We start from the raw sequence: 144179 nt of genomic DNA, 5'->3' as shown, positions 1-144179 counted from the left end.
GAGTTAAAACACTCTGGTGCAACATATCCACTTCTTTTTAAGGACATTTTGTGGTTAGGAAAGTGATGGACCAAAGGACTAAAAGGAATGACTGAATTCTTAACAGGAAGATTTGTAAACACCCTGCAAGCAAATCATGATAAATGCCTATTGACATGTAACCTCCCTGCAAGCAAATAAGAACAAATGCTCAATAAAGACCAGGTTAGTCTAACCTCTGCTGAAGTTCTGTGCAAGCAAATCAGGAAGAATGCTAAGGTAAGGTCATCTGGAGAGTATTATTTTTTGAAACCACAGTCAATTCTTTATTTTGTTCTTATAACCCTCAGAATGTTGCCCAGAGGCAACCCTTGAGCTTTAAAAGCTCTCCCATCCTTGGTGTAACAATACCAAGTTAAATGGACCAATGTCTGCTTTGGTATAAAGCAGATTCTCATGTTCCTCAGGCAAATTTGGAGAATGATGCTCAAGCAAATAACTTTAGCAGAGGATTTTTTTGTGGGGAAACAGAAGAGAGTTGCAAATATTGAGGAAGTTCATAGCTTTAAGCACTAGCAACACTTCTTGGGACAGAGATCACAAACAGGTCGAAGCATTATAGGAGAGGTACACAGGCTTACTTTTCTTTAACCTAGTAATCAAAGTTAAATGGTACTATGTATTATCCTATGTTGGGGGTCCTTAACAGACATAGCCAAATGCATCTTATAAAAATGATCATCATTCAGAAGTACCGTATTTTTCGCTCTATAAGACGCACCAGACCACAAGATGCACCTAGTTTTTGAAGGAGGAAAACAAGAAAAAAAATATTCTGAATCTCAGAAGCCAGAACAGCAAGAGGGATTGCTGCACAGTGAAAGCAGCAATCCCTCTTGCTGTTCTGGCTTCTGGGATAGCTGCGCAGCCTGCATTCGCTCCATAAGACGCACACACATTTCCCCTTACTTTTTAGGAGGGAAAAAGTGAGTCTTATAGAGCAAAAAATACGGTAATCAGAGTCCGAGCAAGTTTGTTTAAAAATCTGGTGGTACAGCTTTATTCAGACACAGTTCTAGCTAGTTCCATCTGGATTAACAGAAGACTGAAGGCCCATGGAGCAAATCATTGCAAGATTTTTGTCAGGATGAAAATGAACTCTGTTGGCTGAAGCTCTTCTAGTGTTCCAGGGGGAAGCTTTCCCCTTTCTTGTTGATTGATGCTGCTGCTTCTGTGTCTGCTTGCTTTGGGAAAAGATGACAAGCTGGCTTCAGATGAAGCACTTGTGTTAGCTGGTCTGATGCACAGGGAATATTTGTCATAGTTGGCCTCTTAGGCAGACACACTGTGTGTTAGAAAGTGAAGGGAAAGACCAATCTGGGAAATAACAATCTACACTATAAGCCAAGTAAACTTTCCTGGGGGAAAGTGGATTTTAAACGAAGTTTAAGGGCCAGAATAGACAAGAATAATTTGACACTCGAATGGTAGTAGCATTGTTCATTGAGAGCCATATACAGAGCAAGGGGAAGGGGGGGGGGGGACCAGGCCAAATGCCCTTATATGTTTCCTTTCCAGGATCAGGATTGGGCAGGGGTGCTCCTTTGTGACTGATAGGTCTATTTTGAAATCTAAGGGAATGATTTGACCAGCACTGTCTAATCCCAGTTCCTTGTGGGAGGGAACGCCTTTGTAAGAGCAAAATCTATTTCTCTAAGCCTAATGAGCATGTCAGGAAAGGGAAGGGGAGTTCCATTGTGGCTGACAGTAGCCTGTAATCAGAGGGAGTGATTTGACCTGGAAAGCAAATCCCTTTTTGTTCTTTTCAATAATTTACCTAGCGGCAATTTTCAAACCAATTCCATCCCACACAAGTTGAGAGGGGTATTGCAATTCCTTTTTTGTACACCCAAAGCCCCTTACAGACCCCCACCCCACCCCAAAAACACACTGCATTTATCCATTTCAAATTTGGCAAGATTCATGCATTCAGCAGGCAAAGCCTTGTCTGCAAATTTCATCTAATTCTGGGACAAAATAAAAAAGGACTTACAGATATTTTCTTTTTAAACTTTAAAGATTTCCAGCTCAAAAGCCTCAGGACCCATTTGCCTGTAATTTAGAAGGGCTGCTATGCTTGCAAATTCCACCGACTTCTATCAAAAGCAGGAAGGGGAGTTATAACCATATTATTATTATTATTACCAAATAGTGAATTGGAGGCGGACTCAGACAGACACTGAACCACTGGAGCACTTCAGACCTGGTTTCACTAGGTACCAAAATCCTAGTATGTGGTCAGAACTAAAAACCTTAACATTCCATGCAAAGGTAATCCTTAACACATAATAAGAAAAGTCAACATTTTAAACCATTATGCACACTGAACTAATTTGCATGATTTACCTAATTATTCATAATTTAGTCTGCAGTTTTGACTTTTTGTTACCAATTTTACTCGGGCTGTGCTGATCACATGGAAAAAGCAGGAGCTATGAACTGACCCAATAACTGAATATCTTAAAGCCATCACCCTAAGGCTTGCATAGACATTGTCTGCATACTTTCAAGCATTCCCCCCCCCCACCCCCACAAGCGCAAAGACTTTCTAAAAAAAGTTTCTGGTTTTTAAAAAGAAAAGAAAAACCAGGTTATCAGGAAGAAATCTACACTCAACAATTTTATTCTCATAAGAATAAAAAGAAATAAAGAAAACTACTAATACTATAACTTAGAAAAACACTTTGGCCAGTGCTATATTCTGAGGGATCATACACATGGATATATACACAGTCCTTGGATTTGCTTTTCATTCCATTTTACATGATGATATAAAGTGCTTTTAGAAGCTCTAATGAGACTACAAATAGATTATTTGAGTTAACATTTTCATCTTATTTCTTCCCAAATAATACAATTTGAACCTGGGTCCAGCCCTAGCAGATTTCCACTCCCCAATACCAGGCCTAAATTCTGGAAAATGTGAGCTAATAACAAGATGACATGATTCTAAACAAATGCTTTTTCATTCTTCACTGAATAACAACAGCAGTGAAGGGAGACCAGAAACTCTTCACCAACAAAATTGAGTCTAGTATCCCCTTCTAAAAGAGAGAAGTCAGCCTTTCTGTGAGGATTTTTTTTGTACACTTGTCCTTCTACTTTCTTCTAGTCATAAATATTTTTGGATATTGATGAGCTCTGTCAGAGGACTACTTCATCTCACATGCTTCTTTTTCCTTTCCAGAAAACATAGACTATGAAATCATTGTCTTGCTCTGAAAGAACAATGGCCTATTTGGCTCAATATTGTATGTCATAAAATGGCCACTTGGAAAGTCCACAAGCAAGGCAAGACAGTGCTCTAACTCCTGTTTGTCACTGGTATCTTTTCAGATGTATTTCATTTTTCTTATTTCATTTTATTTCAGCTCTAGCAGAGCATTATTCCCAATCACTATGTGACCATGTTGCAAAAAGAGATGAGGTTGTCCTTTCACAAGCCAAAACTTGTGAGCCTCAGAGCTGAGCATTCACGTTCAGTGCTTCGGAGGAAGCAAAACTGTCATTGGGTTTACACATTTGCAACTAATGGCTGTCAGGAAAGCACGAGGGATGCTCTGAATTTCAGAGGAGCGATGAATTACAACAGCATTGGACTCTGCAATTATAGTTACAAATTGGCATGTATTGGCAGGATCAGTTAATTAATATGTCCTAGCAGTAGCAGCTGGTGTGATGGAGCTGAGCTGCAGAGCTTTCCTTCCATCATCATTGTTTCTGCAGCTTACCTGGATGAGACTGGTATAGGTAAGGACCCCTGGGTGGTTAAGTCCAATCAAAGGCAACTATGGGGTTGTGGAACTCATCTCACTATCAGGCCGAGAGAGCTGGCATTTGTCCACAGGCAGCTTTCCAGGTCATGTGGCCAGCATGACTAAACTGTTTCTGGTGCAACAGAACACCGTGACGGAAACCAGAGTGCATAGAAATGCCATTTACCTTCCTGCCACAGTGGTACCTATTTATCTACTTGCACTGGTGTGCTTTCAAACTGTTAGGTTGGCCAGAACTGGGACAGAGCAACGGGAGCTCACCCCCATCATGGGGATTCAAACCGCCAACCTTCTGATCGGCAAGCCCAAGAGACTTGGTGGTTTAATAATAATAATAATAATAATAATAAATTATTTATATCCCACCCTCCCCAGCTGAAGCTGGGCTCAGAGCAGCTAACAACAGTAAAAATAACACAGTTTACATAAAATCATAAACATTTAATTGAAATACATTCTAAAATCAATTCATTCTAAAATCAATTCAGAGTCAAATTAAAGGCAACCGTTGGGCTAGAGTTCTATGAGAATTATAGAAGGAGGGGGTCAGACTGTGCCTCAGCCAAAGGCTGGTGGAACAGCTCTGTCTTGCAGGCCCTGTGGAAAGATGTCAAGTCCCTCAGGGCCCTAGTCTCTTGTGACAGAGCGTTCCACCAGATTGGAGCCACAGCCGAAAAAGCCCTGGCTCTGGTTGAGGCCAGCCTAACCTCCCTGTGGCCCGGGATCTCCAAGATGTTTTTATTTGAAGACCATAAGGTCCTCCATGGGACATACCAGGAGAAGCGGTCCCATAGGTACGAGGGTCCTAGGCCGTATAGGGCTTTAAAGGTTAAAACCAGCACCTTAAACCTGATACTGTTCTCCACCGGGAGCCAGAGCAGCTGGTATAGCACCGGGTGAATGTGATCTCGCAACGAGGACCCCGTAAGGAGTCTCGCCACAGCATTCTGCACCCGCTGGAGTTTCTGGGTCAGTCTCAAGGGCAGCCCCACGTAGAGCAAGTTACAATAATCCAGTCTGGAGGTGACCATCGTGTGGATCACAGTGGCTAGGTCAAGCTGAGAGAGGTAAGGAGCCAACTGCTTAGCTTGTGGAGATGAAAAAATGCCACCTTTGTTATAGCTGCAATCGGCGCCTCCATTGAAAGGGAGGTGTCGAAGATTACACCCAAACTCTTAATGGACGGTGCTGGCACTAATTGTGCCCCCGCAAGAGATGGGAGTTGCTCTCCCATCTCATATTGTCCCAACCCAGCCAAAGGACCTCTGTCTTCGAAGGATTTAACTTCAACCGGCTCCCACATCTGATCGGTGTGTCTGGGGCCGAGTTAGGATGGCCGTCCATCAACAGATAGAGTTGGGTATCATCAGCATACTGATGGCAGCCCAAACAAAAACTCTGGACAAGCTGGGCGAGGGGGCGCATAAAGATGTTGAAATGCATCGGGGAGAGTATCGCACCCTGGGGCACTCCACACACCAAGGAGTGGCGCAACGACAGTTACCTCCCCAAGCACCACCCTCTGTCCCCTCTCTCTGGTCCAGAAGTTCAACCATGACCAACCATGTCGAAGGCTGCTGACAGGTCTAAAAGAAACAGCACTCCTGACCCGCCTCGATCCAGCTGCCTGCGGAGATCATCTCTTAGGGTGACCAGAGCCGTCTCGGTCCCATGACCAGAGCGGAAGCTGGATTGGAATGGATCCAGAGCTGATGTTTCATCCAGAAACCCAACAAGCTGTTCAGCAACCTTATCCAAGAATGGAAGATTCGAAACCGGGCGGTAATTAGATAGAGCTAAAGGATCTAATAATGTTTTCTTTAAGAGTGGGTGCACCACTGCCTCCTTCAATTCCCCTGGGAATGTCCCGGTGCCAAGGGACAAATTGATGATATCCCCTAGGGGGCCCCGCACCTCGTCTGGACATGCTCTAATCAGCGAGGATGGGCAGGGGTCAAGAGTACAGGTGGTAGGCTTTCCAGCTCGGAGGAGTCTATCCACATCAGCTGGGGATATCCAGTCAAAGAGGTCCAATACTGGACCCGAGGGCAGTCAAGGGGCCTCCAGTTCTGTTATTGTATCCAAATTGGCAGGGAGGTCACAGCAGAGCAACAGGGCCTTCTCCGCAAAAAAGCGGAGACCACAGTGCCACCCATGTCCCTGGTATAGGGTAGGTGAGCAACAAGATCAGGGCTGCACAGTATTCTTTGGTATAACCAATCTATCACTCCTGTACCTCCAAACTACAAGGCCACCCTGCCTTGCCTCATCCCTATCCCAGTAGACTGCAGAACCACCAGTGGTGGGAGGCAGCTCTACCACACCACATCAGCCACTATGACATGAATTCACATAGTAAGCTAGTATATGTTAATTCGTAGCTATAATTGCAGAGCTCAATGCCTGGGCAGGTATATAAGAGGACAACCAGGCCTGCTGGGATTGACAAGGCATCTGACCCTCACCTGAATCTCATAGCTCTCATGTAGCTCCCTCTGATTAGTTATCCTTTAACTCTTGGGGAAAATAATTAGCATCACATGTCATGTGCATGGAAGTTGCCGAACCAATTAACCAACTAGAAGGATTACTGTTAATAGCACCAGTTTTCCTATAACTTGATATTGCTGGATAGTTTTAATGAACTGCAAAAGCATTTTTAGTTTGCTTTCTGTTGCCACCCTGGAACTTTTCTTTATTAGTGCCACTTTGTTTTGTACGATTCCTTGCAAATGAAGGAAAACAACTTTTCTACTTGTATATGTTGATAATATAATTTTGGTTACTGAGGACAAACAAGATTGTACAAAAACAAGATTGGGTGCAGGCCTGGCCAGAACATAGGCGCCCTGACTGTGACAAAGGTGACCCATGTGCTTGCTTGCTTGCTTACTTGATTAACAGCTGTTGGGAACTTCAAGGTCCCTGCTGTCCCTTCTTATGGTCTTTGTACTGGACCTGGAGACTCTTAATAGAGAGCATTCCATGTCAAGAAGGAGGGCAAGTGGGCACTCTATCAACTGACAGGGCAGGAGTTACGTGGAGCAGGGCCTTTTCACTGGTGGTGCCCATTGTATGCCTCGCTCTTCCCAGACCAGCTGTCTTTTGGCCTGTATTTTGGAGCTTTATAATTTAGGAAGACTCTGGAAGAACTGGTTGACAAGTCTTATCAGTTGCTGATGTATGAGCAGATTTTATTTGCTTCTGTTCTGTGCTTCTGGTGCACCAGGGTTTACACCAGCATAATAGAGTTGGCCAGGATGCCAGAAGGGATACAATTTATGAGCTTTCTCCATTATCTGCACAGCAGGGGGTGTTCAGTCAATAGTGCAAAGGCTGAGCTGAAGCGTTGCCTGCTGGTTACCTGCTTTCAGCAATAGGGGTCACTGTTTGGTAGTACCCAATTGGTTAGCTGTCAGATTCTAGAGCTCCCTATTGGTGGCTCTTAGGTAATTCACAAAATACAGAGTCCATTCATAAAACACAGAGTTCATTCATAAAGCAGTAACATAAATCTCCACTGTTACATATTGAGTGTATATTTCAGCAATTGAACATACAAGTTTATGGCCATGCTGTAGTGTAGTGCTTATGCTCCTGTGAATAAAAGGTGTCTGGGCTCATTATCCCGGGGTTTGGGGGGAGAGGTGACAAAACTGATTTCCAGTAAGTGCCCTCCCTTTATTTCCATAACAAGTCCTTGAGTCTGTACTCTGAATGGTGAGACCAGGGACCTAGCAGGTGCAGGGCTTGTCAGTCCAACCCCTGCACAGTCTCATCAGGGCTGACCTTAAGGCAATTGGAGCAACTGGGCCAAATTGGGCCCCGCGGGCCGCTCCTAAGGGGGCCTCTGCACCAGAGCAATCTAAATGGATTTTATTTATATCTATAAGATTTTGCAGACTTTGGCTGTGAACTGGGGCCCTACCAAAAAATAAAAATAAAAATTCAAGTTGCGCCCCACTGCTTCAACTTGGGCCCCACTGGCTAGCCCTGAGTCTATTAGTTGCTGGGCCTGAGTTGCCCTGCCCTTGCATGAAGTCTTGGGTTTGCAATTTTGGGAGAGAGGAGAGTGCGGCACTGGGGAGAGGGCAGGCTAGTGAGGCCCCTTAGATTTAGAGGCCCTAGGCTTCAGCGTACTTATCCTATACATAAATCTGGCACTGACTCCATCCCACCACCCAGACACTGGTTGTCTCCCATCAGTGCAAGGATTTTGCTTTTCTCTTCCCCCTACACGCACCCTGCAGCCTCCTCAAATCTGCTCCAGAAAGTTGGGGAAACACCTAAAGCAGAATTAAGGGGAGCACAGAGGGAGGAGAGGGAGAGAATGTTCTGTTGTGCAAGCAGGAATCCTTGCACTGATGAAATTGTCACTTAGCACCATGCTGAGTACAACCCAATGTCTGGAGTGAATAGAAAAGAGAGAGGTAATAATACCTTCTCATTTTTAAAAATGAATAATGATTTAAAATTAGGCTCCTAACAATCAAGGTCTGGAGGCTGCAGTGTAAGCCTTTAATTTACTTCTGCTTTTACTAAAACAGGAGTCTTGTGAAACATTTTAAAAGGATGACTAAGAAATGTATTATGAAAAGTATAATACATTTGTTAGTCATCTTTACTTAAAGGTGGCACGTGTTATAATATAATCAGTCTCAAAGAACCCTATAAAGTTATTGAGGCATAACTTCCATTTTACAGAAGCTACACTAACTTTTCCCCAAGAGTAAAGTCGGGATGAAGGAGAATTTCATTTGGTCTGTATTTTTAAGCGAACAGACCTAATTCACACCTCCTTCGGATTTCACACTTCTCCAAGTTTTGTGATACAGATCTCAGCTCAGAAAAGCACAGAAAAGTTTGTGATTAAAAAAAAGCACTTGTTTAAATACATAAGTATGGGTTTATTTATTTTTTAAAGAACGAATTGCAGGCCAATGCAAAAATGGGGTGGAAAAGACTTAGGAATAAGTACATCAGAAATTGACAGAGCCTGGAGACAGTCGGCTGTATCTATTCCTACTGAAGAGCACATACTTCTGCCCTTGTAAACAATCCTCCCTTAAATAATGCTTTCTGTTTTCAGCATCACATACTTTCAGTTAAGCATTCTGACCAATTTCTTCCACTTCCCAACATACATTAAAAATGCCTTTGTTTTCCCCAGTGAATTCATTTCAGTGCATTGCTTCGATTTTTATTTTCGGCAAGAGCTGCAACCTCTACTTTAGAGATAGAATGAATCTTCTCTGTGTGTTTAATAGTCACAGACAGAGTCTGCAGCCATTTGAAAAATGCAGAGATAAAGAAATGTCATGCACCTTTTCTAAAACATGACAGGGAAACAGAAATGTACATTAATGAGAAATGGGAAGCAGGTTTGGGCTTGCTTTCCTTTCCAGGTGTTGAGGAACACTTCCACAAGTTTTTGTGATTCTGATTTTGCTGGGGAGATGTTCTAGTCAACTATGATAAGGCGGTACTGCTTGATTTGATGCATAGTTTAGGAAGAAGCTCTACATTAATTTTCATTCTGACAGAGCCATGGTGAATGTGCTCAGAAAGGTTCTAGTAGTACTGCTGAGCTTTTCAGAGATGGGACAGGATGGGGGGGCGGAAGACACATATGTAATTATGGAACAGACCAAAGCAGGCCCATGCAGAGTTGTCTGAAACCCCGAGGTGCGAGTCTTGTTAAAATAAAATTAAAAACTCAAACAAAAAAGCAGCTGGTCCCTAGTGGGCACCTCTGGCTTGCTTAGCCCTCCAAGGCCCGGGGCAAGTGTACCTGGTTGCTCCACCCCCCAGCTGTGAAGGCCTAGACCAAAGCATAAGTCCATTGAACCATCTGTGCTATTTACTTTATTGCACAGCTACTGGAATTAGGGGGGGAAAGTGTAGAAGCATTGTTAAGTTACAAGTTTGGCTTCTTCTAATTTCTAGTGCCTTTAAAATCTACCTGAGAGGCACACATTTTTAAATAACGCTTTTCATGGCTTGGGGGTGAAGTGATTGTGGAATACTTCACCTCCTAATTTATGTGGTTGTTTAAAGTATAGGTCCCCATCTATTTATTTTTGGGAAAGAGAACTTTCCAGCCGTTGTTGAACTCCAACTCCCATCAATCCCACCCAGCATGGCTAGTGCTCAAACATGACAAGAGTTGTAGCCCATCAACAGCTGGAAGGTCAGGGATTCCACATCACTCATTGTAGCAGTGGTTAGAGTTGAGTTAGGGCTTAGGAGAAGTGTTGAATCAATTCCTCCCCATCCCTATCTGATGGAGCTTCTGTGTCTATGACAGCTGCCAAAATATAGCAGTAGAAGTCTATACCAAGTACGTACTTCATTTCAGTGCCTAGTTTTGGAATGGGTGGTATTGGTGTGAGTTATTCTAAGCAGGTAGCTTGAGTTAGGTTCACACACCCACACCCAAATTCCTTCTGGGAGGGATGGCGAACCTGGCTGAGAAGGAAATATAGTTATCACCCACTGATCTTTTCTATTTATGCTCTTAGTGTTTGAATAGTGCTTGGTTAGGGAAGCTATAGTTGAACACCTAGGTCACCAGAAATGTTGCAGGAGCCAGCAGAAGCATCCCACACTATCCTAAATCATGTGTGCCTTGGCTATACAGCCCTAAAAAGCTCAAAATGTGCTCCAGCCATGTATTATTCTCCAATTGTTAATTATTATCCATTAATGCTTATAATACCACAGGGAACCAGAGAGAGCAAAAGGCCAGTCCAATCTGTGTTCTCCCAACGTTAGAAGATATGTGTGGGTTTATTTTTTGCCAACCTGCTGTCTGTTTTGCAGTGCCAAAAATGATACAGGCAAACCAGCTGAAGATTGTGGGCCTGGTGATGAGAAGCAGTGGACAGCTCTGCCTTGCCACAGAAGGAAACCATAGGTCAGAAAGGAGGCTGTGAAAGGCTTCCCTAGCCAATTCCATAGCTGAAGAGTGAGCAGCCAAAAGCACTTTAACCATGGAATCAGGCAACGGAAAGGCAGGCGGTGGTGGTGGAATGACTAGGCAGGGTGCCATAAATAATATTTGAATTATAAGAGGGAATCAAATGTGCATCACTCATCCTGCCAAGGCCTCTTTTGCTCTCGTTTGTATGCAAGAGACATAGCCTTACACAGAGAAAAATGCAGACACCTTAAATCCCCAAGTTATTAAACATTCATTAGAAAACCTGTCTTAATTTGCTGTTGCAACGCATGAGCAGAAGCAGAATGTTTCATCTGGCTTGCTACGTTTTTTTAAAAAGAATCCCATCATCTTTAGGCACATTTATTAGCTGTCTCTTTGTACGTGGGCCTAAAACACTGATGTTAAGCACTGGTATATGGAAGGCCTGTATCTCATGCCCAGCTTTATGAAGGCTGCCTATAGCCAGCAAGTGTGGGTCTCTGCAACACTCAGACCAGGAAGTAAACTTGCCCTGATTGCTTTTCTAGGTGCAAGGCTCCAACTGGAGGAAGAAGGGGACCTTTAATGAAATCTACAAGTTCTGCTTCTTGATGCCCCCTAGTTTTAAATCCTCTAGCCTTTTAAGAACAATTAGTTGTGGGCGGGGCACCCAAAAAGGTATGTGGACTGGACCCTTTCTGTTCCTTTCTGATACAAGCACTGTCAAACAAGGTAGCATCAGACCCTCCAAATGTCCCTATTTTTCAGGGACGTCCCTGATTTAGAGATGCTGTCCCGGTTTCTGATTTGATCCTGGAATGTAATGCTTTTCCTTAAGACTTCCCTATTTTCATTGGAGAAATGTTGGAGGGTAAGGAGTTATCTGACCCCCCAAGCCATCTGAAGGCAATCCTGCAAAGGGAAGGTGTTTTTTTGTGTGTGTTTTTAAATGTTTAATATTTTATTATGTTTTTATATATGCTGGAAGCTGGCCAGAGTGGATGAGGCAGCCCAGTAAGATGTGTGTGGTATAAATAGTAAAAATATCATTATGGAATGGGACATGCCTATTTTTATGGGGAAAATGTTGGAGGTTATCCTACATCACCTGAGGTCAGAGGACTGCTTTATGAAATCTCCCTGCAGTTCCCCCATTTCAGCAAAATGGGGGGTGGGAATGAGATGCATTGTGAAGGAACCACTGCAAACTTGAGGCCTGTCACTTACATGTGTAGTCTGAGGCACTGATTTAATTCTTTATCCCTTCTGTATTGGCTTATTGATGACTCATGATGAGTCATCAATAATAATGAGAGACAGAAATAGAACCAGTCTGCACAACATGTGGCTTGCCCAACTAAAAGCAGGCCAGAAGCCATGTATTTTCATTTGCCAGTTGTTTGACAACCCCCTCCTTTGTTCTGGCTGCTGCAGGTGGCGATAAGCAGCAGGAGTTTTATTGAGCACTTGATATGCTGCTGTAGCTGACTGATGGGCTATGCTTCAGTTTAGTTGGTCGCAACTTGGTTCTGGAGTGGCCACTTATGCATCACTCCAAAATGAGGAAATGCATCAATGAGCACACACCACCAAAAAGAGAGAGCACAGATTTGCATATAATTTTCATTTGTTAATATATATGTATAGATGCAAATTGAGAAATTGTTTATATAAATAAAAATGAAGCACATCTTGTCATAGAGGGAAAGACTGTGACTAGGTGACCTGTGAACAGCTATTTTTCTAGAAAAAGAGGTGTTGAAATTCACAATGAAGCCAGGTTCTCTTATAATGGCAATGGTATCCACCTGAGTGATCCTCGAACTGAGTTCCAGTGAGTTCTGGCTGAAAAACAGCCCTGCCTCTGAGCTTGCTCACAGGATGTAGGGGGGATAATGAAAAGCTGTCAATTTATATACAAAAAGAGGGTGGCTTATTGTTTTTCTATGAGGAAGAATGAGGCAAATGTACAACATCCACTGCCCTTCACTTTTGCAACACATTACATAGTCAATGGGAATAGCTGTGCCCAATATATTTTGCTGCCTGAGATAAAAGGCAAACTGACACCTCCCTCCCCCTCCATGTACAGAAGCTGATTGGACTAACAGTTGAATTTCACCTCAACATCAGTGAAGGTACAGTCTGTTCTACCATAAGCAGAATAGTTTAGGAGGCAAAACACAAAACTCTGTCTCCCAGCACCTCATTGCTGCTCCCTGTTCCCCAGAATCTTCTTCCTGACATGATCACATCACTCTGCCAATTGGTAGGGCAGGTTCTACTGGACTCCTGCTCACTGCAGCAAGTGTGTGGCAGATGAAGGGACAAAGGAAGGATCAGAAGAAGCCACACCTATTTCATTCCTTGCTTATTCACAGTTATAAAAGGAACAGTGAGAATGCCTGGGTGCAAATCTAGCAACTTTAATGTGGCTTTTGTCCAATCCTTTTCTAATGTATAACTCCACATATTTAAATTATAGACTTTTTAAAATACAAAAAAACGCATTAAGAAGTAGTAAGTATGTGCTGGGCATAATTAGAATCCTTGGAAACTTCAGATTGGTTCTCTCCATAAACTGGAGGGAAAGTTCTTGAGACAAGCTAATGATGTGAGGGGGAAAATGAGTATAATCAGCACTGAAAAGGTAGGTGGTTATAATTGCTGGATAAAAGAGCAGATATTTAACCACTCAGTTAATGTTTGTTCCCAGAAGAAAACACTAAAGCTCTCTGGAACATCCAAAGTATTAGCTAATCAGGAGGATATTACTGAGATAGTGGGTTTTTAAAATAATAATAAAAAAATGGAGTGAGAAGATTATTTGAAAATGTACATTCATGAACTTTCTCTAATTACAGTGGACTTTTTCTAAGGGAAGAAAAACTGTTTCCCTTTGGTCATTTGTAGCTTTATTCATTGGAACACATAATCTATAATTCAACATTTTACTATACGTTTTTGGGAGGTATGGATTTGCAAGAGGCGTGCATATTCAGGATTCGGTTGAAGGAAGATAGGGCCTTCAACCAAGGCAACATTTTCTTTGACACAATGACCTCATTCAAACAATATGGTAAGCCATAGACCAGGATGTGAAGCCTTTCCAGCACAAGGACCATTTTCAACCCTGGACAATCTGCCAGGGGCCACATGCCAGGGGTGGGGCCAGAGGCAAAAGTTGATGGAGCAATGAATATAAATGTTACCTTTGTACAGTAGGTTAGTTTCTACAGATACTCAAATATCCTCTTCTATTGCCCATCCATGCAAGCAAGAGGCATATTCAGAGTTCTGGAATCTTCCATACACATCAGCAGGACCAGTCCAAGCTATTTTGCCACTTGAGGTAGAAGAGCACACGCCCCTCTGCCCTGCCATCAAAGTACATAGAAAATTCAACAAGTATCTTTTCTCATCCATGGCTGTAAAAATTCAATAACGCATTAATAGCCAGTTACTGCCTGAGGCAGCCTCCTCACTCTGCCTAATAACAGAGCTGGCCTTGTCCACGGGTGCTAGTTTAGGGATTCATGTGCAATTCGCCACATTCAGTCCAAAGACCTACCTTGCTCAGTAGTCTTCTTGAATCTAGGAAATGTATTTGCTGGAATAGTTCCCCCAGATCAAAACTAGAAGTTAAAGCATTGAAAACAATTTTCACAGTTCCTTTCAGATTACATATGCAAGCCACAATCAATAACCCACAAGTAAGCTAACTTTTTCTACATGCCCAGGCTCTTTCTGTGGTCTTATTTCCACCCCCCACCCCCCTTGCAGGATCTGAGGAAAGAGGAAAGAAAATGAGGAATTTCACCACAGGATACACAATACATCCTCTCTTAAAAGTTCTAATAGTCAAAAGAGCAACCCCCATTTTCTGAAACAGCATAAACCTCTGATTATCGGATACTGGGGATTAGCAGCAGTTGTGGATTCAGAGGCATTGAGCAAACCATTCAATGTGACCTAGAATGAGAGTCACCTGCATGAACCTATATTCACACTCAGAGAGCTTTGGAGATGCAGTGTGTGTGTGTGTGTGTGTGTGTGTGTGTGTGTGTGTGTGTGTAAAGTAGTCAGTACAGGGACTCAAATAGACTGAATAATGTCATTGCCAAAAAAGAAGAGAGAAGCGATTTTTTAATCCCAAAATTTGAAGGATTCTACCCCGACAGATTGGGGGACGCAGGTGGCGCTGTGGGTTAAACCACAGAGACTAGGGCGTGCCGATCAGAAGGTTGGCGGTTCAAATCCCCGCGATGGAGTGAGTTCCCTTTGCTCGGTCCCTGCTCCTGCCAACCTAGCAGTTCGAAAGCATGTCAAAGTGCAAGTAGATAAATAGGTAACACTCTGGCGGGAAGGTAAACGGCATTTCCGTGCACTGCTCTGGTTTGCCAGAAGCGGCTTAGTCATGCTGTCCACATGACCCGGAAGCTGTACGCTGGCTCCCTCGGCCAGTAAAGCGAGATGAGTGCCGCAACCCCAGAGTCGGCCACGACTGGACCTAATGGTCAGCGGTCCCTTTACCTTTACTTACCCTGATAGATAAAGGCCATGCAGATAAACTATCTTGCTCACCGCTTGCTCACTGATTAGCGTTCATCTGGTATAGGCCTAAAGTTTCTTCACATCGCATGGAAGAGGCATCCCCCACATCTCAGTATGTAAGGCTTTGGCCTTGTACCAAAATCTTAAACTGCTCGGGGTGATTCCAGTTCAAAGAATTTCATGTTGCTTAGGGATACCAGTTTCAAAAGATGCTCAAGTCAGAGGGAAGCCTACCTTCAAAAAATGTTACATTTCATTAAGGCACATCTAATCATGATCCGTAATATTCCACATTGTGGCTGCCTCTGTCTTGTTTGAAGCGCCTTGATTTCCTGAGAGATGTTCCCTTGGAATACCATGAGGGATGCTTCTCCCCTGAAGGACTTTGCATAATTAGAATCTGCATAATCCATAAAGAATGGTGCATTGTTTTGATAATGTGTGCTGAATAAATGCTGCCCATGAAAAACACTGTTTTTCAATGAAGCCATTAAAATGCTAACAAGCTTGCTTAAATAAAGTAAATTTGTAGGCACAAAGTTAACAAATATTTTAGGATAGTAAAGAAGTATTTTTTTCAATGAAAAAAAATGCAGGTCCAGTTCCTGCTCAAGTTTATATAGAAGTCTATCATTCTCAAAAGTATTGTGGAACAAAGCATTTAATACACGTGAACTAGGCTAGGTGAATTCCCTGTAAGATCAAACCCTGGCTAGCTGCTCTCTAATAATCTCCCCCTGTCCCCTTCCTTGCTTTATTTTCCTGCTTCAGATGCCACCTCTTGCTGTTTCTGGTTTTTGTTTGAGCTCTGAACATATTGCTAAAGTGCAACTAATTGCTCAGCGTCTTTGTCCAAATCCAAGGAAGTCACCAGGGAACACAAAGAGGAGGAAATAAAGGTGGCACAAATCTATCCATACCTTTTAAAATTAATTTACAGGGATTTCAAAATACTCTTTATATTATTGCTGTAAGCTTTATGTTAGAGGATAGGCAGTGGTGGGTGGCGTCCATTGGAACTGGTAGGGTGGAAGGCTGGGAGGCCAACCATCGGTGGAGCCACAGGCAATAACAGGAAGAACCAACTAACTCTGGTTTTGACCCCATCCTCCTCCCTGCTGAATCCTAGAAGGGCGGCACACATTAAGAAGGAAGAGGTTGACAGTCAGAGCCATCCAAGGAACTGGCTGGTGGATGTCTGGCTCAGGACAGGTGGATGTTGGTGCGTCAGTGTCCCAGTTGCCCTAATGGACCAGCTTCCACCGGGGGTAGGGAACATCAGGCTCACAGGCCAAATGCAGTTGTCCAGGTTCTCTATCTGGCTCCCAGGATTCTTCCCAGGTAATGTGATTCACTAGCCTCCCTGGGTGCCTTTTTTCTGGCTGGAATCTGTCCTTGAACTGTGATAATGTCTTTTGGTTGCCTGGATGAAGGATGGAGAGATGCATATGAATGTGTAGAAGCCCAGGAGCAGGTGGCTTACCTTGCCAACCAGCAGGTGGGTCACTGCTGCTTACTGGCAGGGAGCCAATATGCACAGCAGTGACCTTGCCACTGACTTGCCCCTTCCTCTCTCTCTCCTGATAAGTAACAGTGATTCTTCTGCTAGGAGGTCATGGAAGCACCGCTGCCCTGCCCTATGGTCCACTACTGTAGAAACCTTTGACTTTGGTATGGCCTTCTGTAAAAAGAGCGGCCTCCATTGCTCCACCTACTTTTGCTTCTAGCCCCACTTACGTGGCCCCCCAAAAGGTCACCCACAAATAGATTTATTACGGTAATTTATTTATTGAATTTATATTCTGCCCCATACCCGAAGGTCTCAGAGTATGCAGTCCTCAGGTAAAAAAGGGTCCCCCAGCCCTGCCTCAGGTATATTATTAAAAACAGTAATAATAATACTTATGAAGCATCTAGTTTTCCAGGTGCTGCACAAACAACACTTTCAGAAAAAGTTAGTCCTCTGCATTAATCTAAGAAGATCAATGTATGTTAAGAGAGAGAGAGCGCGCGCGCACAGCAAGGGTGCTTTAGGCTGTCACTTTGCATAACGCAAGGCAAATAAAGAAAGGGTTAATCAAAGTAAGATTTAAAGAAATCTAGAAAATAAAGGATGAGTTTCTGGATTTAGTTTCCTAAGAATTCCCTGGTTTCTGCCTGATGAAGACATAGATACTCCTGAGATGGTTTTGCAGGTAGAGCATATGCACGGCAAAAGCTGACAAGGCTTAGAGAATAACTAATGATTGCATTGGGTGATGGGTCATTACGCATGGTAATTTGTATATCTGTACCTCAATATATTATGAAGATTAACATCCATCAGTTTGAGGCTGATGGTGCTCACCTGTCTCAGGAGGACTGTAATCTTTTTTTCTTGTACATTTACATGAGCCTTGATCAGTTTGTTGACAAATGGCCACATTTTTAGCATTTAGCATTTTGCTTGGTGCCAGGGATCTTCCTTGTCCTTAGTGTACTAATCGGAGATGACCAGAGAGAGAGTCATTCATGAACTGGAAGTTTCAAAGGCAGGCAGTATTGATTTCCAAAGCAGAGGGACTTGCAGCACCCTTCCTCTCTAGATGTTTGGTGGCTTTGAGGTCAGCACAGTGCAAATGCACTAGCAGGAACTCCAGATTGCCCCTGTCATTGTGCTTGCACAGTGCAGAACTCCCCCCTGCCTCACCCCTCCCTTTTCTCTACAGTTGCCTTTGGGAAACCAGCAAATTAGTTTTCCAATGATATCTAAAAACCCAGACCTTTGTTGCCACCTAAGTGTACTGCAGTTTTGTTCACAGCAAAATATTTTCCAGTGCAAAGAATGCGAAGGAATGAATCCTAAACTAATTAAGTAGATTTTTAAAAAGTGAAAATAGAATATATAAATAATGAAATAGTGTAATTAATGTTATGATTTTGCTGAGGCAAAATACTTTCATAATTCATCTTTATTTTGATATGTATTTCTAAAGTTGTCATTGAATCCATTTTTAATCACTTCCTGCCTAGCGGTTTCTGATTGCACTTGACTCTTAAGATCACCCTTCCTGATTATAAAACCAACTTCATCAACTCAGAAATAGCTGCCTGAAGAACATTATCACAAAGATTATTTTTGCGGGGAAATGAAATGGGCAAATAAAATGCCAAGAGACTGTCTTTGATATATCCTTGTAGTAAAAGCTCATTTATTTTGCTCTTGCAAAATACTTCTATGATTTATAACATTGTTCGGGGGCCCTATAATTTAAACTCTTAAGAGGAGACATGTTGTTGCTTATTGTATTTCTTTCATGTATTAACAAGCAGTTTAATCTCACTCAAGATGCAGAAAATTAGCAGGTCTCTTTGGTTAAGTAAAGAACTTTTTCAAAAGCAGAAGACAGCTGCCTAGATGATCTACAAGCAGTTTATCCGAGTTCAATAGACTTATTTGTCTTTGGTTCATAAAGGTAAAGGTAAAGGTACCCCTGCCCGTACGGGCCAGTCTTGACAGACTCTGGGGTTGTGCGCCCATCTCACTTAAGAGGCCAGGGGCCAGCGCTGTCTGGAGACACTTCCGCTGGGACCGAGCAGCGGGAGCGCACCCCACCGCAGGGATTCGAACCGCCGACCTTTCGATCGGCAAGCCCTAGGCTCTGAGGCTTTAACCCACAGCACCACCTGCGTCCCTGGGTTCATACTTCTATGTTAATCACACATTAGAAATAGGCAGAATAATTTTTTCCCCTCATAACTTCTTCTGGAACACATTTTGAAGTTTTAACAGGTGGGAAGGTACCTTATCAGATTCACAGGACTTTTATTCAGTTCAGACCAGATAGCAGCTATGTGTAAGCAGAGAAGGCCTGCAGAATTTTGGACTCACCAAACCAAACACTATCTAGGGATGATGTTCCTACTTCCATTCCATTGCAATTTTGCTGGTGCTCAGTCATATAGAATTCATTAGAAGTCTGCTCATAAATTGTATGCACTTTGTATGGAACTTTTACATCAAGTGAACATTTTTCAATGCACCTTCTCTTGAAATACATATCTATTCAATAAAACAGTATTTTGTGTGCATATTTTGTACAAGAAAACAGCATATTAAAATCTGGTGAAATGCACAATCCAACTGGGAGTTGTTTTCTGATCTACCAGCAACTATGAGTTTGACCTACTGTAAAACAGCAACAAATTTCTCCTCCACCTCTAATGCTGTCTACCAGCCATGGATGAAAACACTAATAATTCAAACCTTCAGTGGTTCAACATTTGTTGAATTATGAAAATAAATGCACAGTGAAAATAAATGGGTTGTACACAGTGTAAGATCCACTCAGAGTAGACCCATTGACATACCTACTGTGACTAAAACTTAGTTGAAAACAACCACTTTCTATAGTTACCAAGACCTCTAATCAGATTATCGCCATTAGCTGCTCACAACAAGCAACAAAGGAAGCAAGCCCAGGAAACAATGCATTATTTGAGTTTTTAACAATGCACTACTGTCTTCAGACTGGTGTTCTGTTTTTCTGTGAGTGTATTTGCAATGTCATTTACCCATTAACAGTGCTCTAATAAAGGATTTATAGGGACGCGGATGGCGCTGTGGTCTAAACCACTGAGCCTCTTGGGCTTGTCAATCAGAAGATCGGCGGTTTGAATCCTTGTGAAGGGGTGAGCTCCCGTTGCTTGGTGCCAGCTTCTGCCAACCTAGCATTTTGAAAGCATGCCAAAAATGCAAGTAGATAAATAGGTACCGCTCTGGCGGGAAGGTAAATGGCATTTCCGTGCACTGCTCTGGTTTCGCCAGAAGCGGCCTAGTCATGCTGTCCACATGACCCGGAAATACGGTCTGCGGACAAACACCAGCTCCCTCTGCCTGTAAAGTGAGATGAGCGCCACAACCCCAGAGTCGTCTGTGACTGAACTGTCAGGAGTCCTTTACCTTTACCTTTTTAATAAAGGATTTATACTGCAACGTTGATGCATCATTCTGCTTTTTAAGTTGTTCTGCAGTACTTCCCCAATGTTATCACATTATTGCCACCTGGAAGGGCACTCATGCACTACAGCACAATAAGAGCAGGACAAAAGATAAACCCAAACATTTGTTGTATTTAAGTCAGTGTTTTAGCAGGACATGCAATGATAGGAAATGAAGCAGTATGTCCACCACAAAAATTTTGCAGGCACAAATGGTATTAAAAGCTGGATCATGTATAAACTGACCAAAATGAGCGCAAATAGTCAGGAATGCACAATAAAAGAAAGGCTGTCTGGTGGGGCACCTAGAGTTTATTATGTCAAGTCCTACTAGATTAGCCATTTCAGACTTCCCACTTCTGACAATGCATATTTTAAAATACATTCCTAATGTAATCATTGCCGAAAGATGAATAAAGCTGTTCTTAAGCATGAGTTATAAAATGTTATGAGTGAATTAGAAGACTACCCAACCCTTACCTAGATGTGTTGGTTATTTCTGACGTGATGCTAAACCAGGGTTGCTTTCCAGAAGTGTCTGACTTCAGATCCCATTGGCCGAATCAGGACTGCCAATGGTCAGGGATGATGGGTGTTATACTTCATAACTCCCTTCCCAACTCTGGATGAAGGTTGAGTATTTGGTTGATTACAATTTAAGGACTGACTTGTGAACAAATCTTAGTGCTTATTAAAAAGCAGTATGAGCAACCCTTTTCTGTTCCTTGTTTCATTTTCCACGCCTTTCAAAATTCTGCAAGTCATTATCTGACTCTTCCTGTTTTTCAAAGCATAAAAGTGCCAACTTCTTCAGCATATCTTCATAAGGAAGTTGCTCGATTCCCCTGATATTTCTACTTGCTTTTTCCTGTAACTTCTACAGCTCTGCAACATTGTGTTTGAATTGACAGCACAGATAAGATCCAAGAAGCGTTCTGATTTAACTGGGTTGTGGGATTTGGCCAGGTCTTGTGACCTGCAGCCCAGTTAAGGTAGAGTATTTGTATTTAAGCTGATTCAGCACCACTGATGAACAGATCCACATAATCCTACTTATCTGGGCTGTGAATTGGACTATAACTCAGCTTAATTCAAGCACCTGTCTTAAGTAGGTTTATTGGATTGTGGCTGCTCACATACTTCATGGTAAATAAAAACATGGGAAGCAATCCTTTGCAAATCATTCACAACCATGTACTCTTCAAATTTATGGGGCTTTCATACTGAGAAGTAGCACAAAATTGCAGGCATTTTGCTTTGCAAAATGGATGTGGCATCCCCATTAAAAACAAATCAACTAGAAAGGAAGTGGAGAAATATTCATAGGAAGAGCATGTATTCTCTGAGGAAATATGACAAAAAAGGAACATTACTAATGGAATTTTTTAATTCAGCTACTTCGTTGGATTCATAGCCCATTCCATCCTATTTTTTTCTATTATATCCCTCTTGATTGCCGAACATGAAAAACCAATAGGACTAAAAATGTCTCCTGCTACTTCAGGAAGGAATTCATCTGGGCTTTGAGAAGTCACCAGGGCAAGAAAATTCCATAGTTCAGGGGCTGCTACCTAGAATGCTACCCTGTGCACCCTGGCAGAACTTGGACTAGATGGTTATCTAAAGAGAATGTTCCAGGTCAAATGTAAAAGTCATGATAAAAAGAGGGAGACAAAAATGGCTCACTTTGTTTTATATTTTGTTTTTTTAATAACCCAACACTTTTTTGACTGTGCATTTTCCTTTTGCATTGTCTGCTTTTGTGTAGGAAATGACACATGTATTTTAGGCCAGTGATATACCAAAGCTGTCATGAACAGTCAACTTGTCAGCACCTTGGAGAGCTCACAGTAACCAGTGCTTGCTAGGATTCAGTCAAGAAAAGCTGTTGCCTCACTATCCTGCTGATGCTTTGTGCGGGCTGGGTGACCTGAACTTTGTCTTTTTATCATTCATATATATATATATATATATATGAACTGCCCTGAGATCTACAAATGAAGGATGGTATACAAATTTTTAATAACACTAATACTAATAATGATAATGATAATAACCCCCATCCACTCTGAAGAGCTGACTGCTATTTTGAAGGGCCATTGACCTATTCTGCAACCACTGGCTCTTACAGTGTAGAGGCAGTGAGTTAGTGGGTGATAATGCTAAGGATGTGGTACTAGGAACTGGGAGACCAGGGTTCGAATCCCACTCAGCCATGAAGTTTACTGGGTGACATTGGGCCAGACACTCCCTGTCAGCATATTTTACCTCACAGGGTTGTTGTGAGGATGAAATGGGGAGGAGGGGCACCATGTATGCCACCTTAAGCTCCTTGGAAGAAAAACATGGTATATAAATTTAATAAATAATTTAGCTGAAGGGGTGTCCTCCAAGCTGGAGGAATCTGATAAGCCACATCTTTGGGCCTGGAACATCTGGGAGCAGAGAGGAATGGCTCCCCAGATGCTACCTCCTTTCTTTCCCTCTGAGCTGGATAGAGGAATGTAGCCACAGAACATGGCATTAAGGAGACAAGCAGAAAGACCTAAAGGCAATTTTTTGCAGATCTGTGCCAAACAGTAAAATATTATTTAACTGTTCTTTTTGTCAAGACAGAATCCTACATGGGCCTCACAAATGTCCACATTATACATTACAACATCCATCCATTTAACACACACAAAAGTGTGTACACACACAGAAAAACTGGCAAAAGACCAGTGGCATCCACTATTCCCCCTACTCTCCCTTCCCCATGAAAGTTAACAAAACAAGTCGCTTGCCATTTTCTTTGAAAACATTTCTGGTGTCAAGGATGCCAATTATATGCTGCGCTAGCAAAACATGGAACTTTATCATTGCAGTGCAGAAGCAATTAGCATGCAAAGAAGTCTGTGCCCTTTTAGGCCATTTCTTTTTGAATCTGCTTCCATGCAAAGCCGACTCACGCAGCACTCCTTTGAGAATATTTTAACTTCTCAGATAGACAATTGTGGCATTTGGGGTTTCTTCTGCTTCCACCTCCTGCCCCCGTTAAAAATTACAAGTACTTAAAATAAATAAATAATGCATAACAGCTGGTTGTCTTTATCTTCTGTTAAATAAAAGGCATCCAGATTTGAAAGAGGTCCAGCAAAGGTTATGGAAACAAGTTCAGAGAATGGGTGGAAGAGACTGTGGCAGCCATGTCCATCACCATCCATCACCTGATATGAAACAAATTCCAGTTGCTCCAGCAGGAAGGTGGGGATAGTGGGCAAAGGAGTAATGAAGAAAGTCATGTCATGTCCAGCTAAAACTAGGATGGTTTTATCTATATTTAAGTGTTCACCTAGGTAGCCAAATTTTATCAGAATGGCTGCTGTTGTTTCTCAGTAATGCATACATATATTCATTTAAAAATTGACCTATTAAGGAAGGACTTTTTTTAAAAAAAAAAGGTTTCTAGCAGTTAAAGATTCTTGATTGGTTATTAATTTATTGTCAACCAAGTTTGAATGGGCACTGCTTCTGTGAAAAGATTTTCCCCGCATCAAGGAAGCTGTAGGAGGTGCATTAGGCAACTTACCTGTGAGTCCTATAAAACCCACTTCCTGCTTTTTTGGCCTATTTCCACCTGGCCTGCTACTACTACTGTGGGGACCAGATACTGTCTTACCTGTGAGTCCTGCAAGAAGTGCTGCTCAGGTAGCCTGGACACTATCAAGGTGGGGTATTGTTTAGGACAGGCATCCCCAACCTTCAGCCCTCCAGATGTTTTGGACTACAATTCCCATCATCCCTGACCACTGGTCCTGTTAGCTAGGGATCATGGGAGTTGTAGGCCAAAACAGCTGGAGGGCCGCAGGTTGGGGATGCCTGGTTTGGGAGTTTCTACTAGGGTCAGTATTGAATTTTGGAGATGCCTATTTTTTTCTGTTATTGGCATTGTTTTTGTGTTGTTATTGTTAGACCAGTTATGAATTATGTGGGGATTGATTATTTTTTAGTATCTTTATTCAGATGTTTTCATTTATTGTTTATGGCTACTCGGTTTTTGTCATATTTTTGTAACTGTTGGAGTAAGTTATGGTTTAGCATACAAAGGTGGCATACATATAAATGATGATGTGGACAGTGGCCTCCAAGCAGCATGCTGAAGTTCTCACCACCTGTCAGCAACAGCAACAACATTAGGCAATGCATTCCTTGGAAGGTGGCTCTGTTGCCCCTATGGATTCTGCTACCTGAGGTGGTCTTTTCACCTTGGCTCATGGGTGGTATAGCCCTGCCATTGCCCAAGCAGCTTTTCCCCTCCTCTGCCATCCCCCATAAATTATGCTTTACGTTAGTATGAGCACAGACTTTGCAGAGCTATTGGAACTGGGCAGGGGTAGAATTCCCTGCTAAGAATAGGAGAACTTTAGAATCTTCATGAAATACTGTGAATTGGTCTAAGGGATCAGTTCAGAACTTACAACCCCCATATGAAGTCCAATCAAAAATATGCTTCCACATGGAAACCATAACATTTGAGAGCTATTTTTCTTTTGCTTCATGGAGTCTTTATGCCAGCATAGTACATTCCTGGCAGTTACTTGGAGGGGCTGCAGCAGACATCTCCAGTGTAAACAGGGCAAATGACATGTTAAGTACCTTGCTAGTGTTACAGCCCCTGAGTGGAGCTGTTGCCACACATTTGCATTTTTCAGCAGTTTCCATGCAGGGACTGCAAATTAGTATTTGGCACTGCAGTCTGGAGATCAGCACAAATCACGACAGCTGCGTGTATAGCATCCATATGGCAAGACAAGCTTATGCAATGTCATGGAGACAATGAGGGCTGAGCTGGGTTTGAGGCTTTGGAAGCTGTGGAAATATTGTTCGATGCTGGCTACCTCTTTCTGGAAACCTGATGTGGAAGCAGTGGGATTTTCTGCTGGAGTGTGCTCAACCTCTGCATTTGTAAACAAATATCATAAGCCTCCAGTGACCTCTTCCTAAAAGAAATGAAGCCTCTAGAAGTGCTGCACCCCTGAAACTTCTCAGAGCTCAGGAAAGTGAAAGAAATGCAACACTATGGGCTTCTGCATCTATGAATACAGGGAAGAAAAGAACAAAAACAACAATCAAGTGTGGGACCAAGAGGCCTGTGCCATCCACAATATCATTTCTGTGCAAAGCCCACATGTATCTAAAATGTACAGAGTGACCATTCAGAACAGGGAGGAGGAGGAGGAGGAGGAGGAGGAGGAGGGGGAGAGGAAGAAGAAGAAGAAGAGGAGGAGGAGGAGTTTGGATTTGATATCCCCCTTTATCACTACCCTAAGGAGTCTCAAAGCAGCTAACAATCTCCTTTCCCTTCCTCCCCCACAACAAACGCTCTGTGAGGTGAGTGAGGCTGAGAGACTTCAAAGAAGTGTGACTGGCCCAAGGTCACCCAGCAGCTGCATGTGGAGGAGCAGGGAATCAAACCCGGTTCACCAGATTACGAGTCCAGCGCTCTTAACCACCACACCACACTGTAGCCACTCAGATGCCTATTCAGATGCTTGCAAGCAGGACCAGAGTCCAAGAGCTCTCTCCCCACTTGCGATTCCCAACAATTGGCATACAGTGGCATATTGCCTACAACAGTGGAGAAACAACATAATCATCATGACTAATAGTCCCAAGTTTACTATGCTAACTTAATGTCAAAGATGGTTGAGAACTCCTCTGTTTCATCTCAGCTCTAAACAAATAAAATCAACTATTTTGTAGTGGAGTCCAAACCTGAAGTTAGTTGTTTGGTGAATACTGGTGATTTTCAGGTGAGCAGCAGAGTATCTGAGAAGACTCGAAATGTTTCTCACTGGGTTCCCCCATTCCCACCCTGGATGCTGCCATCTTTATGCCCAATTTGTGCCTGTTTATTCTTTTGATGACCCATTTGCCCTGTTTAGACAGAAGAATGGCAGTGTTGTCATGTGATGCCTGAAAATGTTTGCATCAGATTGGAAGGACACATACTAGTCAGGAATTTGAAGCAGTTGTGGGGACTCATGTGCATTTTTTCAACACTCAGTCCAGGTATGAACATTAAATACAAATGGAAATTAAATGTGTTTAAAAGGAGTTTTAAACACAGACGAATCTAAGTTACAATATATACAATCATGGAGTTAATTAACCACATTTATTATCATCATGATCAATAATGTTCCTTTTGTAGGAAACCCTGTTTATGAGACAAAACAGCCATTTGCAACAGGTAAGGGATAAATACCAGTTACCAAGGGTGCATTCAGACATGGGGAATGTTGCATTAGTTTTCCTGATTACAATGCTAGGGCTTCTGTGCCATTTCCTATTGTTAATTTCACACTGAACCGATATACTGGCAAGTCATAAAAAAATTCATTCACACCAGTGGCATAACAGTGGCCATCACTAGACAACATCACTATTCCCTCATCCTTTCCACACATGCATGGTTCCATTCCCTATGATTCACCCATGAAAACAGCAGAAAAGAAATGCATGCTGGTAGATTCCCTCAGATTTTGTCATTTTACTCCAGTGGTTTCCAGGGGTGGCAAACAGATTTTTTCTAGAACCAATAAACATGGAAATGAATGCTAAACTTCCACTATATTCAGCTAGGTTTCCTGAAGTGCCTTTTACATCATTCGAAAGCTCAAATGTAATGTGGAAATTAACAGTTTGGGAAATGTGGGGGGAATGAAATAAACTGCTGTGTGAATGCAGCCTAAAACAGATTTACAGAGCAATCTTCCACATAGTAGCATTGTAAGAAAGCAATGTGGTCCACAGATGCCTGAATCAGCTTTGAATAATATATTCCTGAAAGTTAGTTCAGGTTGAAAGAGGTGAAGAACAATCTGCTCAAGTTACCATGGTAAACAACAATGGTGTTGAAGTGCTTTCTATTCCTGACAAAGTAATTTAAGTAAAAGAAAATATATTGGATTTTGAATGTAACCATGTGAAAAAATAGTTGTCTGCATCACAGGGTTGGCAGAGGCATAGTTGTGCCTTCACTGCTGGGGTTAGAAAGAGTGGGTGCCATTCACTAGGTAACAAAAGCTATGAGGCAGTCAGTGCAGGGAAGATGGGTGTTTTAAAACTGCTGCATTGGCTGCCGTTTCATTTCCAGGCCCAAGTAAGCTTCTCATGTTAATGTTTAAAACCCTAAATGACTCAATGCCCAAAATATCTGCAAGGCCAGCTCCTTCACTATAGACCGTCTTGGGTGCTAAGATCAGCAAGAGGGGCCCTATAGCTTGTTCCACCATCCTCAGAATCTCAGTGGGTGGTAGCCTGAGAGAGAGCATTCTCTGTGGTAGCCCCTAAGTTGTGGAACTCCCACTCCACTGAGGTGAATCTGGCATCTTCATTAAGCAGCTTAAACACCATTACAAAGGATGGTGGTAAATTCTATTTGTATTGCATTGTGCAACATGTTAATATCAAAAGGTCCACCACACTCTATTTTTATTTTATTTTTTATTTTTTAATGATATTTATTATAGTTTCAAATAATCCAGAAAAAGTAAAAAAGAAAAAAAGAAAAAGAGAGAAAAGACAGAATTAAAAGACATTCCACATTTACAGTCCTTATTTTCAATAACTTATTTCCACGACTTCCCCTCGCCTTCCCTTCTTGTATTCAATGTCCAAATATTTGTTCAACAAGTTCTTATCCCTAGTTTTTAACCTTAATTTGTTATTGTATTTAATTCAGTTTATATATCAAATTTTAACTTATATACATTGATCGTAATACTTAAAGACTTTTTCTAAGATCGGCCCAATTTCCCTTCCACGAATTCCCCATTTTTATGCTAATAACAAAGCGGGGGAAAAAAAACAATAGAAAGAGTCAGAATATATTTGTACACCCTTTGGGTTCCCAAACCCCACCCTCCCTTTCCCGGTTTCGATCCCCTAACCATTGTCCATTAGTCCATCTGCTATCAGCCTGGATTCCTCACGTCTGAGGCTCTTAATTCTCTCTCAGTTCCTCTCTGCCGGTTTTTTTGATAGTCCTTTGTATTAGCCACCAAGTCTCGGAGGGGCTCTATCCCGAAGATGTCCATGTTCCTTTCAGCCGGGCCTCCATATTTAAAGGTGGAGCTCAAAACTTGTTTCTTAATCCCTTTAAGTCCAAATGTCCCAGAAGCTCCAACTTCCACCTTAATCAGGTTGATAATCCATAGATCTTCAGATCTCCACAGAAAGAGATCTTTCCATTCCTCCTTCTTCAATTCAAACCAAATTTTCATCATCCAGTCCTTTTTTTCTTTTTTATCCATCTTGACAGGCCTCCGGCTCTCCTTTGCCTTCTGCAACATTTCAGCCCCTCCTTCCTGTTCCTCCTGTTCAGCAAATGTCTCTTTCTCCACTTCCTCAAATTTCTCAAGTTTCTTTTCTTGTTCAGCTGCCTGGACTGTAGACAAAACATGACTTTGCTCTAGCAATTTTCTCACGAGAAAGGCAACCTCATCCAGATCAGCTAGTATTTTCCGACCTATATCCATTCTTGTAATGTCCCTGAACCCCCTCTAGAGGGATTCTGGTTATTTAGTATCCCTTACACTTCCAGTCCAAAAATCAAGCTAACTTGTTTCAGTTCTTCTTTATTTTCAACAATTTATCACTATATTGTAACTAATGTAACCAGCAAAAACATCAGAAACAAAGTTCTCTATTTTTTCCAACTTTGACAGCTAGTTTGACAGCTGTCAAAATCTTCTATGTCTCCTCAGCAGGCTCCTCTCGTGGATCACTCCTGGGTCCTGGGGGGGGGGGCACTTTAGTTCTCGAAGTTAGCTCTTACCCTCCAGCACAATTACTTATACTGTCAATCCGTGGAATTAATAACTTTATCCAATAAAAAGGAGATATTCTCTCAATCTTAATTATTTAGTCCTTGCTTCAAATTGTTTACAAGACGGGGAGACGGACTTCCTCTTTGCGCCTTCCCCGATCGTGCCAGATTCAGACAAAAAAATCTTTCTTTTATAGATCCAATTTCCGTATTACTCACGGGCTTTTTACTTTAAGTCCAGATGTTCAGAAGAAGAAGTCAGCGCTCTCCGACCATGGCATGCGGCTTCCCTCAGTAGGAGTAGCAGTCGACTCTCAGCACCGCGCCTCTCCCCGTCCCCCGTTCCGAAGCCTTTAAAAAGGCTCCCTCTCGGGTCGGGGGGCGCAAATGGTGCCCGCTGAGTCACCAGGTCCACAGGCTTCAGCGCCTGTGGTTTCTGAGGGTCCCCGCGTTGCCGCGGCGGCAGGACCCGTCTCCTACTGAGTCGATTCCCTCCAGAGCTCGGAGAGAATCCGCCATTAGGCGATGGCGCTAACCCGGAAGTCCTGCACCACACTCTATTTTTATTTACATCTTCACATTTATTATATATTAACATTTATTTATACCTTAATATTGATTTTTATCTACCCCCTTTCTTCCCTTGTGGAACTGAAGGTGGCATACTTGTGGGTTCCTGGAGGTTTCCCATCCAGCAATGACCAACCCCAGTCCTGCTTAGCTTCAGCAAGGTGGTGGCCTGATGCTCCTTCAGACCATTTCCTGTAGTCTGACTAGGTTTGCTATGCAAAGGTCATTATATTTTGCTTCTCAGATACACCCCAGACTGCAGTGCCAAGGCTTATACACACAACTCATTGTACCTGTGAAAAGTAAAAAACATAAAAATGAATGCACAATTCCATTATGTGTTGTTCACAGGTCACAGCTGTAAAACTCCCAGTGAGGGGTTACATCTGATGACATGGAGTTAATAACACAAGTTAACTGCAATTTACTATACATGCAGTTAAGCACTGCCTCTGATTATGTCTTATTGGATTTACCATTTATCACAAGCTCACAGCTAAAGTTAGGAACCAACGAATAAGTTTGTGCTCACCAGTTCCTTAATATATTTCCTCCCATTGTCATTACACCTTCTAGTTCAAGCACTATATCTTCCTTAATATGGCACCCATTATTAGAGAACAGAGTGTCTCATCTACTCAAAAGCTACACATCGTAAATGCCATTATTTTTCTTCTACCTAATGATTAGTGGGGAGAGAGTATATTCTAAGTCCTTTGCTTTTTCTTTGTAACAATTAACAATTATGAAGTGTTAGCATTATCTTTAGGCACCGTCCTGGACCTTTATGTCCTTCAGCTGATATTCAAAATGCCTCAACTAATTTTGCATGCCTCTAAGCTGAATGCCAGCAGACACTTGGCATTTTTAAATGGCTGTCTAAATCCTGCATAATCCTTTTGGTGTCATCCTAGGTTATTTGATCAACTGCTTAGTATTGTGTTATCAGCAAATGTGTACATCTTTTTATTGATTCTATCAGCTAAATTGTTTTGGTAAAGAGCACAAGGACAAGGGATGGGACTAAAAATACAAAGCAAATTGTTAGGAATATTATCTAAAGACTCAAGTGTATGCTTCATTATACACAAGGCATAAATTAACTGCAGTTTTATTTGTAGATTGTCCAAACAAAAGTTTTGCAAGCACAGAGGTGACTCTTAAGAAAGCACTTCATTCTCCTAATAGATAAACACAATGTATGTTACTGTCCTATGTAACTACAGCACACAATATGACAACAGGCCCATCTTATCTCCCCAACCCTTCATGACTGTTGCGGCACAAGCACCAATTTTACCATGAATGCTACCAGCCTTCCACGTTGTGTTAGATGAGGTTGGAAGACTTTCCCATTTGTTTCTTTCAAAAGGCTGTGTTGGTTACAAAAGTTAGACCTGTAGGTCTTAGGCTAAGGTGCAGAGCCGTCTTTCCCATAGGGCTTAGTAGTGAGTTGCTCCAGGGCACTGGCCTCTCAGGGGCGCCCCAGCAAGTGGGGGAGCTGTGCAGCTTTGCCAGCAACCTCCCCTTTCCCTGCACGCCCGCCAGCTGCACTCCACCAACCATAAGGCTGCAGGCGTGCAGCTTCCCTCCCAAGCCTCCTCGGGAGGAGAGCAATCCCCACAGAGACTTAGGATGGAAGCTGTGCCCCACCAACCATATGGCTGGTGGGTACGCAACTTTACTCCCAAGTCTCTGTGGGGATCGCTCTCCCACAGCGGCATAGGGGAGAGTTGTTCCCCCCCCCCGATGGCTGGCAGTGTGCAGCTACAGCCACCCCAATACTATCTGTGGTAATTTGGGGGCGCTGGGTGGATATTTGCACCCCGGTGCCCCATCTGCCAAAGACGGCCCTGGGTGCAAGTGGTAGGTTGATGCAATGCAAGCAAACCAGTTTGTTTCCACTGCTGTCCCCACACCACACCAACCTCTCTAGTACCTTGCTTCTCTCTGTAAACAGCAGCATCTCCATTGCCAGGAAGCTAACACTGCAGCTTTAGCCCACTGGATGAGCCACTTATGCTTTGCATTCAATCTGGTATGATAAATAATAAGAGTGTCAAGCAGCAGCAGACTGATATGAGTAAAGCTCACACATCTTTAAAATTTAGATGGTTTTGTAAACTGAAAGTAATATGGTATATTGGTGTCCCAGTACTGTATCATAGTGCACAGCACTAACAATACAATGGTACCTCAGTTTAAGAACAGCCCTATGTATGAACTATTCAGTTTACAAACTCAGCAAAACCAGAAGTAGTGTCCCGGTTTGCGAACTTTACCTCAGTCTAAGAATGGAAGCTGAATGGTGGAAGGGCACCAGCGGCGGGAGGCCTCATTAGGGAAAGCACGCCTCAGTTTAAGAATGGTTTTGGTTTAAGAACGGACTTCTGGAATGGATTAAGTTTATAAACCACTGTAAAGAGGAAATAGGATTATTAAAGTGTAGTTGGAAAGTGGAAAGAAATTACATTTTCTTCCCAATAATCTCAGGACTGTACTAATAAACTGATAGCAAATTGACCTATTATAAAAAACAGACTAGGTTAAATGTGAGGTGCTGTTAATTTCTTAATAACAAGAGGAACATGCAAATATAAATATATAAAGTGTTTTCTGTGTGTCAGCTAGTGTCAAGCCATAGGGATGTGAGATTTGTAAAGCCACAGAAGACTAATCAATACTCATAAATCACCCAGGTTGCCCACTATTTCAGCTGTGAATTAAACTAGCTCAAATCTATTCTGGAACATTGGTTCACATAGGAAATAAGACGTCATTCAGAACTTCTCGTGTTTCAAGTATATCTTATGCATCATGGTACCAGGAAATGAGTCAATGGAACACACAGCATTGTTGTTGTCTCCCCCCCCCCACACACCATGCTAGTATTCCAACAAGCTTGTTCCAACAAGCCAACAAAAACATCAGGCTAAAATCCTAGATCCAAATTCAGTGGGAGGAAATGCATTTGCAGACAGGAGGCTTAACACACAATTGTCAACATACCTTGAAAGAAGACTTGAGAAACCAGTATGGTGGGAAGGTCATATTTATTAAATACAATAATTAGAAGATTTGCCAATAAGTAACCAAATTATGAAAGTGCAATCTTAATATTGAGTAGAGAAGCATAGCCAATGATCTCCAAGACTATAATAATGGCACAGAAACTGCAATTTCAACTGGAGAGAAGAAGGGAATTTCATGGCATATTTAACACCCAATCCAAAACCCTGTTAGCATGTGGTTGTTAAGGCAGGAGAAAGGGGAGGAGGGCATTCTCCTCCTCTCCAATGAAGGAGAGTCCACCACCTTCCAAATGAAATGGACTCCCTTGGAAGGTGGTGGACTCTCCTTCACTGGATGTTTTTAAGTAGCAGTTGGGTGGCCATCTGTCATGGGTGCTTTAGTTGAAATTCCTGCATTGCATTGTTGGACTAGATGACCCTCATGGTTTCTTCCAGTTCTACAATTCTATGATCACCACCAATGAGAGAACATTACCCACGCTGGCTGAAGTATTCAGAGACCAAGGGGACTTAAGATCCTACAGATCCATGGCATCCTCTGATACTCTCTCAACGTATGTTCATTTCTATCACCCGTTAAATGCCAGTAGCAGAAAAGTAATGGTGGTGGAGCTTTACATTGCCTCAGTGAGGAGTTATCTGATGGAGGAGGTACACAGCAGCCAAGAATCCCTCAGCAGCCCTCATTTGGAATTTAGGATTACTCTCTTGCTAGGAATAATCCTTTTTGAAACAGTGGGAGAACAGTTGCTTAGAAGGTGATCCCTATGCAATTTATTCAAGGAGAATTCTATGAGTGAATATTGGATTTTCATTAGTTCCAGTTGGCAAGTTGCAGAATTATCTTGAAGAAGATACACGGATGGCTCATGGTGACATTTTTTTAGTGCCATATATCCATGCTAATCACTCCCTCAAGCCATCCCTGTGGGTGCAAAACAGTGCCTTAGGCCCAAGTCTATTTTCTGTGGACTTGTCAAAAATTATTACCTGACTACCAGAAATTGCAGATAACCTGTCCCTAACAGTAGGGTCATTTTAAGATACTTTTGGACACTTCCTGACTTATTTAGGGCTCTTTTATCAGAGGGTTTTCAACAAGCCCTATTTCAGATGTTGTTCCTGTTTTATAAAGCTCCCTGCCATCCGAAAGAGATTTACCATCTCTTTGGCAGACAATAGTAAACTGCACTCATCCTGCTTTGTTGGGAACTGCTATTGCTCATTTTCAAAAAATTAATAAAATAAAATAAAATTCTGATGCTTCAGACAACCTGCTCAGAAATAAGTATTCCACTCACTAGAGTATGTTAAATGTAAATCAGGCTACTGGGAAGAATTCTCAAAGGAGGGACAGCAAATTTTCCTCACCTCAGTCTCATATCCAGACTTGGTTAATGACCCAGAAGGGAAATTCTTATCATGAGCAACAAACTTCTGAAATAATTTGCCAAGGAGAACAGCAGTCCAGCAGCCCTTCACTTTATAAGGAGGGTAAGATAGCTCCCAGGAAGACCAACACATTCCTCTTCTAACTACAGAAGCTGATGTGAAAGAGCAGCTCATAGACATCAAGGGTCTTAGAGCTGCTAATCATCCAGGATACTGAGCATGTCCAAAAGGCAGTAGTAACCTTGATGAAAAAGCTAGCACAGTTGGACTTGGGCTAGGCAGAAATGCAGATGTGTTGTTGATGGTGGTGGTGAATTCTAATACTGTATATCCCTTTTCCTAACTGAACAAATTAACCTTCCTTATCCTGAATCAGGACATTGGTTCAACTAGCCTTGTATTGTCTTCTTTGACAGCAGATGGATTCAGATGGAGGTCTTTCCAGGCCTGCTACCTGCTCTACCACTGAGCAGCTGTCTTCTCCAAAGCAAGGGAAGAACCATTCAGGAGACAAATGCTATGTGGGATCCCTCTTCCACAAGGGCCATCACATGCTCTCTCCATGCCACTGTTGTACAATCATATCAAGGGCCAATCAGTGAGAGCAGCTGTGCTTGGAGTCAATGAGATTTAGTTCATTTCCCCTTTTTCTTTTATGTGCATATTATCTTGATTGTCTATTAAGGGACCACGGACCAGTGACTTGAACTATAGTCATGCCTCTCACAACTCACACAGTTGGTCTCCCTTCTCATCACTTCCATATTTTATTTTTACTGTTACAGGGCTTTTAAAAACAAGATTCTTTCAAGAACGTTATAGCTAATGATAACAGGAAGCAATAAAATTTCATTTAGTGGTTGGAGCCAAATTCATGTCTGGGGTTTGGGTGCTTATAAACTTGCGTGCTTTTAAACACATAATTAAAACTATCATAAAAAGCTTACAATTAGTAATTTTACTCTCAATCAGCCATCTGAAAAAGCAGATTTTAGATCCTGGCCAAATCAGCACAAATGTTCTGTGAATGATCCTTAATGATTCCATAATTCCAAATAGAAAGAAAGAGAGGGAGGGAGAGAGAGAAAGAGAGAGAGATACAGAGAAAGAGAGAGAGAGAGAGAGTTCCAGGTCAGCATGACTACTGTTATGTTGAGTAATATGCAACTCGTTGTTGTTGTTGTTGTTGTTGTTGTTGTTGTTGTTTGTTGGATTTTCTTCAAATTGTTCATGGTAGCATAACATATTCAATGCTGCCTTGACCTAGTGCTAATCATTATCTGCTTTTAAATCTAGGCCATAGATGAAAGCCTCAAGCCCAGGGATAAAATGTGCCCCTCTCAGGCCCTCGGGATTTTCTCCAGGCCACACCTATTCCAAGGCCACACACCCTTTCCCCAGGCCACATCCTTCAGTGTCTTGTTCTCTACCCTTTCTGAGTACTTTTGCTTGGCTGGAATGTGCCCTTGAATTGTGTTAATGCCTCTTGCTTGCCTAAATGCAGGACACAGATGTGGGAGTAGGCAGCTGTGTGTAGAAACTTCTATCTTTAACTGTACAAATGTCTCAATCACACATGCTGCTTCACCCACTCTGGCCCTGCCGATCACACGTATGTGGCCCCAGAAAGGTTGCCTGTGAGGTGATATGCTGCACAGACTGAAAATATTACCCATCCCTAATCTAGGCGGACAATTCATTTCCCTGCACTGGGAGGCATCGTTCTGAGTTTTGGTTTCTCACAATTACTGTCACCCATACGCAAGATGGCATCTACAGTTACTGCATTTTTACTTCCAAGTGATCTAACTGTTATAGGCTCAACATGCATGGCAGAGGGTGGGGGGGTAGCATTGTGGAGACACTTTGCACCTTTGACTTACACGTGTTCATTTCCAGGCCAGACTCAACTAACTGGTTCTGCTAGCAAAAGCCAGAACAAGGACTCTTGCTAAGACATTAGGGCTTTCACCTTCTCCTCCTTCATGCCCAAGTGCCTCCCACAAAGCCACTCTGGAGGGTTGGAAGATCCCACATTGTGCAGAGGAGGGGGTGGAGCAGAGTGGAGAGATCATTCCATTGGGCAGACGGAAATGCTTGCACCAAAGAAATTATCTACTTAATGCTAAGCGGAACTTCACCCTCTGAAGCTTCAGTATCTGTAGAAGCAACGCTATATGGTAATTCAGCAGTTACAAATTTCCCCATGTCTGCTGCGCATCAAAGTTGATTTTTGTCTACCATGCATAGGTCTCCCAAGACACACCTGGAAGCCCAAATGATAAGTTGCAATTATCTTGCAATAATCATAAATGTGTGAGCAGTTAAGAAAATGCAAGGAAATAAAGAAGACGAACTAGCAGAAGACTAAATACTGTATATTGCCAGGCCATTCTGGAAAACAAGATGTGAAACACCTCCTGTCCGGTGATCTAACCACTGCAGCCTTCCATGCCTTATGTACAAAAGAATATTGCTTCCTGCGATCATGATTAGTAGCATTTATTCTTGCGGAAATGTGGTGCTGAGATTTACCGGTACTTCCTTCACCATTCATTCTGCAGAACTGTTCAAGGGACAGAAGCCCTGTCTTTGGTTGCATCTGTTCAACCTAAAAATATTTCCATTGCCTGGCAATAAAAACAGAATGGGCAGAGACAAAATCTTTTGCTCTCACTGTACCACAAATTTAAAACTGGTTCAGTTCTCTAATCCTAGGCAACCCTGAGAATTCACATTTTTGTGAGGGGTGTGGTCTAACAATCTTAATTAAAACAACAATGAGAAGAAGAACCCCAACCTTAAAAAAAAAAGTTAAAAGGCAATTAAAACAATTTTGAACATTTTAAACAATTTGAGAAAATTATATTATGGGATGGCCCTTGCCCTTGCCTCCTCCTGAAGCCAGTCATCCCCTTCAGGGGTGCCACCACCCCCAACAGCCCAAGTCCTGATGTAGCCCCCCTTCCCTGGTACATTGAGTCCAGGTGGGCTCTCAGTAAGTCAGTCAGCAGGGTGCCAACCAAAGGTGCAAAAAGGCTGGCTTTCTCAAGAAAAGGAGGAATTCTGGAGGTAGGCCAGATTTACAGCTCACTTCCTCCACTGATGGTTTCTGGCTGCTGTGAAGCCTGAGAGCAGAGCGTCAGCTCACTCACTTTATTTGCAGGGAAACTGGACTAGTTGGCTCTAGTTCTGCTCACTGTTTCTGTGTGCTCTGGTTTTTGTCACAGTGTTCCATTGTTCCAGAAGCGGTTTAGTCATGCTGGCCACATGACCCAGAAAGCTGTCTGTGGACAACCACCGTCTCCCTCAGCCTGAAAGCAGAGATGAGCGCCGCAACCCCATAGTTGTCTTTGACTGGACTTAACCGTCCAGGGGTCCTTTACCTTTTTACCTTACTATTTATACACGGTGAAGCAGTTCCTTGGACACTCATACCTGAAGATAGTAAGTTCCATCCTTTCTATCCTCTTCCAAAATTCTTGCAGTGTTCCTTTTTCTAACTTTGCAAAAGGCACTTTATTGGCCACACAGCTCATAATTTTCAATATGCACTTAGCAATTTATTCAGGGAAGATTGGTATTTAAAAATTCAATCAATCTGTCAAGTCTTATACTGTTGTTAGAAGATTCCTTAATAAGTGATATGGTATACTGATCTGAAAAGTAATCCTTTAAGTCAATTATTAATATAGCTCTCACTGTCTCCTCAGTTTGCAAAGGGTCAAATCAATATTTTATTTAGAACTTTTAAAATATAAATCATGCTCTTTTAAAATTGATTTTTGGAACCAAGGTGGGGATTGGCTCTAATTTGCATTGATTAGGGCATGGTGTCATTCCTTTGGTTCAATCCTAATTTATACTGAGAGATAAGAAGAATTACGTGATTTAATTTAGTAACAATGGAGGGGGGACATCTAATAGTTATGAAACAAATATGCATGCAACTTGTCTCTACATATATGTTGCTTTCTCTTCAAGAGAAATAACTGTAGGAAGAAACAAAAGTATAATTTGCATATGAATAAAGGGATATGTTTTTTTTTTTAAAGGTTCCGGTTCTAAACACACATGCTAGGGAGTAAGTCTTGTGTCTAAAGACAGTGAGACTTACATGTCTAGTATTGTGCTATTAGTTATTCTCAGAAAGTCAATGACAACATGGTGATTTACTTTGTTTCAGACCCACCTCATACATATGAAAATGCCCCAACCAGCAAGACCACAGGGGTTATTTCAGTCATTATATCTTAAAGATGTCTCTGCAGGAACAGTCATGGGGAAAATATTTTTATTCCATCTACCTGGTGGTTGTGGGCCTCTACACCCTGATTCTATGCATATTTACTTAAATTCCATTTAAATTCATGGTACTTACTCTCAAAATCTTGGGTGTAGGCTTGCAGTCATTACTGAGCAGACCTTTTATTCATTTTCCTTCGAAAGAATGCAATGTATATGGCTTCCTTGCAAAATCTAAATTCTGCACAACAAAGGTCTTCTCTTCAACCAACCCAACACAAGCACAATGGTGTGATATGATACTCAGAAACATAATAATCCAGTACAGTATAAGTAATTATTACTATAAACATATTGTTCTAACAATTGCTTATGCTGGATCATCCTGTTTCTGAGTCCAGTAATAGTATCATTTTTAAAATATTAGGGTTTTGTGTCTGTGTTGCGTTTATTTGCAAAAGACCCATCAGTGATAATAGCCTCTTCAAAAAATAGGTAACACAGGAGGCTCATAAAAAATTTTAAGTGGTGGTTGCTACTGTTTCTAAAGCAAACTTTATTTACCCCCCATGGTTGCTTTACAATGATGCCCAACAGCTATCTGTTTAAGGATCTTTCAACACTTACCATTTTTTGTGGTATAGTTGCTAATTTTTTGGCATGATGCTTTACAGTATGATTATTTAGCTAATATTCCAGGAAAATGTCCTTTAAAAATGCTTTTTCTTCACACACAAAATTGACCTTTGTGAAAGATTCAGAATTGATCCTCAGTAGTTTAATTTGTGTTGCATGTGTACAAGCACCATCCTGCTTTCATTTAAATCCTTTTTCCATATTCATAAAGCTGGCTAAACTGTTAAAGCAAATTTAGTCAAACAAATCTGGGTATTGTAGTTTAAGAATTGCTGGGATTTGTAACTCAGTGTGGGCTAAACTACCGTGCCCAGAATTCTTTGAGTAAAAGAATGTGATTCAAAAGTGCTTTAAAGGTACACAGTGTACATGGCCTGAATGTTTATTTTGGCTTTTAGTATGAGCTGAGCGGTAGAAATTTGAAACACCGAGGCACTCAATAAAAACCATCATACAGGAGTTTGAAACAGCTCAGGTACTAAATCTTAGGGCACTGCAATGTCAGCAACAAATCAACTGTATCTAACTCTTGAGAACCTTCTGAATTGAGAGTTTGGGGAACTAAGTGTGCTGGGGGTGGGGTGAGGCAGAACTTTCTGCTGAAATGGTTGCTTGCTCGTGACCAAATACCGTTTTGTTTTTGTTTGTTTGTTTTAAAAAAAGATGGAATCGAACTATACTGTTTGAGAGTGTGAGATTAAATTGGGGAGAAGGGAAGAGAGAGGGATGTGGATAGTGAGCAAGGAAACCATGGCAAAGAAACACAATCCCTGTGGGTGGTATGTTACACAATTTAGGCACAACTTATTCTGAAGGAAATCAGCCCTGAGTGCTCCCTGAAAAGACAGATCGTGAAGCTGAGGCTCCAATACTTTGGCCACCTCATGAGAAGCGAAGACTCCCTGGAAAAGACCCTGATGTTGGGAAAGATGGGGGGGCACAAGAAGAAGGGGACGACAGAGGACGAGATGGCTGGACAGTGTTATCGAAGCTACCAACATGAATCTGACCAAACTGCGGGAGGCAGTGAAAGACAGGAGTGCCTGGCATGCCCTTCAGTCAACAAAGACTCCCAAAGTTCCCTATGTAGAATAACGATAACAAAAAGCAAGACACAGGGTTACAGCCTAAAAGACGGTTGCAATACTTTGAAGAGCAAAAAGAGGATGCTATAATAACTCTTATTTTAAATACCCCTACTATATGAAGGCTATAGACGCTGTGATTTATTGCTGAGGGAGACAGGAGAAGAGAAGAGGAAAGCAAGTCTTCAACCACCAGTTATGTCTACAGGTATGTCTCATCCAGAAAGTATAGCAAATTTTGGCAAATTTTAAAAAATCCACCCGGACAGAAAAGTTACCCCTAAAAAAGAGGATGTGTCCTGGAAAAAGAAGGCACATGGCAACCCTAGGCCCTAAAAGACACAGCAGCAGATGGTGTAGTTTGGGCAGCAGTGCTCTGACCTCCAGCTGATCTTGTCACTGCTCCTTACTGGGAGATAGAGAGGGAGGGACAAGGTGACAGTGAGGCTGGTGTTGTGTGAGGTAAACCACCAGAGACTCTCTGCTGGAGATCCAAGTTGCATACACCTACAAGCCACATCCCCACTCCTTCAGGTGTGCATTCATAGGAAGTGTGTGGAAACCATTTCACATTTCTACCAAATGTAGAGGTTCCAGGGGCATGAAGGGATCCCAACCACAGGAAGGCTTCTAAGTGTGTCCAGCCAAATGTAGCTAGAAGTCTTGGTCTGAGGTAGAGCCAGACATGTGTGTGATATTGCGGGTGAGGCTTGCATGTGCACCCCCTTTCCAGCTTAAGCACTCGTACATGTACTCAAATGACTGAAAAGGGCGAACACCGGCACAAAATGAATATGGAATACTAGCAGCAATAACTTTATTGGGAGATTGACAGGTTGGGTCCTTCCAAATGTCGTTCTTCGTTGACCATTGGTTATGTTGGCTGAAGCTGGTAGGAATTAGAATTCAACAACATCTGGAAGGCCACAGGTTGCTCAAACCTGCTTATATATCTCTGCTAACCAAAACCTCCCACTCTTTAAATATTACCATTCTAGCGCTCTTTTCAGCAGCAGTATATCCAGCTGGAGCTAAAATCAATGTCCCATTATGGTAAGAGCACCCCCCATCACGGAGCCAAGGATTTTAAACTACCTTAGGCCTTCTGAAGTTCCTGGTTGCCCGATGAGCTAAGGAGATAGGCTCTAATTGTTCTGCTCCACTTGATAAAGAAGTGTTCTATCAAGATAAAGTTTGCTGTAAAAGGAATTATCTCAAAATAAAATTAAATATGATAAAAACTCAATTTACCTTGATACAATTTATCAGTGACTCAGTGATAAGGACAGCAATATCAGGAGAGGAATGTAATGAGCTTTGGGGAGTGTTGCATTACAGATAACTCAGCTTGGGGGCAGTGCCTTTGTGTACTGTAGGTACTCAATGAAACCCCAGATGTTGGCTGAAATAGCTGTTAGTGTGGCGGAATGTGGGCAGAAGAGTGGTATCACACTAAGCAGCCACCTAGAGATCACTTTGAACAATTGCTGTCTTTGGAAATTCCGGAATAGCGCTTGTACATTTTCTCCTTCTTTTAAGGTTTAGTTCACTCCCACTTCAACTCAAAAATAAAAAGCAGTAGGAAGGGGATCCTCCCCTGCAAGGCTTATTTGTGAATATGAATGGTTGCTGCACAAGAGCCCTACCAGATTACTTTCTTTCACAGCTCCTGTTCATTTCAATTGGATTCACCCATGAGATTATTCCTATGTCTTCTTTTATTTCAAATAAATAATAATATTAGAAAAACCCAGTGTAGCTCAGTGGGGACTGAGCATGCTCAGTGGTCATGGAAAGCTGTCTGACCATGGTCAAATTGGGGATGGAGGGGTGGGGAAGGCCATGGAAAACTGAGGAGGGGAATGGAATAAGTGATTGGAATCCTGACCAGGAGCACTCCAAATGTTGCTGCAGGTTCCACTGGTACTTCTTGTACCGGGAAGCGGATGGCACTATGGTCTAAATAACTGAGCCTCTTGGGCTTGCCAATCAAAAGATCAGTGGTTCGAATCCCCATGACGGGGTGAGCTCCCATTGCTCTGTCCCAGCTTCTGCCAGCCTAGCAGTTCGAAAGCATACCAGTGCAAGTAGATAAATAGGTACCACTGTGGTGGGAAGGTAAATGGAGTTTCCGTGCACTCTGGTTTCTGTCCCAGTGTCCCGTTGTGCCAGAAGTAGTTTAGTCATGCTGGCCACAGAAAGTTGTCTGTGGACAAATGCCAGCTCCCTTGTCCTGAAAAGCGAGATGAGCACCGCAACTCCATAGTCACCTTTGACTGGACTTAACCGTCCAGGGGTCCTTTACTGGGCTGCTCCTGTATAGATATTATGGGTGGTATTCAACTAGGTTGACTGAAGAAGACTGATCGCTGAAGAATTGATGCTTTTGAATTATGGTGCTGGAGAAGACTCTTGAGAGTCACATGGACTGCAAGGAGATCAAACCTATCCAGTCTTAAGGAAATCAGTCCTGAGTGCTCACTGGAAGGACAAATCCTGAAGCTGAGGCTCCGTTACAGTACTTTGGCCACCTCATGAGAAGAGAAGACTCCCTGATGTTGGGAAAGATTGATGGCACAAGGAGAAGGGGACGACAGAGGATGAGATGGTTGGACAGTGTTCTTGAAGCTACCAGCATGAGTTTGACCAAACTGCGGGAAGCAGTGGAAGACAGGAGTGCCTGGCATGCTCTGGTCCATGGGGTCACGAAGAGTCGGACATGACTAAACAACTAAACAACAACATTCAACTAGGTTTTACACAGAGCAAACCGATTGAAATTAACAACCATAACAAAGGTAGGAGTTTTCACCTCAGTGGGTCTACCACCCAATGGCACTGCCACGTAGATCTCCCATCATCTGAAACATGTCCTAAAATAGACCCTGGTATATAATCTCTTCATAAGGGAGATGCTGATTACACAGTAAATAAATGAGCTGCTCCTGCCTCCTCCTCTGGTGGTTCTTTGAGCATCCAAACCTTAGAAAGCATCTTAGAAAGCATTGTACAGGCTACAGTCTTCTACCCATGTACCTGAGAGTAAGCCCCATTGATTTTTTTTCTGAATAGACTTTTAGAAGTGATACGCACTTGAATAAAATGAGCATTTTAAAGTTTAGATTGGGGCAGGGAACTTCAGGATCAGAGGCCCAATTTAGCCCTCCAGGCCTCTTCATCTGGCTCCCGAGACTCTCCCTCAGGTTACATTCCCTCTTCAGCTGCTACTTCACACTCTACTGGGGTGTTTTTACTTGGCTAGAATGTGTCCTTGAATTCTGAAAATGCTTCTTGCTTGCCTAGATGGGGGAATAGAGAGGGACATGTGAGTTTGTATAGAAACTGGCCTACTATAAAGGTAAAATTTGCATGTGCTGCTCTGCTCACTCTTGACTCTGGCATGTGGCCCCCAGATGGGGTTACCCACAGACAATGTGGCCCTTGGTCTGAAAAGTGTCCATTCCCCCCAACCCTGGCTTAGATGAATTCAGTTCTCCCTCCATTTTCAAATGTTTTGGAAAAATAAAATTAATTTTAACAACGGGGGGGGGGGGGACCCAAACCTCAGCCCAGTGAAACAGGTGCTAATAATTCTAATGCCATCAAAAACAGACTTGTCAAATTTTTCATTAACTTAATCAATATTTGATTATACAAAAATGGTTTCTTGCGCGTCATTTGCTTTTCCCACAGGATTAAAGCAGGCAGTGGCTGCGGAGTGTTTGCGAGGCTAGTTTCTTGGCACAGGAAAGTCATCTACTTATCAAATTAATGAGTATGTGGGAGAGTTTCCTGAAGGGGTAAAGTGGATGAATAATGAATCTTCTCCCATGGCAAAAAATATAAAGAAGAAATTGCAATAAATCAGTTACAGAATTATGTCTGAATGTAGAACAATAAAAAATTGAGGGAACTGGGAGGCTAAAGAAAAACAAATTACAAAATCCTAACCAGTTAAGCTATGTAATTGCTTTTGTTACAGCACTACTTTTCTGTAATAGAAATCATCATTACACTCTGTAAAAAAATGCAAGGTAGTCTGCATTAAATATGATCATGAAGATGGTCTTTTACTGATGTTCCTGATTTCCCTCACTGCTGGCTGTGGGTGGGGAAACTTTCTTACTCATTGCCCCTAAAGACCGTATTATATGGTGAATAATTATTAAAATAGAATAAACAATGCCATAAGCATGCATAGTGTTGCTGTTTTCTTTGTAGCTCAATATTTCCACTTTTCATAGTCTAAGGAGCATTCCTTGGTTATTACTACTGCACACTGTCCAAGAGATGTGAATATTATATGACAGAAGGCTGTGCTTCTCTAAGCTTCCTCATAGCTGTTAAAGCATAAGCCTTCAGTATTCAAGGGCCAAGTCATGCATTATGTTTGTAGTTGGGGCGCCATCTCTGACAAAGCCATTCGTGCTTGTAGGTTGGGGTGGGTATTTGCCTCCATCCCACGCCTCCTTGCTAAGGTGGACTGGGAGAACCTCACCTCTGATGGGAGGGGGTTGGAGTGAAGAGCCACATGGGCTGCAAAGCCCAATAGGAGAGGGGTTGGAGTCAACCTTTTTATGCTCTCTCTGCCCAAAACTAAAGCTTTGTCTCTCACACAGCTGTGCTCATTCTTCCTCTAAAGCAGGGGTCAGCAACCTTTTTCAGCCGTGGGCCGGTCAACTGTCCCTCAGACCATGTGGTGGGCCAGACTATATTTTGGAAAAAAATATATGAACAAATTCCTATGCCCCACAAATAACCCAGAGATGCATTTTAAATAAAAGCACACATTCTACTCATGTAAAAACACGCTGATTCCCGGACCGTCTGCGGGCTGGATTGAGAAGGCAACTGGGCCGCATCTGGCCCACGGGCCTTAGGTTGCCTACCCCTGCTCTCAAGCAACGTGGTCTGTGCTTGTCACCTTTTATGGGTCTCGGGTTTTTAAATCTGCTTTTAACTCCAGGGATGTGGCAAGTTCTGGCTTGCTGTAGTTTTTTTCCTTCACTTTTAATGATTTAATATAAACATATTATATTTCTTCCCTCTCGCTCTGGTTAATGGTTATTGAATAGATATGCAAAATGAAAGTCAAAATTTAATGCAATCAAGTGTGTCCTAATATTCAGTTCTTTTGTAGCATACATTAATTATTAATTATTGCAACATTTCCCCTAAAATAGAGATCATCGGGGGCAGGGCGGGAAGAGTAATTTGCCCAGAGCTTTCATTCAGTGTTCAGAAATGTTGTTTATAGAGCTGGTTTCATTAACATTTTTTCTCTTCATATTGTGTCAAAGGCAGTCATTTTATGCAGCGAATTGCTATGTTGACTGTGCTGCTGTTCCCATATGTGACATCGTCAGATGGATGAGGCACTTATGAAAATGGCATTTTAAGCTTTGGGAGGTTGGTGTATCCAGCTCTGCGGTATATGATTTCTAGAAGTAATGTCAGGCAAACTTGGCAAAAGATGTGCATAACTTTAGCAGAGAGATTGTGACTGCAATCCCATACTTACCTGAAAGTAAGCTCATTGAGCTCAGTGGGACTTAACCTCTGAGCAGACATGCTTAGGGGTTCACTTAAAGTAATGACCTTAGTAGAAAATACCTGCTGCTTAATTCCCCTCCCCCCAGCATAAATGGAATTGTTGCAGTGTGGAATCGTTGCAGGGCTGTAGGGAGCCAAAGGGAATTTTTGGAGTACTGAATCTCCACCCACCCATTCCTATGATATCTGATAGGATGCAACTTTTCTGATAGGAAGGAAGGCTGGTTTATTTATACCAAAGCTGCAGAGAAAAGTACCTGAGAAAATATGGAATGTTTGTTCTGTGGAGTTTTGCTTGGGACTTGCCCTTGCTGACCACGGTGACCACAGACATCTCATGATTCCACACTTGAGCTCCCTGCCGATGCAAGCCATCAGTGCCAGTTCTGATTTAAAGTGTCCTGGGCTTACCCTGATGGGGCAATCTAAACTAACACACAAACAAAAGCCCCACACAGTTGTGTTACATAAATTCACCATACGTAATCACAATCCAACCAAACCGATGAGGGATGGGCACATTCCCCTCAGCAAAAATCAAAGAGGTTGTTAATAGAAGATGGCTCTTTCCCCTCGAAGCTCAGTTCCAAACTTCATGCCCTATCACATCTCCAGTGACATAAATGAGCCCATGAAGCCCAGTGAAACATTTCCTACTGCCCCCTTCCCACTTACTTGGTAGGGGTGACAACGAGAAGAGGTGTGGCTGGAGGACTTTCTGTGGGTCACCAAACATGTGGTGCAAAGATCCATGGGAAGTGTAATTTCCTGAGTACCCACCGGTCACTCTTGGGGACTCAGACACCCAGGATAATTACATTTACCAGAGTCCCCCTTAGTGCCTTGGACATTTACAGCATTCAGGAGAGACCTTTCCCAGCACCTGTCCAAATGCAAGTGAGGGTGGGGGGATGGCATCTGTGGTAGCAGTGCCCCTGGATATAAGGTCAATAAATTAGATGCAAGCCAGACTTCAAATTTGGAATTTGGCATGGCTTGTAATTGGTTCCTTTTCACGCCAGGTGGGGAGAATTGACCATTAGAAGGCTCCATGTTTCCTAATTTCAGCACCATCACTTTTTGAAATCTCTTCCTGCGTTGAAATCAACTCTTGCCCCCCACTCTCCCCACTGACATTTTGCTCCTTCTCTTCTGATGTTTGAAACTTTTGTTGAAATATGTACCTTTGGCTCTGTTATTGTCACAGTTCATGAGCTGTTTCCGATAATAAAAAAAAAAATTCCACGAGGCTGTTGGGCACACACACATAAATCCCCATGTTTTGCTCACACCCACATAGATATATAATATTCCAAGAGAAGTGTGCTGAAGCGAAGGCTGATGCTGATTACTGTACTAGGAGGGCAGGAGGGAGGGGAAGTAAAGTGATCCCAATAAAAAGCAATAGTACAGAACTAAAAAGCATAAATACAGACAGGAATCAATGAATATTTGGCAAGCCATTTTCCTTCTTAAATAGGTGACAGAATGCATTACAGAAGTATTTTCTCTCTCTGCCTCCGCTGAAGTGTACTAAAAGCCTACCTTATTGGCGCTAACCCAATAAGCTTATTTTTATAGAGGGAAAGATAGACATAAATCTAGAATAATTCATTGGGAGTTCTTTCTCAGAACCTTTAAAACAGAGAAGCAATGTTTCTTTTTTGGTTTGGTTTCTCTCTCTCTCTCCCTCTCCCTCTCTCTCTCACTTACACAGCCATATTAGTGGGGGAGTTTTCCTTTAGCCAAGAGCAGCGATGGCTGAATGAAACTCTCATGTACAGGGGCAGTCTACCTCTAAATGCCAGGTTCCCAGGGACAAATAGCAGGAAGACTATCACATTCATGTTCTGCTTCTGAGCATCCAGAACCATCAGACTGGCTGTTATTAAGACACAATGGTGAACTAGAAATATATTGATTTGACCAAGCAAGTCTTGCAATCTTGTTTCAATTAAACTATCTCATAATCTAGGATAAGTAGCCTAGTTTGGCAATGCCGGTGCCTACATGATGTCCAAGGGTGTTTGTGTCTGTATGTGTGTGTGTGTGTGTGTGTGTGTGTGTGTGTGTTATTCACTGTTTATCCTCATTTGCCCTTTGCATTCTGCTTTCCAGTGGACATTTTCCTCTCGGCAGGAGGGGGAGAAGGAACCAGGCATGCCCAATAAAGAGATAACTTGTCATTCCATCTCATCTGTGGCCATTCATCCAACAAAATGTCTCTTGCACGTGAAGGAGCTGTGAATGGAGGCAATTGTTGTATTATTCAACACTATGTACAGCATCTGCCCCTGTGCCGTTTATGTCTTCTCTGTTTTTGAAACTGTCCCAATCCTGGTTGCATGGAATTGCAGGGCTGAGCAGCAGTCAGGAGAAGATCTTGCTCCCTTCCCATCTGTTCCAATTGTTTTCAAGTACTTCAAGGCAAATGGCAATAGGCCTGTGCAAAGAGTTCAAATCAGAGCCAACATGAGTGCCAGCAGAATTGTGCTGGCAAGAACTGGAAGGATGGTGGTTTCCCTCTCTAGAGTAGATTCCCAGTAGATTTTGGCAAAGTAGTTTTGTCTAGATTCATGCCCAGCAAGCTGCTTGGCTATTGTTTTGGTTCCATTCAACTATGATTGAGAATGTCCTTACACAATAAGGAGTTATGAAAGGGCAGGGGAAGACTTTGGATAATCCTTCATGAAACATGTCTTTGCTTTTAAATGAAGAACAAGGTTTTAGAAAACAGCATGCATGACATCTAAAAAATTTAAAACACAGCACTGCAGGTTTAGGTGCAAATTCTGAGCAATCTCATCAATGGCTTCGAATGTTACTATGCTCTAGTAATTTGGCTTCTCCCAAACAGGATCCACATTGTGTAGACAAACACACACATTGCTTATGAGAGCCTGGATGATGTAGTGGGTGGAATGGAAAGCATCCACTGAGGAAATCTGGGTTCAAGTCCCTGTTCAGCTATGATGGTTACTGGGTGTCCTTACTGGGTGTCCTTTGATTAAATGTTCTGATAAGGGATGAGGAACAGTATTGTGGAGAGGGGATTGGGTGCATGGTCCTCTAACCCAGATGACTTCAATCCTGCTTTCTACAGGGGAACTTGGTCACAGAGCTATCTGCATCTCTACCTACCCCACAGCTAATGTCACATGTGAAGTCACAATGTGTGGCAGTTGGGAATGGTTTGGGGGAAATGGCCTTGTGGGCCAAATTGGGATCTATGCTGGGCTAAATTAGGCCTGTGGATTGGAGGTTCTCCACCTCTGTTGTCATGCATAGATCAAGGCTAGGGAATCTGTGGCCAAGATGTTGTTGAACTACAGCTCCTATCATCACTGACCATCAGCCATGCTGCCTGGGGCTGATGAGAGTTTGAGAAAAGCAACATCTTGAGGGCTGCTGGTTCCCTAGCCTGGTACAGATCATGCTTGTGCACTTTGGGCTCATTATGAAAACATAATTACTCATGTTATCAGGGTTGCCGCTTACACATTGCTCCAAAGAAGAAATCAATCACCAAAGAAAGAGGGTGAAAGAGTATACAGCAGGCATAGGCAAACTCGGCCCTCCAGATGTTTTGGGACTATAACTCCCACCATCCCTAGCTAACAAGACCAGTGGTCAGGGATGATGGGAATTGTAGTCCCAAAACATCTGGAGGGCCAAGTTTTCCTATGCCTGGTATACAGCACAACTCATCATAATGAAATAGGCTGTGGCCATGGGACCAGTGGGCTTGCTTAGTTTGTTTCCTAGATGCTGTTGATGTGAAATTCCAAGTCCCTTCTCTCCTTTCTTTCTCTTTACACCAGACTTCGTTTAAACAGCCCTTGAAACAAAGTGTCTCTGTTAAGTAGGGCACATGATCAGGCTAACATGAAGCCATTGTGATGGTGTAGCCATGTTGGACGGAGAGAGCAACTTTGATGACATACCTTTTAGTCTAAGGGGATGTTCACAAGTTACATTAGATGATGGTATGGACTATGTGCACAAACAATTAAGTTGTACACACATATAGTAATTCACATGTAATGTTTAATGGGTGGTACTCTGTACCTGTGTACACAACAGTTCAACTGAACAGGTCAAAGAGTGTACACTCTTCCACACAAACATTTGTACATGTGTAGAGACAGCTTGTTATCTTTATTCAGTAGATAACAAGTGTGAACAAGTTCTAAATTACCTAAGAGGAGGATAAAATGCAGATAACCCCTATGTAAGTCACCTTGTGCTCTTCGGAGAAAGGATGGGATACAAATCTGAAATAGATAGATAGATAGATAGATAGATAGATAGATAGATAGATGATAGATGATAGATGATAGATGATAGATGATAGATGATAGATGATAGATAGATAGATAGATAGATAGATAGATAGATAGATAGATGATTGATTGATTGATGATAGATAGATGATAGATAGATGATTGATTGATTGATGATAGATAGATGATAGATAGATGATAGATGATAGATAGATAGATAGATAGATAGATAGATAGATAGATATAATGTTTTATGTGTTGATTTTTATTGTACAAGATGCTTTACAATGCTTATTTTTTTATTCTCACAGCTCCTATGATATGGTTTGGGCTGAGAGACAATGACTTGCCTTAAACCACCACATAAGATTGGCTGCTGAATCCCCTCACTGAAATGAAGATGTTTAAGGGCGGCTTGTATTGTATTGTATTGTGGACACGTATTGTGGCTCAGCTGTTGGTTTCTCGAAATAATGCCTCTCGAAAAGGCCTCATCACCTTCGACATCTTTTTCATTCATTCACATCTGTTGTCAGGTTCTTTGCCAAGCAAGCGAGGGAATGCAAAATGTCACCATGAGTTGTATTGTAAAGGCACTTCAACACATGAAGCTTCTGGGATGAAAGCATCCAAAATGCTAAGTCAAGGCTTAATGCTCACCAAGGCCATAGTACTCTGTGATGTCATAAGCCTGAGGCAGTTATTTCAGTTGGTACAGTTATGGCAGTTATTAACAGCCTGCCTCAGAGTTAGTCCATCTGTAACAGTTTTTGTCTTAGATACAAATCTATGTAATATGTATTAGTACCATAAGTAACACCTGGCTTGTATATTTAATCTAACAAGTGCAAGCACACTGAGCAAAAATGATTTATTTAAACTTACTGTCTTGCATAGTTTTTATAGGAGGGAAAAGGGAACTAATTAAAGAGTCAAATGACCTGGGCTCTGTTCTGCAGAACTCTGTAAATGGGAATGAGAGTTTAATTCCCACAAGGCCTAGGGCTGCTTGTCTGTAATCAAAATTTTAAACCTATACTGGCCAAAATGCTCAGCTCCCTCACCTGTACAATACACTCTCCTTTTCTTCTTCCCTATTCCCTATTCACCTTTGTGTCAGCCATTCACACAAATATATACTTAAGACTCAGTGGTGAACATCAGGCATGAATTGTGAAACTTATATTTATATGGGGGCTGAGATGATGGTGGTCATAATTTACTGGATTTTTTAAAAATCTGCCTTCCACCATAAGGTCCCAGGACAGGTAAAAGTACAATATAAAAATACAACATTAAAATCAGTTAAAACAATTTCAAATAAGAAAAGTGTGTGTGTGTGTGTGTGTGTGTGTGTGTGTGTGTGAAGGTGCGGTGCCAGACATACCTCTGCAGGGAGGGATTCCACACCTTTAGGCAGTGATGGCCAAACTTGGCCCTCCAGCTGTTTTGGGACTACAGTTCCCATCATCCCTGACCACTGGTCCTGTTAGCTAATGGTGATGAGAGTTGTAGTCCCAAAACAGCTGGAGGGCCAAGTTTGGACATCACTGCCATCACTGCCTTAAGGAATGCGCTCTCTCGGGCCACCCTATTCTCGTGTTCTGACTGTGGCAGAACCTCCAAGATCTCAGCACCTAAGACAGTCTAGAGGTGGTCCTTCAGATGTTTGGGACTTAAGTCATTTACAGCTTTAAGCACTAATGTTAACACTTCGAACTGAGCCCAGAAATGAACAGACAGTCAAGTGCAGCTATTTTAAAATGAGGTCTGTGTGAGTTCTAAATGAAACCTGGATTGATCTGGAAGCAAGATGAAGGCAGAAGCACACATTGGGCTTATCCACACTTACTGTTTGCCCCGCGGTTTCTAGGCACAGGCCTGAACTTTAAAGCTCTGTGTCTGAGTGCTCTTTAGAGCTGAAGCACAACAAATGAGAAATTGGGTTTTCTGTGCATTTCTGTTTGCTCCAATTCAGCGGTAAAGAGTGGGTTTTCACAGGAAAAGCACCAGAGAGAGAAACACACACTCAGACACAGAGCTTTAAATTGCAGAGGAAAGGTAAGTGTAGATAAGCCCATTATGGTAGTGTTGTGATTCCCTTTTGGGCTGGCACAGAAGAGAAGACTTAAACCTTTCCCTAGTGCAAATTTCCCACCAAGAATCCGACCACCAGCTCTATTTACACTAGTTGAGATATAATAATAATAATAATATAATAATAATAATTTATTATTTATACCTCATCCATCTGGCTGGGTTTCCCCAGCCACTCTATAAAAGCACTTGCAGGAGGAATTTTCAACAATAAAATGAGAGGAAAAGCCATTAGAGACCCAACTCTCCTACACCAGTCACTCAATTCAAATTTCAGCCATAACAACTGTTTGTTTCATCTGCTCCCCCCTTTCCTTATTAAACAACCACATTATTCTGTCCCAAGTTGATGAGAAGACACAATCCTTTGACGTTCATACAGCAATTCCTTAGTTTGATGTGCAAACATTTTTTCGTTTCGCTCCTGTCTAATATGGCTACTCTTTTGGAAGTCCTTATGACATTCATCCTGCTCCCATACAATACTAAACCCATGAGCTCAAATGTAAACAATCAAAATCCATGGCCCTTTGCCCTTCCCAGAGAGCTTTGTACTTTAAAATCTCAAAAAACAGAAAGGGATAGAGAAAGAACAAAAACTATACTTTCCTTTTATCACAGGATTATCAAGGCTTGGCTTGTGGCTTTAGTGCATCTGAGATTGGCATCTTAATGCTAAGCAGGTAAGAATCAAGCTGTGTGGAGCATTCACATATTGGATTCAGCCAAGAGAGCCATATAGTTGTAGGTAAGCTATCGACTTTTAAATATCTCTTAATGTTACATTCATTTAGAAATGTGCTCTTAAGCAATTTCGCTGTAATCCACCAGGCCTTCTAGTTTACATTTATCTGTATAGGTAAAGAGGATTTGTTTGCATTTAGTAATGATTCAACCATTAGTTTGATTGAGCAATGGCTAGGTTTTAGTTCCTCCTGGCAGTTATTGGGCAATTCATTTGAACATTTCTGAAAGTGTGGCTATCACTCCAGCTTGTGCAAAGGTGATGATTGTGTGTCTTCTCGGAGGTGTATTGGAGGAGCAATCATTTCCTCCAAGAGTGCTGCGTGGAACAACAGACAGAGAAAATGCCACGATTGAAAATCCAAGCTGCAGCAGAGTGGGAGATGAAGATTGGCAAGATTTATGAGGCAACCGCATGAGATAGAGAGAGAAAGAGAGTCCAGGCAAGACGGCTTCACTGATCTCACTGATACCACTAATTGAAAGACTGCTGCTACCTAATTACTGGAGCCTTGGCAGGACCTTACATATCTAAACTGCCTTAAACTGGGATAGGACACTGGTTCTTCCAGCTCAGTATTTTCTAAATGCTGACTGGCAGTGGCTCTTCGGGGTTTCAGAGAGAGGAATTTGCCATGACAGGTGCATGACGTCTGTAGCTGATGCAGGGTGAATCAAAAAAATGGTCTCCCCTGATTGGACTGGTGGGTGAGGCCCGCCCTGATTGGAGGGTCCAACGTGGTTGGAGGTGGGTGGCACCAGGTGGCCATTCCCTTCCCCAGCCATGCAAGACCAGCCATGGCTGCACTGTGTGGCAAACACACCTTCCTCCCGAGCCCCAGGTGAGCGGCTATTCCTACTTGAAGATGCCAGGAATTGAACCAGGAACTGCCTGCATGAAGAACACATGGTCCACCAATAGCTACAGTCACTTCCCGATCATCCAGCCCCTGTGCTGAAGTAGATTGTTGAGACACTTCCTGGCTCAGTGGATTGAGTTGCAGATGACCTGTATTATATAGGATTCCCAAAGTAATGTTCGCCTATAATATAGAGGACATTTTCAGGATAGAAACATTATGCGGTACTTAACATTTCCCTGGGTGCTATTTTTCTTGGCAAAGCCTTCTCTCTATTTCTGAGAGAAAAACAACCCGGGATAAGGTGTTTTGCGGAAGAAAAGCAATATATGAGAGAAGAGTTAACTAAACCCCTCCTGCCTACTACTTTCCCACTACGAACACCCTCTCCACTTTGCATTGGAAATTCTGTGTTTTGTCACCAAGCATCTAATTCCAGCCTTAATAGATATTTTTTTAAAGCCAGTAAGTCACCCCAGGTGTTATATTGAGGAAATGTATGGAACTGTTGAAGGAATAGAGACACAGAGAAGCATATGTACAAAAAAGGTTAATAAAGTAAGATATTTCTTTGCTTATCTTTATTATATTGTCAAGGTTTTATTTTGTAGGCTTGCATGACTGGTATTACAACTATTCCTGTGACAATAGAAGGTGGTAAATTCAATAATGACTATTCTTCCTGAATTTTTTTTGCCCCAAACAGGAGATGTAGCATTTAAAGAGGAGCAGATACAAAACTGTGACTTCTATAGCGGCATTTGGAAAAGCAATTGCAAAGGCAGACAATGTGGAATGGAACAGAACGTGTATTATCTTTTAATAAGTTAGAATGGCATATGGACTCACTGAAATTTCTTATACACCTGGAGTTTCATGGACGAAACAGACTGTTTGGTGAGCTATAGGTTTATATGTGCTCACCAAAGTCTACACTGGCAGTAAAGTTTGCGCTGGTGCACAGTTTCCAAGGTGGTTGTCAGGAAGGAGGAAGACCGTCTGTTATCACACAAAAGGACTAATATTTAAATAATAGGTACCTAATTCTTCTTCTTCTTCTTCTTCTTCTTCTTCTTCTTCTTCTTCTTCTTCTTAATATCCTGCCCTCCCCAGCCAAAGCCGGGCTCAGAGCGGCTAACAACAATAAAATTAACACAGAATTCTAAAATAAATTCATTCTAAATCTTTTAGGAAGAACCTGCCTTATACAGAACTAGACAAATGGGCCATCTAGCTCAGTATTATCTACTTTGCTCAGAACCACAATACCTCAAGGACTGCCTTTCCCCATATGAACCAACCTGGACACAGTGATCATAATTTGAGACCCTTATTCATATGTCTCCTCTATTTCCTCTGTTTTCGTCCATATTCTCCAACATTCCTGGTTAATCTAACCACAGTTTCCTCAGCTTCTCACGTAATGATAAACTGCAGTTAATTAAAAACAAAAAAAGTATGTAAAAGCTTCTCATCTCTTCCTTGTGTCCACACTGGAGGATGCCCTTGCTCATGCACATCAGACTAAAATATAAAACTCTGTCCAAACACAACCAATGAATGGTCAGCCAAATTAATTTCTGATTTCCAGCCTTAAACTATTTAACAAAGCAAACAGATGCATTCTTATATAAAATTCTTAATTGTAACAAAGTGCTCTCACTATCTGAAGGGATGTGATCATTTGATTCAACATGAAAATGTCACTATTAATCAACAAAGATTCTAAGCAAAGATATGTATAGCTGGGTGCTTAACTAGATTAGTTTGCAAACTCCATCTTCTTTATTAATAGTAAAGGTAAAGGGACCCCTGACCGTTAGGTCCAGTCACGGACGACTCTGGGGTTGCGGCGCTCATCTCGCTTTACTGGCTGAGGGAGCTGACAGCTTCTGGGTCATGTGGCCAGCATGACTAAGCCACTTCTGGCGAACCAGAGCAGTGCATGTAAACACTGTTTACCTTCCCGCTGAAGCGGTTACCTATTTATCTACTTGCACTTTGACGTGCTTTTGAACTGCTAGGTTGGCAGGAGCTGGGACCAAGCAACGGGAGCTCACCCCACTGCAGGGATTCAAACCGCCGACCTTCTGATCGGCAAGCCCTAGGCTCTGTGGTTTAGACCACAGCGCCACCTGCTTTATTAATACCTGAAGGCTAATCATACTCCAGAGACTGGGTGAAGAAAGCAAAATTTGTACAATATCCAGGGATCTTAAATTTGTCTGCATTTTATGCAATGGCACATTCTTGGTTTTTTGAAAGCTATTTGCAGAATTAAAGTAATTTCCGTGACACATGTGCAAAGCAGCAAGAACAGACAATGTGTTTCCCTCCAGATGATGGGATTTCGAATCCAACAACATCCCTGACCACTGGGCAGCACCAACAACTTTTGGAGGACAACATGCTGGCTACCTCTGTACTACAGAAAGTATAAGAGAACAAGATATATACTGCAGCATAAACATTCAGTCAAATTAGGCAAAGAACAAGCATCAAGTATTTCTTTGGTGTTTACCACCAAAGTGAGGAACCTTGTAAGTAAGACTTTCACAGCAGGTATCCACACTAGGTGTGCTTGTCCATATAACCTCAGAGCAATTCTTGTGGCATCAAGTGCATCTTCCAAGAAGCAAACAGCTGCTCCTTTGTATGTCATAAAAGGAACTAGTTGAGTAGGCGGTAGATTTCTCCTTGACCTCTACAAAACTATTAAAAATAAAAATAAAAATCAGGAGTTGGGTTACATAAGAGGTCAAGAGTTCATTTCTTCTTATTTTATTATTAGTAATTTATCGTTCAAAGGGCAATGGGCCTCAGCAGAAATTAAAACTTTAGTTGGACACATCTCTGAAGGACCAGATGGAATTACCATTTTAAGTGGAAGCAAATAAGATGAGAGGCAGACATAAGAAGTCCGTTCATTACAGCCTCAGTGATTAAGGAAGCGAGACTTTCACCAGAAGAAAGAGCTTTGATGACTGAAGCCCTTATTCATCTACGTCATTGTGTAATTTAAGCTGTAAGCTTGCATCAATCTGTTATACAACAGGCACTTATGAAAAGACTTGCTCCAGAGTCCACCGGCTCCCAAGCCATTTTAAAGAGTTACTAAAAGGCTTCACACCAGGAAAAAAAATGTTCCTATATTTTCCAAGACTGAAGGACTCTGCTAGGACATGTATTAATTTTGCACAAGAAAGGAATCATTTAAAATTTACTCTTGCCTTCAGCAATAATTAATGATGAAGTAACTATTAATGGGACCTTCGTAGAGTATATATCCCACCTGTGATTTCTAAATTCCGTATTAAGTGTAACGTCTTAAAGGAAACTCATATTCTGAAAGGCAACTGGCAATTTTTGTTGGAAAAGCAGAAACATGGGGATATTTCTGTTTTGAACTACCGTATTTTTCGCACCATAGGACGCACCGGACAATAGGACGCACCTTGTTTTAGAGGGGGGAGAACAAGAAAAAAAATTCTCCCCCTCTCTGCCCAGCGCCCCTTCAGCGAAGGTGCCATTCAGGCAGCTACCTTGGAAGCCTGGAGAGTGAGAGGGGTTGGTGTGCACTGACCCCTCTCACTCTCCAGGCTTCAGGTTCCTTTCAACCTGCTCTTTGGGGCTGGCGGGGGAAGCCCACCACCAGCCCCAAAGAGCAGGTCAGGGAGCAGCGGAAAGGCGCAGCGGAGAGGCTCCTGCCATAGCCGCACGTCACCTCTCCAGCTGGGAGAGGGTCGAGGGGCTATGGCTTCTTTAGCCCCTCACGCACTCTCCCAGCTGCAGAGGTGGCACGCGTCTAAAGAGGATCCTGCCATAGCCGCGCGTCACCTCTCCAGCCGGGAGAGGGTTGCGGGGGGCTTCTTTTGCCCCGTGCGCGCTCTCCCGGCTGGAGAGGTGATATGCGGCTATAAAGGCTCCTGCCATAGCCACGCGTCACCTCTCCAGCTGGGAGAGGGTCGCAGGGCTATGGCTTCTTTAGCCCCGCGCACGCTCTCCCAGTTGGAGAGGTGACGCGCGGCTATGGAGGCTCCTGCCATAGCCGCACGTCACCTTTCCAGCGGGAGAGGGTCGCGGGGAGGCTTCTTCTCACTGTGAGTTGGAACGGCAAAGTACTGGAGGGGTTAGAAAATGGGAAGTTTTAACATGAACTAATTCCAACTCTTGTTTCATTTCAAAATGTTAATGAAGTTATAGTATCTAATCCTGAACAGCAAGTAAAGACTATCAATAGTATCTTATCTAAAGCACTTCCTATATTATAAGCACTCACCTGTTCAATACTCCCACGTCCTCCAATCAAGTATCACTGTAGGGAGTAATCAACACAACTCAAGTTAATTTAGGACATTTTATCCATACAGTATTAATTGCCACTACAAACAGATTAGAGATAGCTACTTGATAAAACTCATAGATCACTTTGTTTCAAGATTAGGGGCATGCATGTGTTCTGCCCAGGGAATAGAAATTACCCTTTCTTTGCCCTTATACATAGCACACAAATTACTCTTCATGAAAAAGATACACTCTGCTCTATTTTACATTGATTTATGGCTCTCTCTGCTTGGATTTCTTTTTTAAAATGACTTATCTCTAGAATTATTTTTGGACAAGAGAAATCCTTGTTGGAGACCTGGAGCTTTTGATGCATGGGTTAGCATCCAAATGAATGACCCCATTTAATGAAAACTTACCGAGAAATGCTGTGGAAGGGTTCTTCTACAACTTGTGTTATCTAAAAAGTTTGTGAAAAGATAGGTAGTAAAAATTAGTAAAAACCGCAGGAACAAAAGTCAAACTCTCGTGCCTCTCAGCTGAGAACAGGAAGTTCTGGGTTCAAGCTCTTTAGCCAAGGCTTATGCTCTCCAAATTTCTTGAACTGCAACTCTAATCTGCCCCAATGGTCAAGGATGATGGGAGTTGTAGTCCAACAACAACATGGCACTGGATCAGGGAAGGCTGGTCTTGGGACTCAAAGTTAAGGTTTATAAGGGAGGGATTGAAAAGGATGAAGAAAGAAACAGCAGTGTGATCACAGTGACTGGAAAGGACAGCAGCTCAGTGCAATACATGCTTTGTTTACAGGGAGACCCAGGTTCAATCCCTGTCAATGCAAATTAAAAAGATTTCAGGTAGCAGGAGCTGGTACTAGTCAGAGTAGACGATAGTGGTCTAGATCAGAAATGGAGAACATGTGCCCCTCCAGATGTTGTTGTGCTACAACTCTCCTAATTTCTGACAATGTTAGCTGAAACTGGAAGGAGCTGGAGTCCAAGAACTTCCGAAGAAATACAGGTCCACCACACCTGAGCTAGATGGATAAATGGTGTGTCTGGCTTAGCACAAGTAAGGTTCATGGGCCCAGACAGATAGTTTCTCTTGGTGGGCCAGACAGTGAGGCAGACATACATTCCTAACTTAAAGTTCTCTCTCTCTCTCTCTCTCTCTCTCTCTCTCTCACACACACACACACACACACAAAGACAAGAGTGGAGTGGGCTTCCTTACATGAATGGATTTTAAAAAATAGATTCATCCCATTCTGTCAGATAAGCCACATATACTGGTCCCAGAACTAACAGGATATTTCATCTGTAAAATGCAGAGCTAAAAAGGATGAAAGAAAGATCTAACAGGATATTTCATGTGTGTTAGTGGTTGATTTTAACATTTTGCTGCTGCTTTTAGTGTACCTGGGCTGTTTTTTAATTGATGGGTTTTATTTGCTTTAGTAGACAGGTTGTATATGTGTAAATAATACCATATATCATAAAGGCATCACAGACCCTGCAGTGCCTCATTGTCCAAAAGGGAACACAGTCCCTGGTAAGTGCTCCTGCTATACCTGAAATTTCACACTGCTCAGAGATTGGGGTGGCATGTAAAAATATGTTCTAAATGCCACTCCCCTGAGGGAGAGGTTCCTGTCTGTGTCCAAACCAAGGTAGGGATTTATTTTTCCTTCAAGTAGGAGGTCACAGCCAGGAGAGGGGGGACATCAATTGGGATCATTCAAGTATTCATTTTGAATGCTTCAAACATTCCTCAGGGTTTTTCAGATGTACAGCAGGATTAGTTAAAGGGCACCACTGATTTTCAGGATGACCACCAAACGATTCAGCCATCTCTAAAAACAGTAGAGGTGTTTCTCTCCAGACTATTGTTTAGGAATCACTACCCCATACAGATGTGCCAACACCTGTGTTTTGATCATGAGGCCTCTCGTTACAGCAGCACTTCCTCTTTTTCACAGCATCAGCATCTCTTAACAGCCCTTAGGTTACCATTGTAATTCCATAATACAGGCAATCACTGCTGAGAGCATCATACTAAATACAAAAAGGGAGAATAATTGATAGTATTTATTTGTTTGTAATAGCCATCTCCAACACAGTGGTATACTGATTAGAATGAGTTATGAGCTGCTCCTAAGTTGTCTGATTATTATTATTTTTTCCTTTGAATTCCTCTCTGCGTACAAGTGCCTTGCGGCATCCTATCAGCAGGATCTAAAGCATGGCAGAGCTTCACTCCTTGCTTTCTGTAGCACTGCACACAGTCAGGTCTGTGGGGATTCTGTCGAGATAGATGTGATGAGTTTTTCTCAACAACAAAACAGAATTTAGCATTTTAAGGTGGCTTAGGTAGAGGAAGTAGAGAGCAACAGAGAAGCTGTGTGATGTAATGTTTAAAGAACTAGGGAGGGCTGGGTTCCAAAGGCATCAAGCTCATTGGGTCACCTTGGGCCAATCACTTTCTCTCATCCTAGCAAGATTATTGTGAGGATAAAAAGGTAAATTCCTGCCATCCTGAGATCGTTGTAGGTAGGCTGAGATAAAACTGTAATGAACAGAAATGTACCCATCTTCTCTTCCAGGTGATGCCCAGTAACAAAATTAATATTGTCATAATCTAAATGGCAGGGGCCTAGCTCTGCTAACTTCCATATTTTCAAAATAATCAAGTAGTCTACGGACTAGGAACTAATAACCCCATTCTTTGTCTTGGACATTAGTTAGTAACTAGCACATGGCTATGTATCTTATGTATCATGAAAGCTATATTCACTTCAACAGTTTGGGTCTGTGCAGAATTTGGTATGTCTAACACCATTAATCAGTGTGTTTATGTGTGCCTAAATGAATAGTACCAAACGGTGAGTGGCTTTCCTCCCTCTCCTCTTTCAAGTTCCAGCATCTCAGTGGTCCATACATTTGTGGTGTGATGAGAGAGAAGACATATTTTTCTCTTCTTCCACACTGTGAGCAAAAAGTATCACATTGCTGGTGCTGCATGATATAAGAGTCACTCCTGATTTGCACAAACTTTTCCCCTTTGGGGATAAGGGATGGTTTGCATATGTCACCCACACTTTAAAAACAAACTGCAAACCAAATGAAACCTAATGTTTATTTCCCAGTTGGTGACTAGCCAATCCATAGAGTTTTATGAAAGTTATCACAGATGGAAGAAAATGCATTAATTATGTGATTCTGAGAACTCACCACCACCCCTCTCCTTGGAGAAAAGTTGAATCTAGTCCACTAAGGAAACATACCGGCATACTGTAGAGACCAGCAAGGTCTAAATGGACCTTGGGTTTATTAGATCCGCAGTAAAAACCAATATAACTTTGTGCTTCTATGATATAATGCTTAATAATTATTTTCTATTAAACAACACAAAATTAAAAATAATGCAAACAGAAGCTGTTGTTGTTGTTTTTTAAAAAGTAAGCACATCCTATATACTAAAAAACTAATTTTCCAATCATGGATCCTAATGATTGCATCATCATCCCCCCAACCCCACAAGTATTATCAGGCTTGGAGAAAACTCCAAGGCTAGCAGAAATACTCCCATTAAAAAAATCCTAGGGGAGAGGGGACTTCCAAAGCAGCCCAATGAGGACTGTGTATGCTCAGTGGTCATGGAATGCAGCTAAGTATCTTATGGAACATAGGACACTGTCTCAGGCAGCATCAGACCATTGGTCCCACTAGCTCAGTAGGGTTTACAGAGGCTCTCCAAGGTTTCTGGCAGAGGATGGTTCAAGCCCTGGAGAGGCTGGGATTTGAATCTGAGAGCTTCTTCATGCAAAGCACATGCACTACCATTCTGCTACATCCTTTTCCTCAAGAGCCCTGTCTTCTCTCACATCTGGTTGCCTTAGTTATAACTGTGTAGAAGGAATAAACGCTATACATTTTGGAGGAATTCACAATTAGAGCTAAAGTATTCCCTGATATTACTTTCACCAGTAATTCATTGTAAAAAAAATATGTGGATGGAACTACCAGAAAAGAGATCCAAATATTTCCTAAAACAAGCTCTTTCTTAGAGGGGCTTTGAAGAAATGCTTCACTGTCGCATTCTATATGTATATATATTGCTGTGCACACTGTCAACAATTGATAAGAACTAACAATATAAATAATCATGTCTAGCCGAGTGTGAAAGTCACACATTTGAATATATGTTTGCATATGCATAGGGGATTTCTGGCTTTAACTCAATAGAGGGCAGAACAAAGTTTCAGAACTCATGGAGAGATTTGCAAATCTTTGAAACAGCTGCTTTGGAAAAGAATTCACCAGGAATTTTCCATTCATGTCAAGTGGTTAGAAAGGGAGCACACACTTTGTGTAGTCACAGTTTGCCAGTTTGTGTCACAAGACTCTGGAGTGTGCCGCAGTAGTTTCTGCTCATCTTGGTGCTAACAAGGAAGGCAAAACAAGAGGAAGGGAAAGCAAATCAGCAGGAGTTTCATGTAGAATCAGTGGTGGCACCAGAAAAAATATATGAGGTGGGGCTTAGAAGAGACAAAGTATATTTTTAGGTGGGTGAGCTGTGTCGCACACATTAAGATCTCTGAAAGAAAATAGCACTATATGTTAATGACAGAAGCCAGCAAATAGGGGCAAGCTCCTTGTTTGGGGGGCACTTGCCCCCTCTGCTCCCCCCTAGTGCTACTCATGTGTATCACCCCATTCTCCAGAGCCTGTCCAGGAGGATATGATGATCAACGACATCAAAAGCCAATTAGAGATCAAGAAGTAGGAACAAGGTCACACAAGCCCCGTCTACTCTCTGCAAAGGTCATGGATCAGGGCAATGAACTCATTGAGATTAATTTTCATCTCAGCCCATGGAAAGTGTTGCAATTAATATATGTCCTATGGGCTTTCCAGACAAAAACTGATCCAGAAAACTAGCCTCACATGAAGATTAAATTTAGGGACTGAACCTGGAACCTTCTGCATGTAAAGCGGAGGTTCTAACTGTTGAGTCACAGCTCTTAGTCCCCTTAGGTATGGATTGGATCCTAGAATCAGCACATAGCCACCAGTCATTGAGTTTTAATTCTAGTTTAGGATTCCTGTTAGCAGTTTCTTCCATTGAGAAAATCCTGTGTGACTATGAATTATGAATTTGCAAATGTGATTTTTCTCAAATGAGAGGGAAGGACATTAGCAGAGTTTCCAGTCTGATTCAGTTTGTGGCTCCAAGGAGATAGCTGGGTGATCAGCATAGGTGGCACATTATACATAGGAAAGAAGCAATGCTTCATATTTCATCAACTTACCCCCCCCCATACCTTCAAATATTGTTTCCTGCATACTTATTTTTGTGCTGAACACCTGAAATGCCAAAACAGAGGAAGCAGCATGCTGTTGTACAAACAAGCTCTAGTTAGAGCTACTGAAAATAATGTAAATGGGCACATTCCAGAGAAAGTTAGGTATGGTTCCTGCTACTGTTACAATTCTGGTGGCTTCAAGGGCAAGGATGAGAAAGATTTTTCCAAATATTCTAGCCACAACCAGAGGGATAGTGTTAGTTCCATTCATGCTGGAATACATAATTCTCTCCTCACCATGATTTGGTGAGGATGCCCTTTTGCACACCTGTGATTAATAGAAGTAAAAAAGAATAAAGCAGCTATATGGTATGCATTGAGTGTAATGTGTACTTGGGTAGCTAGACTTCCATACTGCTGCTAGTTATCAGATACTTTCATTTTCTTTAGCATTTAGCAATCTCAGTGTCAAAACACAGCATTCATTGATTCATTCATTTTACTTGTATGCCACTTTTCCACACACAAATTCATGCTCAAAGTGGCTTACTGCAAAGAAACAAGGATGCATTTCAGAGAAACACCACAAAACCAATTTCATAATAACATAGCAAAATAATAACATAGTAACAATTTCATAACATAGCAAAGCAATACCATAGTAACAATTGCCTAATAATGTAGCAAAGTGCTAACATAGTAACGATTTCATAACAACACAGTAACAATTTCATAATGTAGCAAAGCAATAGCATAGCAACAATTTCATAACATATTACCAACAATCGAGGAGTGGCAGATGAAGATGATGGAGTATGTGGAGTTGGCCAAGCTGGCCGGTAGAATCTGGAACCAAGGTGACCAAAAATTTCAAAGGGACTGGAATAAATTTATTTGTTATATGAATAATTATTGCAAACATGTGAAGACACTAGCAGGATTGAAATAAATCCTGCAATGATAAACTGAGGAACTTTTCATGATCAGAAAAAAGGAGATAATGTCAAATTTATTAAGATCAGAAAACTATAATTTAAAGTGTGAGTGTGTTTATTTGATAATAGAAAACCAGATGAGGGGTGCTGGGAAGTCTTATGCTTGGCAGAGCAAAGACTATGTTGTTGGTTTGTTAATGTAATGTTTGAAATGTTTTATAAAAAAGAAAATATAATATATATGTATACACACACACACACGCAAACACACAATTTCATAACATTTGTGTTGTTTAGTCGTGTCCGACTCTTGGACCAGAGCATGCCAGGCACTCCTGTCTTCCACTGCCTCCCGCAGTTTGGTCAAACTCATGCTGGTAGCTTCGAGAACACTGTCCAACCATCTCGTCCTCTGTCATCCCCTTCTCCTTGTGCCCTCCATCTTTCCCAGCATCAGGGTCTTTTCCAGGGAGTCTTCTCTTCTCATGAGGTAGCCAAAGTATTGGAGCCTCAGCTTCAGGATCTGTCCTTCCAGTGAGCACTTAGGGCTGATTTCCTTCAGAATGGATAGGTTTGATCTTCTTGCAGTCCATGGGACTCTCAAAACTCTCCTCCAGAACCATAATTAAAAAGCATCAATTCTTCGGCAATCAACCTTCTTTATGGTCCATAGCAAAACACAAATATAATAACATACAAAAAGTACATTTTTATTCTATAAATTTTAACAAGATTATATCGCAACATGCAGCATCCAATAGCAAAAATAACATGGGGGCGTCTGCTTAGTCCGAGAAATACTCCTACTGAGATGTTACTCATAGTCCCTGTCTTGCATCAGAAACATCCCTTCCAATATGTTACTCAGAATGGTCAGCCTTGTGCTGCGGAGCCTCCCTCTCAGCATTAATATTGCCATAGCTTATTTGTAGGGACGCAGGTGGCGCTGTGGGTTAAAGCCTCAGCGCCTAGGGCTTGCCGATCGAAAGGTCGGTGGTTCGAATCCCTGCGGCGGGGTGTGCTCCCGCTGCTCGGTCCCAGCGCCTGCCAACCTAGCAGTTCGAAAGCACCTCCGGGTGCAAGTAGATAAATAGGGACCGCTTACTAGCGGGAAAGTAAACGGCGTTTCCGTGTGCGGCTCTGGCTCGCCAGAGCAGCGATGTCACGCTGGCCACGTGACCCGGAAGTGTCTCCGGACAGCGCTGGCCCCTGGCCTCTTGAGTGAGATGGGCGCACAACCCCAGAGTCTGTCAAGACTGGCCCGTACGGGCAGGGGTACCTTTACCTTTACCTTTAGCTTATTTGCATGGAGCTGGGTAGGAGGGCAGGAGGGCAATGAGGTGGTTGCATGGATGCCCCAGCACTGGATTGGCAATGCTGGTGTTAGGAAGGTGGTTCTGCCCCAGCATGGCAGCCGTTATGGTCAAAAGTTATGAAATGCATTACACCTATTTGCCAAGAATGCAAATAATGTTTACGATATGATTCAATAAATGTCTACCTCTCCTAAAGGGCTCAAGCCTGGTAGCAATAGAATATGGAAAAACATTATATTAATCTAACAGCTAAACATGCAAAGGCCCAAACCAAGCAGCTTAACCCTGGCTCTTTAAAACCCATCAAGATGCAAGGTTCTTGGAACATATCAAAACAAGTTATTTAGATAAAGGTAAAGGGACCCCTGACCATTAGGTCCAGTCATGGACGACTCTGGGGTTGCGACGCTCATCTCGCTTTATTGGCCGAGGGAACCGGCGTACAGCTTCCGGGTCATGTGGCCAGCATGACTAAGCTGCTTCTGGCCAACCAGAGCAACACACGGAAATGCCGTTTACCTTCCTGCCTGAGCAGTACCTATTTATCTACTTGCACTTTGACGTGTTTTTGAACTGCTAGATTGGCAGGAGCAGGGACCGAGCAACGGAAGATCACCCCGTCACGGGGATTCAAACCGCCAACCTTCTGATTAGCAAGTCCTAGGCTCTGTGGTTTAATCCACAGTGCCACCCACGTCCTAAGTTATTTAGAACATAGCTTAAAACTCCATTGCAGGAAAACTGGGAATTCAGAAGTGGGTGCATTCCAATAAGCTGCATAATCTTTGCTCATTACCATGTTGCCAATTTAATGGTAAACATAATGTATGAAAATGCAAACTGCAGTGGGCAAAACAACAAAGTAGCCATTGATGTGATGCCTGGAAGCCTGCCCTCTGCACATTCTTTAAACAGATCCGACTGATGTTGTTTTAATGCATCTCTTGGCACAAGAGCTCCTCCTATTCAGATAGAAGCCTTTAAGCAAGAAGAAATACTTCTTGTTTCTTTTGCACCCACCTCTAAACAATTTCACAGGAAGGAAGAAGGAATACAACATGGCCATGTTTCAGGTCACCTTTGAGTGGTCTGTTAATTCACTGTATCCTAGAAATTCTTTTAAATGGTAAACCGCAGCACATGAAAAGCACTAACCTGATTAAACATTTCCTTGACAGTTATTTCCACTGGATCCAGGGAAATGTATGAAAAAAAAGTGTGCCTCTTGCTATTAATTAACTTTGTAACAGCTGTACCAAGTGTATATAGCTAATCTACAATAATGTAATGAAACAGCACTGTCATCTTCTTGATGCTAAACACAAATATTTAACTGCCTTCCACTTCTTACCCCTACATTGTAGGCTAGCATAATGAGAGGCCTCTGACAGTCAAAGCAGTCTTCAAGAAACCCTTTTCAAATGGGTGGAGGTGACCAATTTTGAGCTGTGCGTGCAGCCATTTCAGAACATGTGCTTATTCCCTGAAGCACTGTGATGTTTGAAGATAAGAACCTAGGACAGAAATCCCTGCTGTGAATGGATGTAGGAAAGTGGAGGTAATCAATCATATACTGTTGTTTGCTGGGTTTTGAGTGTGCATCCTGTTAATCTAATCTGCATTTCTTGTATTTGTGTTCTTTGTGTTGAAATTGTTTTATAGGTTGCATTGTATTTGTTCATTTCATTTATTTTGTAAAGTGTGCAAAGGAACTTGGTTGATGGGCAGTCTAGAAATGTAAGTCATCATCAAAATCATCCTCCCAGCCTGCAATTGATGCCTATAGCAGCTAGTGCCAGAGGCATGAAAAATAGGTTTTGCAATGTTAGTTTGGAGTAATGTTCAAGGGGATGCCCATCTAATGTACAACCAGAACTTAAGTGCCTTCTTGCCAAATATAACAAACTTAAGTTTTGTATAGTTTACGGCGGGCTGTTCTTCTTTACACAGCTGCCCAAATCTGGTTAGCTTTCTTTTAAAGTCAATTTTATTAAAGGAGAGTAAAGCCTGGTGGTTGGCATTGAGCAATATGGACAACTCATGATTTCCAATGGAAGGGGGAAAGAAGGGGAAGCCTTAAAGGTAAAGGTAAAGGTAAAGGGACCCCTGACCATTAGGACCAGTCGTGGCCGACTCTGGGGTTGCGGCACTCATCTCGCTTTATTGGCCGAGGGAGCCAGCGCACAGCTTCTGGGTCATGTGGCCAGCATGACTAAGCCACTTCTGGCAAACCAGAGCAGCGCACGGAAATGCCGTTTACCTTCCCGCCGGAGCAGTACCTATTTATCTACTTGCACTTTGATGTGCTTTCGAACTGCTAGGTGGGCAGGAGCGGGGACCGAGCAACGGAAGCTCACCCCGTCACGGGGATTCGAACCGCCGACCTTCTGATCGGCAAGTCCTAGGCTCTGTGGTTTAACCCACAGTGCCACCCACATCCCCTGGTAAGGGGAAGCCTTACCAGGAATTAAATCATTAATATATAAACTAAATAGAAAAGGCACCCAAATACAGCCTTGTTTCACTCCTCACTTGATAGGAATTCCCTGTGATAATGCATCTTGCAGGCCTAATCTCACTTGCAAGGAATTCTCTTGGCATAGTACTGAATGAACCAAAGTATTTATCGAGTAGTAGGTCCTGCTTCTTCCATGCATGTCACTCCCATGAAAGTAAACATATTTCAGCTTGGGTGGGTTCCATAGCAGGAAAAATACAAAACCAAATTCTCCATTTGGTGCATTTTCTTGACAACAGGACATTGCAGCAGTCCTACAGATTTTTGTTTTACAAAATAAATCCACATAAAATTTAAGAAGTTTTGGCAATGTCACCGGGAATGGAAGGTGCTGTTTCCCAACTCAGTGCTCATTGTTTCTCCAGGGAAGCTGAAATGGTGACCTTGGTACTCGCGTTATTTCATGAAATCCATCAGGCTGCCAAATGCAGTTAGTGAACAACCCTATCATCTCATAAGTCTTGTATGACTTGTACAAAGTTTTGAGCCCCTATTCTCCATATTTGGGGAAAGCAATTATAGGACTGTCACGAGGATGTGAAGTTGTGCATGGAAAGAGAGAGGCTTCAAGGAGTTGGGTATGGCAGGCACGTCCTGGCTGGGATGTTTGAGTGTGCAGGTTTGATAATCCTGCTGTTCGTTTCAAGCTGAGTTTGCTTTTTGCTTATTTGTTATTAGCTGAGACTGCTATTTTTTTTCCCCTGGCTATGGCTATCTGACCAGGAAAAGTGTGCAGAAGAAATTGATAGATTTGTAAGCAAGTGCAGTGGAAATCATAATAATCACTTGCAGATTGATGCAGGTTCTTCAAAAAGCGCTACTTCAAAAAGCAGTGATGAATGTCCAGGAAGAAAATGAAAGGTTTGCTGCAAGAAAATGTCTATTCAAGGGAGTTAAGGGAACAATTTTTTAAAAATGGGAACTTTCCTGCCTCAGTTCCCAAATGCTCAGAGACATAATGAAGCTTACCATATTTCTTAAGAGGCAACACTTCTTCATGTATTCATCAAACAACAATGTAGATGAGTGACTTGCAAACACTCGTATTATGGAAATGATGCGTTCAGCATTGAACTGTACCTCATATGTTTGACAAAACATAAAATGAAATGTATTTCCTATCTGAAGAATTAAGAAAACAGTGTTTGATGGAAATATTTTTTCTTCCAAATTCATTGCTCACAAGCACAATATTTCCAAAGGATATATAAATTCAGTGCAGGCGCACTGAATGCAATCCACTGACGATTAGTTGTGCTTCAAAAAAATCAAGTATTCATTTCAGCCTCACTGATTGTGTCCTGTCCATTCATTATTTTAAAAAAAATAATCATCCAGAGAGATAATAGTAATGCTAAACTAGAATTACTGTGTTTCACAAACATTTCTCCACCAGAACATCTAAAAGCATTCACTTCCAACAGTTTGTGAGTGGTTGCTTTGAAGCTGTATGTTCAGGAAGTATTGCTCTCAATCTGGATGGATTTCATTCACACTCAGTCGAAATAAATTTAAGAAATTTAAAAATGTCCAGTAGCACCTTAGAGAACAACTAAGTTTGTTCTGGGTATAAACTTTCATGTGCATGCACACTTCTTCAGATACACTGAAACAGAAGTCACCAGACCCTTATATGTAGTGGGAGGGTGGGGTGGGGGTTTTCTCAGAAGGGTAGTAGAAGATGGGTGATTGACTCAATGGGTATGGTAAACCTGTTGATGGACTGTCTAAAGCTATTTTTGGTCATCTGCATACTATCCCTTGCTTTTTCCTGTAGGGCTAATTGCAGTCATTAACAGTCGTCAACAGGTTTACCATACCCATTGAGCCAATCACCCATCTCCTACTACCCTTCTGAGCAAAACCCCACCCCACCCTCCCACTATATATAAAGGTCTGGTGACTTCTGTTTCAGTGTATCTGAAGAAGTGTGCATGCACATGAAAGCTTATACCCAGAACAAACTTAGTTGTTCTCTAAGGTGCTACTGGACAATTTCTTAATTTTATTTATTTATTTTGACTGTGTCAGACCAACACGGCTACCTACCTGAATCTATTCACACTCGGTGATATTGTGAGTAGACTTGAGCCAAACCACCATTGAGTTGGTACTCTGAGGTGAATTGGGGGAATATGGAGCACAAAATTATCCCCCTGCCTCACACCCTAAACTTGTCATTAATTTTCTTCTTTTGCGGCTGTTTAAAAACTTCATAGTCACAGAAAGAGCAAGCCTGGAGGCACTGCTCCACATCTCCACAGGGAGATACCACTGCAGCTTCAGAAATAAATTTGTCTCCTCCCAGTCAGCTAGCACATGCATTTTGATTGTGATTTGTTGCATATAATATAGCTGTACAACTACCACAAGCTCCTAGTGGATGGGCATGCCAATGTGGAATGGGGGGTGGGGAGAGTGCTGGGCTTGAATGAAGCAGACTAGGATCTCTTGGCTATTGTTGTGCTGGCATAACATGGTAGTTTCTACATGTGCCATCCAATCTCCTTCAAAGAAAGTGCATGGTGCAAATCTGATAGGTAAAGGTAAAGGTACCCCTGCCCGTACGGGCCAGTCTTGACAGACTCTGGGGTTGTGAGCCCATCTCACTTAAGAGGCCAGGGGCCAGCACTGTCCGGAGACACTTCCGGGTCACGTGGCCAGCGTGACATCGCTGCTCTGGCAAGCCAGAGCCGCACACGGAAATGCTGTTTACCTTCCCGCTGGTAAGCGGTCCCTATTTATCTACTTGCACCCGGAGGTGCTTTCGAACTGCTAGGTTGGCAGGCGCTGGGACCGAGCAGCGGGAGCGCACCCCGCCGCAGGGATTCGAACCGCCGACCTTTCGATCGGCAAGTCCTAGGCGCTGAGGCTTTAACCCACAGCGCCACCTGCGTCCCCCTGCAAATCTGATACCCAATGGATAATTGTCTTTAGTGGTGTGCAACACTATCCCTCACATATCCACTGCTGGAACTAATACATGCATGCATGTGACACAATGTGAAATCAACTGCAGTTACATTCCCAAGAAGACTGGCAAAGTAGGTGCTACTTGTCAAGGGTGTTCTTGTGCTGCGTGAGAACAAGTGACTAAAAATACTCAACGTACTTTGTTAATGTTGCTATCACCCTGTTCTTGCTAGAGCTTCAATGAAAGTGAAACTGATAAGTACATTTTCTAATCATAGGGTGTAAATGAGCATCCAGCTGAGAAGTTCCCATTTCTTGAGATGTGCTACATCTGTGGGAGCTGACTCAATTGCCAGAGACTTCCGTTTGCTAGGCAATCCTAGAAGTTCATCCTGAGCTGAAGGTGAGTGCTGCTCATTCAGCCTCATCTATAAATTGTGATTCCCAGCACTGAAATAATTGTGCGAGAGCCCAACATTATGTTTAAGTAAATTAAACTTCAGCTATGTCAGATAAGTTTGAATTAAGCTAATACCCATTGTCAAAAGTTTCCTTTTGCAGAGCTAATGTAAACTTGCTAAGAAGTTAGGAAGGCTCTCAAGCACAACACATTATGCAGATAGGACAGATTCACTGCCATGGTGAGCATTTCAAAAGCAGAGATTTAACACTTTGGGACACACACTGGACTGGACTGGATGATGTTCCCCCCATCCCAATGTGTACATGTGAGTGTGCTGGATGGGAGGAGAGGGTCATTGTGCTCATGAAAGTATCACCCAATACAGCATGTTGGCTTGAGAAACCTACAGCAGGAGTGGGATGCCCTTTTCAGCCTGAGAACTGCATTGCCTCTTGGGAAATCTTCCATGAGCCACATGGAAGTGCTGGACAGGGCCAGAGGCAAAAGTGGATGGAGTAACCCTTGTATAATAGGCTGCATTGCAATGGATGATAAAGATTCCTACACACATCTCTCTCCATCCAGGGAAGCAAGAGGTGCTATCGCAAGGAAAGGCAAAGGCACCTGAAGAGGCTGCAGAGCATGGACCAGTGAGGGGTGGGGTCTCAGAAGAAGGGGTCCAGTCTGGAGATGCAGCACTGCCTGGGAAAAGTCCTGAAGGCCAGATAGTGAGGCCAGAACTGAGGATCCTACCCCTGACCTAGAGCAAAGAAGAAACCGAAACAGATGCAACATTTTAGCAATGGCTTTTTAGCTAAGGGTGGGACTTTTTATCATTTAAATACAGTCATGCAGAATATTAAAATTGGGGTGTGGTGGTGGTACACTTTTCAGCACAAATGCTTCCATCTTACATCAACATTATGCTGCACTTAAGAGGCTACAGGTGAATTGGTTTGGCATGATAATAATCATAAACATGATTTTATTATTTATATGCCACCCATATGACTGGGTTGCCTCAGCCACTCTGGGCTGCTTCCAGCAAAATATAAAAACACAATAAAACATCAAACATTAAAAACTTCCCTGAATAAAGCTGCCTTCAGATCTCTTCTAAAAGTTATATAGTTGTTTATCTGTTTGGCATCTGATGAGAGGGTGTTCCACAGAGTGGGCGCCGTTACCAAGAAGACCCTCTGCCTGATTCCCTGTAACTTCACTTCTTGCAGTGCAGGAACCACCAGAAGGCCCTCTGGGCTAGACCTCAGTGTCTGGGCTGAATGATGGAGGTGGAATGATGGAGGTGGAAACACAGAGGTTGCTATGGACCAAGGCCTAGCAGTCACCATCTACAGCTCCTGCATTATTTTGTTCAAACTGGCATAATTGTTAAATTTGACTGTTAAGTCCAGTCGCGAACGACTCTGGGGTTGTGGCGCTCATCTCGCTTTACTGGCCGAGGGAGCTGGCGTTTGTCCACAGACAGTTTTTCTGGGTCATGTGGCCAGCATGACTAAGCTGCTTCTGGTGAACCAGAGCAGTGCACGGAAACACCGTTTACCTTTCCGCCAGAGTGGTACCTATTTATCTACTTGCACTTTGACATGCTTTTGAACTGCTAGGTTGGCAAGAGCTGGGACCGAACAATGGGAGCTCACCCCATCGCGGGGATTCGAACCGCCAACCTTCTGATCGGCAAGCCCTAGGCTCTATGGTTTAGACCACAGTGCCACCATGCATATGGTGCTGTCTCAAACTGTCCTGTATGGACTTCAGCAGGTTGCTTGCCATGTTCCTTTCAGAAACAATAAGGCCAAATGATACAGTGTTGCATGGCGCTCACTGGTTTATACTTCTTTGCTAAAATATGACCGCTCTCTGGTGACGAAAAGGCTTTCTGCTGCCAAGTCTATCATCAAATTAAGATGTAAGGATATTGCTGCTTTATTCAACTGGATGAGCCAGGCCTGGCCCTATCCTTAGTCACTATGAATTGAAATGCCTCAGGCTAAAAGCTTTGGGCACCAGTGCTTGCTAAAGAATAAACTGCCAGTAGTAGTTGTTGTTGCTGGGAGAGAAGTGGGAATTAGGATTTTAAACCTCAGTCCTGAAATGCCTTGTGATGTGGCATCTATTCCAGGGGTAGTCAACCTTTTTATACCTACCGCCCACTAATGCATCTTTCTTGATGGTAAAATTTCCTTACCACCCACCAGTGCTCAATGGAAGAAGGATTCAGCTTGTGCCGTAGAACCCCCTACCGCCCACCTAGAATCCTGAAATGCCCACTAGTGGGTGGTAGGGACCAGGTTGACAACCCCTGATCTATTCAATCTGCAACAATGTCTTCACAGCATGTACAGAAAGAACTTTTGTGGTATGCAGAGCTACTCATGAAACATGACTTAGCATCTGTAGTGGGAAGTGGTTTTGGTTTCTTTGGCTCTTTTGCCCTGATGAGCTTCTGTTTTGTTTTTTTTCCTGTGTGAGATAAGTTGCTTATTTGTTATCTGTGAATTTGAGCCAACTGAGTGTCGTGTTATCCTTTGGGCAGGAGCTCAAACGTTCGTTGCAGGGCAAAATGAGAAAGGCTGCAATCAGATACATACTTAAGGAGGAATGTGCAGGCAGGCATAGGATTGGAATGAAATTCTTGTTTCAAAAGAGAAAGCCTTCACTGTCCTGTTCCTGGCATAATTGTGCTCCTGCTGCATGAAAACGATACCATTAATTACAAAATAGGTGGCAAATTCTGCCGGCCAAATAAAACCTCTCCCTCCCTCTCCCTCTATCCTCTACTCCTGCAGTGTTTTGCATAATTGTTATTCCTTTGACAAATTACTATAAACACATTTACAAAGATTTGCTGTTGTTTGTTTGTCTTTATGGCCAGTTAAAAGAAAACCTACTCTCAATGCTTACGTGATTTCTGACCATCAACTGTGCACATACAGTGACTCACATATTTGATGGCGCTCCAGACCTCAGGAGTCTCCCCAGGTCAGCTCTCACCACCCTGGCCTGCCCCATCTGTTAGTGGTTTTTCCTGGCGAGGATGCTTCCAATGCCTCTTGTTTGCCCAGATGGCGGATGGAGTGTGTGTGTGCGCATGCACGCATGCACGCACGCACACACACACAAGCTGAGTCACATCAGTAGTCCTGCTCATGTGCCTCTCCCATCATTGGCATACAGCCCTCTTAAGAAAGATTCCCCAGCCCAGGGCTGTATGAGGAGTTGCTTCTGATCTGTTATATTTTTTAAAAAAATAATAATCCTATTTCTGGCGTGACAAATTGACCTGGCTGCTCAGCCATGCTCATGCTTGAGCTATTTTGATATGAGATCATACCTCAGCCATTGGACTCTTTTATCAGGCCCTGTCCAAGTGAACTGATCTCTGATCAGTCATTTGACTGATTAATTCATTGTTAGCATTGTCCAATCAGCTGTTCCACCTTCTGTGCTTGTCACTTTTGGATAAGCTGTTTGTGCAATTAGTAGTCCTTTTTACAGCCATTTTACTAGGCTAACTGCTCAGCCATCACCCTTGATTGGCTCCTGTCAGAATATAATTGATTGCCCTTTCCCATTCTTTATTCTTACAGTACATTCTCTCTCGCCACCCTGCTCCCTCTCGCTTGCAGTCTAGCTCTACTGCATTCTAATCAGGACCTTTGGCTGCTTTATTCTCAGGTCTAAAAAATTAAGCTTCTTTTTTTGGTTCTTTTGCTCTTTCTTTGCTCTCTTTTTTTGTACGTGAGGTAAGTTGCTTATCTATTGAAAACAATGTGCAATTCATAAAGGATATATTTCCATACAGTATAGAAAAGGTCAGAAAACAACAACAAATTCAATCACATTTTAAATCTGAAACTCAAATGTGTTAAAAGCTCTTTGTAAATAAAAAACTTTTAACTTGACAGCAAAACAAATAAATAGGGAAGCTCAGTATATTTAGCAATGTAGCCCGTCTTGTCTGTCTAACCTGTTAACCTTTTCATGCAGTCAGATTATTCTTTAATGATACCAAAACAAACCTTTTGTCAACAATGTTAATGTCATTCTCTCTCTCTTTCTCTCACTCACACACACACATCATAATCATCATCTTCAGAATCTGTGCACTGTACTACATATACATTCACCAGGTGGCTTATGATAATTCTACTAAATAATTCTGTGTTAATAAACTATCAGCCTCTAAAACTGCACCTAAGTGGCTCTTAAAGTTCAAAGCAAAGTCCTTGAGCAGATGTTCCATGTACACAGAACTGGGCCCAGAGAAGTGTGAGAAGATTTCTATTTGTAGAAGAGCATTTCCCAGTCCTTACTCCCCACAGAAGCCTTCTTGCCTCACCCTCCCCACATTTTATCAGGAAGGTCAGGGGAGGAAGAAAAGCACTGGACGTGGGATTCACTGGTGAACTGGTAGAATTTGAGAGTCTCTATTTTCTTTGAAGATGTGGGGATTCCCTTCCAGATCCAGAGTGTGTGGCTGGGCTTCTCTTCCTGAGCAGGCTGGTTGGAGAAGGATGCTTGGGTTGACAAGCAGGATCTGACCTTCCGAAATCCCAAGGGTTAGGAAGAAGGGTGGGGATACTGCCAGGCAATCGTCCAGAATGGAGAGTCACTGGAGACAGGGAACAGCCTTTGGCTGTTCCAGAGAGGGTGTCAATCAGGTCTCCTTCAGTGCTGAGGGCCACTGCAGGACCCTATTCCTCTTCTTCTGAAAAAGTCTGGAGAATAAGCACTGGCAGGACATGACACTTAGGCAATATTCAAAGGAATTTTGGTTCAGATAAGGAGGCAGTGATTTTTCTGAACACACACACACACCATTCTGAAACTTAGAAACTTCACAAGTTAAGACTGACTCCCATCAGTTCATCAATTAAAATCTTAGTTGAACTGGTTGAAGAAATAACAAATCCATCAGTTGAATGAATGAATGAATGAATGAATGAATAAAATAAACTGCAGTCCTATATGAGTGGTATTCAGTTGTGGTGTGTGCCCCACTTGCCCCACAGACCATCTGTGTGATGTTGGATCTTGTCCTAGGTATTTGCATAGACCTATGTATGGTAAACTTAAGTCTTTATTCAAAAGCTCCCATACATACAGGTCTGATTAATACTCTCACCACTCAAATATTGCAGCTTTTCAATTGCCTTTATGTGCTTTGCTTTCTGTTTATTTCTGTTGCTTTTGATGCTTTTCTTAACTTTTACATCTCCAGTTTCAACCTTCTTCCACCTTCTTCCACTGAGTGGTTCTTGGTATCTAATTGTTCTATATCCTGCCTGAGCCTTCCTCAGAGAAAACCACCCCTCCCCACTTCTGGATATTGGTACTGCTGCTTCCTTCAATATCTTTGTTTCACATTTTCCAATGAATGAGCTGCCCACTTCCTATTGCTGCAAGCTCAATTGCCCTTTTAGTCCAATCTCCTGCTGGCTAATCACTTGAGGGCTTTTGCTCTCTGCAATCCTGTTATTATCTGATCAGTTACATCAATCCGCCAGTTTTGCTACTAGATTATTGTAGTTCCTGCTGTCTAGTCATTCTATTGAACTTGAATCAATTCCAGTTCTCTTCTTAAATAATCAAACCAAGATAGCAGCAAATATTTCAATCTGACTGAATTCCTGGCAACAGTATTAGACTGCAAAGCATTTAACAGACACCATTTTTGTTGAGCCAACATAATTTATTTAAATGCTTAAAGACACAGATATTGAATAAAGTTTCTAATTTTGGTAAATAAATTGAAAGGCGGCTATAACACAATTTCTGCCAAATAAAAAAACTGGACTTAATAGTTTGCAGATAAAATACATAATGGGTAATTCTATAGTGAATGATGTAACATTTGTCAGCTTCTTTACATAATATTTTGTGTTTTAGCTAATATCACTTAACTCTAATTTATATTAAACCACTGTATTTTTCACCCCATAAGACGCACCGGACCATAAGACGTACCTAGTTTTTAGAGGAGAAAAACAAGAAAAACACTATTCTGAAAGAGGGAGAGCTCACGTTTGTGCGAGCCTGTGGCAGTCAGCTGCCTTGCCTCGCCTCTAAGTTGACGCCAGAACCGGAGCAAAAAGAGGAGGAGGAGACGCTGGGGCAGGAGCCGTGTAAGCGGCTCTCCCTTTGCTTGAATTACACATGTGTAAAGCAAGATCGGTGCAGAGCGTGTCAGCAGCTCTTGCTCTGCTGGCTGCACAATGAGCCGGATTACAATCACAAATGTAGGGTGGGTCTTAAAACATACATTGCAGGGGTCAGAGGCCAGGGCAGAAGCGAAGACACTTGATTCAGGCAGTGGATCTGAGCCTCTCCCCTCCCCTGTCTTTGTACTGCTGCCAGCCCCAGTGAGGCATCGCCCACATTCCTCACACAGCCTCATTGCTGTGTTGTGGTGGCAGCCGGCACAGGGAGATGTGTGGGTACCATTGCGGTGATGGGGCTGGAAGCAGTGCAGGGGCAGGAATGGGGGGGGGGGACCTGGACCTGTGTGGTGGGGTGGGTGTTGTGGGGTGCAGGTGGCAGCACTGGGGAGGGGGTGGTGCTGGGGCTTGATCCTGCTGCAAGTCACCTGCCCAAAGTCACTTTCCAACGGGGCTGCCATCCGTCCCTCCTCCCACCTTGCTGTAAAGCCAGCAAACAAGAGCTGCGCAGAGCATTTCAGCGGCAGCGGCTCTTGCTGGCTTTACAATGAGCCAGAAGGAGGGATGGCCAGCAGCCCCGTCCATCCCTCCTCCCGCCTTGCTGTAAAGCCAGCAAGCGATGGACGGGAGCCATGGCTCTGGCTGTGGAGGCATCCCTCAGCTCATGACTGCAGCAGCAGCTGAGGGATCCCTCTGCCATCCGCTGCATTCGCTCCATAAGATGCACAGATATTTCCTCTTACTTTTTAGGAGGAAAAAAGTGTGTCTTATAGAGTGAAAAACACAGTATTTGTTTTTAACTGTCTTGATCTTTCTTTTACATGTTGGCCTGTTTCTTTCTTATTTTTAAAATATATTTTTATTAAAGATTTCTTGGTTTACAAACGTATGCACAATGTCTCTTTTTTCAAATTACGTTTTCTACAGATCAGTTTCCTTTGTTGAGACATTAGTATTACATTAGGAAGAAAAGCGGGAAAGAGGTGGAGGGGGGCATGGTGAGTGGGGTGGGGCCGGATAGCAATGCTGAGATAAGGCAAGTAACCTTCAGCTCTATTCTGAGCCTGAGGTGATTCCTCCTCTCCCCATTAGGGGTGAGGAACCTCTGGTTTGTTAGACATTTTTGGCCCACCAAGACTCTCCCCTTTGGCAAATGAGGCAGTTTTGGGAAAGCCATGTCCACTCACCCTACACCTGATGTCATAAGGTAAGGGTGGGGCTTGACTGAAAGGGTGGGACTTGTCCCAAGCACCTTTGTGCAATCCCTGACAACCAGTTAGCTCCTCCCTCCATCTCTTCCAAATGTTTGAGGCACAAAACACAGAAGTTGATTATTTATGGAACAATGGAACAATCATTCATAACTGTTATGTACTAAGCTTAGATCCTGGAACAATAGGCAGGTAGGATCTTAGAATGCTTGCAGGAGAAGCCCAATCATGCTTCAGCCTATTAGGCTGGTAGGATCGTAGAATGCAACAACTGATTGGCCTGCAGGAGAAGACCAATCAGGCTCCAGGAGGGAAGCCAGGAGGGAAGCAGAATCAGCCAATCAGATGGGACTCATTGTGCAAATGATGTATATAAAAGCCTGAGGTTTGGGGGGGAATTCAATCACTGTTTTACAAGCTGCAATAAAGAGCATGAAATTACTGCAGGACTCCAAGTATATTTTAATAACGAAAGTTTATCTTTTAGTAGGTTTAGGTTGCTTTCATTCAAATTTATCACAGTGACCATGATTTCCAAACAAGGAACCCCTGAATAAGGAAGAATAGTCTCTTATCAGGAGACTACTTTAAAATAGATGGCTTTCTCTCCTTGTTAAGCTTGCTATTTCAGACTGCAAGTGACTAATACTGTAGGTTCTTATATAATAAGCCTTTGATGATGGCAGGAAGCATGCCTTTTCTTTTCCCTTTCGGGGGGGGGTATTTTATTCATAACAAGTACCATTTAATTACAGCAGTTAAAATGAGATTTATTTAGAAAGCAAAGCTTATTTTCAGACATTTTACAAAGGCCTGGTTCACGCAGCATGGTAAGTCGAACTATGGTAATTTTGAGAGATGAGCTTTCTCATACTGGCTACAGATTGTGGTTGGTGATGAGACAGCTTAGCTAAGAGCCTGGCTTTTGATGACATGCTAAACCAAACTTGGCTCAGATCTGTTCAGCAGAGGAACAAAAATAGGACTAGAGAGAAGCAGAGCATCCATTAGCAGCTCCCCAATAACCAGCATAATTGCATGGTCCCAGTAAGCTATAGATTGGGTTGTGATGCTTAACATATCATGTAGCTAGCATGGTTTAGCATTGTATGAGAACACAGCCAATGTCCCTATGTACTTAATTTCCATTCATTTTACAAGGATCTGTGAAGTTAGATTTTCAACATGTGCGTGTCAATATATTCAGCATTTCATTCATGTCTCAACAACGAATCATTCAGCTGTGTTTTGAAATCATAATTTCTTTCTTTAGAATGGATTATTAATTTCATTTTCCTCTTTCCCTACATTTTATTGACTCCTTTTACTATTTTCTCACCCCCAAAAAATAGCTGCTTCCATCGAAAAAATTTCCATTGATCTTTCATACACTACATGATTTTTTTTTCTTAAAAAAAATAAAACTACTCTTTCATTGTAGAGGGTAAAAGATTTTTGTATGCTAGCTATTCTGAAACTGATTTGACCAAAGAAAAAAGGAAAGAAAGAAATATGCACATATGCCACACTGCTAGTCACTCTGCTCACAGGGGACAGTTGCAAAGAACATGATTTGAGCATCTGCTGTTAACGGACAAACACAAATAGCAACAAAGGACAGTACTTGTAGATGTGTTGAGGGTGGGGGAACCCATCAAATGACTTAATTATATATATTTTGTACATGATCTGAGGTCACATCTCCACCATACATTTGATGCACTATGATTCCACTTGAAATAATCATTTGTTGTTGTTTAGTCGTTTAATCGTGTCCGACTCTTCGTGACCCCATGGACCAGAGCATGCCAGGCACTCCTGTCTTCCACTGCCTCCCGCAGTTTGGTCAAACTCATGCTGGTAGCTTTGAGAACACTGTCCAACCATCTCGTCCTCTGTCGTCCCCTTCTCCTTGTGCCCTCCATCTTTCCCAACATCAGGGTCTTTTCCAGGGAGTCTTCTCTTCTCATGAGGTGGCCAAAATATTGGAGCCTCAGCTTCACAATCTGTCCTTCCAGTGAGCACTCAGGGCTGACTTCCTTAAGAATAGATAGATTTGATCTTCTTGCAGTCCATGGGACTCTCAAGAGTCTCCTCCAGCACCATAATTCAAAAGCATCAATTCTTCAGGGGTCAGCCTTCTTTATGGTCCAGCTTTCACTTCCATACATCACTACTGGGAAAATAGCCTTTATTATCATAACTTCCCCCAAAGAATCCTGGGAACTAAGGATTGTTAAGATGTTGAGAGCTGAGAAGGATTGACTGTTAAACCACTCTGGAAACTGTAGTTCTGTGAGGGGAATAAGGGGTCCCTTAACAACACCCTTAACAACCTGCACGTCTCAGGATTCTTTGGCTCTTAAAGTGGTATAGGTAGTGGGTGCACTGGGATCTAAACCACTGAGCCTCTTGGGCTTGCCGATCAGAAAGTTAGCAGTTTGAATCCCCATGATGGGATGAGCTCTCGTTGCTCTGCCTCAGCTTCTGCCAACCTAGCAGTTCAAAAGCACACCAGTGCAAGTAGATAAATAGGTTTCCATGCACTCTGGCACTCATCATGGTGTCCCGTTGTGCCAGAAGTGGTTTAGTCATGCTGTCCACATGACCCAGAAAGCTGTTTGCACTCCATAGTCAAGTTTGACTGGAGTTAACCATCCAAGGATGCTTTACCTTTTTTTTTTAGTAGTGCTTTAAGTGTATGGTATGGAAATGTTCTTTGTTGTTGCTTGTGATGGTTTTATAATGCTTGTTTTTTAATGCTCAGTTCATGTTCTGCGCAACTGGCACCTATGCACAGAGGCATTATTTGTTTTAAAGGCCCGCAGTGGCCTAATGATGCTTTCAGAATTGCCTGTGGTTGTGACCTGAGTTCATTGCCTGTAACCGGAGGCTGACTAGTGCTTACTTCCTTAGGCGGTCAAGGAGAATGGGTACAAAGCACAGTTGATGCATGGGCAAAATGTGCTGGTTACATAAATGTTTGCTTTATCACAGTTTGGGAATGGTAAGTCAGAAACATAGCACACAGCAGTGAAAAGGATGCTTTTTTTGTGAGTTACTGCAAATACTGCTGTTGATGGGGAATGATATAGCAAGGATAGTGGCTGCCAAAACATTTTCAGCAAAATGTCACCCAATCCTGAAAACAGATTTCAGTGAACAGTGATGATGAACATTCAAAAAGCTGCCACTGCAGAGCTCAAATGTTTTGCTAAATATTTGCAGCCTCCAAATTAATTAGGAGTTCTAGCATTTTGTGTGTGTTTTGCTATGTAGAATGGTGCAGGCATTTTACCACAAACCATCTGCCTCTGGTAGAGTGCTGAGCAGGTCTTTGGAGATTTGGCTTCAAATTTGCACTCAGCCGTCGCAACATGGCTTTGGGTGATCAATCACCACCTTTCCGTTTCACTTTCGTATCATAATATTGCAATATCAGTGAGTGCTATGAGGATTGGAGGTATAAAGAATTGTCACCTGCCCTGAAATTGCAATCGACAGCTAGCAGGTTATACAATTATATGATTTGCTACTCATTATACTTAAGGTCTGCACTTTGCTGTAGTGTTCTTTGATCCAAGAATACTAATTGCATTACACTTTGGCTGGTAGATTGAATGAAAATTGCCTTTTCAAATTCTTTTAGTGGGAAAAGTTGTAGGTCAATGAAAGAGAAGACGATTTGTATGCAAAATGTCCCTGATACAAACCCTCATATTTGCAGGTGGGGTTGACAAAGCCCCTTGCCCCAAACTCGGAGAGTCACTGCTAGTCAATGTACACCAGGCATGGCCAAACTTGGCCCTCCAGCTGTTTTGGGACTATAGCTCCCATCATTCCTAGCTAACAGGACCAGTGGACAGGGATGATGGGAATTGTAGTCTCAAAACAACTGGAGGGTCAAGTTTGGCCATGCCTGGTGTCGACCAAATGTAGCCAAGGGAGTGGCCTCCAGTTATTGCTGGGGTGACTGGGGCTGATGGAAGTTGTAGACCAAAATCATATAGAGACAACCTTATTGACTGCCATGAATTGTATCCAACATAGCATTCCACAAGTGTTCTGTCAGCTCAGGGATCTCTGCTTGCGCAACAGAACATTCTTCCCCCTCTCTTCCTTCTGCTTGTCCCCTAAATCTGTTCTTGGTGTTCCCACAATCCTCTGGGGCAAACTAGGAGAGAACATGTGACACATTGGGGCATGAGAAGAAGTTCCGTTGCCAGTGGCGTAGCGTGGGTTGTCAGCACCCGGGGCAAGGCAAGTAATTTGCGCCCCCTAACCCATGGATTTGCGCCCCCTAACCCGTGGATTTGCGCCCCCTAACCCTAACCCCCAGATTGTTGCACCCGGTGCGGCCAGCCCCCCTGACCCCCCACGCTACGCCACTGTCCGTTGCACATGCAGAAATCTTTATGCTCTTGAAACAGTAGTTGCATATCCTCCAACATTTCTCCAATGAAAATAGGGGTGTCCTATTCCAGTATGATTTATTATTACTATTATTTGTAAGAGAATTGTAAGAGTTGCAAGGGACCCTAAGGGTCATCTGGTCCAACCCCATAGCTCTGGAGTTATGCCATAACTCTGGGTTTAAGATTATTTATTAATTGTGTTATGGAAACTGGAAATTTTTTGATAAGCAATGTCAGGGTCATTTGTTTAATCCCAAAGGACTGAATGCTCAAAAGTTGCTACATTGCTCATTAAAGATGATTTTAAAAAGTGAAACAGAACTCTACCACTTTCTCTGGCAAATTGTTTATAATATAATCTCTATTAGGAGACAAAAAGTTAACACAATTTCAGAACCCAGGCTTCCTTTTTAGAAAACTCATTTATTCAAAGCTAGGCTTTTAATTAGTGCTCCAGATACAATCCTTAGTTGCTAGATTAATTGCAGAAAGCCTGCTCATTGTTTCAAATCCCCAGAGATATTTTTAAATCTAGTGGGCAGTAAGACTGCCATCTGTTTTGTTGGCTGATGGCTGCTTCTTACTGGAATAATTAAAACTCAGAATATCCCATTTAGAGACATGGGTTTTTCTTCTGATCTGCCATTCATGCCTTCCACCAACTTTTTTTGCTACCACACCTGCACCAGCTGGCTAAATAATATGAACAAACTGCCTCCCTATCTGGTTCAAAGAGCAGTAGCAATGAATGGCATGGAAATTACAGCTGTGCATCTTTGAGTTAGAGAATTGCTTTGGAAAGGATGTTCTTTAAATTGAGAACCTTTAAATAACACTAGTCTTCAATTTCCTTGTGTTGCTGTAAATATACACTAGCCAGAATTTGCTGCCCTACTTCATTTCTTAGGTTCTCTGGACTCACTGAAGATAACTAAATACTATCCTCTGGGTGTGTGTGTGTGTGTGTGTGTGTGCGTAGATATATACAATTTTATATTTGGAACTGAGCTGAACAGTCTCTATTAAGCAACTTTGCCGAGAAAAGAAAGGCTAATTGAAGATTAGCCAGCCATCTCTTTCTTTCTTTTCCAAAATATCTCTCTTCACGGCTTTAAAAATGTACATAAATATGAGGCTGCTCCTCATCTGCACTGTTGCCAAAAATCACAGTTACATATTTAGAAAAACCAGCAATTCTTTTAGATAAATTTGCATGTTGTATATCATTTTGAAGGTAGACGTGTTGGATTTATGTATTACGATTTGCCAATACTCTTTTAAGAACATTTGGATTTGATATGCTTTGACTGTTCACTTTCACAACTCAGGGGATGTGCAGGGGCTGGAGTGAGGGGAGACTAGAAACTGTAAGTCTCATTGCACAATAGCAGTTTCATTGTGCAAGTAGGCAGCTAAGTGGCAGCCAGTGCAACTCATTCAACAATGTGATACTGCATTGATGATATCCTGCCCCAGTGAGCAGTCGAGCCTCCACATTTTGAACTAGCTGCAGCTTCTGAGTTAAACTCAAGGGTAGCCCCACACAGAGTGCACTGGAGGTATCCAGTTTAGAGGTTACCAGTGCATGAATGATAGCAGTCAGAATATCCCGATCGAGAAATGGCTACAGCTACCAGCTGATTCTGGTAAAAAGTACTCACAGCCAATGAGGTCACCTGGGCCTTTGGTAATAGATGGATCCAGGAGCACTGCTGGACTACAAACCTGGCCCTTCAGTGGGAATATAGCCCAATCCAAAGTAGACGATTGATTAGTTACCTGGGAACTGCTCATCCACAATGCCTCCATCTTGCTAGGATTCAGAGTCAGTGTATTAGCACTGCTAGGATTCAGAGTCAGTGTATTAGCACTCATCCATCCCATCACCAAGTCTAGGCACAATATCGTTTATGTAAAATTATATTAAACTATACCATTTACAGATATTAAAATATCCCCCATTTCTAAATTATGCAGGTAACCAGAACCAGGAAGTGACTACCAGTAATTTTTTCTGCATTGTGAATACCACAGGGTGAAAAGTAACTTGGGAACATAATCCAGGTAAGTCAAACAGCAGGCGTACGGTAAGTACATACACCACCATCACTTCATTGCTCAAAATGAAAGCTTCTCTCAACAGCAAAAAACTGACAGGGTGCCATTGTACATGTAGTTTGCTCCTTATATACATTCTTGTACAAAGACAAACAACATGCTGGTTTAACACCAAAGCAGAAAAGCTTGTTTATGAGAAGTTATGGCAAACTTTAGTACAGTGGTACTTCAGGTTACATATGCTTCAGGTTACATATGCTTCAGGTTACAGACTCTGCTAACCCAGAAATAGTGCTTCAGGTTAAGAACTTTGCTTCAGGATGAGAACAGGAATCGTGCTCCGGCGGCATGGCAGCAGCAGGAGGCCCAATTAGCTAAAGTGGTGCTTCAGGTTAAGAACAGTTTCAGGTTAAGTACGGACCTCCGGAACGAATTAAGTACTTAACCTGAGGTACCACTGTAATATCACTGGTCTTTTTATACTATTTTCAACAGTTAAAAGATAATAGCTATTCAGCCAAGAATATATTACCCCTCCCTTTTTTACATGTTGCCTTTTCAAAGCTGTTTGTGTGATAGTAATGTTTTCTAAGGTATCCCCTGTGAACAACAGATTCCATATTAAGCGGAAGGATTCTATATGAGGAAATGCAAACTGTATATCCTTTTTGCCTAAAATGCTTTTACTGAGGTAGACCTGGAGGATGTAGCTTAGCAAACTGTGGGTGGTTGAAAGGATGGCAGAGAGTTTTTGAATAACACAGTATTTTGTTCTGAACTGGATGCTCTTTTTAGAAATCAGATACCAAATGCATAAAGCCATTGGGGTTAAAAGGGGAGCACGCTGTCCCTTTGCCTGAGCATTACCAGGGCTGGCCCAGGAGATTTTGCTACCTGAGACAGATGAGATCCTTCTCCCTGCCAATTCCATGTACAGAAGCTGGCTAATCTGGCAGATGAAGAAGTTTTTATAGGGGAAGAAAACTTTTGATAAATTGTGATACACATTTCAGTACAGTGGTACCTCGCTTCAGGTTACAGACTCCGCTAACCCAGAAATAGTACCTCGGGTTAAGAACTTTGCTTCAGGATGAAAACAGAAATCGTGCTCCAGCAGCGCAGCAACAGCAGGAGGCCCCATTAGCTAAAATGGTGCTTCAGGTTAAGAACAGTTTCAGGTTAAGAACAGACCTCCAGAACGAATTAAGTACTTAACCCGAGGTACCACTGTACACCACCAGTTTTCCCTGTCAACTACTCATTTTGTGTCATTTCTTCTGGATTAGAACTGTGGGTGACCTAAGGCTATCAGGAAATCACAAACTGAACACAAGGCCATTACACATGTCCACAAGGCCAGTCCAATTGGGTCCTGTGACATCATCTTCAAAAGCAAATAAAGCCAATTGTGGGTGGTGGGGATGGTCTGTGAATCAATCAAATCGGGCACAGAAGGAATCAAGACACACCATGAAGGACAAAGAATATTTTCAGTAAAATGGAAGGATCAAAACAATTTGTTTCAGTACGCCGAAGTGCTCATCTATCACTTAGGTGCCCATCCATGAGGTGGGGGAGAAAGTCAGAGGATCTTCCTGGATATTTCCTTTGTGGTGCCAAATTGACATTTTGTAACTATTTCCCCAGACTTTATTGATCCAAGTAATTGAGTGGCTCTCTCCTCAGAGCACCATAAATAAACTTATTATTGCTTTTCGAAAATGCTGTTTTCAAACCAATACTATTGGTACTACCATTCAGTTCCAGTATTTGAAATTCTCTTTTTTCACTATCAGTATCATAGATAATGTTTCACACAGCCTGTTCCAGGCTAATGCATCAACATTTCTTTCTTTCCTTTTTCTTATTCTTTTTCTGTTTTTGGTTTTTGTTTTTTTAAAAAACCCTATTTGTACAAAATGAAATTTCCCAAGTGGACCCAAATACACTTCTTGGTTGTTTGAAACTGTATACCTAGTGTGCTCTCAAGTCAATGTTTTATGCATAGCCAGGAAAGTGCTGACAAAGCATTCCTTTGTATAAACAGGAAAACAGCTCAGGCAAGATGTATTTTCATGCCTCATTAAAAATGTATCTTAATACAAATGGCAGGCACATTTTAAGAAAACGGAGGGAACGTTTAGCTTTATTTTATGTTTTTCTACTATGAAAGAGAAGTGAGGATGTAAATCTTCCATGTTTCCTTCAGGTCTGTGTGAATCATAGAATCATAGAATCATAGAGTTGGAAGAGACCACAAGGGCCATCGAGTCCAACCCCCTGCCAAGCAGGAAACACCATCAGAGCACTCCTGACATATGGTTGTCAAGCCTCTGCTTAAAGACCTCCAAAGAAGGAGACTCCACCACACTCCTTGGCAGCAAATTCCACTGTCGAACAGCTCTTACTGTCAGGAAGTTCTTCCTAATGTTTAGGTGGAATCTTCTTTCTTGTAGTTTGGAACCATTGCTCCATGTCCGCTTCTCTGGAGCAGCAGAAAACAACCTTTCTCCCTCCTCTATGTGACATCCTTTTATATATTTGAACATGGCTATCATATCACCCCTTAACCTCCTCTTCTCCAGGCTAAACATGCCCAGCTCCCTTAGCCGTTCCTCATAAGGCATCGTTTCCAGGCCTTTGACCATTTTGGTTGCCCTCCTCTGGACACGTTCCAGTTTGTCAGTGTCCTTCTTGAACTGTGGTGCCCAGAACTGGACACAGTATTCCAGGTGAGGTCTGACCAGAGCAGAATACAGTGGCACTATTACTTCCCTTGATCTAGATGCTATACTCCTATTGATGCAGCCCAGAATTGCATTGGCTTTTTTAGCTGCCGCGTCACACTGTTGGCTCATGTCAAGTTTGTGGTCAACCAAGACTCCTAGATCCTTTTCACATGTACTTCTCTCAAGCCAGGTGTCACCCATCTTGTATTTGTGCCTCTCATTTTTTTTGCCCAAGTGCAATACTTTACATTTCTCCCTGTTAAAATTCATCTTGTTTGTTTTGGCCCAGTTCTCTAATCTGCCAAGGTAGTTTTGAAGTGTGATCCTGTCCTCTGGGGTGTTAGCCACCCCTCCCAGTTTGGTGTCATCTGCAAATTTGATCAGGATGCCCTTGAGTCCATCATCCAAGTCGTTGATAAAGATGTTGAATAAGACTGGGCCCAAGACAGAACCCTGTGGCACCCCACTAGTCACTCTTCTCCAGGATGAAGAGGAACCATTGATGAGCACCCTTTGGGTTTGGTCAGTCAGCCAGTTACAAATCCACTGAGTGGTAGCATAGTCAAGTCCGCATTTTACCAGCTTCTTTACAAGAATATCATGGGGCACCTTGTCAAATGCCTTGCTGAAATCAAGGTAGGATACATCCACTTCGTTCCCTTCATCTACCAGGCTTGTAATTCTGTCAAAAAACGAGATCAGGTTAGTCTGACATGACTTATTTTTCAGAAATCCATGCTGACTATTGGTGATCACAGTATTCCTTTCTAGGTGCTCACAGACTGTTTGCTTAATGATCTGCTCCAGAATCTTCCCTGGTATTGATGTCAGACTGACTGGGCGGTAATTATTTGGGTCCTCTCTTTCCCCCTTTTTGAAAATAGGGACAACATTTGCCCTCCTCCAGTCTGCCGGGACTTTGCCTGTTCTCCAGGAATTCTCAAAGATGACTGCCAGTGGTTCTGAGATCACATCTGCCAGTTCTTTTAATACTCTTGGATGCAGTTCATCTGGCCCTGGAGACTTGAATACATCTAAACTAGCCAAGTATTCTTGTACTATCTCCTTAGTTATTCTGGGCTGTGTTTCCTCTGCTGAATCATTTGCTCCAAATTCTTCAGGTCGGGTATTGTTTTCTTTATCGGAGAAGACTGAGGCAAAGAAGGCATTGAGGAGTTCAGCCCTGTTTGCATTTCACCATCTTCTCCTCTGAGTGACCCCACTGTTTCTTTGTTCTTCCTTTTGCTACGAACATACCCATAAAAGCCTTTTTTGTTGTTTTTAACCTCTCTAGCAAGCCTGAGTTCATTCTGTGCTTTAGCTTTTCTGACTTTGTGTCTACACGTGCTGGCTATTTGTTTGAATTCCTCTTTGGTGGTTTCCCCCCTTTTCCATTTTTTGTACACATCCTTTTTTAATCTTAACTCAGTTAAAAGTTCTTTAGATAGCCACCCTGGCTTCTTTAGGCACCTTCCATGTTTCCGTCTCATTGGTGTTGCCTGAAGTTGTGCTTTTACTATCTCCCTCTTAACAAACTCCTAGCCATCATGAACTCCCTTTCCTTTTAGTATTACTGTCCATGGGATCTCACCCAGCACTTCCCTAAGTTTTATGAAGTCGGCTTTCTTAAAGTCAAGAAATTGAGTCCTAGTATGCTTGGCTGCTCCTTTCCGCTGCATAGTAAACTTCAGAAGAGCATGATCACTCGCGCCTAATGATCCTTCCACTTCTACCCCACTAACCAGGTCATCAACATTGGTTAGGACCAGATCTAAAATGGCTGTTCCTCTTGTTGCTTCTCCCACTTTCTGGGTGCTTCCTTTCCTCTTTCCACATTCCTCTTCCCTATAAATAATAATAATAATAATAATAATAATAATAATAACAACAACAACAACAATAATAAATTTTTATTTATACCCCACCCTTCCCAGTTCAGAAAACCGGGCTCAGGGCAGCCAACAACAAATTTAAAACACTTAATTGTGATACAACAAAAACAGCATAAAATACAGTATAAAAGCATGAATAACAATAAATTCAAAGTTCAAAAATCAATTTTGGGGAAATCCAACCTATAAACATTAGATGGTCACCAGGGCTAGCTGGCTAAATTAGTCCTATTTGGGCCAGCGAGGAGGCCGGGGGAGAATTAGCTGTGGGGTCCCAGAGCAGGTAATCTTCATAAAAAGGGAAGAGGGGAATAAAAGATCAGGCTAAATTCAAATTGAAAGCCAGGGGAATAGCTCTGTCTTACAGGCCCTGTGGAAGGAGGTTAAATCCTGCAGGGCGCTAGTCTCATAGGAAAGAGCATCCCACCCGGTCGGAGCCATCACTGAGAAGGCCCTGGCCCTGGTGGAGGATAGTCTGACTTCCTTAGGGCCCAGGACCTCTAAACTATGGTTATTCATGGACCCTAAGGTCCTCTGTGGGGCATACCAAGAGAGACGGTCCTGTAAATATGAGGACCCTAAGCCACAAAGGGCTTAGATGTCCTCTGACTTTCTCCTTAAACTCACTGCTAGAAATATCTTTGAACTTTCTTAATTTTATCACAGAAGTGTGTTGACAAGGCCTCTTAGCAATCTTCCACAGAAAATTATCTGTGCCTCTGATTTTTAATAAATATTTGCCAAATACTTGCTGTGGGTCATTCCTAAGATAGCAGTCCTATGCACAGTGTTATATAGGAAGCAGTGTTTCCAAAGTCATCCAGGACATAGTCCATTAAGGATTTAAAAATGCACAATGAGCATCTCAAATGAGATCCAAAATGCAGTAGATGTGACAAATGGGTGCTGTCCTAGCGCCTACTTGATGAAAAACTTGAACTCTGATTAGGTTTTCTGCCAGAACCTTAAATGCTCAGATTAGTGCAGTACATAAGTAAAGAAAGGGTCAAATATTAAGTAAGTGGTTAAGCAGGTTATGACATAGATCTGACAAGTGACACGACTCCTAAGTTTCTGTGGTGTTTGTTTGCATTGGGCAAGCTCCTCCAGATGGGTGTTGCTTGAGCTGTGTTTTGCACCAGTGTCGGTGTCTCTTTGTCCTAGGCAATGGAGAAGGTGGCAGCTTAGATCCAGCCAGAGTCTATCATGTCTCCTGTGTGGGCAGAGGCTCATCTGTAGGAACTTATGGAAGGACAGGTGTTGACAATGCAGGAGGCAGTGCTGAGGCTGGAGGCATGGTTGGTACGGGGTGACTTGGAGCTAGGATGGCAGGTGGGACTGGCAAGGGACAAAGGGATGGCAAGCCACTGGGTCCCGGTGTTAGAATTCCTGCTCCATGATTGCAGTCATTGGATTGTTGTCTTTCACATGGCGTGGTATGTTTTAACTCCACAAAGTGGGAAGTGACGGAGACAGGATGTTTGTGTTACTGTGTTCCGTGAAGTGGGACTATTGTCCTTTGTTCTTTTTCTCTTTGTTGTCTGATGCTAGAGAGAGAGGGAGCCATGTTGCAGTACTCCATGTGCGTTTATATGTAAATAAAGTAGATTAGCCAAAATGATGAGTTGCTGAGGTCTGTCACGTGAACTGCGCAGACTCTGCAGATCCCTAAGTGTGCCGGTCTCTGTTGGCATCGGTCGCTGCGATGTTCGGGCTGAAGAAAGCTTTTGAAGCTCCCGAACGATTGACCAGGAGGGAGAGAACATGCCAGTTGGGCATGTGTCTTTGCCAGGGTCCTACTCAAGTGTAGGACAAGCTCCCGACACCCTCCACGTGATCAGATTCCTCACCTGCTGTGCCTCCCTCAGATAGCTCTAATGGTTCTCAGGTTCTCCTATCCCAGTCCACTGAGTTCCCCCGCCTCCTGGATCACCATCCAGTAACCCACTGTGCTCCTCTCATCTTGAACGGACATCTTCTCAGGGCTCATGACAAATGCAGCAATCGTCCACCCCAAATGATGCTGTACTGTATGGACACGGTTTCCCCACCTTCATTTTTTAGAACCTTTGATCACCACAAATTTAAAAAGGTGAGATTTCTTGAAATTCAACCATCACCACCCCAAATGCCATCAAATACTTCCACTGAAACCACACTTTTGCAGGGGATGAATGATCATGCAGCTGTGGCCAGGGAATATATCTGACACACTATGAGCCCTAACTGTGAGCCCTAACATACACACAAGAGGCTTGCAGGAACCCCAAATACAGCGGGGGATGGGGAGACTAAGAGAAGCCCAAACACAGCTCTGGGAGGAGTGAGCATGTTCAGTGGACACAGAATGGCAACTGATTGCTGAGGGAGAGTAGAGTAGATTGTCTTGAAGAGACTCTCTGGCTAGAACCCTGAACAGGAGCACTTCAAACAAAAAGTTTAATTAAGTTTAACTAATTAAGTTAATAAATGTGAATAGTTTGACTTTAACAAAAAACATAAAAGTTTGTTTCCAGGTTCCCATGAAAGGATATTTTGGAGGCTCGTTTGAGATTGAGAACCCTCATATAAAATCACACTGTAAATTACTGACAAAACTAGCCAAGCCCCACCCCAACCCTTTGGCTTGAGTTTTAACCACAAAAGTCTATTTCTCCTTGTTATTTGGGAATGTTCTATTGAGCAACGATTATCTATACAGCTCAGCAAGCTAACTCTGATAACACTTGGTACAAGAGACTTTATTGTGCTGTTTTTTGAATAGAATCATCCCAGAGAGAGGAAAAGATAGCCAATGGGGGGAAATAATAATGTATAGATAGGATGTATAGAATAGTGTGTGTGTGTGTGTGTGTGTGTAACACAAGGCAAAAAGGGACAAGAGATTATTGCTTGAAGAGATGAAATGATTCTGTATCTCTGTGAATTTTGAAAACCACGAAAATAACTGTGTTCAAATGCAGCACAGTCCTGAATTTTTACCTGACATCTTTGTAACTTGTAGAATAAATAAGATACTTTCCCTCTCAAAATTAAGCATCATCTGTGTGTGTCCCATATGAAAAACTGTAACGGCATGAATATAAAGAACAACGTCTAGAGGCAATGTGGTGTCATAGTTAAGGTGCCAGACTTAAGATCTGGAAAAACCAGGGTTCAAATCCCCACTTGGCCATGAAGCTCACTATGTGACCTTTCCTCAGTGTCACGCTATTCATTCTTCAAGATGCTTTTATGTCTGTATTCAAAATATGGGAGGAAAGCTATGGATCGTGAAATTTCTCAGATACTTGAATGATCCATAACATCAGGATATGTTTTCAAATGCCTGACTGGAAGTCAAAACTCCTCTCTGATCAAAAATTCACCACAGAATATCATTTCAATTTAGACTTGTGGAAGAATTTGTACAAATTCTGCCACTGATATATTGCTCCATTCAAAATGCACATGGCACCTAATTCTTACATAAATCTTTAAAACCTTGCAATTTCATCTCCTGCTGAGATGGGCCATGAAGCTTCATTGGTGCTACTCTCTGGTGATTAGTGCTGTCTTTACAGCAATTCTTATATAACAGGGGTGGCTAACCCTGGCCCAAGGGGTCAATTCAGATCCCCAAGCATAGCTATTATTAATAATAATTAATTAATTATTATTAGCTGTAAACTTTCCCCTTTTCTTGCGAGGCATCCTATTCGAAATAAGGGGATTTCCCTTTAAAAAGGGGGGAAGCTGACAGCTATGTCCCCAAGCAAGTTTGGCTGCCCCCCAGACCCCACTGGTTTTCATAGCAAAAGGGGGGGGGCATTAAATTAATACATAGTGCTGTAGATGGCCCAGCCAGAACCCTGATTTGGATGCAAATTATCCCTTCCTTAGTTATCAACAGTGTTATTTTTCTGGGAAAAGAGGTGCCAGAACTCTTCTTTGTTCTCTTAAAATGGCAATGGAGCCCACCTGAGAGGTGCCAGAACTGAGTTCCGGTGGGTTCCTGCTGAAAAGAAAGCCCTGGTTATCATACTGTTCGAGGAGTTTGGAGGGGTGATGCATGCATGTGGGTGTTTGCAAGAGTGTGTGTGGTCACACTGGCTTGTGACCCCTAGAAAGTGATTGAAACCCTTGGGCCAAATCCTTTTTGCCACCTCCGCAGTACATCACACTGGGAAACAACACAATTCTGGCAGAAATTCCTGATCTATTATAAATCTCCCACCATTCAGCTTCATCAAATGACTCTGGGTTCTAGTATTATGACAGCAGGTGAAAAACTTCACTGTATACACTTTTTCAGCACTGTGCATAATGATGCACCACTAATACGGCTGAAGGTTGCCATTTTTTGTTTTTAAAAATGCTATGGAAAGCCACGGAAGAAGGCTCTCCTTGCCTTGTGATCAATGTCCACAAACAAAGTTGGCAGTAAGGGCAGGGAACGTTTAGTGCATAAAATGGGGGTGTAGACTTTCAAAGCAAAGACGAATCCAGCTGTTTTACGGGACATTTGTCTTGTGCTTGCTTGGTTAGCTTATGATGCAGATAAGCCAACCGAACAAATTACCCCCAGTTTAAGTCCTGTCTGACAAAAGGGAAAGAGATGAGGAGATGATTAAAAGGAATGGTCCACAAGATTAAAACAATTTCATTTCTTTTGCTTCTCAGCATAGCACCAGTGCCAGCTTTGCTCCATACATCACATAGCAGGAGGTAGACAGCAGCTTTGGGGGGGGCGGGGGGGGGGGGGGGCGGAGAGTGCCTTCTTGGATGAAACAACCTCATTATTTTATGGCAGAGCTTGATCTTCCTCAGCGCTCCCTATTCATTAGCTCAAGAGCATGAAAAAATAGTCCATGGCAGGTTTTATAAAAAAGAAAGAAAGATTCAAACTTTGGTGGGTAGGTAAAGGAACACCTTTTTTAAAAACCTTAATTTCCATTTCACTCTTTCTTCCCAATTAGTTAGCAGTTATGTGATTTTTAATTTTATTGCCACTAAACAAACGTTAAACAAATACACAACACCTCAATTACCATGGAAATGAATAACGGAGATATATTGGGTGAGCATCGTTCTCTGCTAATAGCAAATGGAGCCGTAGGGTTTTACCAAGATATTCCTCCTGATCTGTAATCTTCGGATGGACAGGGATTTTATTTCAATATTTGTTTATCAGAGGTAACCCAAGTTGATGATGATGATGGTGATGATTTGGTCAGAAGAGAGACAGAGTAGTGGTGCTTAAATCACATGCATAATTTGTGGTAATTATTCTTAAGGAACACATGACACTGCCTTATAGTTTAATTTGACTGCTGGGGAGGACCACAACTCAGTTGCAACACAAAGACTTTGCATAGGCAAGGTGTCAGGAACAGCTAATGGGCTTTGAAAGGAGCTTTAAAAGAGGATGGGGAAAATTGTGGAGAATAAGACTATCTGTGCCTACTAGCCACAATGGCCATGTTCTACCTCCACTCCCAATGTGTTAGGCATAGAGCCAAACAGCAGCATTTCCTAATGTTCTGCATTTGCTCTCACAGCCATTCCCCTTAAGATAACAATAATAAAAATAAATTTAAAGGGACAATGGTGAACTTCCACCACCATATTTGTTATGGCCAATATTGATGCCCCCAAATAAGCACACGGGGGGGGGGGACTGCTTTAAGGATTAGGACTACATTGTCCTTTCCTTCACCTTTGGCACTTTGGTCACAAAGTCCTTTCAAGGAAGAGTCTAACTGACTGTGCAGTCTAAGGCAGGCTCTTATCTTCAAACGCGGCTTCAACACTCTGACACCCAAAGAGAGATAATTCCTATCGGTACAGAAGCAGTTTCTAGAGAGAAAAAATGGCAGACAAAAAATAACAAAGTGCAAGCTTATTTTGCCAAAATTGACTTTCTGCACTGATTGGCTAAGGTGCTATTGCTAGCAGAGTCCCATAAAGTTACCTAAGTTCCAAAAACACTTCGTCTCAGGTTATTTCAAAATGGAGTCAGTCACGTACTGGCTGGGCTCTGAGGCTCAACCATGTGCCTTATTTTGCTTTTGGGAAAATGAAGAAAGAAAAGAAAGGGCAACAGATGGGATTAGTACCTTTGTTTTAGGATGTCTCATATCCACTGGTAACAGGAGCAGACTTTCACATTGACCACATCCCTGGTCAGTCACAGCAGGCAAAAGGCAGGCATGGGGAAACTAAACAGTGAAGATTGTGACAATAGGATGCAAATCAGTCTACTGTAAAGCGGGGGGGGGGGGGGGGCTAATCTGTCATCTCTCATATATTGTTGGACTACAACTACAATCAGCCCTGATTATTGCACAGGTTGGCTGATGGGAGTTGCAGTATGTGGAGAATCTTATCCCACCAAAATTTGTGGTCATCCCACTACCATGTTTTGGTGACCCCACCTGTCCTTCATTAACTAACTATTTATTTTGCTATTATTTATGGAGGGGTGTCTTGTAAAGCAGTGTTTGCATCTTTCCTAAAGCTATAACCTTTCACTTATCCTTCAAATCCTTTTCCTGCTGCCCCTATGAATCTAAATGCCAGATCAATTTTATGCCTCAATTTACCTACTTGGAGCTATGGATAAGCATGGGGCAAAACAGCACAGACTCCACTTTGAAGTGAAAACAAAATTAATTATATTTTATTTTAAAATAACTGTTCTTATAAACAGATGGTTACGTTTGATTGTTGACTTTCTCTTAGTTACCACTGAACTTCACTTGGTGACTGTTGAGAATAGTTACACTTTGAGGTTACTGTTTCTTATAAGGAGATAGTTGTGAGAGATTCAGTTCCTCTGTCTGTTTAAACCCTATAGCCAATTTCCCACAACCACTTCTACCAGTGAACACTCATCAACTAGGTTCTGAGGACTCAGTGTGCAGCCTTCACGGTTGAATCTCATATGCTTCTAGAAGGACTTCTGTTGTGGTCTTCACTCTAGTCCAATAAGCTCTGTTGGCTCAGGCTATCAGCAACCCCACTGTCTTTTGGCTGAATAGCTCTCTTGAAGGTTACCTCTTGGGACACACATGCTTCTGCACAGAACACACAGCTGGTGGAAGTGTGGGGAGTGGGATTAAAGCGGGCTTCGGGAAGGGGGCTGTGGGAGGCAGAGAGATCTCCATGTTTGTATGAAAAGGAGGGGGTGGGGATATCAGAGCGATAACAGAGGGAGCTGGCAGGACAGGTGGTGTGAGCTAGGATTATGCTGGCTTTCTTGATGCAGCGGGAAGAGAAGAAGAGGAGGGATGGGAATGGGGCTGAAGATAAAAACAGAAAGGGAACTGCAAAATAAGGAGTGGGTGCCTCAGAATTGGGGGGAAGGTGGAAAGGGAGCCTAGGTGTTGCAATGTGTGAGATGAGAAATATCCAGGAACTTACGTTGTCTGTGTGCATGGGAAGATGGCATAAAAAGATGGGGGAGGAACATGCATAGAAATTGGGGTGAAACTGAATACGAGGGTGCAAGGGGGCTGCAGAATAGAAGCGAGAAGGAGTTTCAGACATGGGGTTGGAAAGGCGAAAAGGAGGCTTAGTTAGTGGGAAGGGAAAGGCTTATGGTGTTACTATAGGGCAGGCATCCCCAAACTCGGCCCTCCAGATGTTTTGGGACTACAACTCCCATCATCCCTAGCTAACAGGACCAGTGGTCAGGGATGATGGGAATTGTAGTCCCAAAACATCTGGAGGGCCGAGTTTGGGGATGCCTGCCATAGGACTGGGGAGCAGGTGGAGTTGGAGAACAGCATAATAATAATAATAATAATAATAATAATAATAATAATAATTTATTATTTATACCCCGCCCATCTGGCTGAGTTTCCCCAGCCACTCTGGGCGGCTCCCAATCAGTGTTAAAAACAGTACAGCATTACATATTAAAAACCTCCCTGAACAGGGCTGCCTTAAGATGTCTTCTGAATGTCAGGTAATTCTTTATCTCTTTGACATCTGATGGGAGGGCGTTCCACAGGGCGGGTGCCACTACCGAGAAGGCCCTCTGTCTGGTTCCCTGTAGCCTCACTTCTCGCAATGAGGGAACCGCCAGAAGGCCCTCGGTGCTGGATCTCAGTGTCCGGGCTGAACGATGGGGGTGGAGACGCTCCTTCAGGCAAGTATGCAGCCCCTAGTATCCAATATGATTTGCAGTTTGGCTTGTTTCTTTCCATGAAACATATATTGGACAGGAAGCATCTTTTGACAAACTTCAAGAAGAAATTGGGTAATTGGGAAAATAGGGAGTTGATTTTGAAAAGTCTCATATAACCTTGTTAATTTTTGACTTTCCTTTGGAGAAAAGTAGTCCAATTAAATCAGGACTCCCTGCTGTAATATATCAGAGTTAGTTAAATTTTTAAAATAAAAGGAAAACCTACATTATCTAGAAGTCTGACATTTAATTCCGGTTAAACAATGTAACTTGCTGAATGGTAGCCACATAACGACCTAACAGCATTTGTGGGAAATGGCTTGACTGGCACCAGCTCTTTCCAAATACACTACAGAGAAAATGTGCCTACAAGAAAAACATGTGGATGCCTGTGGAGGTGACAAATAGTTTTGCAAGGGACATTAATCAAACGAAATTTAAAAGACATTTGCTTCTGGCCTTAAACTCTTTGGTCTGGAACGAATTGCATTGGAAATCACTCAGAATGAAGCCTTGAACTGATAGGCACTGTGTGTGAATACACATCCCTTTCACTGCAGGAATTGGATTCACCATTTATAATTCCAAGCATCTGGATTAATGTGATTTCAATTGGCCTTTCCTGTGGAAATTTACCAACTATTGCAAAGTTGCTTCACAAGAATGAGAGATGATAAATAGGTTTTTCTAAACACTCCTAGTTATTGAGAACCTCAAATGGGAGCTTTTGTTGCTATGGGGTAAATTTAGTGCATCAATATTCCATATATAACAACAGCAACATCAATCCAAGCCCAGAGTCTCAAAAATCTACAATAATAAATATATATTTTTCAAAAATAAGCTATCAATCAAATCCCGGACTTTGAAATTTTGTTTTCTAATGTTATTAACTTAGCAGTGTCTCTGAGAACAATTAGCTAGCTGACTTAATTAATAATTAAGGAACAAGTTGTAGATTTGGTAAACTTTTAAAAATACAATTTTCACGACATCTTGAAATGGAAACATCCTTCTGCCCAAAAGCCTGCTGTCTTAACTAGAAATGGAAGGATCTGCCTATGTCAGTTCTCTGTTTCTCATTTCCCTCCCAAACTTAAATTATGTTGTCCACATTTCTGCAGCAATTTGCAAAACAAACAAACATAGAACTGTCAGGAAAATTCTTCAGCATTTTAGTGTGAACTTCTCTTAATAAATGCATTTTTATGCAGTTTTGCCAAATTGTACACATTTTTGCAAGCAGTTTCTCCTAATAGAATGCATTTTTGCTTGTTATTTTCACTGATATAGACATTTTAATGCACACTTCCCCCAATATAAACATTTTGTTCAGTGTAAGCATTTGTTGTTCAGTTGGAGAACTGTGTCACAAAATTCAGATTGTGAGTTTTGAAGAACAGCTATGTTTCAGTTTGCATATTGTTTGGGAAAATACAAATTTGATAATGCATATAACTTTATATTGTCCCTGCATGTTTAAGGGAACTTAGAGACCCCCCAACAGCAGGCAGAGCAGGATGGTTATCCCTGCGTGGGAGTGCCTGGTTCATGCCCCCTTAAAATCGTGTACCTGGGACTACAGTCCCCCTGCCCCCCCCCCAAGCCATGCCCCTGTCTTCTGTGTTGCCTGTTGTTCCTCCAGGTCTCCAGATTTTATGAGGACCCTGGGAGCCTACAGTACCAAACCAAAATCTGCAAAAAAAATAATGCCTCCTTTTCCCATTATGCCCGCTAGTTATGGATTAGATTTTAATAAAATTCAAAGGGGAAGACTTTAACTAGTTAGTTTGTATTAAAATGTGATTTTAAACCAGGTCATTTTAAAGGGATGGGTAATATTTGCCCCCCAAAAGAAGTCCAATAAAATATTTAAAATCCATTTATACCTGTTGTTGTTTTAAAAATCATTGCTTTCTATCCATCCTGTCTGCTGAAGTGTCACTGTGTCTAAAAGAGGAAAGAAAAGCATCTATCTTCTTTTAAAATATTTATCTCATAAATGTATTTTTCTTTTTATGCTTCCCATGTCTTCCTGACCTTACCATATTTTGTTATATATATTTAATTGACTTGTCTGTAGACCTGAGTGCAAAGGTATTTAATCATGAATATGAAAGATTACCCACTTGAAAACTACATGAGAATGCAATTAAAACCAACTTCGCTTTTCAGTTTCCACCTCTTGTCAAAATGAACTGGTTTCATATTCTATCCGTTCTCAAAAGAGAGGCAACATTTCCATTGACTCAAATGGGTCTGACTGCGTCTAGGGCACAATTATCCCAATAATCACATAATACATTCTGGATTGCAGCCATAAACCAAAATATGGACTAGATTTATGATAGCAAAATAGCATTTATATATACCTTATATCATATTTAGTTTTCAGAGGGTGTGTAAAAAGCTGCTAAAGTCTTTTTAAGCTTGAAGACATTTTTTGTGTGGGCTACATTTAGTTGATAATGAAATGGATACAGTTTACCACATGTATTATCTGCTGCCTTCTTGTTTAGAGAATTAGTGCTGAAAGGCTCAGAGTTGAATGGCAGTTTCATATTTCCCTCAATCTTCAACAGATCTTTTCACACAACCCGGAGCTCTGTGTACCAGAGCCTTCATAGACCGATGAATGTAAAGACTTTTATAACAGGCCTGCACAAATTGCAACACTCCACTAGCTACACATCCTGGTTATGCTTGACAATCTCACTTCCCATCTTTACAGTTTTAGGCAAGTGGCAAAACAGGATTCTTGTCCAGCTCTGATGGCTTGGGATACAGGACTGGCAGGCTGTGTTCATCATGCTGGGGCACAAGTTCCATAGGCCTGGTTTAATCATTCACATATTCAGAAGCTAGGTGCAAAAGAATGGGAGTGAATAAGATTTTTACAATTGTGTTCTAGGCCCACAAAGTACATGGCAGGGTTGGGGTATTATAGCAGAGAGATGTCCCCAAGAAAAGCAAATTCTCATTAGCTTTTCATAGTTTTTGAAACTGCTGCCAAAAATGAATACATATTATTAATGGAAATAGAAAGAAAATTATGTTTCTAAAAAATCTATTCCAGAGGTAAAGCTGATGGTCAGGGCACTGAAAATCAAACTGTCTTAGGTACCTTTTAAAACTTAGCTGTAGTATCAGAAAGACCACTTTCCCATCGGTTCATAGCAGAAGAGTAATTTTTTACAAGGTACCTCACTTATGAGATATGAAAGGAAACCCAGTGTTAATTTTCCTGTCAAAATACCGTATTTTTCGCCCTATAAGACACACTTTTCCCCCTCCAAAAATGAAGGGGAAATGTGTGTGCGTCTTATGGGGCGAATGCAGGCTCCTTGGCTTCAGCGATAGCAACACGAAGCCTCCGAAGCCTTCTGCTGAAGCCAGGAGAGTTTCCTCTTTGAGGCTGGCAGTAGGGAAAGCAGCGCTTCCCCCATCGCCAGCCCCAGAGGATGGGGGGCAGCAGGAAGGCGCGCGATGCCTTCCCACTACTCTCCAACCTGCCTTTGAGGCTGGCGGTGGGGAAAGCAGCGCTTCCCCCATCGCCAGCCCCAGAGGATGGGGGGCAGCAGGAAGGCGCGCGATGCCTTCCCGCTACTCTCCAACCTGCCTTTGAGGCTGGCGGTGGGGAAAGCAGCGCTTCCCCCATCGCCAGCCCCAGAGGATGGGGGGCAGCAGGAAGGCGCGCGATGACTTCCCACTACTCTCCAACCTGCCTTTGAGGCTGGCGGTGGGGAAAGCAGCACTTCCCCCATCGCCAGCCCCAGAGGATGGGGGGCAGCAGGAAGGCGCGCGACGCCTTCCCGCTACTCTCCAACCCGGCTTTGAGGCTGGCGGTGGGGAAAGCAGCGCTTCACCCATCGCCAGCCCCAGAGGATGGGGGCAGCGGGAAGGCACGCGATGCCTTCCCGCTACTCTCCAACCTGCCTTTGAGGCTGGCGGTGGGGAAAGCAGTGCTTCCTCCATCGCCAGCCCCAGAGGATGGGGGGCAGCAGGAAAGCGCGCGATGCCTTCCCGCTACTCTCCAACCCTCCTGCGGGCTTTTGCGGGAGATGGGCGAATTCCCCCACCTCCTGCAAAAGCCGTGTGCTCTTTAAAGGGGCTCCGCGGCTTCTGCTGGCTTTTCTATGAGTGGGGGGAATTCCCCCACCTCCTAGAAAAGCCCGCAGGAGCCACGCACCCTTTAAAGAGCATGCCGCTCTTGGGGGCTTTTCCTCGAGGAGGGAGAAGGGACTGACTGGCCGTTTCAGTCCCTTTTCCTTCCTGGTCGAAAAGCCTGCAGGAGTCATGCTGGGCTCCTGTGGGCTTTTGCGGGAGGTGGGGGAATTCCGCCACCTCCCACAAAAGCAGGGAGAAGGTTCAGAGCTGCGGGGGGGGGGGGATCATATTTTTTTACTTGATTTCCCCCCCTGAAAACTAGGTGCGTCCTATGGGCCGGTGCGTCCTATAGGGCGAAAAATACGGTAATCAATGACTTTGAAAGAGCAGCCAAACAGTCAATAGAGAGGTCAGAATATTTTACTTGTGTCTTCAGTGTTCAGTTTTCAACTAGGCAATCAAATGTGAAGGCCACAGAAAAATAATGAGAATAGTTGGCCTGGTAAAATAATAACAGAAGAGCAAGATGCTTAGTCATATCTGTTGTCGCAATGCTTTTTAGATGACCCGATTACAGATTTGGTCTTTGATACGGGCACCTGTTTCGGAAGAATTAAAGTTTAAAGCATGGTGCTCCACTCAGAAATTACACAAGCTTTCCCACCAGAAATTATTCGTCAATCTAAATCACACTTCATCCTTTAAAAAAAAAAAAAAAAGGCACTGGAATATCAGTGACTGCAAAATCTCATCGAGTGGCTTCTACAGAGGAAAGCCAAATGAAACAATATATAAACATATTGGACATACGCCTTGTTGATCCAGTAAAACAAATTGAGATGATGGCCTATATATTAGAGCAAGCTACCTGCAAAACCTTAAACATGATCCAAGCTAATGCAAATCTTTAAACCCAGAGAAGAATTACTTATAAAAGATTAATTGGAATGCAGCAGAGACCAATTGTATTGCACCAAATGACTCTTTAATCCTTGGCATATGGAAGTACATTAGTCACAGAGAAGGTTTTAAATGTTTTTAAAAATACAAGGCAAATAATATATAAGAGCTGTAAGTTTCAACTGGAAAAGAATGATCAGGCTCAAGAACTTGTGTCTACATGGTAATAGTGGGCACTTATACTCTTGGCTTACTTTACTCTTTGTGTCCTGACTTCAGATCTACTCCAGGTATGATCTGATAGCAGTGTGCCAGAAAGAGTCCTCCATCATTATGATTTTTAAAAAGGAATTGGGGTGGGAGGATATTTTTTCAGCCTGAGGGCCACATTCCCTTCTGTGCAAGCTTTCAGGAGCCACATGCAGGTGGTGGACAGGACCAGAGGCCAAGTAGGTGGAGTGATTAATGTAAATTTTACCTTTTAATAGCAGGTTAGTTTGTATACACATACACATACACACACCCTTCTCTATCCTCCATCCAGGCAATCAAAAGTTCAAGGACATATTCCAGCCAGGCAAACACTCTCATGGAAAGTGTGGAACAGGGCTGGCAAGGCAGAAGACCTAGAGCCAGAAGTGTATCCTGAGGAGCAGACAGAGAGGGCTGAGTGGCTGCTTTGGGCTGCTGTCCTGAGGTTTCCCCTTCCTGTTTTAAAAGTCCTACACTGTATGAATGATCCTTTACCTTGAAACCAATGCAATTAGGCCTAGCTGAGATTTCAGCCTGAATCTTAATCAGACAACTTTCGATACTATTTAGCTACATTTCAGAGGAAAGAAATAGAGCAGAGCGAATATTATTTTAAAAATGAAAGAAGAGTGTAATGAATATTTTCCAGCATTTAAACACTTATGCTGTAGTCTTATGCACACCCTTAGCATTTAACTCACTGGGATTTATTTGTTATAGAACTGTTTTTTTAAAAAAACAGCTGCCATGTCTTGTTATAGGACAAGAACAGCTGTCATGGCAGTACATGGCTGCATGGCTGACCTGGCTTCCAAACGTGGCACACCAACTGATACAACAACAATAGAGCCAGTTCAACACTCTTAATGCTGTGCTGGCACTGTGCTGAGCTCCCTGTTGCCCCCTTCCTCTCAGTAACTGGTAGTTGGGAAGCTAGGTTTGCAACAAAGTCCCACCCACAGCACCACCACACCGGCTGCTAAGGATATGGTGGCTGTTCACTGAGGTACTTCTATCAAGCAAAGTGATATGATATTACCCTGGTGAAATATTCTGGTAATTATGGGAGAGACCCATTGCAGAAGAACTTTGTATTTCAGGGAAATAGCTTAAGTGGTCTGTACCATTATTCCTCCTTGCTTATTAGCTATACCCTTTAGGACTGTTGAGGGTTTTTTGTTTGTTTTATTGTCTTGATTTACTGTTTGTGTTTCATGGATAAGTGTTGGGAGGATGTTGGCCTACCTGACAGGTGATGTAACATCCCTCACTCCATCCCAAGAATGATTTGTGGAGCAGGTGGGAGGAATTTAGGTATCAGGACAGCAAGTAGTCACTAAGGGTCTGAAAGATATAAATCTCTCAGATGGCGTCTGACTTTCAGACTTCACTGAAGCCCCAGACTGACAGTGTTCTGTGTGCTGGTCAGCTGGAGTCATTCTGTTGCTATTCCCTGGATCTCCTGATAATCAAATGGGGGAAGTATCTTATCTTGCTTATGTTATGTTATTCTACTTAATGACTGTATCCCTGCTTTGCATTCTGTATTACTTAATAGAAGCACTGAACTTCTCTCCACTGGTGGTGCCATTGCTGCTGAATCCAAAAGATCTCTTGCATTTGGCAAAACCCTAATGGAGCATGCATAAATTGTTAAATTGCAAGTCTTCTTGGATCTGTTGGAAGGAAAGATTCAGCTGGAGTAGTTCCCCACAAAAAAAATAGTAAGCAAATAATTTCAGAAAATAGATGGAGGTTTAACAAAACTTGTGTAAACTAAAGCAAGAGATGAGCAAGGATGAAAGAGAAGATAATTGTATATAGTTATGGATTTCTTTTTCCAGAGCCTTGTCCTCCTGCTGATAGGAACGGCTGAGCTGTCAAACTTGCCTCCACAGGGAAAAGAGCAGAATGAGTCAGAATCAAACAGCCAGCTATGAGAGAACACAACTGTCTGGTATTGTCCTCTGGGCCCTTTAGAGCAATCATGGAGGCTTATCCTTTCCATTTTCATTTTTAGAAGTGCTGGCCCCTTTACAGAAAACTTAAGGCACTAAAGCTTCAAGACTGCAGCAGCACAAAAGAAGGACTCAGCCATGGCTGTCTATCTCTCTCCCCCTCTCCTTTCTTACATAATTGATTGTCTTGATAACAATGTAAATATTCTCTTTGAAATACTAACCTTATTGGCTATGCTAAAACAGAGTGATTATGCCCTTCGCTGTCAAAATGTAAGGAGGAAAGCATGGGTTGTCACCAGAGCATTGACAAAGAGATGGCCCAGAGCTTGAATAGCATGTGCAAATATTCTACAGGAGTCTGTAGCTGTGCACGTGCTCCTGCTTGACCACTGACACATGGGGACACTGATCTAGTTTTTACCTTGTGTGGCTAAGATGAAAAACAACATATATCCTAGGAAGAACATACACTGAAGCTGTCCTCTTTAACTACGTCATGGAGAGTTTGGGATGTAAGTGGTGAAACTGTGTAAGTTTTAGATGATTTGGAAGAGTGTGTCGACCCATGTTTGACACTTGCACCAAACTTGTCTCCTTTTCTTCTAGAAAAGCAATAGTACATATTGGTGGACCTGTCCCAAAGTAGGTCATCCCAGTGTATCCATTTTACAGGCAAGGTGCTATCAACATAAAACATACGATTTTGGTTGAATAGTCAGCTGAAGTTAGGTAGCCATGCTCCCTGAAGTCATATAAATGTAGAAATTTAGGGTTTGAAGGGACCCCAAGGGCCATCTAGTCCAACCCCTTGCCATGTAGGAATTGCCAGTAAGTAATCCCTGATAGATGGCCATCCAACCTCTGCTTAAAAACATCCAATGAAGGAGAATTTGCCACTTTCACAGGTCATCTGCTTCACTGTTGAACTGCTCCTCCCATGCTGCATGCTTACAAGAACATTTTATTCCTGGCTCAGTTATTTCTCTTTTACATGTTGCAAAACATCCATCTCAGAGATGAACTACCTGCCATTTCTGTATTACTCAGGGTTCTACCCAAGCTTGCATTGCTCACCAACCTCACCAAAAATCTGCCCCACCAGCCAACCAGCTACCCTCTAGACCTCACCTCCACATACTAACCCATTAGACCAGGGATGGAAAAACTTTTTGGGTCCCTCCCTATGGGCCAACTGCAATGTTACATAACTGTTGATGTTGTAATCATGGTGTCACATGACTGACAGGTGGGTTCCACCTGTTCAAATCCCAGCCTCTGTGATTGAAATGCAGAGTGTGAGAAGGGTTGCAAAGCCTGGCCTGTGCTGATCCTCTCAAGTTTGTGCAGCCTTCCTCCCGTTTTTACTTTACCCACCAATGTATAAATATAAAACCTCATTTAACTGACTGCTGTTTTCTAGTATTCTAATCTGGGCACATTGCATCATAGACCATGTCATTGCCTCAATCTTTTCAGCTGCATTACAGTACAAATGTGCTTTGACTCTGAATTTTGCTGCTCCACTTATGGGTGGCAAAAATTGGGCAGGGCTATTTCATGGATTCTGCAAGTTGTCTGTGATTTATTTCATTTCATTTTTATAAACAGTAGCACATTGCTTGTGTAGTCCCTCAGTGGCACCATCAGAAATGTCAAGTTGCAAGTCTGTAAAAGTCAAACCTGTTAGCATTCCTTCAGGTCCCAGGTTTGTGGACATAGAATGGAGTTCATGAGAAGGGAGGGCAATGGACTCTGCATATATTAGAAGGATCTGCTGTGTGTGTTTGTGTGAGTGTGTTGATGTTCCAGGAAAAGTTCTAACTACCAGGTTTGAGCCTTCCCTCTTCTTCACCCTGCCTCCCCAAAATCTGGAAGATCCCTGTGAAATTTAACACATTGACAACTGCATCTTTTCACAACTCAGCGTGATGAATGAGACAACCCTGACAGTGATGGTAAGTTATTAATGTGCTGAAAGTGAAGGTTTAAACTATTTTAAGAGTGATTCTCTTTGAGCGCTGCATTGTACTTTGAGTACAATGCAGCTATTTTCAAGGAGCACCTGATTTTTATCCCACTCGGCATCTTTATTAGATTTGAAACTGTTTTCATATATTAAAAATATATATATATAAAAAATTCCCTTCCAGTAGCACCTTAAAGACCAACTAAGTTAGTTCTTGGTATGAGCTTTCGTGTGCATGCACACTTCTTCAGATACGGTCTAGGGAAAAAAAAATTATTTTGTTTTGACTATGGCAGACCAACACGGCTACCTATCTGTAACTGTTTTCATATATGTTATTGTTTTTCATGATTTTTAATATATGCAGTTGTTTTAACTGTTATATATATATATTGTTTATATATATTATTATTATTTTGTGAAGTTCCTTTGGGATACTTCATAGGAAGTGATCTATAAATGTAATGAAATAATTCCTGCCTTCTATCACATTATCTGTCATTTTTGGTAAGCCATTGCTCATCTCATGAATTTCTCAAACTTCTCCCATGCACCTACTGATGTTGTTTCTAATCACCTTCTTCTCTGTATATTACCAAATTTAATGCTGGTTGAAATATGTACCCAGCATTAAAATAAGCATGTGCCAAGGATTTCCATATGGCATGCGTGTTGTGCATACTACTGGAATTAATGCACAAAACTAACTTGGGTCCATTAATTTCAGTGGGTCTACTCTTGGTAGAATATAGTTGGTTTAGTGTTGAGCCTGAAAGCTATGGTACAGAGATGGAAAAATAATGGTTGGTGAGCATTTATCCCCACAAAAAATCATGACAACAGGTTGCAAGCTATTTCATGAGCTGTGCTACAGAGTCAGACAATGAAGCCCATAGCTTCATTCTGCAAACCAGGCATAGGCAAACTCGGCCTGCCAGATGTTTTGGGACTACAGCTCTCATCATCCCTAGCTAAGAGGACCAGTGGTCAGGGATGATGGGAATTGTAGTTTCAAAACATCTGGAGGGCCGAGTTTGCCTTTGGCTGCTGTAAACTAAAAAAAGAAAATAAAAGCTGAATACTCCCGCATCCAACAGTGTGATTCCCCCCGCCAGGTTATTTTGGCTGAGGCCAGAGCTCATGATGCAAAAATCCATGCTCATGCTTCCTCCCATATTCAGCACATGTTTTCAGCTGTCGTAATAGATAAACAAAGGCCCATTTGGCATGATGCTTGGGTGACATTTATTCCTTCCTTGTCACTCTGTCAAGTTGATCACAGATATCATTGCTATGGAGAGACATAACACACATTTTTTAAAAAAGCTAGGAGGCTCATTTGTGAAAGGGCATGGGCGGATTTATTTGTTTGAGCTTTGAAGGTACCTCTGGTGTGATCGGCTGGTCCTCTGTGAACATACATCAACCACTGCTCGAAGAGAAGCTGCTGCTGTCCCTTCAGCAGCCATTTTACACACAATGCAAATATAGCAGCTCTGCAGCCCAATCCTGTGATCTCCCCTCTCTGATCATTTTCTTTTTAAAAAAATAATAATATTTATTAGCCGTATAAAGATTACAAAAGAAAAGAAAAAGAATTAAATAAGACAATACAATACAATACAATACAAAAACAAAACAAAAACACCACACAACCCAAACCCTAAAACATTGAATCAACCAAACAAAACAAAAACAATTAAAAACACATCCAATAATTTCGATATCATAACTTTCTTTCACTTGTTTCAGCGACCTCCTCACACCTCCCTTTTTGTGTTCCACTCCAGTTAGCTGTTTCAGCAATTCCTTTCCATCTTCCTCTGTTTTCTGTCCTGTAATTTATCTTAACATATTCTAACCTTATTTTTTCCCTTTAATACATTTACAATCTGTCTGTACCTAATTCCTTATAACATTTCTGCTAAAGCCATATAACTTCATTCCATCATTTTTCTAACATTCATTAATTTTACAATATTTCTGTAAATAATCTTTAAACTTTTTCCAGTTTTCTTCCACCGACTCTTCTCCCTGGTCTTGGATTCTGCCAGTCATTTCCGCCAATTCCATATAGTCCATCAACTTCATCTGCCATTCTTCCTGGGTGGGTAAATCTTGTGACTTCCAATACTTCGCGATGAGTATTCTTGCTGCTGTTGTTGCATACATAAAGAAAGTTCTGTCCTTCTTTGGCACCAATTGGCTGACCATGCCCAGAAGAAAGGCCTCTGGTTTCTTCAGGAAGGTATATTTGAATACCTTTTTCATTTCATTATAAATCATCTCCCAGAATGTCTTAATCCTTGGGCATGTCCACCAAAGGTGAAAGAATGTACCTTCAATCTCATTGCACTTCCAACATTTATTTTCTGGCAAATGTTAAATATTTGCAAGTTTGACTGGTGTCATGTACCACCTATAAATCATTTTCATTAAATTCTCTCTTAGGGCATTACATGCCGTAAATTTCATACCTGTGGTCCATAACTGTTCCCAGTCAGCCATCATAATGTTATGTCCAACATCTTGTGCCCATTTAATCATAGCAGATTTCACCGTTTCATCCTGAGTGTTCCATTTCAACAGCAAGTTATACATTCTTGACAAATTCTTAATTTGGGGATCTAACAATTCTGTTTCCAATTTTGATTTTTCCACCTGGAAGCCAACTTTTTTGTCCAAATTATATGCCTCCATTATTTGGTAATAATGGAGCCAATCTCGCACTTTGTTTTTTTAATTTTTCAAAGCTCTGCAGTTTTACTCTGTCTCCATCTTGTTCCAAAATTTCCCAATATTTCGGCCATTTGGCCTCCATATTGAGTTTTTTCTGTGCCTTTGCTTCCATTGGTGACAACCATCTTGGGGTTTTATTTTCTAACAAGTCCTTGTATCTTATCCAAACATTAAACAGTGCTTTTCTAACAATATGGTTTTTAAACGCTTTATGTGCTTTTACCTTATCATACCACAAATATGCATGCCAACCAAATACATTGTTAAAACCTTCTAAATCCAGCACATCAGTGTTTTCAAGAAGCAGCCATTCTTTCAGCCAGCAAAAAGCAGCTGATTCATAATAAAGTTTAAGGTCTGGCAGGGCAAATCCACCTCTTTCTTTAGCATCAGTTAATATCTTAAATTTTATTCAAGGCTTCTTGCCCTGCCAGACAAATCTGGAAATATCTCTCTGCCACTTCTTGAAGCAATCCATCTTATCTATAATTTGCAATGTTTGAAACAAGAACAACATCCTTGGCAATACATTCATTTTTATCGCAGCAATTCGACCTAGCAATGATAGCTTCAAATTTGACCATATTTCTAAGTTCTTTTTCACTTCAATCCAACATATTTCATAATTATCCTTAAACAGGTTCACATTCTTGGCAGTCATGTTAACCCCTAAATATTTCACTTTCTTGACCAATGTTAATCCTATCTCCTCCTGGAACTTCTCTCTCTCATTCATAGTTAATTTTTTTCTCTAAGACCTTAGTTTTCATTTTATTCAACTTAAAGCCTGCTACCTGTCCAAATTCTTCAATCAGTTCCAGTACCCTTTTGGTACTAGATTCTGGCTCCTGTAAAGTCAATACTAAGTCATCAGCAAATGCTTTCAGTTTGTACTGTTTAGCTCCCACTTGTATACCTTTAACCTCTTGGTCCTTTCTAATCATATTTAACAAAACCTCCGGGACCGATATGAAAAACAATGGAGAGATTGGGCAACCTTGTCGTGTTCCTTTCTCAATCTTAAACTCTTCTGTCACTACATTGTTCACAATTAATTTTGCCTTTTGTTCTGAATAGATTGCACCTATACCATTTTCAAAACCTTGACCTACCCCCATCCCCTGTAAATTCTTCTTCATAAAACTCCAAGAAATATTATCAGAAGCTTTCTCCGTGTCCACAAATATCAAAACTGCCTTAGTATTAATATTCACTTGTAGTTTTTCTAAAATATTAATTATGTTCCTCATATTGTCAGACAAATGTCAAGCCCGCTTGATCTTTATGGATTTCTTCTACTAGCACCTTTTTTAATCTTTTAGCCAAAATGTCTGCAAAAATTTTATAATTCACATTAAGCAGCGATATGGGGCGGTAATTCTTAAGCTGTGTCTTTTCAGTCTCTGTTTTCGGTATAAGTGTAATATAGGCTTCCTTCCACGACTCTGGTGCCCTTTTCCCTTCCAATATTTCATTACAAACTTCCTTCAATGGTTGTATTAACCATTCTTTCAAAGATCTGTAATATCTTGAAGTCAAACAATCCGGTCCTGGAGATTTACCCAATTGCATGTTCTGGATGGCCCCTTCCACTTCCTGATCCGTTATTCTATAATTCAACATTAACTTGTTTTCCTGAGAGATTTTCTGTAGTCCATTTATTTTCAAAAATCGATCAATGTCCATTTCTTTCTGCTTCTCCTGTTTATAAAGTTGTTTAAAATACCTCTGGAAGCACTTCCTGATCTCCACTGGGTTCTGTATATTCTTTCCTTCCACTTCCAAATTCGTAATAGTATTAAGTTTTTGTCTTTTTTTCATTTGCCAAGCCAACAATTTTCCACACTTATTTGCCGATTCAAATGTCTTTTGTCTCATCTGTTTAATCTTCCATTCTATTTCCTGATTCATCATTTTCATATATTGTACTTGATATAACTTTATCTCTTTCAGGATCTCCTGTGACTTTGGTTTTGCTCTCAGTTTCTTCTCTCCTTCCTTTATTTTCTCCAGGATTTTATCTTTTTTTTTCATTTTGAGTTCTCTTCTTAATTGCATTCTGTTGTATCAAAAATCCTCTCATAACCACTTTACCTGCATCCCAGATTACTCTTTTTTCCACTGTAGTATTCATATTTATCTCAAAATAATCTCTCAAAGTTTTTTGGGCCTTCTTGGTCACTTCTTCATTCCTAACCCTCTCTGATCATTTTCTTCTTCTTCTGCGCGATGCTCAGCCCTGCTGCAATGATCAAACATCAGCTCCAGACCAAGGCCAAGGAAGGCAGCTGTGAACTAAGATGCACAACATTTCTACATATGCTTACCTCAGCAAACGTTCAGTGTGATCTTTTCACATCAGGAGTTGCTGTTGCCCAGCGTGAGCACAAATGCCAGCAATAAAGGTCTCTCCTGCTTCCCTCCAATTGGGAGGTCAAGGTCATCTTAATGTTTCCGTTTGCTTACACAGGTACTGAAGGATCTCAGGCCACTCAAGCCTTACAACAGAAACCCACATCAATTTGTAAATGTCAACCAATTACACAGTCGCCCCAGAAGCACGTTAACTGAAGAAGTTCCCAAATGAAGCCTCAGGAAATCCTCTCACTTTGATTACTCAAGGTCTCAATTTGAGATACAATAGTCTTTTTTTATTGCTAAAACAATATATGGGCGATGCAAGCACATTTATTCAAAATCCCTGGGCAGAAACAGAGCTCCCTCTGCATACATCATTGCGTTGTCATGCCATTCCGTTATTCCCTTAACACAGAAGCGCACATTTCATGAAACCCAGATATGACATTTAGGACAAATTCATCTTTACCCTCCAGAGCTGCAGGGCTTCTGCAGCAACTCCTGGCATGAGATGAATGAGATGGATGCCTTGGCAGCGGAGACAATCACTAATGGAAAAACCTGTATTCAAATGGTGTAGTGTGGAAGCATCTAAACTGAGCCAATTTAAGCTGAAAAATGAATTCTCAGCCATGTATGTCTGCTCAGACTTTGGCCACACTGAGTTCAGTGGGACATGGCCTCAGCCAGCATTTTGTTCTGATAGGAACTTGCATGGGTCAGGCACTCCCACTCCTGATGTATAACTCCCAGACAGGATATTTGTTGTTGTTGTTTAGTCGTTTAGTCGTGTCCAACTCTTCGTGACCCCATGGACCAGAGCACGCCAGGCACTCCTGTCTTCCACTGCCTCCCGCAGTTTGGTCAAACTCATGTTAGTAGCTTCGAGAATAGTCCAACCATCTTGTCCTCTGCCATCCCCTTCTCCTTGTGCCCTCCATCTTTCCCAACATCAGAGTCTTTTCCAGGGAGTCTTCTCTTCTCATGAGGTGGGCAAAGTATTGAAGCCTCAGCTTCAGAATCTGTCCTTCCAGTGAGCACTCAGGGCTGATTTCCTTAAGAATGGATAGGTTTGATCTTCTTGCAGTCCATGGGACTCTCAAGAGTCTCCTCCATCACCACAATTCAAAAGCATCAATTCTTCGACGATCAGCCTTCTTTATGGTCCAGCTCTCACTTCCATACATCACTACTGGGAAAACCATAGCTTTTACTATACGGACCTTTGTCGGCAAGGTGATGTCTCTACTTTTTAAGATGCTGTCTAGGTTTGTCATCGCTTTTCCCCCAAGAAGCAGGCGTCTTTTAATTTCGTGACTGCTGTTACCATCTGCAGTGATCATGGAGCCCAAGAAAGTAAAATCTCTCACTGCCTCCATTTCTTCCCCTTCTACTTGCCAGGAGGTGATGGGACCAGTGGCCGTGATCTTAGTGTAGGACAACATTACGCTGGGTCAAATCAGACCACAGATTTATTGATTACAAATGTAGAGGTTTTACATAGGCATTGGGTATAACCATTGAACCAGTAGCACACCTGCTGGGGTATCCCTTTTCGGGGTCAGCCCAGGGCAAAAGGGTGCCAGGACAAGTAGGAAAGCCTTCACGGGACTGCTGCCTTGAGAAATGCTATGGCCTTTGCCCCTGCCTGGGTGTCTGGACAGGAGCAACTTTAATGGGATACTCCTGCAGTCTGGAAGGGCAGGCAGAAACTCCACCAAAGACTAAAAATTATCCAAAGCCTAAACTGCAAATGTTGTGACAATTGCTATGAGGTAGGCAAAACCAAGGGACAAAACCAATTAGTCTGGATATATTAGGCATTCACTATTAGATTAAATTCCTTGCTTCCAAGAAGCATATTGTGGCACTCCTGGCTCTTCCTCTCACCATGTTCTCTTTACATCAACCCTCTAGTTAGGCTGAGAGACAGCGATTGACCCAGGATCTCTCCATGAGTTTCATGGCAAATTAAATCCTGGTCTCCTGGGTCCTAATCCACTTAAAAGCTCTCCACCTTATTGCACATTCTATAAAAAATATGTAGAAGTCAACAAGCTGGGGGAGGGGAACAATATCTTCCCTTTGGTCTGGAAATTTATGTTAGCACCTTTAAATCTAACTAAGGAAGGAAGCATATGAGCAATAGTAAATAATTTCTGAAGTGCCCCATCTTCCACACAGGAGTGATTTAGGATGTTCAATATCTGTGCATCTTTGCCAGCTGTTGCTCATAATTTCTGGCACAGTGCCAAAACTTATGGCAGCAGTCGCAGTTCTTTCACCACACTGGTTGCAAACTGAAAGAACTGTGTCTCTGCATAAACTTATAATGGGTGACACATGAACCAGTACGACAGCACAAACTGGTAAAAACAGCTAAACATTTGAGCACCTAAAGGCAGGACTTAAGTTCTGTACCAGCGAACACATGGTGACTTGGTAATACAAGCCATCTTGACTATGAGTCCTGGAAGACTCGCTCACAGTCTTGAAGGCCTTTTTCTGTCTGGCCTGGAAGGACCAGCAACAGAAGCTGAGGCTGCTGAAGAGGCCAGAGGCCATCTTGGCTGTCGCTTACTGCAGGTCCAGGTTGTTGAGCCTGAATTTCCATAGCCACCGCCCAACACAAACCACCATTGGCAGGATTAGCAGCAGCAGATATGTTCTATGGTTTTGATAATATTTTATTTTCTTGTTAAGTATGTTACTTTGAATGCATACTTATTTGACTCCCTTCAATAATATTGTGTTCTGGATTGTTTTATTTGATGTTTTAATGTGTTGTAAACCACTTGGAGATTTTTTTTGGTAAAAATATAAAGTGGAATATAAGCTAAAATAAGCTAAGCTAAGCTAAGCTAAACTAAGCTAAGCTAAGCTAAGCTAAAATAGCCCTGAATGGGATTGGTGCAGCCTATTATGATCCCTGGCCCGCCATTGTCCCAATTCTTTTAGACAGGGACAGGGGACAATGCCAGCCTGTTGCAGAGATTTATGCTGATTGGAATTTTGTAAAAGGGGGGAGGGGAATGTCATGGACATTTTTAATTACATGTTAAATGGCAGGTGTTTTAAGATACAATAATTTACTATTAAAATACGTTTCAATGTGTTATTTATTTAAATAAATAAAATGAAGATTAACAACACCAGTTTGCATGGTTAAAGTGCCCTTTTGAGTACACACACAGAGGGAGTGAAAAAAGCCCTGGCCTACTCTTGAGTAAAATTTGGTGGATACCAACCTTACAACCAGTCTAGGGGGTGAATTGGCTGTCAGCTTCCTCCTGCTCCTCAGCCTCAGCACTGCCCCTTCTAGAACTCAGCAGGGAAGAGGTTGGGAGCAAGACTAGAAATTGTTGGCTCTGCCTGTCATTGGTTTTGGCACGCCCTACTTTTGGGCTCCCTGCCTCCCTCCCTACTAGTTCCAATGGGCACCAACCTCCACTGGGTTTAGAGCATGTCCAAAATGCCAAGAGCATGATGTAGGCTGTTATTGTCCCCCTTCTTATAAACCTTTCCACACTGACATAGTTGAGCAAGCACAGAGCTTGCTTTTTATGTGCCTGGGGATGTTCTGCCATCACACTATTATCTTCTGTCTCCTCTCCATTTTGTCTGTATAAAAGATACATATTTAGGGAAGTCATTGAAAGTCTTTCCCTATTAAGTTTACCCCTCGTTGTCAGTGTTGCCAGTATGCTTGGTGCCAGCCCATGTCCAAAACGATCTGCTGAGTTCAGTTTGTATTTCAGCCAGGAATGTCACATCGTGTGAAATGTGGGGGAGGAAAAGTCCACAAAATGCTGGTGTCAGAAAAGTGGGGGGGGGACTGTGAAACTCCAGAAACCTCTGAGAGGGGGGGACTTTCCTATTCTATAAAGGGGTGGGGATTACAAACAGTCATTTTGAATCCCCAAGGAAGTACCATGCAAAACTAGAATTACTCAGAGCTTTGCCTCATTATGAAAATCAGATTTTGAATAGGCATGATCTTTGCCATTTTCAGTGACAGATCACGTAGAAATGAGCTTGATGGTGCAGGCACTATTTTACTCAAGTGGTACATTCGTTTGCAAAAATAAACAATAATAGTTTGATGCAGTGGAGCAAGCAAGCCAGGTGATACATGTAACTAATTTTTAACTCCTTGTTTTGCACAAATCTCATTCATTGCCCTTGACTAGGGGACTATCTAACCAAGCAACTTTTTGTTTCAACCTTCTTCTGTTGGACCAGTTCTGCTTTAGAACAGAATCACTCCTTTTGAATGCATAATGAGCACTGCTGGATCAGACCAGAGGCTCATCCACTCTACGTCCAGCATCCCATTTTCACAGTGGCCAACCAGATGCCCATGGGAAGCCCACAAGCTGGACATGAGTGCGAAACCACTCTCCCCATTTTCATTCTCCAGAAACTGATATTCAGAGACACAGTAGTAGCTAATGCCCATTGGAACTGGTAGCATGGAAGAATGGAAGCCATTAGGAGCTGAAGCCTGAGCCAATGACAGGCAGAGCTCAGTTACAGAGCTTCTGAAGTTAGTTCCTGAGTCTTACATAGATGTAGATGTAGATAGATTTGTAGAATTTGAGGGGGAAAGGGTACCAGAATGAGTTGTGCCTAAAACATACACAGCATGAGAAAAATACATTGTGTGGTTTCTGGCCCATGCTTTGAGTAAATGGCTACAGCAGATCCAATATACCAATCATTGCTCCATATATATTGCTTGCAAAGATTTCAGTTCATAAACCCTGCAATGTTTTTGCCATAGGCAATGATGGAAGAAAGTTTATGTTCTTAATTCTTAGCCTTGAAAAGTCATTCAGGCAAAAAATAAAGTTTTTGCTGATTAGTGGGCAGGATAAAGTGAAGAAATTGCATTCTAGTATCACACTAACTTGGTATCATTGCTTTTTAATTTTGTTAACTTTTGAGATCAGGCAGAATCAATATGTGCCTTTGAACCTGAAGAATGGCTTGGAACAAGAATCAAGAGTTTCAGACAATGTACGCAATTAGCTTTATCTTGGGTTTAATACATTTATGAAGGATTTGGAATGGAGTTTTATCCAATGTTTCAGTGGCACTCTACCAAGCTTAGGAAAGGACTTTCCTTTAGGATCTGCTCTGCATCAGCAATAGCCCAAGTTGGAAATAGGACAAGAGAAAGGTCACATTCATACCATTCATTTAAAGCAGTATCATACCTCTTTAAACAGACAAAGCTCCCCCACAAGAATTACAGGAAGTGAAGTTTGTCAGCGGTGCTGAGAGTTGTTAGGAGACCCATATTCCCTCAAACTGAAAGTCTCTGTGGGGGTCTAGTAAAAAAAGATGGTTTAATTTCATATCATTTATTAATAAAGATGGATATTTTATCCAGCTTATGCTGAAGTATGAGCTAGGGGAAAATACAGTCAAGAAGATACAGCACACCCATGCTCTTTTATTATATCTTAAATTTTATTCTTATTATATCTCTATTTAGATGGTCTTCACACAATAAGAAAGCAAGGGAATTAAGAGTAACATTTTTGTTTGACCCACCTTGCATTCAACAGATTGGTAATTACTGTGGTATTTTCTTTTCCAAATATCTACAAGTATTTGTTCAACCTCAATAAAATTCTGCTGTACTCATGTTCCATGTCTGCATTGGTGCTGCAGTGTGCTCCCCCACCCCTGGTATCTTATCTCTGTTTTCTCTTTCTTATTTTCCTTCTGCAATTTTTTTTTTTCATTTTCTTGTAATTTTAAAACTTCAATAGAAATTATATGGAAAATAAGAATAATAGTGTTTTAAATGTATGGTGTGTATGTGGCCAAAGAGGAGTCACATGTCAACTATCCCTATTTATAAGGGGCAATCTCTGTTTCATAGTGTAGTTCACCTAATCCCATCCATGCAATGAAAGAAGGGATAAATGGGTTGTACTGGCAGCCAAACTCTGACATTTGTGTGTTCTGAGAGAGCAAGGAGGAGTTAAGCCTGTGTGTGCATAGAACACAGATGAGGAGGGATCCTGGCCCAATCAAATTCCTTCCTGATGTGGAAGAACTCTATGCATGTGCATTGAAACATGCATAGAACTCTATCCCATGTGCTTTGAGCAGGCAGGTGTCTGGGGATGTGGGGGTTGCCCACGTTGCCTCACAACTCACTCTATACTGCCTTTCAGATACGTACTGTATGTGGAAGTGACCTTGTGTTTGGCAAATCGGTATCCTCGTTTTGCACCCAATTTCTTTCCTTTCCTTTTGGAAAGTGCTTGATTAAAAAGAAAATGTAAATGTAAGTTGCTAGAGTTGCCATTCTTGGGAGTTCAGCCCCTCTTTAGCAATTAAATCTCCGAAGACAACACAGCTTGTCTTTACTGCACCTGTGAATGCACTTGCACAGCCTGTAATTTTGCACTCTAAAGCTGAGGCAGTTGATACTGATATGATAATAATGTAGTATGTTTTTTTTCCCCCTAATAGACATTTAACCCAAAGAACACCTTATTGGCTTTTAAATCAGTGGAGGACAGGCTTTTGGAGTAAATGAATACAAAAAAGGGTACAGTGTATCCTTCAAGAAAGCGTAGTCATGGCAGTAAGAGTTATAGGGCATTCACAGTGATCTCTAGTATGAAGTTGGAAGGCCATCCAGAAAATTGCAACACGGATCTTCTCAGCCAATTATTTCAAAAGATGTGCAGTCCATTCACATGCATAGGTACTGAGAAGTAAATCCAATCCAATGGAATATACAGTATGGCCCTACTGAAATGGACGGAACTTGAAAGAGCTTAACATTTGCTTGATCCCGTCTACAAATTCTCATCCAATGCACCAACAGAAGAGCAGATCCAGTCTTTGAACACTTAGTTTGAGGGGATTGAAAACCTGTACACAATCCGATACTGAAATGCCAAGTCTCTACTTCTCTGACATCTCATTCATTCTCCAGGAGATTCTGAGATCACATCAGCAAATTATTTTAGTACAGTACCACGGAATTCATTTCGGCCCCAAAGACTTTTCAGGTAGTTAGCTATTTCCTGACCAATTCCTTACCAGTCTGAACTCCAATCCCAACTCACCACCAATCACATGACATATCCAAGCTGGGACACAGGCCACATCCACACCAGGCATTTAAAGTGCTATTATACAGCGGCTTCCCTCAAAGAAACTGCTTTAACTGTATAGTGTGGATTTGACCACAGTTCCCTTTTCAGGAGAAGGGGCAAAAACAGGAATTAAGCAGTTCTGCCTTTCTTTGTCATACATTAAAATTTCACATTAATTATTGAACAGTCAGCCTATCATTTCCTTCCTCTTCTTCTGAACATATCTGAAAAAGATGCTTTTGTTGCTCTCAGCATGATCCTGATTAGCTTTCCTGACACGGTCCCAGAAGTCTGCGCTGCTCATCTATATTGGACTTTGGCAAGTTCTCCTTCCTTCCATTTCTTAAATGTGTGTGTGTGTGTGTGTGTGTGTGTGTTTGTAGTTCCTTGTTATGCCTGTTGTGCAGTCATACTGGCTTTTAAAAATGTCTCCCATTTTTCTTTCTCCTGGAATTGTTTGCAATTGTGCCTTTACTAACTTTAGAATTGCCAAACTATTGCTAAGACAATAGCTACAGATACATTGTTCTTTCCATAATTGCAGGCCAATACAAGTTCATCGATTCAGGAGGACTGCAGTACACTAGCTCAACACAAAGCTTGATATCTGGCAGAAAAGAGTTTCAATTTCCACTCAGTCATTTTCAGAAATATAGTGTTTCAACAGTACAGACTGGCAGCCCTTTCTGTGGATTTTAACCAACAAATATGCCAGTTCCTAATTTTATCTTCCCACTGAAGACTCATCTAAGTTCACCCCATTTGATCGGCCCTTTTTGTGTGTGTCTTTAAATAATCTAATGGAGACTTTCTACACTTATCAGGAGGGTATCTGAGGAGCCTACTTTGGCTTTTGGCCCTGCCCGCCACTGTCATGTGATGCCTGGAAGGTTACCTAGAAGAGAATGTGGCTCTCAGGTTGCAAAAGTTTCCCCACTCCTAACGTAAGGACTGCAACTTGTCTGCTTCTTGTAAGTACAGGGTTGTTGTTTTTTATCCCATTGCATTGTTCTTGTAGTGGGTGGGTAGAAGAGTGCAGAATATAAAAAAATATAGCACAAATGAATATTATTTTCAAAACAGCAACAACGCTAAAACAGGATGGAGATGCAGAAGATTTTTCCCTCATGGGGTGAGCTAGCATTTCTTCCATCTTCACACCATAGTTGAAAGACATACAATAATGTCTTGCCATCTGGGATGCCATTTGCCTTCATATAGATACACACAAATCTCAGTGTGAATGCACATGGACACCATAACCAGCAACCTCTCTGATGCTGAGCTGGACAAATGTATTGGCAGGGCAGCTATGGCAATGGCAACACTAAGATGAAGGTCCCCCAGGCTTGTGTGTTGAACACGCTGCTTTATGGAAGTGAGTCATGGACAACTTACAACCATCAGGAGCGATGCCTCGATGCCTTCCATATGTGCTGTCTCAGGAAGATTTTGGACACCACACGGCAGGACAGAGTCTCAAAGAAAGATGTACTTTTCCAAGCACACATCCCCAGCATGTTCACACTTCGTCTTAGTGACATCTATGTTGGCTTCTTCATATACACAGAATGGAAGATGGCAGGATCCCTAAGGATGTGATTTACAGGGAGCTGGCTTCAGGTACCAGGCCTGTTGGCGCACTAACTCTGTGTTATAAAGATGTCTGCAAGCATGACATGAAGATGCTGGAACAGTTGTAGAAACATGCAAAAGGTTGGACTCAAGGAGTCCATTTGCAATTCAAGTTCTAATCTATTTCCAAAGAGTGTAATACCAAGCTGATATTTCTACCGTATGCTATTTGTGTTAATCATTTTTTGTTTGTTTGTAAAATTTGGTATAACTATGTGTGTTTATATGTTTCTCTTATACTTTTCTTCTTGACTCCAGTTTTGGCTGCAAGAAAGATCTTTTTTCAGTTTTCTCTGGTTTCAGAAGGCCATTTTCTATTTTATCAAGTGAAGCTTATGGGAACACCAATTAGAGCCAATTATAACTTCATTTACCTTTAACCCACAGTGCAGTGACCTTTGTATTTAACCCAATTGGAATGCTGCCATGCTAGAGTTAATTGTTAAATTTGCTGATCCATGGTAGGAAAGGGTCGAAGTAATGCCCATTTAGAAAACAGTGGATTGTAATTGAACACCTCCTCTTCCCAAGGGGCAAAAGCCAGTGATCCTTTCAAAATTTTGCAGTTCAGCTGCCTTGTTAAAGAAAAACAAATGTGAACCTTTATCTACAGTATATACCTTTCCCCCTTATATTTGTGCAGTTGTGCATTATCACTGAAGCTCCCTTGGCAAATAGAGCATCTGCAAATTGAGCTCCTGAAAACAGTGCAATCCTATGCTCCTAGAAGTGACTTTAAGTGTGCATAGGATTGCAACCAAAGAGTCCCAACAGGCAAAGGTAGAATTGCTCATGAATGGGCAACTTTCCAGCCTTTCTTTAAATATTTCCTATTGGATTCACTAGGCTGCAGAACAAAGTTACTAAGTAGAACCACTAGTGCTATATACTGGCCTCTAAACATCCATAGAGTTCATATTTCCTTACTGCTGTAAAGCTGCATGTATCAGGATATGTGGATGACTTGCACTTGCACTTCCACTGCAAAGTGCAAAGTGAGAACCAACGGATATTACCCATGGAAAGATGTGTGAGCCTTAGACTACAAATAGATTTCAAACATATCCTCAATGTGGAATTTTTTTATTTCACCATTACAGAAGAAGCTCTTTTGCCAGTTCTTATAACTGTTATAAATTAGACATATAACACATATGCAAGTCCTATGAGTAAAATCAGTGAAGAAATAAAATATGATATTTTTTATTTATATTCTGTGCAGTACTCACGTTGCATGTATGGTGTTCATTTACACAGATACTGCTCTGAGGCCTTTTACAATCATTCAGTGTATAAATTTTAGGAAATAACGGAAAAGTTACTGAAGTTTGAGTATATTAGCTTGTTGGTTGCTTACACTATACGGGCTGTTATGACCTTCCAATGACATTGTTAGTAGCTGGCAGGCTGCCAGTCCCTGCTGAGATAGGGCCAGTGTTGTGATTCGCTAATTGCAGCATTAAGGCAACCTATTGCAGACAGTGTGCGTGTGTTTTGCCTGGGCCGGCTTAAGGTATATAAACTGCACCAAGTGCCCGTTTGTTTTTCTTGTTCTTCTTGTTCCTGATGTTCCAATAAATCCTTTCTGAGCTGAATCTTGGTCTTGGGTCATGCCTGAACCGTAGCTGTCAAGTGTCCCTTATTTGAAGGGACAGTCCCTTATTCCAGCGCCATGTCCCGCTGCTGTCCCTTATTGATGGATGTCCCTTAAATGTCCCTTAAATGATGTCCCTTAAATTTCAAAGGAAGCAGCTCCTCTCCCTCCTTCCCTGCCAGCCAGGGAGGCTCCAACTGTGTTGCTTGACTGTGTTGCTCACCCAATATAAGTCTAAGAAAGACTGGGGGTGGGGCTTCCATGCCTTGTGTGTGGCTAGTTAATGCAAGCTGAGGGGTTTTCTGAATGCTGGACACAATTTTGTTGCATGTGCTGCTGCAAACTTTGCAGTGCAAAGCCAGGCTGGGGAGCCATCTTAAGTTGAGGCTGCATAGGCCTTGTGGTGCATGTGATTCAGATTCTATTCAGTTGAACCTCTGGTTACAAAGTTGGTTGGACAGTGTTCTCGAAGCTACCAGCATGAGTTTGACCAGACTGCAGGAGGACAGGAAGACTGGAGTGCCTGGAACAGGTGAGGCTGCAGGTCCCTTATTTTGGCTGCCTGTCCCTTATTTTCAAGGCTGTTGGTCCCTTATTTTCAAATCTGTAAGTTGACAGCTATGGCCTGAACCCACCCACACTTCACAGGCAACTCCGCATTTACATGGGGATTACGTTATGGACCCCCGCACGCATCAGTGAAATGACATAAAATGGAGAGATGCCTGTGGGAAGAAGCTTTCCCTTGGGACTTGGCTGACCAGGCGCTCTCCATTTCTGGGTAACATTTCTGGGTCATGTGCCCGGTCATGTGCAAATAGAATATACATAAATGGGGAGTTGCCTGTAAACTGGTGGTATTAGGGCTATGTAGGGAGTGAATTGGGGGACGCAGGTGGCACTGTGGGTTAAAGCCTCAGCGCCTAGGGCTTGCCGATCGAAAGGTCGGCGGTTCGAATCCCTGCGGCGGGGTGCGCTCCCGCTGCTCGGTCCCAGCGCCTGCCAACCTAGCAGTTCGAAAGCACCCCCGGGTGCAAGTAGATAAATAGGGACCGCTTACCAGCGGGAAGGTAAACGGTGTTTACGTGTGTGGCTCTGGCTCTGGCCAGAGCAGCGATGTCACGCTGGCCACATGACCCGGAAGTGTCTCCGGACAGCGCTGGCCCCTGGCCTCTTGAGTGAGATGGGCGCACAACCCCAGAGTCTGTCAAGACTGGCCTGTACGGGCAGGGGTACCTTTACCTTTACCTTAGGGAGTGAATTAATTTGTTAATCATATAAGCTTCAGGAGTTTGGTGTGGAGATCACCTTCCTGTCTTCTCTGTACACATTTCCCCATTCTCTCTGTTTACATTCCCACCCTTCCACCTTTATCTTCATCAATCTACCATCATCTCACTCCCCCCCCCCCAAGATTCTCTCGCTTTTCCATTATAATTTGCATGGTTGCACCCCAGAAGTTTAAAATGGCTCCTGAATGGAAATGTACACAGAGTCTCTCTTTAAAATGCCTCTTGAGTATTTTTAAACATTCACTGAATTGCAGTGCACCTGCTAGATAATGATGGCACTTGCTGCATTGGTCTATTTATAAATATTGGTGGCGGCAATGAATTAAGCTACTCCTGACTATGTCCACAGGAGGACTGAGTGGCAGAAAAATTACATTGAAGAAATGTTTCCGACATTGCTACAACATTTTCTGAGCAGCCTACCATTTTAAGCAATTTTTAAGACCCTCTCTATTTATAGAGTTAAGGAGAAAACGATAGCACCCATGCCAGTTAGGCAATTAAAAGGTGTTGCGAGTAGAGCAAAATTGACACAGTTACCAAGGGAACAGGTTTTTATTGTCACATGCTTATGTCTGGATAAGCATTTGGAAAAGGCATTCCGCACAAGCAGGAAGCTATGTAGCAACTTTGCTGAGCGGGTGAACGGGAAACAATACTTAACTCCGGAAGCAGTCATAGACTCATGGAATTGTATCTCTCGTATAATCATTACCCCAGTAAAAGTAAGATAGTGCTATATAAACAAGGCTTCAGATTGTGATGTTGTTGTTTAGTCGTTTAGTCGTGTCCGACTCTTCATGACCCCATGGACCAGAGCACGCCAGGCACTCCTGTCTTCCACTCCCTCCCGCAGTTTGGTCAGACTCATGCTGGTAGCTTCGAGAACACTGTCCAACCATCTCGTCCTCTGTCGTCCCCTTCTCCTTGTACCCTCAATCTTTCCCAACACCAGGGCCTTTTCCAGGGAGTCTTCTCTTCTCATGAGGTGGCCAAAGTATTGGAGCCTCAGCTTCAGGATCTGTCCTTCCAGTCAGCACTCAGGGCTGATTTCCTTAAGAATGGATATGTTTGATCTTCTTGCAGTCCATGGGACTCTCAAGAGTCTCCTCCAGCACCATATGCCTGTTGTCTTTGTCCATGGAGTTTTCTTGGCAGGGATACTAGAGTGGCTTGCTGGTTCCTGCTCCAGGTGGATCACGTTTGGTCAAAACTCTCCACTATCACCTATCCATCTTGGGTGCCCTGCTCAGCATAGTTCATAGCTTCTCTGAGTTATTCAAGCCCCTTCGCCACGGCAAGGCAGTGATCCATGAAGGGGCAGATTGTGATAGTACTAGGCTAAAACAAAAAAACAAAAAAAGATTAGAGACCACACTTGGAAACTTATCACACATTTCTTATGACTTAAAAGAATTTTCAAGTTGCAAAGCATCATATGTACAAAAAATAGTTGCTGGCTTAGACTCCATCTGCATTATACACTTGAAGCAGTATTATACCACTTTAAACAGTCATGGCTTCCTGCAAAGAATCATGGGAGCAGCAGTTTGTTAAGGGTTCTGCAAGTTGTTAAAAGACCCCCATTATCCCCACAGACCTACAATTTCCAGAGTTTCCTGGGAAGAAGGACTTATTGTTAAACCATTCTGAGAACTGCAGCTCTGTGAGGAGAATAGATGCCTTGTCTCCTCTACTCATCTCTGCAAAGAACCTGCTCCACAGATATTGTTCCTTCCCTATTTCACTTCCTTGTTGGGGCTTGATTCAGGGAACCTAAGGCCAAAGTACATGAAGACAGTCCTCTATTTGAAAGTCTACTTGACAGGCTACCTGGTCTAACTAGCAGGAGCCTTAAAGTTGTCCCTCAACACTTAGCACCAGGGCAGCAGATTTCCATTGACTCTAATAACGGAAAGTAACTGCATCCTATCTGAACAACAATCATTTTGCTGGTTATAGAATAAAAGTCCAGTATGAGCAATATAAGGCCTACGTTCATTTTAACCAACAAAATATCCTTATCTGTACATAATCACTGGCCCATATGTTCTGGATGGAATCACCAGTTTAGAATGGGGAACAGGAATACAGCGACTTGTTGTTTTGTTGTAAGGTTCTGGTATCACTTGTCATCCCCGACAGCAGCAAAGGAGAAAAGATCGGAGTAATATTGGACTATATCCAGCACTGCCCTTTCACCGCTCTTTGATCCAGTGAAGGGTTTTGTGAATGCAGCAGGATGAGAGGAAAAATTCCACCAATTTCTTCCTTTCCTCTGCAACTCCTATGTGGAAACAGATGAGGGAGGAGAATAGGGTTGCTGCAGAAGGAAGGGAGACCATCACAAATCATCAAACCTCGCCTCCAAACATTGAGCATTACCAATACGCAGAGGGATGAAGAGTGCAGAGTTCAGTGTGGTGCTGGCACAAAAGAGACAATGTGCCGCTCCTTTGTCCCACTCAGCTCCCTGCACCTTGCACCTTCCCCTCCCCATAAACAGCAGTGGCAATCGCCAACAGGAAAAGAGACACACAACCCTGCCTTGCCTGTGCCACCCCATTGGCACGTCTGTTAAAGGTAAGAGCCATACAGAGGGAGAACAGGGGCCTTAAAGTTTCCTGCTAACAGCATCTGGACCGCAGACTGAACTGGCTCGCAGGTCACCAGGCTACAGCCTCTGCCAGTATGGTGAGATGCATTGTATTTCTTCTCTTTTTAAATTATAGCGGTTATTTGTAAATTTGCATCCATCTGGATAAATCAGCACATACGAGCTGTCATTCTGTGCCCTTTTTTGTTCTCTTTTTTTTTTTTTGACAGCGTGCAAATGGCCACCCTAACAACTGTTGATTAGGGACTCTGAAGTATAGCCCCCACAAATAAGCGGTGGATTTGCTGCAAAGTCACAATACAGAAACGTTTGGAAATTCTCCAATTACCTGTGGAAGCCTCCTACACAAGATGAAAAAGTATGCTGCTTTTTTCTTCAAACGGCTGTCATTGTTTCATAGATGTGGGTGTGAAGCCTGCAAACAAACACTGTGTAAGGAGCTGGTTTAAAGGGTTTTTTCGTTTCTTTTTAACATACAGAGCATGATTAAAAGATAAATGTTATTCCTCATTATAAGGAAGAAGTAAACTGTAAAGTGTTTCAAAAGCCTAGAAGCAACCCAAAAGCTGTTTTACATAGCACGACCCACAAAGTTAATAAACTATAACATCAATACATTTTTATGTTATGTTATGTTATGTTATGTAAGGAGAAGGATGAAACAGTTGCATGCTCATAGTGCAGGCAGATCAGGAGAAATTGGATGCTTGCTCAGTTATTAATTCCTCATTCAGGAAAGTCAGGTTGCTGGATTGCCTTAAAACTGTAGCAGCTAGTTACCAATTGCTCTCTTCCCAACCTTCCATTCCTGGAAAAGATGCTTGAACAAGCTTGTACTAACGCCAGGCACTCTAGAATACGCATCAGCTTTCTAGGCTACTGTCACTCTGGGCTCTAGCCTGAGTATTAATTAATTAATTAATAATTAATTAATTAATGCCTCACACTTCTTTGTAAAGGAGCCCAGCAACTAACAAGTGGAAAAGCAATAAAAACAATCCCAGAGACTGTGCTTGTGGTATTTGTATGCGATTGTCAACCAGACTTCTGCAGTAAAAATAATCCCTCCTGTTTTCAATCTGCAGGGAGAGAATTGCTGTTGTAACCAAAATAGCACCGCCCATGAACAAGAGAGAAGTATCAGCAGATTCGGGGGAATATCAAGGTCAGCTGGAATTCATAATATTATAAAAACCTCTTCCAAGTTCAGCCAGAATGCCTTCCCTATAATGGACACCTGAAATGGATACCTCACTCTGCTTCCCAAAGTGAAACTCCCCCAGGTTCAATACCTGAAGTGGGACCTCAGTTTGTTGCAGGATCATGATCTAGGCCCATGGGGCAGGGCTGTGGTTATGTTCCATTCAGCCTTGGTAGAGGCAATAGTGAGATACAGAGCATGTCAGGGGGAAGTGATGAAAGCAGCTTTTCTGTTTTGCACTGACAATGCTGGATTCCCATTGACCATGGATCGTTGTCTCCTGGGAACCTCAATGTTGCTGTGGGGAACACACCAGAGGGAAACAGAATGGTGGCATCTCAACAGGGCAGCAGGTGAGCATCACTTGGCTGCCCTGCATGCACAGGCCACATGGATGTGAGCTGCAGGAGGACCATGGGTAGCCAGGCTGCCTCCCTTGTCCCAGGAAGAAGGCACTTGTCCTGGACAGGCATGGGTAGAAATGTGGCTTGAGAAGATAAGTCTTGACAGATGATATGGCACACCCAACACATTACATTGAATTGTGGATTGTCACAACATTAAGCACTCAGGCCAAGAGTAAATGAAACAAACACACAGCAACAACACCAGTCAATATGAGGTATCCTGAAGTCTACTGTAGCAATGGTGTTTCTGTGTGTGTAATTTTTTTGAATAAAATAAAAAGAAATTGAAAGTTGATTTCATAAAAATGAAATAAAGGTCTGCTGCTTTTTGTTATCCTAACTCAGCCCTCCAGATGTTTTTGGCCTACAACTCTCATGATCCCTAGCTAGCAGGACCAGTGGTCAGGGATGATGGGAATTGTAGTCTCAAAACATCTGGAGGGCCGAGTTTGAGGAAGCTTTTCCTAACACAAATAAAAAATTAAATATTGTGACCCTAAGTTAATACCTAGCTTTGGTGCCCCAGAGTCCCCTGATTTCCACACCTATGCGCAGGTGATAAATAAATGTCAAAATAAGGAGAAAGAGAAGAAGATGAGAGCCTGTTCATGGACCCAGCCAATCATAGGCATGATTACTTGACTGTATGTTTCTTTGTGTGCAGCTTAGGTCTAGAGATATCATTCACTTTAACAACATAGGCACATGGGCACAGTTTGGTGTGAAACATTTTGCTATAGGCCTCACATGTTGACCGGGAACATGCTACTGGATCTTGTGATTCCCCCCCCCCCCTTTTCCTTTGAAATCAATAATCCTGATTATGATTAATCAGAGGAAGTTAGACACATATAGGTACTCAGGGACTACACAAGTGATTCTGTTTTTTCTTGATGAGGTGATCTGAAAGTATAGTAAAGGGCAGTTTATAATCATACATCTTTTTTTCTGGAAGTTTTTATGTTCCTTTCTGTTCCCTTTGATCTTGAGAAAACTATCTTTTACAAATGCCTAGCAAAACTGTAAATGCATGGCAAACAAACCTAGGATCACTGCAAAAGACATAGATGCACACAAATATGCTCACTTGTGCATTATTTAATTTCTAAAATATACTGAAGAGCAAATTGCCCAGTTGGTCCATATTATTTAGACCCCTGCTCAATATGAATGTCACATAATGTGTTTGTGGCACATCAGAAGAGACAAGAGAATGAAAAATGAAAATATGCCTAGTGAGGTGTGAAAGTGAGGCAAAGGCCATCTCAAACTAATGGATTAATCACAGGATTTATTAAAGTTTGTGAAGAGAATAAATAAATATTCATCAGGAATGTTGATTTGCAGCATTAAAAAGGAGCAAATCAAGCCTATTATATTATTGAACTCAAAATATAAATGACATGAATGATTTGTAAGAGGAGTGCTATATCATACTTTGGTGAGGTTTAGTAGTTTGTTTGTTTGTTTGTTTGTTTGTTTTTAGCACATCGGAATGCCAACAGGGTAGAGTGAAGGTACAGTATAATAAATATCTGTGGAAAGAATGCTCCAAACCACTTGGGAGATGCAAATTCATTCTCTGCCAAATTCGTGCTTAAGCCTTCTCAGCACTACTGATTTGTGTCAACTCTGGAGATTTTCAAGATTCCAGATTCATTTGGATCTTTCCTTCACATCTGAGGGTCTTTTATATTCCCCCCTTTTTCGTATTATGTGTAAAATCTGCACATCCGGAAAAGGGTGCCTAAATATCTCCTTGAGCATTCTACTCCTCTGAGATCAAACAAAGTCTTCTCCCTCTTCCTTGCTGCACATGGACCAGCCAAGAAGGGCCAATCTGTTCTGGGAAGGGCGTCTGTTTAGGATGGCCACATGCTGTATATCACAGATGACAGGCTTCTGATTTGAAGGCCTGTCAGTCCTCTGTTCAAATGAGTCTTTTTTTTGATGGGCTACCTAGTCTAAGTACAGTTTGAAGAAAAAGATTCCTTGGAAAGGAGAACAGGGGCTTTAAAGCTGACAATGAACATTAGCAGACTGATCAAGCACCCAGGCTGAGCTAGTGAGATATACTGTGGCTATATGTAAATTATAGCAATTATTTCTAAATTTGCACCTCTAGTACATAAAAATTACCACATGCAAATGTGTCTTTTGCCCTTTTTGTTGAAGTGTAAGTGGCCACCGGGTGTAAGTGGGATGCGGGTGGCGCTGTGGGTTAAACCACAGAGCCTAGGACTTGCCAATCAGTGTTGGTTTCTGCTCTCTTCACTGTGCAGCGAAGTGCTTGTCACGAGACAGGTGTTTACATTCCACAGTCAGAGTACTGTTGGGTTTTCCCACGGGAAAGGAGACTGGATGTGACGTACACTGGTTTCCTGTTTTTCACACTTTCTCTCGGTGCTTCCGAAGAGAGAGGATGTTGCTTTACTGCTCTCCCAGAGGCAGGATGCATTTCTGTAATCTAAAAGCTTTGAAGTGTAAATAAAGTAATGTAAAGTATGTGGCACGTACTGCTCATCCTTCCGCTGTGCTCAGGACTCTGCAAATACAACATTTCTGGTTATGGGGCCCAGAAAAACGCAGTCATTTTGAGAATGGAATTCAGAAGTCGAATCGGAATGCCGGCAAAAGAATGCAGAGGAACAGAGGGACGGATCGCTCTGCGCGTCAGGATGATTGATGAGAGGTATGTTGCTCATGCTCTGGGCAGCCTGCCAGCTCCTAATTAATGGCTTTATGGCTGGACTTTGAACTTTTAAAAGCCGTTTGCCAGGCACAAGGCAAAGGCTTGGGACGCTGGAAAACCGAAAGTGTTTTTAAAATTGCCTTTGGAATGAGGTTTGAAGCAGCTGCAGTTAAGCAGAGTGGCACAGGCTCACAGGCAGAGGCTGGAAATCGAAAGTACTTCTGAACTTGCTTTTGGAATGAAGCAGCTGTAGCTGTACACAGACACAGCTTATATAAAGCAGCTTGATTTAAAGCAGCAGAGATGACGCAGAAGGCTAATGCCAGAGTCATGATGGCTAGCTGCAGAAGGCTGGCTGATGCTTGTGGCAATCAGATTGCTGTTCAGCCAATTGCTCAGCTCACAGTAGCCCATGATACTGCCATGATTCAGAATAAAGCAGACCGCCAGGGTGATAGCTGCATGGGTAAGGGGGAGTCTTCACAGACATCATCCCATAGTGCAGTGGAACCACCATATGGCGCCAAAGCTTTGGAGGCAGTGAAATGCTACTCGTGTGAACGTCTAGGCCATATGAAGAGGGAATGCAGATATCCCAGGGCCAAGACAGAGCAGCGCAGCGAAAGCTCATCGCGTGGAAAAGGCAAAAGCAAAGGTCCGGTGTCCAGGACAACGCAGCACAAGGCAATGGTCTCACGCTTCACTCCAAACATTGCAAAGGTCCAGAAGACGTCTAGATCTTTCTACGTGGTTGATTCAGCTGCAACGCACCACATGTGCAATGATAAGCGACTGTTCGTGTCTTTTACACCGCAGGAAGGTGCGATTCACCAGGCGGATGACCACACAATCCCCAGTAAAGGCTACGGAACTGTTGTTCTTCACAGTTTGGACTTATCGATAAAAGATGTTCTTTATGTACCAGATGCCAAGCATAATCTACTCAGCGTTGCGCAGCTGAGTGAACGGAACATTGACGTTTCCTTTAAGAACAAAAAGTGCATCATCACAAAGAAAAATGATTATGTATTGCATGCTGAATATGTTGATCGTTTGTTTTGTATTTTGATGATGATGTTGTGCAGGATGAAACTTGTTGCATTGCAGGTTCTAACAAAAGTTTGCATGCAGAATGTATTCATGATTTTCACAGGAAATTTGGTCATTTGCATTTTGAGGCAGTATCTAAAATGCCTGCTTTGGTTGAAGGTATGACTATTAAACCCTGCAGGTACCACATGAAGTGCAAGGCATGCGCAGCAAACAAGGTGAAAATGGCAAATCAAACATTGCTTCAAGGGTTAAAAACCTTGCTACATGATGCAAATCTTCCAGAGAGTTATTGGGCCGAAGCTCTCTCGTGTTTTACTTACAGTTATAATCGGAGGTTATCTTCAGCGATTGGTTGTACCCCCTATGAGAAGATGTTTGGCAAAAAGCCATACATCAAACACATGAAAATTTTTGGTTCTGACATGTGGGTTCACACACCACAAAGCTCCAAGTTAGACAAGCGTGGATTGCATGGTATCTTTCTAGGTTATCAGAAGGATTCTTACAGAATAATGATGACTGACTCTAATACAATTAAGCTCACAAGAAGTGTTGAGTACAATGCCAAGTGGGGGGAGAATGTGGGAATTTTCCAATGTTATCCTGATGACAGTGATGAGACTGAGGATGAACAAAAGCAGCCGCAACAACCCACACCCACTGATGAAGGTTCTGATTCTGAGTCTGAAACTGAATCAGGTGATTCAGAGGATTTCAAGAGTGCGAAAGCCTCTATGCGACCCTCTGAAAGCTCCGATCAAGAATTGGAAGAACCATTGTTCACAATAGGTCACTTTTCTCCTAAGAAGGAAGAGGAGAGTGTTGAAGACCTACGGCTAATTTGCAGGTCACAAAGAGCCACGAAAGGCAGACCTCCAAAGAGATTTGCTGATGAGTTTGCCAAGATAGCAGTAACAGGTGTTAAAAGCTCCAAGAAGGTATTTGAACCTTCAAGTTTCCAAGAAATCCAGGGTTTGGATTCAAAGGATGCTGAGCCATGGTTAAATGCCATGAAGGCTGAGCTTGATTCCTTAGAAAGGAACAAAACATGGGAGCTTGTTCCAGTAGTTCCAGGAATGAAACTGCTTGGAAGCAAATGGGTCTTCAAAGCGAAGACTGATCAAAATGGCAAGATAGTCAGACACAAAGCCAGATTGGTAGCCAGAGGTTTTGCACAGGTACCAGGTGAAGACTATCACGAGACCTACTCACCCACAGTGAGGTATGAGAGCATTAGGCTTATGCTCAAGCTAGCTGCAGAGGAGAATCTACACATTAGTCACCACGATGTAAATACAGCTTTTCTGTACGGATCTCTAGGTGAATCACTTTATATGCTTCCACCTGATGGCGTACAGGTAAAACAGGGATTTGTTTGTGCTCTGAAGAAGTCCCTTTATGGTCTCAAACAAAGTGCACGGTGTTGGCACACAAAACTCACTGAAGTATTGTTTTCTCTAGGTTTTAAGCAAGGGAAAGCTGATCCATGTGTATTTGTCAAAGAGGAGGGGCAAAAGAAGCTGTATTGCTTGTTTTATGTTGATGATATTTTATTCTTTTGGGAAGATGTCACAATGTACAATAACGCCCTAGCTCAACTGAAAGAGCACTTTGACATGAAAGATCTTGGTGAGGTAAACAACTACCTGTCTCTGGAAATAGAGAGAGATCAAGATGGTAACATTCTAGTACACCAGTCACGGAAAATTGCTGATGTGTTAAGCAAACTAAACCTGATGGATGCTAACCCTGTAGACACACCAATGACAACAGGTTATCAGGTAGATGACACTGAAAAAGCATTTTCTGACACTACACTGTACAGAAGTGTGCTAGGCAAGCTAAACTTCATTGACAGATGTTCAAGACCTGACATTGCTGTTAGCTGTAATTTGCTAAGCAGACAAGTCAACAATCCTACTGTTAAGGATTGGAAATCTCTGAAACGCATAGCGCGGTATTTGAAAGGCACTATGCATTACAGACTGAGATTTAACAATCAGAAGTCTGGTGGTCTTGAGATTTTTGCAGATGCAAGTTTTGGAAGTGACACTACAGACAGGAAAAGTACGTCTGGAGTTTGCTATATGTACAATAAGGGTCTATTTGATTGGTCATGCAAGAAGCAAACAACAATTAGCTTAAGTACTTGTGAAGCTGAACTGAATGCACTGTCTTATTCACTCAAAGATTGTGAATGGTTGTTACAATTGTGCAAAGACATGAAAATTCCTGTCAAATGTCCAATCCAGGTTTACCAGGACAACAAAGCATGTTTGGCTTTGCTGAATTCTGAAGGTTGTAAGCAAAGCACGAAGCACTTGCAATTGAAGTTGCAACATGCTAGGGAATGTATTCAGAAGGGACTCGTAACGGTGTCCTATATGCCAGGTAATGAAATTCCTGCTGATGTATTGTCCAAGATTGTATCAAGGGATCAACACTGTACCTATGTGCAGAAGTTGGGTTTGTACTGATATTGTACGAACACGCTGCCCAGTGATGTTCACAGAAAGGGGGAGGATGTTGGTTTCTGCTCTCTTCACTGTGCAGCGAAGTGCTTGTCACGAGACAGGTGTTTACATTCCACAGTCAGAGTACTGTTGGGTTTTCCCACGGGAAAGGAGACTGGATGTGACGTACACTGGTTTCCTGTTTTTCACACTTTCTCTTGGTGCTTCCGAAGAGAGAGGATGTTGCTTTTCTGCTCTCCCAGAGGCAGGATGCATTTCTGTAATCTAAAAGCTTTGAAGTGTAAATAAAGTAATGTAAAGTATGTGGCACGTACTGCTCATCCTTCCGCTGTGCTCAGGACTCTGCAAATACAACAATCAGAAGGTCGGCAGTTCGAATCCCCACCACGGGGTGAGCTCCCGTTGCTCGGTCCCAGCTCCTGCCAACCTAGCAGTTCGAAAGCACGTCAAAGTGCAAGTAGATAAATAGGTACCGCTCCAGCGGGAAGGTAAATGGTGGCGTTTCAGTGTGCTGCTCTGGTTCACCAGAAGTGGCTTAGTCATATTGGCCACATGACCCGGAAGCTGTACGCCGTCTCCCTCGACCAATAAAGCGAGATGAGCGCCACAACCCCAGAGTCAGTCACGACTGGACCTAATGGTCAGGGGTCCCTTTACCTTTACTTAAGTGGCCACCGTACTTCAGATGCTCCTGTACACATTTGGCAAATCCCACACATCCAAGATGCTTAGGCTTTGTAGGATATCCAATGGCCACATGGGATGCTCAAGTATTCAGAATGCATACACAGCAGCCCCCAAGACCTTGGTGGGCTTTGCATCAATCCCTCTCCCGTTTGTTCCCCATTCCCAATCATCAGTGTCATTCAGAGGGTGGACATGCATAGTACTTGATGCTGGGTGGAACAAAACTAAACTTCTAGGTCTTTTGTCTGTAACCTGCATACAAGGAACGCCAGAATTCTTAAAAGCATCTTCACGTGGAAAATTACAAGATTGATATAAGAATTCCACCTCGTGCATATTGCAAACGTAAGAACTAAATAGATTGTATCTCCTGGTCAATCTGCTGGACTCTAATTTCTTATAATATGTTTTGTTTATATGATAAGTCGGTCTACAGAACCACATATTTTGATGTAATATGCTGAATCGTATTTTTAAAAAAGAATTAAATAGAATTTTTTAAAAAAGAATTTATATAGTTACATACAGCCTGTCACATTGTTTAGTTTTGTATTTACATGACATAAAGTTTGGTAGTGTTTTGGATGGAACAAAATGACTGCAGTTCCTGCAAATCATGGGTGCAGAATGAGTTTGCACAAGTACCGCTTCAACCATCAAGGGATATGCAAATCATGAAAGTTCATCTCCTTCCATCTCTCTTGCTGGCTGAGTATGCACTGACTTTTCTCTTACACACACCTAATTCCACAAAAGAAGCAAATACTGTGTTGAAAGAACAAATAAGGGACAACTACATCGTGGTCATGCAATGTTTTTCTTGTTGGGAGAATAATTACCAAGGCCACAATTATGAAAATGCACCTGATAAATGCTTACATTCTATTTGGTCAAAGACCCTGTGGGCGAGCCCTCTCTTGTAAGATCTACACCCCCCAACTGCCTTCCTCCACATTGCCTAGGCATTGGCCACAAAAGAAGAACAGATGTACTAGAAGGGAAAGTTGACTGTGGAGCAGCTGGCTCATCTCATGCTCAGGGTTCCACATATTTTATGACCTTAGACTCAGTTGCCACCTGTCAAATATTTTCACGGGTCTCTTTCAACTAGAGTCAGTGCTACCAGTTTCTCAAAGATCATGGCACTATCTGGACGAACATTGAGGCTGCATTACTCACCATGAGTTTGATTTATATTTTGATGGCAAAACAACTATTGGCCCAATCTAGAGTAATTGATCTTTAAAGTGCATCATTTGTCATCGTCATTCCTTTGGCAAAAGTAGTGTCAAGTATAAAGAATAGTGTCGCACCCTTTGAAAGTCTGCAAGCCTATATCCATTTTCCTGGGAATAAGTCCCACTGAATATAGTGGGGCTTACTTCTGAGTTGACATGCACAGAATTGTGCTATAAATTGCACAAAATGCCTCTGTGCAGGAGGCATTAAAAATAACCAAGGCCAAAATTAAGGGGAATAGTCATTAATTATAGAGAAATTTGGAACCTTCTATTTGGTTAGAGAGATTGTTTTTTCTTCAGGGCATTATGCTATCATTGCTTTGCTTTGTTTTTGAGCCGAAGTCTCCAAAATGCTGTTGACTGTGACTGCTGCTAGGGAGAGTAGCAGTCATAGTCATCAATATTCTACAGACTAGTATTCTACAGAACATCAATATTCTACAGACTAGTATTTTCACATGAAAGTACTTTTATGCCATTCTGATGATTGGACTTTGATGCAAGAAGCTACTACCATAATAAATTTGTTAGTCCTTAAGGTGCTGCAAAACTGTTTCTGCCATGAAAGCTGGGGACTCTCTACAGCAATCTGCAATATGTTGAGTAAACACATGGGGAGAAGCAGCAGTGAACATGCTAGCTCTGTCCCCCATTGTTGTTGCTTCCAACTTGTGAAGTGGGAGACTTCTGACCCCATAGAGGCTCCCCATGTGTTTTAAAACCCATATTGTTGCAAATTTCTAAAATTTGTGGAGAGCATCCACAATTCAGAAGGCTCCCTACTTCAGAAGTTCACCTTCCAGAATTTGGAGGGTGATGGGAACTGCAATGGGTAGCCAAGGTGATCCTTCTGTCTTCTACTATTTGAACTTCTCTGCTGGTTGAGCTTAGTGTTGTAAGCAGTCTCCTGACTTGGGTCTCCAGGTCTTAAAGCTCTAGCTGGTTGATATTGGGGAAGCTGCTCCTCTCAGTACTTGGATTCTGAGCCATTAATATCCATCACACAAGTACCAAACCCTCAGCTGGGCCTAGTAGCAGATGGGCAGCCAGTGGACAATGGATATGGCAAGGATACACCTGTGTTACGATTGGATTGTTGTTGCAAATGGCCAAGCTGTTCTGCTTTAACCAGAACAGTCCTTATTTCTTCCCTCAATATCCTGGTTTAATCCCAGCAGATGAAGGAAAAGCCTGGTTTTGTTCAAAGTAAAGGTCAAACGGAGACTGAAGACCTGGTGAAAGATTTCTAGATTCTAGTCTAGTTTGGTTTTGAAAATAAAAAAATGGCTCATTTTACTCTCAGGCCAAATTAGACCAGAAGCTAGTAATTCATGGTCAGAACTCCAAAGTCTCATCCCATTGGACTTTCATTCTGAAGCAGACTCTGTATTTATCCTCATTACCACATTAGAGCCATTTAGTGTGCTTGCGTGAAAAGCTCAATAGATCTACAGGGGAATTCCCCCGCCACACACACACACATGTGGTAACATCCTTGGCATAAAACAAAGCCAATGAAAAACTGCTATCTTCCTCCATTGCTTCCACAGCAAAAATGGCCCCCTATTTACCATATCCCCCTCAACTTTCAAACTTAGTGGGTGGAGGCAGATAAAGATCCGACTCACTGATTAGATTCATTTCCCCACCTTTATTTCATTTGGAGAGCTGGTTCAAATATAATTAAAATATAAAAACTGAGAGCACAAGCAGGCTGAGCAGGTCATTGTCTCTTCCCCCACTATATCATAGAATCATAGAATTGGAAGGGGCCATGTCGGTCATGTAGTAGAATCCCCTGCAATGCAGGAATCTTTTGATTAACATGGGGATCGAACCCATGACCTTGATATTAAGAGTCTCATGCTCCACCAACTGAGCTATCTTGGGAGTATGTGTTAGCGTATGCAAATCAGTGCCCTCTTTCTTGGGTGATGTGTTTCCTCTATCTCAGTAATGCCTAAGTAGCCACCCTGAGCACCTGAGGAGAAACTAAATAAATAAACATCAAACAAACTAACTAACAAATAAAACCCTCCCTCCTCCTATGATCCCAAATGTATGGAAGTTGGTTGTAGTCACCCAGAGATGAATGTGAAGGGGAAGCACTCTCTACATATTCAGACACTAGAGCAACAAATCGCAGAACCAACTGGCACCTGAGAATTTCATATGTCATTTTTTCAAGAAATCAGCTCTTTCTGGTGATAAGGGAATCAGCCCCTCCCAATGGTTCAGTTTAGTTATTCTGACAGCTCTCAGCAGAAATCACCTCTTCTGGCAGACACTTAAGGAGGTTCCCTGCAGAAAATGGCAATGTTGCTGGCACCCTGTATTTGCTGCTGGGTTTTCTTTTGTTTTTGAGGCATACACTGCTCAACTCACTGCTTTAATTCCCTCACATTTCTTTTTTTGAAAAAATATTTTTCTTTTCTTTTCTTTTTGATATTCTTGCCTCTCCTGGGCTGGTGTCTCTTTTCTTATCTTGCTAACAGTATAAAGTATGCTTTGTTTTTGCAGATCAATATGTTTTTGCTTTGGATGATAAAAGTGCCATCTCATTTGATTACATTTCCTTCGTAAAATCTTCCTCCAGCCTGGGAATAATGCCCATATGCTATTTGCAAAGCAGAGCTGTGCCACAATGCTCATTTTAGGGAAAAGGCGGCAGAAATGGTGCCAGAAGAAAGCCACACTGATATGCTCAGAGTAGCCAAATGGTTGCCCATTCATCCTTGGTCTACTGTGCCCCTTCCCATGACACACAAACAGGAGGATCACTCATTGTAGTCGCAATTTGTTCAGCACTTTGAGACAAGGGATGCTGAAGCTATCCAGTGCCAGATGTGGAAAAGAGCTTCAGGAACTCATAACAGCCTGCCTTAAAGGAAAGGTGAGGATTTAATCTCCCATATTCTTCTATTCCATGGACTGAAGTTCATGTGGGAGAGAAATTGCTGGTTTCCCTGGCTGACAAATGGTTTCCATGGCCTGAGCAAAACTTTTGTCAGCCCAGGATCATGGGGCTTTGACAGCTAAAGCCACATCATTTGGGCTGCCAAAGTCCCCCAAAGCCTCTTAAAATTGGCCTTGTGGAATAGAATAGGCCGAGGTAACTCCATTACATTATACACGGCCTATTTCAAAGGATGCACGGGTGAAATTCCTTTCGATCTACTCGATAATGAAGAATCCCATCCTACCTATGTTCCTACTGTTCTCTTGCTTTTCCCATGAGGACTATCTTCTGCATAGGAAAAAGATACTGTAGATGTTCAGTGGGTGGATAAGGCCAAAGGCTGACCCCTTGGGTTCATCCATGTCAGGGGTGGCCTTTGACGTCTACCTCCTGATTTGGTCCCTGCAGCATATTTTTCTCACCTCTGTGGGCACTAATGGCTCAATCAGTTGCTATCTAGGATAGAAAAAGGATTCTGAGACTGTCATTAATTTTTTGAAACCTCTTACTAGCTTAGAAATATTCCCCAAATTCTTTCACTTTTTCAAAGAAGAGCTTAGGTAATTGCAAAGTCCAAGGAGAACTTTTGGATGCTGACCCATCTCTGTTTAAGGTTATTCATAATGATGACTCCTGCCAATATTTATCTCTCATCTACTGATGCTTTCATACTCACAGTGTCACAGTGAACACCTTTCTTTGTGGTATTCTGTTACTTATTAATGCTCTAACCTCTCGCTTTTTGTTTGCATGAAAACGATAAAAACATAATGAAGAACCACACTCTATTGTATGTGGAACGCTCTGTCACAAGAGACTAGGGCCCTGAGGGACCTGACATCTTTCCGCAGGGCCTGCAAGACAGAGCTGTTCCACCAGGCCTTTGGTCAGGGCGCAGCCTGACCCCCTCCTCTGGCAATCTGCACAGAATTTTGCTTAATGGTTGCCATCAATTTGATTTTAATTAATTTTATAATGAATGTTTTTAGAATGTTGGATTATTTTGATTGTTGTTAGCCGCCCTGAGCCCAGCTTCGGCTGGGGAGGGTGGGATATAAATAAATATTATTATTATTATTATTATTATTATTATTATTATTATTATTTTCACATCAAGTTCCACCCCTATCAGAATCAGCTTCAGTTGTTGTTTTTAAAATAATATTTATTACTTTTAAACACTACAAAAAAGAAAGAAAAAAGAAAAAAAGACAATACAATACAATATAAAAAGATTACATAACACTAACGCAATAAACTAAACAAAACAAAACAAAAACAGTTTAACACACATCATACAATTTCAGTATCTTATCTTTCATTCACTTGTTTCAACGACCTCCTCACACCTCCCTTTTTGTATTCCACTTCTATTAATTGTTTCAGCAATTCCTTTCCATCTTCCTCTATTTTCTGTCCTATAATTATCTTAACATATTCTAACCTTATTTTTCCTTTAATACTCTAATAATCTATTTATACCTAATTCCTTATAACATTTCTACTAAAGCCATATAACTTCATTCCAACATTTTTCTAACATTCATTAATTTTACAATATTTCTATAAATAGTCTTTAAACTTTTTTCCAATCTTCTTCCACCGACTCTTCTCCCTGGTCTCGGATTCTGCCAGTCATTTCCACCAATTCCATATAGTCCATCAACCTGGTGATCTTCTGTCCGATGCTCTTAGCTCTTTTTCAAGTCCCTTCTGCAGATCTTCTTCGTATTTATACAAAAACTTTACTTTGTCTTCTACTGATCTTATTTTTATTTTCCTTCCTTTAAAGCTGAAGAATAGACCTTGGGGAAACTCCCACCTAAAGATGATTTTATTCCTTCTCAGCAGGGCAACCAAATCTCCGTAGTTAGACCTAAGATCCAAAAGGTATTTCGGGACGTCTTTAAAAATTTCCACTCCGGGCTGTTGTACTTCTAGGTTCTTCTGGTAGTGCCAACAGTCTCTTATTCTGTTCTTCTCTTTTTTCCCTCCTCTTCCAAATCTGAAGGCCCTCACAGTTTTAAACTCTTCTTGACCCAGATCCAAGTCCCAAAAATCAGCAAACTCCTGTGTGAAGAAGTCTATCAAACTTTCCTTCTCCAATTCAGGTAGGGCTCTGATCCTCAACTTAGTCTGTTTTTCTTTAAATTCAATCATAGCAAGCGTCGACTTATGGTCATCAAGTTGCCTCTGTAAGGCTGGGATTCTCTCTCTCACCAATTGTGTTACTTTACATTCAGCAGCAACGGCTTTCTCCCTAGCTTCCTCCGCAGTCTGCCGTATCAAAGTAGATTCCTGTATCAGTTTCTGGATTGTTTCTGTATTGATATTCACATTTTGTCCCAGATTATTTATACTTTCTGTATTTAAGTCAATTTTAATAGTTGCAGCGTCCACTTTCACATTTGTCACATCTATTTTCTTGTTAAGCTGTTTCAGTGAATCACTTATCTTACTTAATGCAACCGCTAAAGCCTCTTCTGTCGACATTCCTCTTGATTTTGAATATATTGTTACAAAAGCAATAGCGGAAGAAGCAGGGGGGCCTGATATTGAGGCTCTCCTAGATTGCTGCCAAGTCCTCCCAGACCTTAATGTTTTTTCAGGAATTGACTAGTCCGTTTTTTCCTTTCCATTTGCCATAACACTTAACCGATTCAAGGTCAGTCCCAGAGTCTCACAGCTTTTTATCTTGCAGCTGGAAATTCCCCAGTCCAGCTCTTGTAACAGTTTCAAAAGCTTCCTCTAGGGGGAAACAGTTTCTGTTTATATTAGTCAATAATGTCCTCTTTTAAACACAGCTCAAACAATGAAGTTAGTTTCAATTTTCAGTTACTTTTACTCCTTTTTAAAAGCAGACTGAGACAGTAGAAACAATGTATTTCTCTTATTAGCTAGCTGTCAATGAACGTTCTAATCGCTGTCAGTGAGCCTTCCAAAGAACGTCAGTCCTGCTAGCAGCCCGTTTCCAGGTTCTGAGCGGCGGTATTTTAACTCTCTTCGCTCTCTCCCGCAGGCATATTCAGTTCACAACTTCCCCCCCCCCTTCTCCTGCCTCCAAGGGGGGGGGGGTTTAATGTTCTTTACCGATGGAAATTTAGTCCTTTACAATAGGCTTTCCAAGCCTTCAGCTTGCAGCCTCAATGCTTCAGTCTATTTACAAAAGGGGAAGGCGGACTTCCTGTATTGAACCTCTCCGTTACGATACCAAATAAAACTTTTAGAAATCCAATTCTCCTGCTTCAGCTCTACTTACGGGTAATTACTTTAAAATCAAATTGTCCACAGGAAAAAGTCAGCGCTCTGCGGCAACAGCTATGCGGCTTTGCTCCGTGGAAGAAGCAGACGATTCGAAGCACCGTGCCGCTCACCCCACATCGCTCCGGACCCCCGAAACCGGGTTTCCCTGCGAGTAGGGGAGGCGCAAAAGGTGCCCGCCGAATCCCACGCTCACAGGCTTCTCCCACCTGTGATTTTTTGTGGGTCTCCGCCTTCGCCGTGACGGCCAGACCCAAATTCCCACGGGGCAAATTCCTCCCAATCAGAGGAATTCCGCCATTACCGGAGGCACCAACCCGGAAGTCTCAGAATCAGCTTCAGTTTTTGGATGGCATGTTTTGCTGCTGAGTGGGGCTTAGCAGAAGCTGCAGCAGCATCTTGAGCATGTCTTGGAATGTGCAACAGTTCTGGTTGGGGCCAAATTATAAGGTGAATTTAAATTATAATGTGAATTTGCTTGATTTTACACCTCCCTGATTTGAACCACACTGCCAGCAGAGCACAACTAGTTAGATCAGGACCCTCAGAAAAATCTCAGATCACTCTTTTTCTGTACTCTTACTTTTCCATACACTATAGATCTATATATTTTTAGTGTTTCTCAAAGGCTGTTCACACATTACACTGGAAATGGGTACAACTTGTGTGAACGAGTGCACACTTGTTCATCTGTGTACACAGGTACACTGATTGTACACTTCTTGACTATTACATGTGAATTTCAGTGTGGATATACAGTTTGTCTATTTGTGTACATGAGTACAGGGAATGTACACCCACTGAATGTAATGTATGGATACCCCTTTCTCTACTCTAGTCCGTGGTATCTGCAAGAAGGACTATGCACATTAGTTTTTCTGTTGCTGTTCAAATAGAGCATGCCTTCAGAGAATAGCACCCAGGTGATCCAATCCTTGCTATATGAGCCATATTCTTAGCCGAGGTCCACACACTGAATGAAGAAGCCTTTTCCAGAGCAGAGTTGCTAAGTTTCACCAATTTCTAAATGATGCAGTTTGCACCATAATTCTGTATCAGAGAGACTGGACTTCATTATACATTATGCTCTCAGCAGGCAGACAAGTTCCATGGGATCAGTGCCACCATTTTATGAGCTGGGGTTCACATTCTTGGTTGACGCTTCACACAGCTGAGCCTAGCAAATGGTGTGTTTTCAACAAATAACTTTCACGAGGAATGACACACTGCTGTTTTTCTCTGCATATCAAGCCTTCACAACTTATGACCCACCCATATCAACACAACACATTGGGCTATTGTTTTGAAGAAGAAAATGTTTTGCAAATGGCTTTTCTTCACTCTCACATGCTACTAACCAAGGTTTCTTGGCCTTGAAAATTTATGCTATGGTGGCAAATGGTGGGAGAAGATCAAGGATTCTAGGAATTCAGTTATTGACAGCACTTACTTACCTAGCAACCACAGCATATGTTAGCCTCTAAATCCAGATCCTGTTTTCCTCTGTGATCTTTGTGTGCATATCCTGTCATTTGAGAGTCATAAATCTACTCGATTCCAAGGACATATATCTGCGTAACCTCTGACAGCTTGTCACCTAGAACAATCATGCCACTTTTTATCACAGGGCTTCAGACAAGCGACTTTGCCTGGCTGACCTTGACTTCTGTTTGCACTTAGGAAAGGTTTAGAGAAAGTGCAGTGTTTGGTTATTATATATAAAGTAGCATGAAATGGAAGAA

General features: G+C 42.2%; 4 long non-coding RNA genes across 9 annotated transcripts; 3 read left to right on the top strand and 1 right to left on the bottom strand.

Moving 5' to 3' along the window:
• The first annotated feature begins 48045 nt into the window (after nt 1-48045).
• On the top strand, nt 48046-56984 carry LOC307209629. Of its 5 annotated transcripts, XR_013835659.1 has the most exons (4): nt 48046-49827; nt 50191-51147; nt 52598-54477; nt 55856-56984. It is a non-coding gene; the product is annotated as an uncharacterized lncRNA (long non-coding RNA). The 5 variants fall into 5 exon arrangements; XR_013835660.1 differs by lacking the exon at nt 55856-56984 and having other exon boundaries at nt 48046-49020; nt 52598-54619; XR_013835661.1 differs by lacking the exon at nt 55856-56984 and having other exon boundaries at nt 48046-49582; nt 52598-54619.
• Nucleotides 55845-125405, bottom strand: LOC307209640. 2 transcript variants are annotated; one of them, XR_013835681.1, is made up of 4 exons: nt 125290-125405; nt 58284-58324; nt 57860-57895; nt 55845-56292 (listed from the first exon to the last, which is right to left on the bottom strand). It is a non-coding gene; the product is annotated as an uncharacterized lncRNA (long non-coding RNA). The 2 variants fall into 2 exon arrangements; XR_013835682.1 differs by lacking the exon at nt 125290-125405 and adding an exon at nt 71879-71916.
• LOC307209645 lies at nt 63447-74119 on the top strand. Its single transcript, XR_013835688.1, has 5 exons — nt 63447-64026; nt 66785-66978; nt 71840-72074; nt 72487-72668; nt 73815-74119. It is a non-coding gene; the product is annotated as an uncharacterized lncRNA (long non-coding RNA).
• A 786-nt stretch (nt 125406-126191) lies between the features above and the next one.
• On the top strand, nt 126192-128294 carry LOC307209654. Its single transcript, XR_013835699.1, has 3 exons — nt 126192-126428; nt 126672-126820; nt 127548-128294. It is a non-coding gene; the product is annotated as an uncharacterized lncRNA (long non-coding RNA).
• The last annotated feature ends 15885 nt before the right edge of the window (nt 128295-144179 follow it).

This window comes from Podarcis cretensis (genome assembly GCF_951804945.1).
Source record: "Podarcis cretensis genome assembly, chromosome: 2".
In the NCBI taxonomy this organism is placed as follows: domain Eukaryota; kingdom Metazoa; phylum Chordata; class Lepidosauria; order Squamata; family Lacertidae; genus Podarcis; species Podarcis cretensis.
The sequence above is the reverse complement of the archived record's forward strand: the minus strand, read 5'-3'. Positions and strand labels throughout refer to the sequence as shown.